Source organism: Oenanthe melanoleuca, chromosome 11, assembly GCF_029582105.1.
Source record: "Oenanthe melanoleuca isolate GR-GAL-2019-014 chromosome 11, OMel1.0, whole genome shotgun sequence".
In the NCBI taxonomy this organism is placed as follows: Eukaryota; Metazoa; Chordata; class Aves; order Passeriformes; family Muscicapidae; genus Oenanthe; species Oenanthe melanoleuca.
Genome location: NC_079345.1, coordinates 17,469,993 through 17,614,171, shown reverse-complemented (window position 1 = coordinate 17,614,171; position 144,179 = coordinate 17,469,993). Strand labels below are relative to the sequence as shown.

Genomic DNA, 144,179 nt, shown 5'->3' with positions numbered 1-144,179 from the left:
TATTAGATTAGGAGTCACATCAGGACTGAATTTAATGTTTTTATTGTCTTAATTTTAATACAATTCTCTGTTTGATTCAATAAAACTTACTCCAGCAATATGTTTGACAGAACTCACTGCCTGGAGACAAAAAAGACCCTAATCATCAAAGTCCCAGCTTCTTTGGTCTGAGTTCCCCATGCTGGTGTGCCTGATCTGGATCTATGCAGCAGACTCATAGGAGCTGCCTCCATCTTCCTTACACTACTCAATCAAATAAGGAACCTCAGTGCCTCCTGCAGAGCAGTCTCCTCACAGAACATGGAAATCTTCTTGTAAGACCTTTGGCTTCCGTGGTCCCCCACTCCCCCCATCCAATAACAGCTCAGAGGCAAAAATTCACCCAGAAGGACAGAGTGGAAAGGGGACAAGTTTCATTCCCTTCTGTAACTGAGGGACATACCTACCCCACTGATACTGAAGGAAGGGTTTTCTTAGCTTTTTTTGGGAGCCACTGTTCAACTTTGCATTGAATCATTAAAGGGTGACTGAGCCAGAAAGAGGGGGTGGTACAGGGAAAGAGACTATTTCTCAGACTAAAGCTAAAAAGGCTAAAAAGGTGAGGTGACCTATAGAATATATCAATTCCAGTCTCAGCTGAATCCAAATTTTAGGGCTTTAGCTAAGGTTCAATAATTATGAAGTGCACTACCAAAAAATGTCCACTTACCCTGATCTACAACTGTGTGGTAATTATGGCTCCTTTCTGCATATTCCCTGTCCATTGATGTTAAATGCAGAGATTATTTAATCAGCTGCAGATTCTGATTCATTAACACAGAAGAGCAGCTATTCCATGGACAGTACCACTGAGACCAACTGGACTTTCAGTTACCCTGCCAGACACTATACTTCTCATCAAAAGGTTAACTGGGAGTAAAACACTAGATGATTATTTTTATCTACTTGGGGTTTATTTCAAAATACCTCTGTGCCTCCAGAACACTGAGTTTAGAAAGTTCACCCATAGTGTGCAGTACATTGGCATGAAGTGAAAGTTTGCAGCTCCACATGATCCCGGAAACTCTGCAATACAGGCTGCAGTGCTGCATCATGGTTTTGCAATGTGATTCACATTCTAAAAAAGAACTGACAGAAACTAAGAAGTTCTCCTACAGCATGCCAGATAATTAGGATAATTTATATGAAGTTTGCAGACAGCTTCTCCCCAGCCTTTGGCTATTATCCTGGGCTTGAGCAGCAGGGGAAAGAGGGTAGAAAGTCATATTTGGACACTTTGTTGTAAGTGACACTTATCACTAGTGTGGAATCCACCTCTTGGTGCCTTGGGAAGCCTGTATACATTCACAGTGTGAGGATCTAGTCTCACACATTGTACCTGCACTAACACTGAGCCCACACTGACCCCAAGATTAGTTTTGCTGGTTAGGGCAGGCTGTTAACAGGGCCAAGGTTTGTGGGTTCCCTGCTTGGTTCATTTGCTCAAGAGCTGGACTCGATGATCCTTGTAGGTCACTTTCTACTCAGAAAGTTCTGTGAGAAAAAAACAAAACATCATGGAGCTTTGAGGTTGCTGCTGCAAGGAGTGGGTCTGATCATGTCATCTCTTACCTTGTGCAAGTCCTAATCCTCGTGTGACTGCACTGGGAGCTGGATGTGGGAACCCATTCACACAAAAATCAAGCCCATGGATGAGCTACCCATGCTCTCCACACCACCCATCAGCACAGTGCTGAGCACTGCTGGGGCAGTCCAGCCAGTTCAGCCAGGAGGAGCACACACCTGCATTATCACAAGGCAGTCATGATGCTGCAGGCTAAGAAACTCTGCTGTCACGCTCACCTCGTGAAACCCCAGCCAGTGGGAATGGCAGGGCAGCTGCTGAGTGGGTATCCATGTGCCACATATCTGATGTACAAGGGTTCAAATGGAAAATTGGGTTGCTCTTCTGTGCCATTGTGAAATTCTCTCGAATGTTTCACAAACAAACATTTGCATCTTGGACACCTTTGAGTATTTCTTCAGACTTCCACGTTGAGCAAAGTGGATACATGTGTTTTCTTTGTAAGGTTTCCAAACACAGTTGCCTCAGCTCTTACTTCAGTGTCACTGGGAATGTGAGCTAGGTAAAAGACCTCAAGACAGGGCCCTTTGGGTAGAAGAATATTGCAAATTATTAATCCAAAAGATCTAGTATAATGTAATTTAATGCAATTTATTGTTTTGCAATGGCAGGCATTTCACATGTACCAATACTCCAGTACTGATGGTACAAGCCATGCACAAACTCATTCAAACAGGAGCCTGCAAAGGGTCTCAGCTTTCCCCAGTACCTGCAAGCACCACTGGAACCAGCAGACTTTTTGGCTGGCAGGGGTGATTTCAGCTCTGTGCAGGACTGTGTTTCAGACAGAGTTTCTCTGGTACTCTTTGCTAGAAATAGTGTGGACACAGAATTGTCTCATTCCCAACTCTTATATTTAGTTCCTCATTTTTTTTGCCCATGGATTCTGTGAGGAGGGACCAGAGAAAGAATTGTGTGATTCTAGGTCATTGCTATCCATATATATATATATTGTGATTTAGGTTACCAGAGGAATATGCATTTGGTACTTAGCTAAAGTAATGGCAAATTGGGTGCATAAATCCATGGTGGAAAATAATGATGGGGCTGCTCAGGGCTTGGCAGCTGGAACACAAACCTTGGGTCAATCACAGTGGTGCAAATCTTACTTCAGTGGGCTTAAAGGGAAAATTTACCCCCAAGGTTGTCTCTTGCAAGATATACCTTGCAAGAGCAAATTAATCATTCAAGCAGAAACAGTATATTGGAGTGTGTTCCTACTGCCCCAGAATATTCTATTGATACAGCAGCAGATCCTCTTTTCTGGATGCAGCAGAGAGATTCTGCATCCACTCCTCTGGAGCTGGCAGTTGGCTATGGCCTTACACCCCCAACAGCAAGATTTGCTCTGCTGCCTCTTTGTTGAAATGTGACTACCCTTCCTCCATACCCTTCCTTCTCCTGTGCTGATGCTGACCACAAGGAAAACCACAATGATAAAGCTGTTTTCTCTTATTAGTCCATTTTTGTAAACAGTCCTGAATGCAGGAGCACAGCTCCTTGCTGTGTGTTAAGAAATGGAAATCTCCACTCTAAGTCTTATTGAATAAATTTATGTTTACTTAACTTGAAAGGGGAATGTTACTTAGGTAAAGCTTTATCTAGAAAAACCTTTGCAAAATAGAAGGGAATTTAGGGGAAAAAATAGTGCAGAATCAGTTCCTAATTGTTCCTATACTTACACTGTTCCTATTTTTTCCTGCTTCACTAGAACATTTTTTTTTTGTTTTCATTCTCCTTTTATTTACTTCATTGAATTATTAACACTCAGATAAAATATTAAAATACATTAAATGTATCTAGAAAGTAGGCCTGACTCATTAGACTGAGTAAATCCAACATATTTTCCAAATTATACTAATATATTCTAATTTTAAACTATTTTAATGCAATTTAAAAATGTTTCATATTTTGGCAGAAACAAAGGCAGGTAACAAATGACAGAAAGGAGAAATTTTGACAAATACACTGGAAATGACAACTAAATATCTACTATAATGAAACCAAATGGATTTTAAATAACCCAGCTAAACAGTTTATGTATTTTAAAATAAAAATAATTAACCATCTTACAAAACCAACACCTTAAGTACAATGTACTTAGAGAGGCTCTTGACTAAAAAAGCTTTCTACTGCTCTGGCATGTGGAAGCAGCATACACAAAAGAAATTCTTCCCTCTAAAACCACATACTAACAAATGTGTTTTCTTCACACAATTCTCTGATAAAATTATTAGCTGCCCTAAATAGAGATTTAAAAATGAAAAAATAAAAAATAAAAAAAAAAAAAAGAGAGAGAAAAGCAAGAACACAGCAATCCTTTACCTCTCAGTGTCAGAGGCAATATTTTGAGCTGATTATCAGGTGAGCTGTTCTTACTAAATGGAAGAACATAGATGTTTTCAGAGATGCCTCTAATGGAAGAAATAAGAAGCAATCCTCATAAGATGGCTGAAAAGAGTATCTTAAAAACAAGTATGAGCTCTCTATTTGGTCTTTCCATAGAAATATACAGTAACTGGGATGAAAACAAAAGGGTTGAAAAGCAAGATACTGAAACTAAGAAAGTTACTCTGGGAATCTGGAATCTGCTTAAACATGTCTCAAATGTAGGCAAACATCCTGGGTGGTGACATCTCCCATCAGGTACCTGTGGGTCTGTGGTGAAGGGAAACCCCCAGTGCAGGATATCAGATGTGGAATAGCCCACTGGGGACACTGTCCTCTTGTCACACGTGCTCACAAGTTCCTGCTGTTCAAACACTCAGTCTTGATCTGGCCTCTTAGAAGGCTCCAGGGTTTGGGAGGCACAAAAACCACTTGGTTTTCAGACAGGTATAGAAGATAGCTGTGAAAAAAGAAAAAGCTTTTGTGAAAAAGATTTTTCTGGATTTTAGTGCATCAATGTAGCCACAGCCAGAGGCAATCTGTGAAAGACAACTGACACACACAAGGCAAACAAACCTTTAGCACCTTAACACCTTTTGGCCCACAGCAGCAGGACTTTTTTTTTGAGTAGCTGTTCATCAGGATCAGTGAGGACCCCAGTCCTACAAGGAGATCTGCAATGACTGCCATTGAAGCCAGTAAAAGAAACACTCTCTTTGCAAGACCAGGGCTAGAGAGTTTAAATGTACAGAGCAGTCAGCTCTCCCTGTATCCTTCCCACAAAAAGGTGTGATGAAGGAAATTACTTAGCTGGATCCCCTTGTGAACTTGCTGGTGGTTTCATCAATCACATTTGCAGGAGAGCCATAACCTCATGCTCACCAGAAGTCTTGTCCCTCAATTCATATCTCAGCATCTCATCATCTCATCCTATGCTCTCACATCTGCCCAGATGTGCAGTGGAGGGGGAGCTGCAGTGTGGGTGTCTCTCACCAGAGACTCCTTGCTGCTGACATGTGTCTGTCCCTCCTTTTCTCCACCACGAGGCTCATTGCCAGCACTCTCAGCAGGGAAGGACAGGGCAGCTCTCCAGCTACACTCACATCCCACATAAAACATTTTGCACAGCTTGTCCCAGCCCCCAGCACAGTGCAGTTTCAGGTGCTACCTCCAATAGTGTAAAAGATAAACAGTTTCTGGCACAAGCATAGACTCAATTTTAGCAGCACAAAACCAAACTGGTACCAGGAGGTCGTTTTAGTTGTTCAAATTTGTGGTTATTCCAACATGTAACTCCCAAATTATTGTGGTATGCACAATATTGTGGGAAAAACAAATTGAAGGGTTAAAGAGATACAGCATTACAATTGATGAGATACTAGTATTGTAGTGTGGGTTTTTTACTTCATGATTCTGCCAAAACCAACCTATAACCACAGCATTCAATTTTTCAAGTGTATGTGCCCGAGGCAAGGCAAATTTTTGCACCTACACACATGGGCTTTTTCCAGACATGTATGTGGCTGTTGTGAGTGCTATTATCCTTCATTAAAAGTGATAGATCTTCAAGATAAATAGGCATGAATTACCATTCCCCAGCTGAGTCTGATCTATTACGTAAGTAGTCACCCTGTTTCTATAGCTCAGCTCTACAAACAAGAAGTTAAATGTTCTTTCCCAATGTCTCTCATCACATTATAATTTCCCTTTACCTGGAATCCCTTATAGTTTTTCAGAAACCAAAACAGTTTCTCTTACTAAATACTAGCCAAGTAACAAAAATACATGCATTAAACTGTGGAGTGTTAGTTCAAGAAAATCTAACTCAGTTCCAAACCAGAAAGTTTTTCCTTAGAAAATACTCCAGGTGTAATTACACACTCATGCAAATTTTTTTTCAGTAAAGGCATTGTAGAATTTTCCTTCACTGAGAAACAATCAGTAGTCACTTGCTGTGGGAAAGCTTGTCTGAAGTGATGATAGCTGAGCTGAATTTACTAAAATGTGGGGATACATCAGAATGAACCACAATTTTTTTTTAAAGAACAAGCCATATAGTCAGAGTTTAAACAATCAGATTTTCACAGAAGTGATAGTATTTGTTCAATGAGCTCACTTTTACTTTCTGTGTTCAGCTAACCTCCCAATCAGCTCCTTCCTTTATTTGTAGGCTGGACTGAAAACTTAAAGCAAAGCTACTTAAAGGGCCCTTTAAATGTGTCACAACATGAAGCAGATAAAATCCCTATGAATGAAACCAATGCAGTGAAAGATGACAGGCAGGAAGACACAAGAAATAGTCTCTTAAGATTATTTGCAGTGTAGGAAAACTGCCCTAGCCCTTCTGTCTTTATCCACACGTGAAGTGCTCTCGTGGCAGCCTCTGGTCCGTGCAGGGTTGGCATTTGGCTGATGCCCATGTGCAGCTGCTGCACACCATCCACAGGGCCCAAAGGACACTCAGATATGGCTCTGCCTCCAAATGTTCATGTCCAAAGCCATGGCAAAGTCTGCTTCTCAGAGCCCTGGTTGAGTAGGGAATTAGGGCTGGCTGAAAATAGATAGTTCATTTCAAGCAAAATAATTTCAGTGTTTGAAATTTGTCTTCAACACAATACAAAATAAAACTAAAACCTCTCAAATATGCTGGGAGACCAAGCCCTGAATCCTCAACTCAGTAGTCAGCAGGTTCAAGTCCCTACTTTGAACCAGGAAAACACTGACTTGAATCTGGATCTCCCACATCTCAGATGAGTGTCCTAACCACTAAGCTTGGGTGGAGCTCTTCCTCTTGCTTTACCCCACCCTGGATCTGATGACACTTTTACAGGAACAGATATATTTGTATGAAGAGGGGAAAAAAAAAAAAAAAAGGCAGCCCAAAATTCAGGAACAACTATTTAACAGGAAAAATTATTTCTGGATATTTAGAATCTGCCAGAATCTGGGTTTATTCACTCATTTTGAAAATGGGTAAAAGCATGATGCTTATCCTCTTTGAAGAACCCCATTAGTCAATACAAAACAGGCCTATTCTGCAGTAGGTGAGAAGTATTTGACAAGTGAAAGAGGGAAAAATACCCATTGCAAATTTCAAAGTGCTCTGCAGGATTTACTGAGCAGCAAACAGCGCAGGAGGACAAAGAGATGATGCCAAAGGTAATACAGATCCTCTCAGCACTGCTCCAGTCATGGAACAGACACTGTAGGACCATGAAGACATGTATGGAGGCTGCCTTGAGCACCCCAAGTCTCAGAGAGCAGGACAAAGGGTAAACTGCATTTGTTCCTTTCAAAGCCCTCTGAGGGTAGTACCAGCTGGGCACTGGAGGGTGGGTGGGGAGCTTTTCAGATGAGGATGCCAAGCATTTCAGCTGGAGAATTAACCCAGAGCCCTCATGCCCCAGGCAACAGCTAAATCCTGTTATTTCCAGGGCAGAGGTTGAGCCTGCTGAGCACAGCCCCACTCCTATTTTTGTACCATGAAAGCTTGGTGAGAAGATTGCTGTGAAAACAGCATCAGTCCCAGCTGAGCTGCTTGCTGTTCTCTTCAGCAAGTGTGAAACATGGCTGAGGTACACCAGTGCTGGTGGGGAAGGAATTACTAAACTGTGGGAACTCACCTGCTTGGGATGGATGATGGATGATGGATGGCAGGCCAGCCTTTGCCAACCATGAAAGCATCAGCTCAAGGTCTTGGGAAGAGATATGTTAAGAAGAGACATCGCAGTTAGGGTGAGAAGAATGGGGTTATGGGTACAGTTATGTTAATGAAGTTATTTATTTGGCAATGTTATGAGATGATAGGCTGGCAACTTGTTCCATATATGATGATGTTTAGTTCTCATTGTCCATTGGTTCCCTAAGATGAGATTATACAATGTTCTGTTCACCCCACTGTTGGGGTGTTTCAAGGTTGCCCTGTACTGTGATTGGTTTATGCATGTTTGTTTTTTGCTCCTTTTATTAAAGTTTTTTTCTTACTCGGTCACACCCATCCTGATTATTTTATTTACCACTCCTGGCTGGCCTGGTCCTGGGTCAGGAGCTGAGCCACGACACCAAACTGTCTGAAAAACTGCCCCAGATTTCACTAGGAACTGTCCCAGCCTTCCCTCAGTGAAGTTCCCACTGAACAGCCTTCCCAGGGCTCAGTGACACAGACTATCTGTGGCCCCTCTCTGCTCATTTTTCCTTTTCCTGATGGGTCCCTTAGCTGTTCCACAGATTATTTTCTCTATTTCTCTCCACCTAATTTGAGTATTACATTTAAATTTTTTAAGTGCTCCTGAAAGCCAAAACTGTTACAGAATTAGTTAATATCCCCTCCAAATCTCTACCTGAGCACTAGTAACTAGCTCAGAACCAATGAAGCTGATGTGGGTTTCCTATTTATATCACTGCACACTGAGGTCACAAAGGCTCTGCTAGTATACTGGAGTACAGAATGTGTCACATGAAGATCTGGCATCAGATATTTTTAAGTATTTCAAGGTCTCTCTGTGGTCCAGTTGGGTTTGTTAATCTCAACCATCAATTCAAGTCTTCTCTCAGCTCCTACAGATCCTCCCAGAGGGCTGTTCAATCCTTACATTAATTGCCCTATGTGCTTTATAAAAGTCTGGGGAGCCTAGATTAATATTCAAGCTGTGGGAACAAGCAGCAGGTCTCTTCTTAGGTCTTAAAGTGAAGCATCCATCCATTTCCCAAAAGATGTTTAAGTGCTAACACATCTGCATTTCACAGTGGTCTTGAGAGAATTCACCACAATACATATTTGACACACATTTGTATATCTAATATTTAGGCAAGACCATTTCCAAATAGATGATTTTCTTACTATAGTACTAAACCTTTCCTGTTCAATCACTTCACAGAAGACAAGTATGCTTAATTTTTTAAAAATTGTTCCAAATTATGACACTGGGAATAAACATGAAAAGGATTTTACAGTGTGCATCCTTCAATTTTACCTGCCTCTAACCAAAGCATTTAAATGTGAGGGTACAATGAGATTCACTGTGCCCAAACCTCTCTCAGCTACATTCCCAATAGAGAGCATTGTCCTTTACTCTGCATTTAACACAGGTGATGGAAAAGGATTCCAGTCAGTTCTATTCCCTAAGAAGATGTCCTGCCAGGATAATCTCTTTATCAAACCACCAGATTATTTTCTTGCTTAATATGACAGACACAATGAAACGCTGGGGGCTTTGGGTTCCTTTCCAAAGTTCACAGGGTATGTTGGCTTGTACATACATGCTTTAATGAGAAGAGCTAAAACACTGAAAAAATATGCAGCAGCATTGAAAGTAATCCAGGATGAGCAATATGATATTCAGTTTTACTAATTAGTGCAGAACATAGTTACTAAATTACCAATATCATTAACACATTGCATGCAACTTTTCATAATAGACTGTAAACTAACCACATTGTAATTCCTGGGAACAGATAAGCACAGTTGGTAGATAAGGCTCACAAAGAAAATTCCCTTAGTCAGAACAGGATCCAACCCTTCTATTTCCCTTCATGTAATTTTTTTAACCAGATGAATTACTGGATGTAAATTTTTAATGTGTTGAGCTCTTTCTTTTTTCCCCCCAAAATTAGAGAATCTCATATGAATCTGTGCAAAGCTGAGTGAATTTATTGGATAAAGCATTAAAATCCATGTCACTTGGTCACTAATCATCTTGTATATGCAAAACTCCATGTTACACAGATAACAGAGGGAAAAAACCTGACAGACTCTCAGTTATCCACCTTCTGTATCACATTATTTATTTCAACTACATTTGACAAGAAATGGTATATAACCAAAACAAAGAGAAGGCTATCAAATAAGACAAAGCATTATGTATTTTAAAAATTCAGCAATAGCAAGAACTCTTTGGCTAACACCAAAACAAAGCCACCACCTGGGTTAGCCTCCTCTGTGTGGCTGCATTGTCAAATTTCACAGAATCACAGAATGGTTATGGTTGGAAGGGAACCCTGGAGGTTGTCTTGTCCAGCCCCTAGATTTGACCCAATAACTCTCAATGTGTTAGTGGCAATAATCTGCCTTGTGCTTCCATGCCCCATCACACTCTAGAATCAATGGGAGCCCGTCCCCTCCAAAACCATACAAATACATTTTGGGTTTCACAGTGAGCTGTGTCCTATCTTACAGCATGTGGGGCTGGGAGCCTTTAGGACTCCTTTCCAAAGAGCTGGTCCAGCTGCAGGAGAACTTGCCTGTCCTCCAGAACCATGGCAAAGGCATTGCAGGACAGGGGCCTTGAATGATTCTGTCTCACTGTGAGGTGCACAAGCTCCAGCACACATTACAGGCAAACCTGGGCTGACACAGGCACACACTTCAGCACAATTTGGTTTAAACCACTGTGATATCTAAATCAAGAAACTCTTACAGGGATACCAAAGTTATGAATCCAACTAAGATCCATGTTGGCAGTGCAGCTTTGATGTTCTCTGACTAGAAAGTGCCTTGTGGGAAGCACCCCCTCCTCCCTGACTTTGGCAAATATGCTCTATCTAGGAGACCTTTCAAACCAGCAAACACCTGAGGCAAAGCTCAGTGGGGAAAAAAGTGGGAGTCACCCACTTTCCCAGCTGAAATCAGATGCCAGAAAGCACTTGTCTGAAAACATTTTTGGTTCCTCTCTCATCCCACACCTTAGCTCAGGACAGCACTTTGTGATTTGCCTGCAGCAAGTTATATTCCTGACCTACCTAAGGCATGGAGACTCTTTGGTATGGTGCCTTTTTCAAATCCTCTGGCCCACAGTTAGCTGGTGTTTAAATACAGTCAGCTGGAGCTGAGGATGTTGGCTGTAAACAATGGGAAGAGAGTGAAAGAGAGAGACACTCAAGCCAAACAATTTGACACCGTGCCAGCCCAGCAGGCATCTGAAAGGAGTTTTCAATTTCACATCAATTTTTTTTTTTCCCATGAAAAAAGAGAACTTGCATCTATTTAAAAGCTGTTACAATCCTATATGCTGCCTGAAAAGGAGCATAATTCACCCAAACTCTTCACATTTTGTAAAATGTGTATTGACATAATTTAGGAGCTTCTATTTCTACCCTTCAACTATTTCTTTTGAAGGGCTTTATATATTTTAGCCTACAGAAAGAGACTCAAACCTGCCCTTTAACCTAGTGAAATATGCTTCTAAGTCAGGGTGTGAGTTTCACCATTTAATATCATGCCACACTCTCCTTGCTTTTTATCCTGGACCACATGCTTTCATCTCTGTAAATGATGCCTGTAAAAGTTTGATTCATTTGCCAAATTTAAGAGCTACCCAAGGGTGTTTTTTATTTCTACTAATAATTCGAAAATATACATGTTGTTAAAAAGCAATCATATTTTATTTCCACCACTGCAAGTTTTTTCAAGCCTGTGCCAAGCTTAGTAAAACTACTGGGCTCCTGAAGATATTTCTGTCAGGCAATTATACATGCACTTTCAAAATTTAGGCTTCACAAACATCTGGCAGAACTTCTCTAATTATGTCTTCCCTTTTCATCAATTCTTGCAGTCAAGTTGATTAAATACCCTAAAACACATTCTCATATTTTGAATAAAATCATTATGTTTAAACAGAAAAGCCTCCAAATATTGTCTCTGTGATGTCACTCCAATCTCCAAATGTGTTGTATCTGCAGGAGATGTCTTTATAAATCAACATGCATGGGAATTTTCTGCTGGCTGTCCTTGCTAACCAGACATCACCTGAACTTTAGAAGCCACTTCCCCACAGCCATGAACCTGAGATGCTAAATCTTGCTAATATAAGCATGGGCTTGGTACTGTGTTTGTGCTCACATCCAGCCAGTTCAGTGCACAAGCAGAGAAACATGTGAGCCTTTTTCTCTGGTAGACAGATCCATTGCATTCTATAAAAACAGCACCTGTAACCTGCAGGCAACTGTGCAATGAGATAGAAGCAATACCTGTCAAAACAGACTGAACATCCAGCATCCACAAATACTCCCACTGAAATCAGAAGGGCTGTGAGAAGGTAAGATTGGCTTATCTTCAAGAGAACAGTTAATCCAGGTAACACACACTGTGTAATGCTATTTCACAGCTCCTACATTCACTTGCAGCATTTTAATACATGGGTTTTATGGACTTTGAAAGAACTCCAGGTACTCCACTCCATTTAGCAGCTTAGAAATTTTATGATCTCAGTGTGGCACACACCACTGAGAAAGCAGCTGGGATTTTCAACAGGTTCTCTTAATCTTTCATATTCTACCTGTTTTAGCTTTTTTTTCCCTGAACCTCCCAAATACTCTTTCACAACTGATCCTCCCCTGTGTCAGGCAACCATACATCCCACCTTTAAAATAAATATGCTTCACATACTCTATAGATTATCATCTTTGCATAGACTTTCCCAAGTCTTCTTCTACACCAAAAAAAGCAATTTCTCAGGAACCATGAAGTGGGGAGAATTGCTTGGTGTTCATGTGTACAACACACTAAATTATAATGCCAGAGAATCTAAAATCTGTATGCTTCATCCTTTGAGGTTTTGGCTACAGAGTAAGTCACCAAAGCAGTCCTACCAACAGATAAATTTGGTCTACAAGGATTTGGTGACTTCCAGAATGAGTTTACAATTGCCATCCTAGAATAAGTCAGATATTTTCCCTAAAAATAGAAAGGCAATTGGGAAAAACATGTACTTTAAAAAGCATGCTTACATGAGGAAAACATATACCTGGGAAACCTCTTCTAGGTGACCCTGCTTGGGCAGTGTTTGTACAAGATGACCTGCACAGTTCTCTTCCTACTGCAACCATTCTGTGATTCTGGAATGACACGGCTCCTCTCCAGAGACATGCAGATAATATCCACTGCTGCACACTGACTGCACTACTGCAAAGCAAAAGGTAACAGACCAGAAGGACAGAGGGGAACCCTGCAGTGCAGATCTTTTAGCATTTTAGAAGTGGCACTTGGGAAGTCACCATGCTGCTCCCTCATCAGTGCTGATCCTGGTTGAATCAAGTTGCCTATTTGGCATTTCTGGAGATGCCACTAACATGTGTGACTCTGCCAAGCAAGATTCAGTGGAGAAGAGGGTCTCTTATGACACATCAACTCATCTTCCTTTTCCCCTGGCAGGACAGCATGAGCAGCAGAACACATACACAGAATAATCTGTGACCTTGCACCCTCCCCTGTAGGGAACATGAGGCTGGTAGATCCCAGCCAGATTATTCTAAACTGCAATGTTTGAATCTTACAAGGGAGCCTTAGGCAAAGTAAGACTAAGATCTGTTGGGGGGCTGTTTGTTTGTTTGTTTCTGTTTTGGTTTGTTATAAAAATCCAGATAAAACTGACAGGCTTGAGGAAAGCTTTTGGGGAGAAACAGAATGGAGGGGCCAACCTTCCTAGACCAGGTGTAGGCTCAGGTGTAACTCTCTGGGCAGGTGTTTTGCACTATTTTCCCCCTCTGCTCTGCTTGTCATAGAGCTGAAGACCTGAAGAACATCCTGTGCATCATTCCCCAAGTCATGGATACAACAGCATCAGTACAGCAGCACTTCCCCAGCCCTTCAGCCACCTCTGATGTCCCATGTTTTGCAGGACATCAGTCATGCTGATGCCAGGATACATTAATGCATATATAAAACCCTGTCCTTTTATTGACTTAAGTTATTTACTAAAGAATCATTGGCCTGAGACTACATAGAGTTATTTCTATGGATAATTTCAACAATGTTTTAAGATTGTGTTTCTGTGACTGGAGCTTGTCTCCACAGAAATGCTCTCTTAGCTAGAAGGTACAATTGCACTGCTGTAGTTAAACCTCCATAGTTATATTAGAATTCTTCCTCCATGTAATCACTCTTATTCCAGAACAAGCATGGGTTTTTATGTTTTAACTACTTCCAACTACTGCACGAGATAAACAAACAAACAGACAAGCAAACAAACAAAAAGTCCATTCTGTATCAGAGTAACAGAGCCCAGACACAAGGCAAAATCCACAATGCTCCCTTAGTTTATTTTCACAATTAATTTGATCTGAACATGGTTGACTTGCAGACAAGCCCCTTTCTGCCCTTGCATCATACAACTTTCTCCAAAGGCATTCATTCCTCCTGCCACTGCTGAGGCACAGCACACTACAGGGAAGCAGCTGCAATCAAACCCAACGTGGAATGACTGAGCCACAGCTTCCCCCAAACACCACAGCAAAGATGGAATGTCCAAAAGGTGGCTCAGAACACCTTCCATAGCCTGGGAGGGGTTGGGAAGTGCAGAAGTGGTGTGCTCAACTCCCTGGAGGGAAGGTGAGCCTGGAATCACTCATCAGGAAGTTCCAAATCAATTAAGAAGAGACGCTCACAGCCTACATTGTATTTTCCTTTCTAAAAATTTTTTCTCAAAGGAAGTTGCTGGGCCCCAGTATCCATGAACTCCTACCTCTTTTCTGGAATTCTATGCAGATTATACTGAAAACTAACTAACTAACTAACTAACTAAATCCCCCCCACAGATCTTGGGCAAGAGCCCATTCCACAGTACTCGTTGACAAAATTATCAGATCTGAGCAAAACTTCTCAAGCAAAAACATTTTCCCAGCACAAAACACTGTTTTACTGAAACCAAACCTTTTCTCCAGCAGTATACTTTATTTGCTAACATTTAGCTATGGCAACTCTCACAGCAAATTTTTCCTTGCATTAATTTTAAAATTTCACTCCAAATAAAATTTTTTTATACAGATATTTCCTGACTTTTTCTTTTTCTTTTTTTTTCAACAGGAAGAACACCAAGGAACCCTCGACTTTCTAATTGTTGTTAAAAGTATCAGTTACTCGTTAGAACTTGTTATAGGGAAACACAAGGAAAAAGACAACCACTATGACTGTTTTGGGTTTATGTTACAGGTTTATATGCTATTAAAATGTTTAGGTCTTATTATGCACTTTAAAAATGTTAGTGCTTAATGGGCTTAACAAGACCTTTAAAAATGCTACAGTGTTAAACCACCAAATCACATTGTCTCTAAGGAGTAAGAGGCTTAAAAAAATCTTCTGTTCTTCACAACCTAGCCCTTACATTAATAAAAACAAAATCCAGTCATAATAAGTTTACATCATATATCAGAATGTTTTGACATCCTTAATGACTGGGAGTTAAGAAGTTGGCTTAGCTCTGTGTGCTAGTGTGTGCTTGTTGGAGTGTAGGAGTGAAGGTTAGTGGTTTTCTGAAAGCCTTAAATAACAGAGATAATGGAGATGAGCACTGTGCATTTTTGCCATAACTGGTGTCTGGAATCCTGATTTAAAGGGCCAGTTCTGTGGCTGTGAATAGCTGAGGAAATGCCCATTTAGCCTCCCAGCTGTGCTGCAATGCTGAGGCAGTGGTACCCACAAACCTGGGCCAGGCTTTGCTGCCTTGCTCAAGCCAGTCACTGTGACATGCAATGGCACTGGGAGTCATGCACTTCCAGTTTTCCACAATAAACAGTTTTTGTTACTATTCTTCACTTGGAGAAAAAGCTCCACAGCAAAGGATGTCTAAAGCAAACATCAACATAATATGGCAAACGATTAACTGGGTAATAATGCTGGCTTCACAAAACAGATGTGATAAAATATTTGCAAATTCTAACTGGAGGAGGAATTGTTCTGGTTGGTACCACAAAGGATACCTGCACTGGTGGTCAGCAAACATGCCCTATCTGTAGTTGTACACAAAAAGTCACAGCAGTAAGCATGAGAGGCTGGTTTCCTTATTCTGCTCTTCTAATTTAAACATGTGTTACTCTGAAATTTGCATGATCACTCAGGTAAAATTCACTTCCATCCAGCTTTCTTGAAAACCATAAATATGGGAGACATCCAATTGCAGCTAAAGAAACCCACATGACTTATTTAGCTAATTACAGAGTGTGAACAGTGAATTCTAAAGTAATACCCATGGCAGATAGTTCTCCAGTTGAAATACACTTGCACACCCTCTTCATTAATTCCAAATAAATAATTTTAAAAATGCTCAGTCTTCATGGATAATAGCAGAAGTGGTCTACTTAGCTCAATAAACTGTTTCTGCAATTACATCCACTAAGTTTTAAAAGGCCAATCTTCATGGCTACACTTTTCAAGAGGACTGTTACAGCATTACTGAGTATTTTCCAGTGACATGGGATGTGTTTTTGAACTGACTACTGTCACAAGTCAGATCATTTCAAGATGTGGATAGCACTGATGACTCTCCTTTTTATTTTTCCACCACAGATAGCTCAAGTTTACATAATTAATGTAATTTATGCACACATCTGTGCCAATATACTACACTGCTATATTCAAGTCCCCAATTGAGAAACTTGCTTACTTTTACCTATTTACTTAAATGTTTATTCATTCCTCATTAAATGGATCAAAATTTGTTTCTAGATGACATGACATGGAGAATTTATCTTGTCTTTGGTTTTACTTGTTTACTAACATCAGCCTGTTGTGAAACAAACATGGAAAATGTTCAAAGGCTTAAAAAGTTCCTTCCCTTTCCCTGGAACTGTCATGTTCTGTTCAATTTAAATATGTGGTAAATTGAGTTTTTTTTCCATATTAATTTCCCCATGTTCCTTCATATTAAAATAACTAACACAGATAAATTATTCCATCTGAATGTGCTCTGCACTCAGTTGCTTATGCCTTCAGAGATGCCAGACTGCAGAGGGCAAACAGAGTGTTTCAGGGCTGCTCTTCTCAGTTCAGCTTTTCTCCAGCTTCAAGCTGGAGAATCCCAGAATCACTAAGGTATAAAACTCAGCAAGTAATCCAGACACACACCCAAAAAAATCCCAGAGCTTTAGTTTTCTTTCCATTCTCATTCTAGTTTCTGGACTTTTCTATGAAGGGAAAAAGTGGATTTTCAAAGTTGTCTGTTTAAAAATTACAGTTTAAAACTTGTGTGTGAAAGAGAAAAAAGAAATAAAAAGGAGAGCAATAAGAGAGGAGAGGAGAGGAGAGGAGAGGAGAGGAGAGGAGAGGAGAGGAGAGGAGAGGAGAGGAGAGGAGAGGAGAGGAGAGGAGAGGAGAGGAGAGGAGAGGAGAGGAGAGGAGAGGAGAGGAGAGGAGAGGAGAGGAGAGGAGAGGAGAGGAGAGGAGAGGAGAGGAGAGGAGAGGAGAGGAGAGGAGAGGAGAGGAGAGGAGAGGAGAGGAGAGGAGAGGAGAGGAGAGGAGAGGAGAGGAGAGGAGAGGAGAGGAGAGGAGAGGAGAGGAGAGAGCCAAGGTGTTGCTGACTCAGCAGGTGTTCCTTGCCCAGGAGTGAGCCAGGGTGCCAAGGCCAGGGAGAGGTGCCTGGGCCAGCACCAAGCAGCCAGGGCAGCTCCTGCATTCCCATGTTTTGGGATGTGTGGATGTGGGAGGTGCTCAGCACAGGCCATGCCTGGGGCCAGTGATTCCCCAGGACAGCCCACAGGCAGATGTTCTGCAGAGCTGCCTGCACATCTCCCCTCTGTGGACCCATAAAACACCCAGGCCTGTCTCCCTCCTGTCTCTTGTGCTCCTCTCTAACTCATTAACCTGTTCCAACAAATAGGAATTGTTTTTGCCCAGCCTGAGCTGCAGCTGCAGGAGTTTGTGAAGTGGCAGGGACATGCTCCTTCAGCTGGGCTCCAGGAGCTGCTTCCCAGCTTCCTTCCCTGGCAGGGACTGGTGTGATTGCTGCTTGCTTCATGCCCCATCCGCCCTGTGCCTGGGACACCAGGCAGGCTCTGAGCACAGGAGCTTGCAAACACACCTGCTTGCAGTGCTTTCCCACAGTGCCACAGAGAGCAGCTTCTGCTGCAGTGGAGAAACCATGGAATTGGATCCTCTTAATATTCCTTAATAGGCAAAAGGCAGAAGAGTGGGCGAAGAGAGCAAACAATGTTTAAATTATAGTAAAATACATTAACAATAAATACTCCCCTGTCAGGAATATGTCATGCAATTGTATTTACTGCACTGAACAGAGCTAACCAATGTTTTGAGAGGGTGGTTTTGCACTCCCAAGATGACTCTCCTTCAGGGACAGCATATGTGAATAATCATTTAGACATGGGATATCAGCTGTGAAAAAAACTGCTCCAGCACAGCGTGCCAGATGTGATGGCTAGAAAGTTAGCTCCCTCTCCTGGATTAGACCAGAAAATTAACTGAGCTAAACCAGTACTTGGGCATTTCTCAGCATTGTTGTTCTTTTTTTCCCTAGTCCTAGAACCATGGGAAATCTATGTTTCCTGGAGTACTGGAGTTTGCTGGGAGATACAGCATGTCACCCAAGCAACAGTGACAACAACCTCACTGCCAGACTTACAGCAACAAATACATGCAAGAATGCACATCTGCACACATCTGGAGAGCCCAAGCAATGTGACTTTCTGTCATGAAGTGCCACAGTCCATAAAAATGTCACTGCAGACCAGACCTCCCTGCTTGTTTGACCCTGTCCCTCAACCCCCTGCAAGCAGAAAGACCATTGCTGTGAGCAGCAATTTGGACAGAGTGAACTAAGGCCAGCAGAACTCACTGCATGAGCTGAGAATTTGAGAAGTAAGGCTGAGGTGAGGACAGAGAGCAGATCATACAAAGAAATTTTACTGAAGTTTTGAATATTTTTCCAAGCGTCTTGCAAACAGGCTGAAATATTGCACAGCTCCCACATGGGAACTTGAAGTTCTTTAACTCAGAGAATTACATCTTCAGTTTTCAGATCACAGGAGTTTGGAAGCTAAGATGTAACTAGGAAAGGAATGAAAACATAGGTGTTCATAACTTGCTTACTACTTGGGATTTAGTCAAATTCAGATAAAATCAATGGTGAATAAACTCAGTTTAAAGGTTGGGTTTACAGTATGAAGCCCTATATATGAAACTGCACGAATAAAAGTTTAAATAAAGTTGGTTTTTTCCTGACTAACTGTAGACTTTAACTGCTAAATACAATCCTTTATGATTATTTAGGATCTTTCAGCCAAGAAACTGAAATTTCATCACACTTTGAACACTACCCTTCTGAGATCATCATGCACTACTTATAAATAAGAAAACAAGGCAGAAAACCAAAAAAAAAAAAAAAAAAACCAAAAAACATGAAATGCACACATGACAACTGATTTGTCCAAACAGAAAACCATTATGATTAAGACCCAGAACTCTTCAATTGCTCTATCTCTGCTTTTACCACAAGAAGAGTAATTCTGAAAGGGAGACTTTACAAAAACTTTAACAAGAGAGGGAAGTATCCATGGGCAATTCAACCCCCTAGAAGCTGGGATCACCTCTGAAAGAGGCTTGCTCTTTCTGCTGAGCTGCCTTCCAGCTCAGACACTCCAGCTGGGTATTTGGAGGCTTTTAAGAGCAATATTGTCAAGGAGTTTTAGAGCAAGCATGGGAATCTATGCCAGAACAGGAGGGGTTATTCACTACTGTATTTCACTAGCTGGGTAAGGAAAAATATCTTGTTATCCAAACTGGAAAGGTTTGGAGTTGGCATTACTGCTGTAAGTGCCTGTTCACAGATACAGAGCTGTCTGCAGAGGTGTTGGTCCTGTGTAAACAGAGTGAGCTCAGGTTACTCTAGTTCTATTGCTTAAATAGGATGAACTCCCTAAAAAACTGCAAACCTCTCTGTTGCTGAGTTGGAGCCTCTCTCACAAAGTTACTATTCAGCTGGAAATTTTGGGGCCAGTTTGAATAAACTCCATTAGTGTGAGGTTTCAATGTTGGTGAGAGTCCCTCACAGCCTTTCCCAAGATGGGTGAGGTACAAATAGGATGGGTAGTGCCATGAACAATGCCTGCAGTGCCCTGCTCTGCAGACCTGTCTGCTTGGACAGCCTCCATAAGAGCCAAAATCTAGGCAAGCAGATTTAATAATGATAATGAGAAGTCTTGTTGTAAACCAGGGCATCTACACAAAGAATTTCACTGGCAAAATTATATCTTCCTATTTAGTTAAATAAATAAATAAATAAATAAATAAATAAATAATAGCTTATTCTACAATAAGCACACAACACACAAAACCATAAAATTTTATTTATTATACATTTCAGCAATTATCTTCAGGATACCATATTGAAAGACTCTCATAAAACATTCTACCCTAATGCCACATAAATTAACAGCCAGATTAGGGCTAGCTGGACAATACTAGAATGAGATGAGATTGTAAAAACACACTCTCTTTGAAACAGAAGAGCACCACATACAGAACAGCCATTTTACCATTTTACCCAGGAGAAGGTGCAGAATTTTCTGATTCCTGAAAAGATCAATAACTGTTGATTTTCACTCCTGGGGTCTAGATGAGGTTTTTCTGTGGCCAAGTGAATGACAAGAACACAACTTTAAACTCAAATTGTACAGGACTTGTTAGCTTGAATAAACACTGGGGAGGAAAAGGAACAGGAAGGACAGTGTCAGTTCTGTTCATTTTGAAGGAATTCAGTCAAGAAAGACAGAAAATTGCCCCCATCATGAAGCACAAAAACATGGAAAAACACACACTGGAAACATCCAAAGGGTCCTGCCAATAACATTTTGCATTTCAGATCTTGATTAACATCTGTGACATGTATGTATCTTCCCAGAGAGATATGTATTTCCAGGCAAAAGAAGGACTCAAGTTGTCCTGGACAGTTTTCCCAGCTCTCTGCACAGCTGGTATCTGTAAAGGAATCTCAGGAGTAGCAGAGCTTGGAGAACTGAATCTCTCTGAGGATTCAAGCCAATGACATCATTTCTATGTCAGGACGAATCTAAGTTGCCAGAAGATATTCTGGCTCCTCTGAATTCTACAGAAGTCCTGGAAAAATGAAATATTCCCAAATCTGCATCTTAAATGTGGCCCTTTTTATGCCAAAAGATTGTACAATCTGGCAGCATTTAAACACAAATAGTGTGTGCTGAGTGAACAGTAGTAACTAATAGTACAACTGCTCTTTTTTTCTGAGTATTTGGTATAATAATATACAAGCTTATATAATATTGCAGGATTGGAATATTACACATATTGTAGATTTACTGTATTTCCTATTGATATGAACAAAAATCTTTTCTGAATGAAATATTGCAAGTTACTGAAGACTTTTATTCTGTGCTGTATACTCTGATTCATGTTTATCCTCAAATGCCTACAAAAAAAAGCAGCAGCTTTATGAACTCTCAATTTCCTGCAGTGACTGTTAAACTCTTTTTAGGTAGCTTAAAATAAACACAAAGTGTTTCATTTATTTGCACACTCATGAAATGTGTATTTTTATGCTTGGCTTTTGAAATTACGCTAAAATAAATTTTTAAAAAACTTTAAAAAAAATATTTGCAATAAACTCCACAGTAGGTTCACTGACAGTATTTTTGTTGCTAGTCCCCATGGCAACCAATACAATGGCTTTCAAATCTGTTTCTTAGAAAGGACTATTTCAATCCCATCTTCCAGTCTGTAGATTTTCATTAATTGTTGAGATGCTCTGATGTTCAGTGATACAATTCAAATAAGTGTCAGAACAGTGTTATTTTAAAATAATTATTTTAAATACTATATACACATTATCTGGAACTTGTCAAAAAGTTTCAAGAAATTATTATTTAATCTAAAATTTAAATTGAATATTTTACATAAAGTTATAATTATATACAATTTAAATACTTAGTCAATTAATCATTTTGATATTATTGAATTTTGTTGCTTAGTTTTGAGCTCTCCTACCCCCTTTTGCTTCCATCTCTGCACTTATGGTATAATGCAAAAAGAAAACAATAAGCTCATATTTTTAACACCTGATTTTTGCATAAAGAAATTTTAATTTTTAAGCAATTTAGAATAATCAACATCTATCTTTTAGAAAAAACCATTAGAGGCATATACACACATGCAAACAAAGATGTAAACTGATAGGTCACAGTCTGCATTTCTTTTAATTGGCATCCATGCAGATTGCTAACACATGCAATGAGGTGCAAGTCAAGCACACAGCTTGTAAGGTTATTTACAATACTCACAGCTGTAGAAATAGTAAAGTAGTAAGCTATAAAACCTGGTTTTTTCAAAAGGAGATGAACAAATACTTCAGATTTTTTTTAATTTTCTATATTTTATTTTTTGAATAAAATCAGAACACGCATTCACCCCATCCCCCAAACTATGTGTTTTAAGAATTTGAGTTCCTGGTAAGGAATGAGAAGTCGAAGAGCTGGGGTTTTTTTCACATGATTACTGCCATGATCCATCTGTGAAAATAGTCCTGACTTTCAGTGAAAAATAAGAAACCACTAAGCCAAAGTTAGAATATGAATGACAGCCAGAAATCACTTTGAAGCTTTGCACATTGGGTGTGCTTGGATGTGAACCTACTTTTGGTTTTGACTGGAAGCAGATTCCCAGTTGAGATGCTGTCCTGCACACTGAAGTATGTTCTGTCACTCTTCCCACATTCCCATGGTACTGAGAGAAAGCCAAATGCACCTGGTCCTACTGTGGAAGCTTGTAGCAGGCAGAGAGGGCTCGTTTAGGGACAGGGTCTGTGCCCATCCTTACCTCCCAAAATGCTTGTTGAAAAGTCAAAGGACTATCCAGGGACTCAGTAAATTGCACTGTGGTATTGATCCTGGTATTGTGCAAAGTAACAGCATTATTGCAAGTTTGTCACCTAAGGAAATGACTGTGCCAAGCATGGGAGCTAATCAAGAGTGTCTACACTGCAAGAGACTCCCTCACTCACTCAGAGGATACTCAAGAGGTGCTTTGTCCTGCATGGAGACAATCACCATTGCTGCAGGAACTCAGCTCCCCAGGACTCCTGTCTGTCCTGCTGCTCCTGGCAAACAGGACACACTTTGCACTCTTGGTCTTTATTGTTCCTCAGTGCTGCACCAGAAATACCAGGAGCTGAGCAAGCACTTCCACCAAAGTAAATAGAGGTGCTCTGTAGAGTGAACAGGAGTTTTACTTTTTATTTCAACAAAGGCAAATCACAATGTAGGTGACTGCTTTTCCTTCCAAACACACTGAATCCTAAAAAGTCAATTAATGCTTCTTAAAAGCTTATACACCATCTCAGTTACTTTATAGAAATCAGATCTATTTGAATTTTTTTCCCCTTATTCAGTATTATGAAATTGGATGGGAAAAATGCCTGCAGTTCCTCTTTTATGGAAAGTATATCTCATACAGAAAGTGCTACTTTTATTACATCTTGAACTCTGTTTTTGTGACATATCTCCTTAGATTAAAAGGGCAAGGGTTGGCCAGCAGTTATTTTTACAAAGAACCCAATTGCTAATTTACAAAGGCCAAAATGTCCATTTCTTTGTTCACAGTTGCAGTTTCCAACTCACTTAGCTAACAGGTAAAACATTCATATCCTGCACAGGGTGAATTTCTGAACTATGAATGGTATCCAGGCTATTGTTGATATACCCTTTCAGAATTTGTGGTGTGCCAGTAAATGTGGTATTTCTGCCTGGGCATCATTGAATAACACCAGTGTATTTGTATAATGGCAGGAAGGGAAGCTAAAAACTGAAACCTAAGATGAAATTTGAAGAGATAATTATAGTTAAAGAATTTGTGTTTTATTACTGGGCTTACATCTGGGAGTGTCATATTAATACAATCCTGGCAATCTGAGAACAACTGGGCAAAAGTAAAAACCCTATCATTCTGCAGAGATGTGAATCAGCACAATTGTGTTTTCTCAACTGGCAAGTGGTTTAAACTTCCTCTTTCATCTCCTATTGTTTTTAGAAAATTGTCTTGTGATAGTTCTTCAGCTACACAAAATAAGCCACTCCCTGGATAGGCCCAGCATATGCTTTGATTTCATTAGCAATTTGAAACAAAAAACAAGGGGCCTAGCAGTAGGATTAGATATGTACCAGGAGATATGATAGCATCTCCCTGGCACAAAGGGGCTTTTTCCACTCTAAGCAATGCTGAACTTTGATTCAATGCAGTTAGCAAGGACATAATCTCTTGGCTTAAAGAGCAATGCTTGCCCTCCATTCCTCCCTTGGCACTACACACTTAGTACAAGATGAGACTAAGCCACCCTTTGCTACTTGCCTTGCAAATTCCATTGCAGTGAACTGGAGATCCTATCTGCAAGGTACAGGTCTCTGTGCAGATTCTCACATCTAGAGACACTGACATTCAGACAGAGAGCAGGAGCACTAATTGAAATGCCCACCACCATCACCCCCGTTTTCTTTCACTGAAAACTGGAAATAACATAGAGAAAGAGATAAAAATTATAGAGGAAGAAGTCTCTCATGTGGTCTGACACCAGCACCAGCTTACAGCAACACCTGCTTGAAGTTTTTTGCCTTATGACAAACAAATGCTTTTCAATTTTCTTCAGTAGTAGAATTGAGTTGGGTAAATACTTTAAACAAAAGAGAGATGAGCATTCAGATCTTCTAGCTAGGATTTGTGTCTCTCCCATGCCTGACAAGTCAGTCCAAGCAACAAATGCTCCTCCTCCTGATGGTCATCAGATTATTCCAGGAAACTAGAAACATCCCAGGAGTAAATTCATGAGTGCTAACCAGATCAAGCTCATAAAGTCACAGTTGTCTCATTTGGGGTCACTAAATTGTCCAGTTACAGAAGAGAGTTCATAGGAAGGAGAGGGATAGAGATTGCAGTGCATTAATTGTGCAGGGGAGATCCCAGAGGGGAGAATGGTGGGAACAGCAAAAGTAGAGGCAGGAGGGGAATCTGTGGGGTATCACCTGTGCTTGTCTGCATTTTCTGTCTTCCCTCAGCAATTGCTTCTGAGCTTTGACAGAAGCAGGACACAGGGAAGATGGAGATGAGGAAAGACTGAGGCAGAATCTTCAGACACAGCAGCAATCACTAAATATCATGCAATTTACTTCTGTTGGCTCTGCCTCTGTTGATTAAAAACTGTTAACTGGCTATAAAATTATCAAATATTTACTTATAAACTTATATTACTTATAAACTGGGGGTTGGGGGGATAATGAAATTTTAAACCTGAAAAATTTCTCTTGAATAAACTAAGGGAGAAGGGATTTCATGGCTCTTAACATCAGAGTAGTCAACTGCATAGAATTCACATTTCATTGTGAAAAAAAGCAGATAAACAATCTCCTTCCATTGTTTCCAGTAATCACAGACTGCTAAATAATTTCATGTCATCATTTTAGTTGTGCAACAAATAAGGGAAATACCAAATGAAGTCTAAAGCTCCTTATGAGTGTTTGTTCTTTTATTTAAAAATCTGTCCTTTTTTAAAACCCATTTAAGGCAAATCCACAATTTATATATGAGGTATGTGAAAATACTTCTGCCAGAAAAAAGTATATCCCAAATCTGCTTCCCATAGAAATGGTGTTCATTTATAAATTTGTTCTAAGACTCCAGTCCTCTCAATTCCATATAGAAATGAGGTTGTGTAAAACCTGTTAAATCAAATTGTATTCTGCTGGCAAGTAAAACTAAGACTTTCAAATATGTAGGACTAAGAAGCCCAGGACTCTCAGCATCAAGGGAATAAAGGAAATCTGTATTATTTGGTAAAATTCTCACCTCAAGCTTGGAATCTCCTTTAAAATAGATAGGTGGTTGGGGTACCTAGAATGGAAAGAAAGGGAAACAAATTTTCAATTTGATTCATTCATTCTTATAGCACATATTATAAAATAAACTCTGTAGTTTTGGTTCTGTTCAAATACAAAAGAAAAATAATCTCAGCCTACAGAAGCTAATTAATTAAGGGAATAGAGAAAGTCCAGCAGACTTGAACTCTGCTTGCTCACCTTTAAAATCCTCAACATATGCTGTAAATGGGAGGGTATCACTACAAGATCAGTTTATATATCTATAGCAAGATAATGGTTCTTCTTGCTTTGTATAACTTGCTATTGATCCCTTACTCCTGACACAGATTAAAGGAGAATATTTTCAAATAGATCCTTTGTTTTATTTTCCAAAACCACATAGTAACTGTGAGCTCAAAAGAGATGTTTTACCCTTGATCTCCTAAACCCAAATTTAGAACCAATTTTAAAGCAACACTTTAAAGACAATTCAGAAAATTGTTGGAAAGTCTCATATCATTTGATGCCAACTTTGTATTGCCAACTGATGGTAAATATCTCATTGTTCATGAGTGCAGCACCTGAACACAGTGAAATGCAGAGTGACTGCTGAGTTGTGTGTTTCCCAGTGTGTGTGCAGGGAATGAGCAGGCAGAAGAGAGAATGCATTTTTTAAAGCTACTTAGGTCCAATGTGAACATCCTTCATTCACTGCAATGTCACAAGGTGCCCTGCACACACTGTGTGAGTTCAGACAATATTATAAAACACCTGAAGCAGAGATAGGTCTGGGCAATCTGAGCACCTAGAGTTGAATGTCTTGTGGGACCTTTGGCTTGCTCTTACTAGCATAGTGAAATTGTGTGACTGCATTCCCCAGGAACCACTCTGGAGAAGACAAGGGAAGGAATTATATGTCAAGCTGTGTCCTCCCCACAGATTCCATGGCTAAGTAGAGCCCTAAAGTGCCCCTAACTGCACAATTACAACATTATCATCACAGAGCCAGGCAGACAATGTGTTAGCAAAATGCAAAACAGGGAAATCTTGACAGGAAAATGCTCTTCCCAGCTGAATTTAACTGAGTGGTTCCCCATCACTAAAGTCATTCATTTGGTGACCTCTCAGCTACAATGACACAACCACGAAGCTCTGTGTGTCTTGGTGACTCGGGCCATGGAAATGGGAACTTCAAAGAAAAGAGTCTCATTGGAAAGAAAGGGTGCAGAGGCAACTCAAAAGAGCACAGAAATGGGGAAGAATGTAGCCAGGAAAAGGGAATGTAGAGAGGAGGAAGACAGAATTGAGAGACATGATAAAGAAACAAGATGCACAAAGGAGCGAGCTCAGCACTAGAGGGGAGGAGGGAGGCTGAGAAATGCTGCCCCAGTCATTCCGAAACTGTTAAGTGGTCAACTGGTTTCATGTGAGAGAATTAGCAGGGGCACAGGGGAAGCAGATCCACAAAACTGCCTGAGGAAGTGGTACTGTCAATCCCCTATCACCAAAATTTGGCTGTCAGCAAACTCACTCTGGCTGTGTGGGATCAGTGGCCCTTTGTGGCTGATGACATCCCAACCAACATTTCTAGAAGTGCCTTGCCCTGGAGCACTTGGGGGTGTCATGAGCAGGGAGGGATGCAGCAGCCTCCCATGCAGGGAGTGCTCTTTCTCTCTGTAAGAAATACATTCATCCAGCATGTGTGAAAGATGAAGGAGTAAGGAGAAAATTACTCCATTACCTGGCTGCTGACAAGATAGGTGTTGGAGTTGCTGAATAGTAGGTATTTAAGAATTTCTGCAAAGTGACAGAGCAGCAAAAGGACAGACAGGACAATCAAAGGAGCCCAGACTCCATCCCAGTGAGGGCAGCTTCTCTTAGAAGATGCTGTTTCCCATTAGGTAGAATGGGAAAGAAACTTCTTATTTAAATATAGGGTCACTGGATAAAAAATACTTACAAAAAAACAGTTTGAAATGTTTGGAACAAAAGGACAATATGACCCAATAAATGGCAACAATTCATGCTAGTAAAGAAAAACTGTAATTTAATAATTTCCAGAAATTTTTGTTATTATTACCGTCACTATAATTTTTGTTGTCTAGCTTGGTGGACAAACCAAAAATTGATTTCTTGTACAGATCCAAAAATGAGACAGGAACAGAAGCAGTGATCTTTCAGCTATGAGATACTGGAAGTTCCTGGAGAATTTGGGCATCAGCAAAGAACTGCCAAAACCAAAGGCAAGAAAGCTGAAAAAATGGAAAAATTAGATACAAAGAGGAAGAGCTAACCCTGCCCTCTTCTTTCTGACACCACAGACATACAGAGTCCATGACGTGATTTCTTCCTCTCTGTTATGGGAGTAGGAGCATTCACTTGATTTCTACCACACCTGCTTCTTATCTACCATCTTCCACCTACATTTAAGATTCAGAATTGCCAGAATTCAGATTTTCTCTTTTGGCAACATTCTCTTGTCCCTCCCTCATTTCACTCTGCTGGGGTTACCAGGGTTTGCTTTGATCCCTAACCAGATCTGAAGATATCTGCACAAGGGCTGTTCCAGCTGTGAGCATGCCTTAGGTTAAGCAGGTTCTTCAGCACTGCTCAGTTATTCTCTCACTTTCTCTTACAAAATAAAACTAAACTAACTAGGCAGGTGCAATCATGATTTCCTTCACTCATCTCAGTCCTCACCCATACCTAAGCTAAAAATCACTCAGTCTAAGTAACTGTAAAATCATTCAGAGACTTTGCAGTGAAATATCACTCAGAAAATACTTCAGTTGTTAACTTTGGGGTTTTATTCATATTTTTCAGTTTCTTATGTGGTTAAGACAACACCAATATTTCTAAACACAGTTCAGTCTAGAGCTGCACTGACTTACAGGAGTTCTGTTGAGTAAATTTTCCATGCACTTTAGTTTACCTGAACTGGACTCCAATATTCTGTTGAGCCAGTGTGAAAGTAAGGTTCTCTATCTAATAACCAAGAACACTTCAGCTAAGGGGCAGATGAACAGACTGAGGACCCAACCTCATTCAACCTCTTGCACATGAGTAACCCTGGTAGCTCAAGAGGCCACTTGGGTGAGAGTACAGATCTTTATTTACATCTTTAATACTGTGAAGCTTCTGTGTGCAATGTAAAATGTCTTCAGGATTTAAAAGCAGCCCTATTTCTGAATACAGCAAATATAGACAATATTATTAATTGCTTTAAATAATCTCTTGCTTTTTTTACACCACCAGCAGAAAAAAAAATGGGTGTTTTTCTATTTATTTATCCTTAATATGTTTTAATGTCCTCTCTTGAAACATATGCCAGAGTGGTTTAACAGCACATTGTTGGTGTGATCAGTTACAATCACACAGCTGAGGATTGCTTTGAGCCCTCTGCAGTACCCCATATTCATGGTGACCACTTAGGAAACATGACATTTGTGTGGAGTTTTCAGGATAGCTTAAATAAGCCAAAAGTCATCATGATTCCTTAAATTTAAATTAAAATAAGATTAACAGGATCACCTGTTCTGTGATAATTGCATAGTTTTGATTATGAATTGCATAACTAACCTGTGACTTGAAAAGGTGGATAGATAGAGAGATAGAGAGATAGAAAGATAAAGAGATAGAGAGATGAGAGATTGAGAGATAGATAGACAGATAGATAGATAGATAGATAGATAGATAGATAGATAGATAGATGAGTCAGCTGAAAAGAGGGATTCCTGTGGTACACAGCATTATGCACAATCAGTAAAACTAACACAATCTTTATTATTATTCTTTTGCACTTGCATGGTACTTTTCATCCATAAGCACTTTGAAAGCTGTGCACAAAGAAATTCAATGAAAGCTCTACAATCCTGAGGCAAGAGCTCCCTGTCACAGGAATCATTCCATAGATCAGGATAAAAGCCCTTGGCCACTTGCATTAAGACAACCCTGCCACAGAGGGAAAGTGCAGCAGGCAACTGAAATTCTGAGAGAAGCAGAAGCTCTACTTTAACACTGAGAAAGTTGAAAACTTTTGCATTTGTCTCACTTGGAAGAATGCAATATTGAGATATCCTACAAATATTATTCATACAGAATGACAGACATCTCGTTTCGTGCCCCAATTTGGTTCAAGAACACACAAACTTCTGAACTAAATTAGTTGCACACCTTTCCCAGTCTTTGCCATGTCACTGCCACACTGCCCCCTTTATGCTAAGAATAATTTTATTTTCCTTGTCTCTCTTATCTGCTCTGCCATCTTTTGTTCCCTCAAATCCTTCCTCACAAAGTCTTGAGCAACACTAAAAACAATAGGTAAAATATCTGTGGCTCACTATCTACTTAAGAATAAGTTCTGTCTCACTTCCCTAGATGACAAATTATAAAACAAGTTTTGTTCCTTTTTTTTTTTTTTTTTTTACTGCAATGGGCCAAGTAGTTTGTCATCTTCTACTAAATGTATTTTTAGGCTTGTGTAACAGCTAAAATATACATATCCATTTGGTATTCAGAAACATCAGCTATCAGTCAATTAAATCAAAGTAACTTTAAAGTGCTCCACTTGATAGGAACTCACCCAGACATTTACACAACATATTCTTCAGCCTCTCCATTGTAACAAAATATTTAAAATATCACAATAGATACCACAAGTATGGAAAGGTTGTAATTTTAATACAGGGACATATCATAATCAGAAGACAAGTCCTGCTCAAGCACATCTGTATCCTGATGTGTCAGTGAGTCAGAGATGATCCACTCAGCTGTCACACCTCCTTTCAGGCAGTCAGCAGAAAACTGCCCAGAACAGCTCCCACTTTCAAGTCACAGCCATGGCAGTGTAGCATAATCAGACAATAGCAAAAAAAAAAATACATAAATATATAAATAATTATTGTCATTGCTGTCTCCTCTCTCTTGTTTACATTTTAATGAACTCTTCTAGTAATAACAGTTTCCTCCACTTCCAGAAAGCCAGCACTCCATAAATATTGAGTTGTACTCATACTGCTGATGTACCAATTTTCTATAAACAGAGAAAATCCAAACTTATCACTAGGCCTAGCTGTTGAAAAAGGTTAGTGTAACTAAATAACAAAACAGGAGTGTTGTTTACTTGTTAATGCTCTACTAATGAAAAAAAGCTGTTATGGCTTTGATTAATATAGACCATACTGGACAATTCTGGCATAACTTTCCTTGAAGAGTGACTATTGATTTCCTTTTCATTCTACACTTGGATACCACATATCTGGAATCCAGCCCAGGTTTCATAACTGCTACTATCTCCACATTAACAGCCTGTGCAAGATTAGAAATAGCTTTTGAAGATATCCAAGGGTGAGGCAATCCAAGAATTTTCATTTCCACAGGTTGAGCTTTTCCATCTGTCTGTGTAACAACTTTTAAGGAATTAAAGGTGTTTGTAGGCATGACCAAATTCATCAGTTGCAATTAATGAATTATACCATCGTTTAATCTTTTAGCACTGCATAGTCCTTCTCTTCTCTTCTCTTCTCTTCTCTTCTCTTCTCTTCTCTTCTCTTCTCTTCTCTTCTCTTCTCTTCTCTTCTCTTCTCTTCTCTTCTCTTCTCTTCTCTTCTCTTCTCTTCTCTTCTCTTCTCTTCTCTTCTCTTCTCTTCTCTTCTCTTCTCCTCTCCTCTCCTCTCCTCTCCTCTCCTCTCCTCTTCATTTATAGTACCTGTGTAGATTGGGTAATTACCAGATACTATGGAATAATGACTCAAGTACATGCCAGTAAAAATGTTTGTAGCACTCTCCCCTCTCTCATAGTTTTCCTAATGACTCTCCCTATCATTATTCTGTATTCTATGTGCATCTTCCTTACTGATCTATACACACAAGGCACACAGCTTGTCCAAGACTTATAGGTTAGGTAAGTGGCTTTCAACTGTGAAGATCAATGTGTTCAATAGAAGCCACAGGAATTTGCAAACAAGACAAATTACTTTTAAACAAACCTTTTTTAAAATTTCAGTGTAGTGTATTAATTGCCTGGCACATGTGAGACAACAAAATGTGTTCTGGCCATTCCTAGAAACATGGAGCATAATAAGTGATATGGTATTCATGTCTCAGACAGTGTTCTTTGAGAACTGGTCTATTTTCCCATTTTACTTCCTCAAGTCACAGAATAGGTACTCTAAAAATCCTGTGTCTGGAACTCATGAGAGGCCCAGCCATGTTGTTCCAGGTTAATAACAAATAACTGCCATAAATTAGGAGTTTGTCTGAACTAGGAGTTCATCAGTTGCAACAACAAAGATTAGGACCTGGCTTGGGGAATTATTATGGAGCTATTACACAATGCCAAAATTAAAGAGACATCTGTACTGCCAAAATGGATCAGGAAAGGTTCTTTCAGCTGTTAGGAAATATTAATGCCATGTTAAAAAGTCCAGTCTAATTTATCAATGGAAGAAAATGAAACCCCTACCTTTTCTGTCAGCTGTCAGCACCTGGCACAGTCAAAGCCAATGAGACACACTCTTATAGAAATCTAGTTAATGGATCCCCTTTTAATAAAAATAATACTGTTAAAGTTGCTTTAAATAAATAAAGCAGTCAAATAACCCAATGCAGTAATAATAAATTGCTTAAGACAAAAACAGTGCTATTTACTTTTTTTACACTCATTGCTGCTACAGTTTGATAGGTACAAAATACCATGAGAAAATTTTTCTATCTGAGTTTCTGTTGGATGAAAACATGAGAAAATTAAGATGTTATTCAAAAGAGAGACTTACTGTTACACAGCATCTTTATTATTTTGTTATTGTCATGAACTCCAGAAGGACAAGATGCTTGACATGTGACAACGATTGTTAGACACAGAGGAGAAAGCCTGGCAAGTGACAGGCTGGAGGGAATCTGAGCAGTGGCCTGCTGTTGTAAAGTGAGCAATCATCAGTTTGAGAAGCCAGAAGGAAAGTTATACAAAGAAAAGAAAGTTAATTCTCCACCCACCCCCACCAGGGCTACTGGTACTCTATGCTACAGCTCTCTGTTCAGGTGTGGAGCAAGGCAGGAATTCAACAACCACAACACCCAGGGAGCTAGAAATTGTGGTTTGTGCAGATAAAATGAAAGAACTAAAGCTGTCCCCAAGTAACAAAAAATCAAGTACAAGGTAAGGAATTTTCAGGTTCATAAAAGATTCCTGCTGGGAAAAGCATCAAGCAAATTTTGCAGCTATTAGAGAGTGTTCTCTAATGCAGAGTAGGAGTGGAATGGAGTGACCTGCAGGCACTGGACTCCTTTGGGACAATTTACAGAACTCTCTGTCTGAAAGGAGGAGAAATAGAAACCAAAGGCCTTTCCTTTTCTTTTTCCCCATGTAGTAATGATCTTACTGTTTATAGGTTTTCTACTCTCATTATTCAAAGTGGAGAAAAAGAGAGAAAGAGAAGCAAAGGCCCACTCTCAGCTTTCAATGACACTGGATCAAACAAGTTAGCAGTATTTGCTTCATAGTCCTGAAAACACCAAGACACAGTCTGGATTTGGTTTCTGCCAAAGTTCTTTACAGAAAAGATATCAGCCTAATGGAACCATGGACTGGGCTTTTCTTTCCCTAATCTAGTTTCCTGAAAAACTAAGAAAACATGCTGAACTGAGTCACTGAGATGTTTTCTAGTGTGGAAATCAAAGGTCCCAGGAATGGGATGTATTTTATTTTATTGTCAGCAGTGAGATCCAATCTCTATGCACAAAGTAGATTATTATGTTCTTGAGGACCAGTTGCATTCACATGAGGATCCACTTGAAAAATTGGAAAATTTGGTTCTTGTATTTGTACTGGATATTAGAGTAAGCACTACAGACAATCAAATAATAGGATGCTAAGACAGCATAGGTTTTAGATAGGCAAAATACATGCCATGCATTTTTAATAGTGCTGGTGATTAACCAAGTCCTTAGGGATGTGGTATTAAAGTCTTTACATCGAGGTTGGATATCTTAGCACTTAACTAGAGGATACTGCTCTCCTGCAGGTATTGCTAGTCCTGGCCTTTGCCAGAGAGGTCAAAGCATTCCCTTCAGCCCAAAGAATGTGCATAATAAGGGCAGTAAGTCAGTTCATAAAGGACAGAACAAAGGCAGCCACTAGCAAAAGCAACAATTAATAAATAATCGTTTGCAACACTTAAACATAGCCCTTCACATGTCCAATGTGATAACTAATTAATCATAGCAACAACTTGGTACTCTGTGTTGCCTTTCATCCAGCACCTCAAAGTGCTCTACAAATGTTAATTAACACATAAGCTGTACTTTGAGGAATAATATTATGGCACTGGCCCCAGTCAATGTTAATTCGTTCTTCAACAGCACAGCTTGTGAAATCTGGTTGACTTTCCCAACAAAACATAAAATGTGCAAATCTTCCTGGCACAAATCTGAAGATGTGCTCCTCCATTCAAATATAAGCTATCCCATTGTGTTGCTGACAATATGGCATTCTCCACTCCTTCATGTTTTACTCCAGTATAACCTCACATAACACAGCATGGTTTAAATGTAAGAGGAGATTAACTTTTCACAAGAAAATTGGATAACTGGTATTTTAGTCTGAACATCTGGCACATTTTCAGCTAAATTGTTTCTTTAAAAAGCTGTTGGTTTTTTTTTTCTGTGCATTCACATACTACAAGCATTTGACTAACTTTAGCTCAACAGCTGAGACAAAAGCTAATTTCTTTGCCACACTGACTAGACTCAGGCTGCCCAAAATGACTAGAGGTCTGCATATTCTAGAGTTATTTTAATTCCTCTCTTTAGCATTGTAACTTAAAATTACACTTTGTATACATTCAACTATTTTCTGCCCATACAATCAATCTCCTGGCTTCAGAGGGGTGTGTGTTTGAATAAGATACACAGGATTTATCCAACATCCCCTTTTAAAATCATAATAGATTGCTGTTTAAACTCTTTGAGTGTGCTTATACTGTGCACACATCCTGACCACAGAACTGCTGAATTTCAGCCCCAAAACTTTTGGGCTCCTATGATCAGAGTTTGAAAAAGCCAGCTAGTTTCCTTCTGTTACACAGGTTAAGCAGAAAACAATTAATAGCTGGAAAGATTTTACCAACTGTCACAACTTCTTTTTTCTGGTCTTAAAAGCTCATAATAGCATATTCAGAAAACATTAAGTTTACACTAGAAATCTCTATTTAATCTCTAGAATAATAAAGAAAGGATATCTCATGTTATTCAGGTTTTGAATAAAAAAAATCTTTGCAAAGATATTTTAAATACACATGCACACATTTAGCTTGGTGGAAGGAAACGTTAAGGAGAAGCAATACCAAACTAATCTAATCACATTAACATCACAGAAAGGGCTGTCTACTATTCTGCCTTTAAACATTTACCATCTATTTTGGGAACCACTGCCCATCTTCATGCCCCAGAAAAATACTAGCAGTGCAGGACAGAAAGACAACTAGCAATCCTTATTTTGAAATGAAAATTGTGCACAGCAGAGCCAAGTTTCACCTTAAAGGTTGAAGAAGGGAAGGAAGAAAGAAAAGGGGAAAAAAAGGGTGTGAGAGAGAAAAGTACAAGAGCTATCACTGAACAGGTGTCTGCATAATAACAACATGAGTAGAACTAATAAACTTAATTTCAGTGAGCCTTGAAGCCAGTTGCAGGCTATTAAGAAAAACAGTGGGTTAGCATTTCTGGGAACAGGTTACTAATAGTATTGCACAAATAAGAAGTAATTTCTTTACATCTTGAATGGGCTTAATAAACTAGGCTTACAGCTTTCTTTTATCAATTAAGTGATTAAGACAATCCCAACAGCAACATAAACTGACACACTTTGTGGATGACTCTGTGTGTGTGTCCATACATGTGTAGCAAATTCTCAGGAATTATGCAAAACATCTACCTGTGTTACCCAATTGGTCTAGGGCTATAAATGGAAGATGATGTAAACTGGAAAAAGATGAAAAACCTTTGCTTAACGACCAGTACAATGTTTCAATACATCTGAGGAGTTCAAGGAGCATACTTACTCCTAAGAAGGAGGAAAGAGGAAAGAGTTGAAGAGTCAAACTGATGCTGGGATCAGGAAGCAAGCAGTCTTCTGCTGCTCTTTAATCAAAATACATTTCAACTTCTCATTATTTCTCCATCCAGGGACTTGAGAAGCAACTCCCTAGCTACCACTTGTCTTAAAAGAGAAAGATGGAAGGTCCCAGGGGCTCAGAGAACCTTTAGACACCATTCTCTTTTGGGAGTTCCCACGTGATTTTTAATAAAAGTAAGAGCAAAACTTTTAGCTTTGACATAGTGAGGAACTTATGAATGAATGCAACTTCCATCTAAGCACATTGAGTGTGTTGGTACAGTATTTCTTTGAATTCTTAAGGGCACACAAACAGCAGCCTCCTGACTTCAGCAAAATGCTGCCTTTATTGAATTCAATATTTTCTTCCATGACTACATAATTCAAATTCTTTTAGACTAAACATAAAGACTGTACTCTCCAAAACTTAGCATATATGGCATAGCTGGAGATAGGAGATGTCTCTATTAAAACAACCTATTCTTCCATGTATCTTTCATTTCACCAGAAACTCTAAAACTTAACAAAGGACCATGATTACATCAGTTTGTGACACACTGCTTTTCTGGTTACAATTTTTTCCTCTAAACCCATACTAGATACCCATTGTCAAGGTCAGGGATATTAAAAGTGATTTGTTAGATGTAAAATACTGTTTATTATAGTCTAAAGAGCAAGCCAGCTTGAAGTAATAAATTAGTGCCAGATGAAAAACTGCCAGAATTCTCTATTATACATGTGTTTCCCTGGAAAGCATCCCAGATTTTTTTTCTTGATAGGCTCTTTTACTAAAGACTCCCTGACTTATGGAGTGTGAGCAAAAGTTATAGCTTATAAAAGGGTCAATGAGGAGCATTAAGGGGCTCTGAAAACAACAACAACAAACAAAACTCCTGTATAAACTGAGCTGTGGTTACAGCCTAAATAGTACAAACTGATGAACTGCAACAAAATGCTAAGAAAAACTTATGGTGTTTACCCTCATAATTGCACTGGGTCAGATACTTGTAGCATCATCAGAAATCTGAAATCTGCATAAAAGAAAAAACCTGAACTATTCTCCTCTTCCCCACTGTTCTGCTCTATCTTGTTTTACAGACAAGATTCATCTCAAAGAAACAGGTAACTTGTTGAATTATGCATTTCATCCTTAATGTGAGCTGTAGAGATTTGGGAAGCACATAACTTGATACTAGGAAAAAGAAAAGCACTATTGATACCAGCAGGAAGGCTGGACTGCAACAGAAGATTGTCTCCTGTGCCAAGGCAAATGTTGCCAGGTATACTGCAAGCTGTTATCTGTTACTATTTTTCAATGGAAAACAACATATTTCAAATTTATATTGCTTTTTGTAACTGTGAGACTGTGGGAATGAGGAGAAATGGAAACCAACCTCTTTCTCTCATGCATGATTATTGACTTCAGCACAATATGCTGAGAAAGCAGGATGAGGCCATTGATCACTGGAAGTGAGCATTAACAGCAGGGGCATAAGGAAGTGCTTAAACCCAAGCAGCTGGCTGTGGCTGGGAGCCTGGAGAGAGAAAGGCATGACTTAGAAGTTCTCATTGTACATGTTGCTAATACCATGTAGGTCCAGGTCTGTTGGCTTGCTGCATCCTCACAAATAAGCCAAAAGGTGCCTTCAAAAGCAGTCTGCTAGCAATAAAGCAACAAAGAGACCCCCCCAAGAATGGTCAATGCTGAAAATAAAAGTCATGTTACAAATGTTTACATGATGTAAGTTTGGAGTGTAGAGTCCAATAATTCTATCTGGCTCTTCTCTCTCACTTCCGTTCTTGGCAGCTAGATAACAAGTTCAGCCAAGCAACTTACTTAAAATGTACTGACATGAATCCCCACAGTGTAAATAACATATCTTACCTATGAAGGGTGATTATGTTCCTTTTATTCTTGAAAATGCTATCTTCCTAGCCTTTTCATGGGAATTGTTTGCATTCCTCATACAGTTTATAGTCTATAATCACAATAGTGACTATTGCTGTTAATAACTAGAATGACATGGGCACAAATCTAAGCCATGGAGCTGATACCCCAGAGCAGAGAGGAAGTTTGAATCTGAACATTTCATCTCCAGTCTGTCTCTAAGGGAAATGAATTCACAAAGCAATAATAGTACCATAAACAGCACTTAACGTGTTAGGGCTGATCCTGTCAACCCATACTCCTCCAGCACAAAAACTCTTGGCAGATCTCACACACTGCTAAAGTCTCACTGAAACTCTCTATGTGGGATTTAAGAATCACACCATTGCCAGAGGGTGACATTAACCATTGCATGTACCACTGAAATCAGTCATGGTGCTGGCATAATCAATGTGTGTGCTATGCACATCACCTCTGCAAGCACACCAGTCATCAGATCTTTGTCATCCTCCCTGTTGGGATTTTATCACTGAGGCTGATAAATCTCATGAGCAGAGAAGTCATGAAACAGATTTGGGTCATGTTCTGCAGCATGACTGCTGTTGTTTGCTCAGCAGGATCAAACCCTTCCTAGTGACCCCTTGTGACTGACAGTCCTGCTCAGTGTGGCTGTGCCTCTGGCAGGGACTGGCCTGGAGGGTATCACACAAACTGAGGGAAGCCAGAAAGGCAAGGGCTGTGTTACTGGAGGAGGTGCAGACAGGCTGAAGATGCTGGAACAGCCCAGCTCTGCTAGCTGAGATCTGTCCCCTGTCCTCACACTGCTGGCACAGGCTAAGGTTTCATTCCACCACAGACCAGCATTATCCTCCTGAATTCACATACTTCTTGACTTCAGGATTTCTCTGCTGAGATTTCCTTTTCTCCTAACACATCACAGAAATTCAAGTTTTCTCTGCATCTTAATGCCTTTTCTGAATATTAATTCATGGGGCAATTATTTACCTTTTACTCTTCTACAATCTCCAATGAAAACATTAAAAATAAGAGCATAGTGTGCCAATCTTCCAGACAGTGAAGAAGGCTTTCTGTGGAAAGAGCAAATTGGCATATGCAAATACCACATATGGATAAGAGTACCATAAAGGTACTTGCATAGACAAGTATACAAACATATATACTGTACCAAATTCTGTCACACAATGTTTGCACAAGAAATTCAGAGGTATGTCTGCTTTATTTATTGCAGCTACTATTAAACTACTGAATTTTTAATGTTTTTCTTCACTCTACTGTTAAACTGAATTTCCAGAATTTTGCCATGAAAGGAAAATGACTATTTAAAACTGTGGAAATTGCCTTAATGACAGTTATTATCACCTTTCAATCTAGGCAAGAATTAAAAGCTTAAAAATAAAGCTAAAAACCTAAACACTGAGACACTCTTTTCAAGCTGAAGGTGAAGAATGCCAAAAAATAATACTCAGTTGCAGCTCCCTAGGAAACTTAGTTGAAGACAAGTCAGACTGAGTTGGTGTGGATTCTTTTCACTGCATCAAAGTGTGCAGACTGAGATCATCAGGGGTCCAGTAGTGTGGTTCTCAAAGGATCTTCATCTCCCATTGGTCCTCCACTGGAACTTCAATATCTCCAAACCCTGTTGGAAGTTATGGAAAATCATCAACCCCTGTGCACCAGCAGTCACAGGACTGATGTGACACAAGCTGCTGAGAAAGAACTGTGCTTTCTTTGTCATACTTACCTGCTCTCTTTGTCATAATTAGCCCCTTATCTGCTCCAGGATACCAACCAGAAAACTTGTAACTGCAAGACAACAAAGTTGACAGGAAGGAGACATGAGTTTTCTGTTGGAATGCTCATATACAAACACTCACAGCTGATCTCTTTCCTCCTGACACACTCCCAGTGGGGATTTGGAGTATACATCACAGAATTCGTATAATATGGGATGTATTTACTTGCTGACTTAAGGCTTTCCTTAAGGTAACTTGGAAATAAAAGACTTTTAAGCTAACAAACTAAACCATGAAAAATCCCAAACATCTCAAATGGGATAACCCATGTCAGGAAAGAGAGCTAACAGCTGACTGTCAAACACAAGTAATGCATATCATTGAGGATAATGCACAGAAGATGTACTTGCTAAAACATATCTTCATGCTATATACAACTTGAACAGTTGGAAGCCTTTCCCATTGGAGCTGCTGCTGGAACACAGCAATAGAGCAGATCAGCTCTGAACTCATCCTCTCACACATTGAGTGTTACATGTGGCCTCTGCTTCCCCTACCAGACAAAATTCTCAGAAAAGCACCTTTCAAACTGGCTGCTGAGCCATTGCACCTTCCCTCACCATCCCTAAGCAAAAAACCAACACAGCTCAGGATAAATACTTAAGTACTAGCTGTACAATTGTATTGCCCATTACTTTTAATAATGTTACCTCCATTATTTGTAATAATGTTTTCATTTGTCTCTGCTGTCTGGCAACCTCTGGCAATTTTCAAAATTAAGTCTTCTCTTCATACAATGATGGAGAAACTGAAACACTATAATACTGTTGTAACTTCACTGCACCAGAAATAAATTCACCTAAACAGTGAAGACTTTTTTGGATGTATTTTCAGAGCATAAATCTGAAATGAGGTGGTCCCACAGTATGAACAGCAATTTACAAGATTTTTTTTTTAGCTTTTCATCCACAAATGTTTTGCCTCAAAGCAGGGGCAAAACTTCTAGCTTTATTTCATAGACAAGGGAAAAGACAGCAAACAATTACCAACTCTGCAGAAGTGCTGGTACTGAAACCCAGGTCTTCTCCCATTTCTGTTCCATGACTTACTTGCATGACTTCCTTTCTCTGGGCATGTCTCCACCTTTTCAATAACCTCCAGTAGCAACCCTTAACTTGCCTGGAATGACTAGAGAAAGGGGAACTGGAGGTCACCTGTGGTTTTGAGAAGATGGGCTGGAGGCCCACGAGCAATCCAGTATCAGCAGCATTGCCACATGGCTCTTTCAAATCCTCTCTGGCAGCAGGAAGATACTGAAATGCAGAATACAGCCAGGAGTCAGGAAGTCTAATGAAGAGCCAGAATGGATTCCTAGCCTTTTTCCACCTCAGTTCCAGTGATACAATTAAGTGATTGCCAACAAGTGCCAGAGCATGAACCAGCACATCAGTCTGTGACCCAGGATCCTCCAGTGGTTATCACACTGTTCTCTAAGGCCTTTGCTCTGCTCATGTTTTCCTTTGCCAACAAAATGAAAGCTTCCATGTTTTATTTGTTGGATCTGTCATAGCACCTCATTCAGGGCAAAGAAGTCTTGCACTAACTTACACTGCACATTTCAGTCCTGTAGAGGCTCAAATTAGTCCAGACACTACAAGAAATTCTATAAAATTTATCCTTAAGCACCAGTGGAATAATGTTAATATGCTGTCGGGTACAGTGACTGAACACATGCTTTTCTCAATTTTTGACACTCAATGTTCAGGGACTGCACTGTCATATTGTCCTGTATTTTTTCATTCTTCCTTTTTGTCATGCTACAACTCTACCAAGAACCTGTCACTCAAGCCTTTGCAATAACTAAGTTAAAGTATAAGGCATTTTGTGACCTGAGTATATTCTTCAGGAACTGAAGTAAATTAAAGCAGTAGATAAAAGCATTCCAAATAAGATGCCACTTTAGTTAACAAAAATATGTAGGGATCTAAGGATTAACTTTCATGAAAGATGTGGGCATTTCACAGTATCATTTAGGAGGAAGGTGCCTTAATACAAGGGGAAGAAGGAACCTTAATACAAAACTGTGATACAAAAACCTGGTACCTCAACTAGATGCTAAGCAAGTTTGCAGACATACAAACCTGGGGAGAGCTGGTGACTCACTTGAGGGCAGGAAAGCCCTGCAGAGAGACCTCAGCAAATTAGAGGGTTGGGTAATCACCAATCATATGAAGTTCAACAAGATGAAGTGCCCAATTCTGCAGCTGGGACATCCTGGGATGTACAGACAGACTGAGGAATGAGATGCTGGAAAGAAGTGTCACAGAAAGGGAGCTGGGGTTCCTGGTCAATGGGCACCTGGATTTGAGTCAGCAGTGCCCTGGCAGCCAGGAGGGACACACCTGTCCTGGGGCCATCCCTGTCCTGGGATCATCCCTGTCCTGGGGTCATCCCTGTCCTGGGGCCATCCCTGTCCTGGGGACATCCCTGTCCTGGGATCATCCCTGTCCTGGGGCCATCACTGTCCTGGGGCCATCCCTGTCCTGGGGCCATCACTGTCCTGGGGACATCCCTGTCCTGGGGCCATCCCTGTCCTGGGATCATCCCTGTTCTGGGATCATCCCTGTCCTGGGAGCATCACTGTCCTGGGGCCACCCCTGTCCTGGGATCATCTCTGTCTTGGGGACATCCCTGTCCTGGGGCCATCCCTGTCCTGGGAGCATCACTGTCCTGGGGCCATCCCTGTCCTGGGGCCATCCCTGTCCTGGGATCATCCCTGTCCTGGTAACATCACTGTCCTGGGGCCATCACTGTCCTGGGGACATCCCTGTCCTGGGGCCATCCCTGTCCTGGGATCATCCCTGTCCTGGGGCCATCCCTGTCCTGGGGCCATCACTGTCCTGGGATCATCCCTGTCCTGGGGCCATCCCTGTCCTGGGGACATCCCTGTCCTGGGGCCATCCCTGTCCTGGGGCACATCACTGTCCTGGGGCCATCCCTGTCCTGGGATCATCCCTGTCCTGGGGCCATCCCTGTCCTGGTAACATCCCTGTCCCGGGGTCATCCCTGTCCTTGGGACATCCCTGTCCTGGGGCCATCCCTGTCCCGGGGTCATCCCTGTCCTGGGGACATCCCTGTCCTGGGGGCATCACACCCAGCGTTGCCAGCTGGGCAAAGGAAGGGAGTATCCTGTCTGCTCTGGGCTGGGCAGCTTCACCTTGAACATTGTGTGTAGTTTCTGTTCACTGCAGTATAAAAAAAATAAACTACTAGAGAGCATCAAAAGAGGGCAATGAAATTGCTGAAGGGCCTTGAGGGGAAGCTGTACAGGAGCAGCTGAGAGCACTTGGTGTGTCCAGCCTGTAGAGAAGACTGAGGGGAGACCTTATTGCAATCTACAGCTTGCTGGTGAGGGGAAGAGGAGGGGTGGACACTGATCTCTCCTCTCTGGTGACCAGTGACAGGACCCAAGGGAACAGCCTGAAGTGGTGCCAGGGGAGTGTTAGAGTGGATATTGGGTAAACACTTCTCCCAGTGAGTGGCTGGTTCTGGAACAGGCTCCCAGGTCAGTCTCACAGCAGCAAGCCTGGCAGAGCTCAAGGAGCATTTACACAATACTCTTGGGCACCTGGTGTGACTCATGGGCATGGTGCTCTGCAGGGCCAGGGATTGGACTTGATGATCCTTGTAGGCCCCTCCCTACAGCTCAGCATATTCTGTAATTCTCTGATATGCCCTAATTCCAGAGGAACCCTTAATTTTTACAGTATTGTCTTGTTCCTTGAGTTCTGCTCAGCATGTATTCAACTGTTAATATGAATCAAGATGCAAGAATTCAGTGCCTGTCCATCTTGGCTTGACAAATGCCTGACAGCAATCAGACCCCATTCTTTCAAAATGCAGTCAGAGAGCATATTCTGTTAAAGTGCTCATGTGCAAGAAAGAATTCAGAATTCACTGGACCAGAAAAGAAAGAGAAGCCAACAGGAGTCTACCTCCCTAGCCAGGTGGCCAAAGTGCTCACCTGGGAACTGTTTTTAACTGGGAAAAACCCTGATTTCTGGTGAATTCTTTAGCACTAACAGACAGATCCATTCCCTTCCTTGCACTCCCTCTCCCACACTGTGTTGTATTCCTTAGAGGCAGCTCTCCTGGGAGAAGAAAGATGACTGAAGACTCTCCTACCTGAGGAGGTTCTGAATATTGGCTTCCTCTTTAAACTGATGGACACCAACCAACAGTTTCTCCCATCTCCCTAAGCACCCTCATGAACACCAAATCTTGAATTTCCCTTCCAAACTGATCTAGCCATGATCCTTTGCAAACTGATCAATTCTGTCCACCATGCTGAAAAAGATGGCATGGCAGAATTACAATGAGAACCTGGAAGAACTGAAAAGATAAGGAGGGAGTCCAAGTCTAGAATAAGAAAGTGTCTACCTGATGAGTATCTAGAGTTGGCTGAGAGGAGATGGGGAAAGACAAACTCATCTGTCTTTAAGGCCAAAGAGAGCTACATCACCCATCCATACAAACAGGGAACTTCTTTACTTCCACAGACCTGCAGTGCAGCATCTTGCAGAAGAAAACTGAGCCTTTCAGGGGTGCAACATCAACTCAACTAGACTAAATAACATGAAAACCTCTTTGTGTGTGTGATGTGTACAGTCACTGCCAGCTGTTAGGAAACTAGTGTCCTTTTGCAATCTCAAATCAACCCTGTACCAAAACTAGTGCACAGCTACCTGAATCCAGCTGTGACTGACCAACATGAAAACCTGACAGGGCTATCTTTCAACTTTTCATTGCTGTGCTTCTGTAATGAAAAGATTAGGTGTACCTTTTAAAATAAGCATAAAATTTACACTAACATTGTGTGAATAGGGTGAAAAAGCTTTGACAGACAAAGCCAGAATTCTGCAAGAATAACTGGCAGATATTTTGCAGTTTTACAGTGGTTATAGCCAGCACTTCTGCAACAAAGGGGAGTTTCAATTACTCTGGGGCACCAGGCACAGATTGAAACTCATATTTTCTTATCTATTTAAAGTTGCTCAAATAAGCATAAAGCAGTGGTGCAATCAGAGAAGCTGTTTCCATTAATCTTTATTTAGATTTTTTTAGAAATAGGCCATAAAGTTAGTTTATAGGGATGATCTTTCTTTGCACGCAATCTCTCAGTGCACACAATACCTGTGGGTTTACCCAGGCACTATTCCCACTCAATCTATAGGGATTTTTTTTCTGATTATAGAGTGCAATTTCCAGTATTTTATATTAGTTATCTCTGAGATGAGTGCTGCCAGCACTGGAGCAACTTTAAACAGAGAAGCAAGACTATATTGGATTTTGCCTGAATTTTGCTAACTATGACATTTTAGAAGTCCAGAACCAGCTGTTATTAAGGTCCTTGGGTGCATGTTAGGGCAGCACAACTTTTGATATTCTACACTTAATTAGAACTTTAGCTGAAATATATTGAGAGAATAGCCAGGATAAAAGGGCTCCCATTACTTCATTCAAAAGAAATTATACTCTCCAACATACATGTTAAAGAGAAAGTTTTATTGTTGCAAATTCTAATTAGGAAAAAAATAGAAAAACAATTCAATTACCTCACAAGTGCTCTGGTAAGTTACACAGAGTACATGAATGCCCTATCTGCATTACAAATAGTACAGACATGCATTTATTCCGAGTATACCAACAATTGCAGTAGATGATGTAATGTATATAAAGCAGACTGCTAAGAGGAGACACTCATCTGGTCGGTTTGCCTGGAAATAGGAAAAAATGCAAGATACTCCCATTAACTTCAGCAGGCTTTGGATCAGGCTCTACTTGCCTGCCTAATTAGGGCTCTTCTGGCTTCCTGGCAGCCAAATTCCAACTGGCCACCCTGCCAAGAGCTCTCCTACTTGCTGCTGACTCTACTACTCCCCCTCCCCAAGGAGGTGGGGGGCTCTACAGCACAGAAACCAAATACATCCTTTACTAAATTGCCAAAAAAATGCGAATCCAAAAGAGCTATCCAAAATTCGGTTCAGCTTTAACAGTATTTCCTTTGTCATACGGAAATTATTGCACGTTCTCGTCCAAGGACAACACAGATACCCCAAAATCTCACTCCAAAGCCAGCTTGCAGCACTCTGAGGTAAGCAAGCTGCAAGGCTCGAAGGCAGTGGCGTTAGCAGCCCTTTTATCCAAAGGGTTTAATTGCCACCTAGTGGGAATGATGTGCAACTTGCCACTCGGCTGCTCTCACCTTGCAGCCCGGTCACAGAGAGCCTGCCCTCTCCATCCCAGAACTTGTATATTGTATATTGTATATTGTATATTGTATATTGTATATTGTGTATATTATATATTATATAACTACTCATCTGGACAGACACCTAGTTTTCTGGGCCAGGGGGTGTCTATCAAAACAAAGTGGTGGTGATGTCCTTTTGTCCTCAGAGAGAAAGTTGTGCCTAATCCAAGTAAGCCTCACACTTTTCTGAGGTCTGAGAAACAAACTATTCCTCTATGCCATTCCCAACATGGGGTTTTCAAAACTCTGGAAGAACTTAAACTAAAATACCCAAAGCCTAGACTAAGGCACTGGTAAGAAGATATTGCAATGCTTGGGAATTATCATTAAATCCCAAGTATTTATAGGGAAAGAAAAAACACAATTTTTCACTTATAAGTTATTAAATCCTTAGGACTAACTCAACAAGTAGACTAACCCTAATTTACAAACATATAATCAAGAATATTTTCTTCTTTTCCAAGTGTAAAGCACTGAGCCTACCAGCAAACTCATTAAGCAAAAGCAATTTCCATTTATAAGAGCTTAGATTCAGCTTTCCAAATACCTCATTTCTATTCTTCTAATTAGCATGCCACATATGGAAGATGTTATACCAGCTACCCTTCACCTTTTGTCCTCAAAGCTATGAGAAGGACCAAGTGTTCCTTATTTCCTGATGAATCCTTAATTACCTGCAATATGACATATTCCTCCTTTTTTCTTTTTGATCTCCTAAAATCTAAAAGGCAAAGCCAACAAGGCACAGTGTCTTACTCTGACCCTTTCATTTTATCTATTTCCCTGTAACTGACTTTAAATAATAAACATTTGCAAATGCACAGTGCCCATCTGCATTTCCTTTCAGTCTGTCAGTGTCTTCACAGACCTGGGAGTCTCTTTGTTAATGGCCCAGCTAAGTTCATACCCATTCCTCAAAGGGAAAAAGAGATGTGCCAGACAGCAAACTGTGCCCACTATGGTCCATACCCACCAGATCCCAGCCACCCCAGTGGCATTCCAGCACAATCTGCACTCACTTTGTTACTTGACTGCAGGTCTCAAATCCCATGTGTCAACATGGGCATCCCAGGCTGACACACACTGCTGTATGTACCAGCAATGCTGGAGTCACCAAGTGAACCTGAGCCTAATCCCCACTCTGAGAGTGTTCAGGTACCATGGCACCCCTGATAACAGCAATGTATGCCAAATGACATTTCTATCTAACAAGCCCCACAAGATGCATATGCCTCTTCACTTACCATCCTACCCTGCATTTATACAATTTGCCAAAGACAAGATGCCTACTTGAAAAAGAATAGCCACTAAATGTGGCTTTTAGCTATCAGCCTGGAGTTAATCAGGGCTGGATTAGCACTTAAGATACATGTTTTGTGCAAATTTGGAACCTTGAAGTTACTATCTGGTCTATGATGGCAAAGAACTCTTGAATAAAGTTGACAAAGCTCACATTGGCCAATACTACTCTACATCTGTCAGGATTGTCAAATGCTACTTTATACTTAGGACAGTGGAGGCAATGACACCAGTAAGACTGCCACTCTGGAGGACTTTGCTTCACAGTGGCTTTACTAAAGCAGAATAAAATGCAGCCTCAGTGGATGAGCTGGGTCTGCATTTTGCTTAGATAGTATTGTAGCATGCATCTGTATGCTGTATTTAGAAGAATAAGAATAAAAGAATAAAATAAAATAAGAATAAAATAAAACTATTAATTTTTATGCTCTAACCTACTTTGGAATAGGAAGGCACCAAAGCAGCTCAAGCAGTTTTCCAGTAAGTTTGCTTATGAGCAAGGTAAGCTGGTTGCATCAGTGACCTTGACTGGCAGAGACTGTCCCTCCAGACACATCTATCTAATTGCAATTAATGCAGAAGTCCTGTGTGTTAAAGCCATACTTTGTAGTACATGGCAAGTGAGGACAAAAAGAATGTGACCTGCCAATAAAACAATAACCTTATTGAAAGAAGTTCATTATCCCCAAATGATCTTATTTGTTAATAGTGCCTTTCTACTTCAGGCTCCTGAACTCCCAGCTAGGAGAAAAGCCCAATCACATGCTCCAATCCATGTTAAAGTACAAGAACAGTTTATAGCTCAACACTCTCTGAAATATTATGTCCTTGGGATGTGGAGTTGCTGCTTCAGTCAGTTATTTTATTTCTCATGTAGCCATGATTCCATCTGGAAACAGCACATTATCCACAAGACATGGAGCTGCCATGTGCTACGTGTCATCCTCCAGTGTCTCAGCTTTCCCTGGATCCAGTGCTACAGCTGAAAAACAGACAGACAGGAGTGACCTGTTGCATAAGGTATGCTCAGTCCCCACAGGACTGGCTGCATTAAGGTGGCACCAGGCACTGGTTGCTGGAACAATTTTCTGAACCATTGCTCCACAGGCTGACAGCTGCAAGGAAGTTATCAACAGAGACTTTTCAGGCTGCTATTGCTGGCTAGTTCACTACATTTGGGAGCAACATGACCATCTTACCCCTAAGTGAATGGTTTAAGGTGCTCAAAGTACCCAAACAGCCAGACATTTTGTGACAATCTGCTAATAGGCATTAACATTCTCAAATAAAACAACTCACTCACAATGTCAATATTAGTTTAATTATTTACTGTGCTCATAGGGACTAATTTTGTACCATACAAACTAAATCAAAAAGCAGTAAGCACGGTGGTTTTGTATTTCTTTTTCCAAAACATGGTTAATAAAATCGTAATAATGTATCAGAAAAACACAGATGCAACATAATAATTACCCTTCACACTTGAATAGCACGTTTCATCTGAGAAACACAAGGTACTTGAAAGACTAAAATTAATTCTAATTAAACCTGGCAGCATCCTGTGTAGTTATGTGATATTTAGAGAGGCAGGTGAGACTCAGAGGTTTGGTAAGTTGCACAGGATGATACAGGTTGTGGTTGGTGGATCCTGGCTTCGAGTTCTATTTTAACTGCTAAGCTACCCTTCCTCTTTTGTTCAGCACAGATTTTCTGCTATAACAAAATGACAGATGAGGCAAAGGGAAGAGCAACCTATTTATATTCCAGAATTTGAGATTTAATGACGAGCTAAATTGTTTTAATAACTGGCTATTTTCTTCAGGCTCTATATATGCTTCTCCATTCCCCAGGTTTTCATCTCATACATAGTCTAAGCATGTTGGATCAAGCACTGTGAGGATAGAAATTACCTCTGGAAGGGAAAGGTTTTGTCTGTCCACACAAGAGTCATTTTCCAAATCTAGAGAAATTTCAAAATACACATAATAGCAGCAGCCATCACAAGTAGTGTTTTCCATTAGAAATACATGTTAAAACATACATATTTAACTAACTGCATTTTAATTAGATTTTTAATAATTATTCAGTTCTTAGGAAAGAAAGAGGGAAACTGAAGAATTCAGACAAGAGAAAAGACAGTGGGAAATGAAAAAGAAAGAAGGTGCCAACCAAATAACTGCTTATACTAAAGGTGAACACTTTCTAAAGCATAAGAATAACATTTCACATTACAAGAGATGTAACTCCTCAAAAGATATTTTTTTGTCTTTTTTTTTTTTAGCTTAGAGTTATTTAAACTATAAGGTAGAAGAAAGTGCTTCTTTCAACTAGTGAATCTTGTTAAATATCCCTCAAATCTATTATTTGAAAATATCAGCAAACTTAATCACAGCAATTATGTGAAGGTCATCAAGGAAGAGATTTCATTTGCAAGAACCAACTATTCTGGATGCTTAGTTTCATCAATGTAATTCAAAATGTCATTGATTTTCATTACAAGTATGATACATAATGTGGACATGTGGGAAAAGGGGAGAAAACTATGTCTAACTTCCAAAGAAAATTCAATTTTCACAGTCCTGTATCCTACATAATTCCCACTGGCCAAATAACTAAAGCTGACAGCATTTACATGCAGTTTAACACTACTGGGCCTTTCTACATGACAAAAAATTAAAAATCTGATTGTAACCACCCATAAAAGGACAAAATTAAGGAAATGACAATAGACAGGACAAATCATTATACTTAAAACTACTAAAATACATAACACAGGCTTAAGTCTATTTAAAAGCGTGTCTGCTGAATTTACCCTTTTTTAATAGAAAAATTACATATTCTGATGAGTAGAAAACCATCTATTATTTTTGGGTCACAATATTTAAAAATCTGCTGTCTAAAAAGTCATTTCTGGAGCTAAGATATACAGAATGAGATACAGATCACAGAAGAGCTGAGGCTGGAAGGGTTTTGTTGCATCCCTCTGAGTAGAAAGAGATATTAAACAATTCCTTACTGAGGCTCCTTTTTCACAATGACATGACTAGTGTTTGGTATCTGAACTCCTGAACCTTCTCCCTATAACCCACAAGAGTAAGGATGTTTAATTTTTTCCTTCTTCCTAAGTTTTTTTGAGTTGAAGACTAGGCATTTCATGTGGCTTATGAGCAAACTGAAATCAATTAAACTGAATAGCTGGAATCACCTACAGGAAAACCTTAGCATGAATTCCAGAATGAACAAGTAAACTAAAGCACAAAAAACCAGCTGGCAAAGTACTGCATCAATAACTGCAGTCACTAATATCAAACACCTTGCTGCTACAGAACCCCCAGTTACCACCCAGACCATCATATAGAGCTTAATTCTTTGCTGTTACTGTTTGGTTCTAGGTACATAATTACACAGAAAAGCTGTGATCCTGGCAGATCTCTGTGCTCTTACCACCCAGACCATCATATAGAATTTAATTCTTTGCTGTTTCTGTTTGGCTATAGGTACACAAGTACACAGGCAGATCTCTGTGCTCAGTTATCACCCAGACCATGATACAGAATTTAATTATTTGCTGTTACTGTTTGGCTCTAGTACACAAGTACACAGAAAAGTTGTGATCCTGGCAGATCTCTGTGCTCAGTTATCACCCAGACCATGATACAGAATTTAATTATTTGCTGTTACTGTTTGGTTCTAGGTACACAAGTGCACAGAAAAGCTGTGATCCTGGCAGATCTCTGTGCTCTTACCACCCAGACCATGATACAGAATTTAATTCTTTGCTGTTACTGTTTGGTCCTAGGTACACAGAAAAGCTGTGATCCTGGCAGATCTCTGTGCTCAGTTATCACCCAGACCATCATACAGAATTTAATTCTTTGCTGTTTCTGTTTGGCTATAGGTACACAAGTACACAGGCAGATCTCTGTGTTCAGTTATCATCCAGACCATAATACAGAATTTAATTCTTTGCTGTTACTGTTTGGTTCTAGGTACATAATTACACAGAAAAGCTGTGATCCTGGCAGATCTCTGTGCTCAGTTACCACCCAGACCATGATACAGAATTTAATTCTTTGCTGTTTCTGTTTGGCTATAGGTACACAAGTACACAGGCAGATCTCTGTGCTCAGTTATCATCCAGACCATGATACAGAATTTAATTCTTTGCTGTTACTGTTTGGCTCTAGGTACACAGAAAAGCTGTGATCCTGGCAGACCTCTGTGCTGGGATGGGGGAGGTGAGAGATGAAAGCTGCAATATTGCAGTAGCAGATCACCTTGCCTCACATCTACCAATCTTTTCCTGAGGAAAACGTCTCTCAGATGAACTTCTACTTCCTTATTTAGCAATAAAAGCTTCCTCTTTCTTTTACTCTACCAGCAAAGTTTCCTGTTTAACATATTTTGCAATTTTGCTGAGTCTTTACATCAAGGGGAGGGGGGGAGGGGTGAAGGATGTATTTATTTTTTTAAGTGCAGAGTTTTTACCTGAAATTGTAGTGTTATGATGGCACAGGACACCATAAGGAGTATGATAGGATGCCATTCCAGAAAGGTGAGAAAATTGCTTGTTTGCTGCTTGTGCTTGCTACACCTGAACACTTGCATGACAGAGCTAATCCTATTTAATAAGCAGACACTCGTTTTATGAGAGTTCTGCTTTTACAATCCTCATTTTCTCAGAGTCTATAATCCAATTTTTATTCACTTCAATCAACAAAATAATTGAAACTTCCACACACTGGTTTTTGGTTTGGTTTTTTTAAAAGGAGAGGCAAGGAAAAAGAAGCACAAAAATTGAATTAATTCAATTTGAAAAATTCTAGTTTCACTGACCAATGTTTCTGAGAGAAATCAAGACACAAAAGGCTTTTTTTTTTATTTTCAATGTCAAAACTCAGGGGATCAAAAAGTAAATTCTCTGATAAGCTTCTGTTTTGCCACAAGGGCCTGCTTTATTACTTTTCATGTAGCCATTAACCTCTGAAGAAATGGATTGGCATGTCAATCATTTAATTGGAGCACCACAGGAAGGATGACTCTATGGTTAGCACAGAGCACTGAAAGGCAAAGAGAAGAGTTCCTGTTCATGTGTGATACATCAACAGTCTGTAAGAATCACAGGTAAATTCATCAGGGTGAGGCTAAGGTCCACAGAAATGTTAGCTCATGGTGTCCTGGCCAGGATATCTAAACTCTCAGAGACACTGAGCACCAATAGTTCTTGTGAAGCAGACTGTGATCCTGATTGTCCACCATGGTCATCATCATCCAAAACTAGATATTCAAATTTTCAAGATTTACTTTGCAAATATGAAGGCTTTAGTCTTTAGGACTAAAATTGTGTGCTTGAAATATTTAGGTGACTCTCAGGTTGATTTAATGTCACTGTGATTCTAGGATGCAAAATGTGTGATAGGATCACAGGCCATTGGCTGGGTAATCCAGCAATACAGGCAAACATGCTTTCTATAAACACCTGCTTGGCTCTCAGATGCTTTCAAATAATTTTAAAAAAAAAGATAGGGTTGTGAAATAAAAATAATCAAAGGCTTAATATAAGTAGTAATAAATAAACATTAGTAGTAGTGTAAATAAACATTTACAGCTTCTATTTATGAAATAATACAGTGTGAAGCCTAAGGAATACACATAAGAGAGCTAGGTATATATTTATATATATTTATATATATTTATATATATTTATATATATTTATATATATCACTTACAATATTGTGCAAGAAAATCATCTAGGTGGTTTCCATCTTTATGCTGGTTTGGGTAGAGTTAATTTTCTCCATAATGAAATGGGACTATGTTTTAGGTTTATGCTGAACACAATGTTGACAATATAGAGAATTTTTTGTTATTTTTTGTTATAGAGCAGGGCTTACCCAGAGCCTTTTCTGATTTTTTACTGCCACACCAGCAGCAAGGACATTGCAGGTGTATGGGAGGCTGGGAGGAGACACAGCTGGGACAGATGACCCAAACTGACCAAAGGATATTCCAGACCATCTGACATCATGCTCAGTGTATAAAGTGGGGGAGGAAGGAGGAAAGGGGATGTTTGGAGGGATGCAGTTTGTCCTCCTGAGTCACTGATATGCAGGATGGGGCCCTGCTCTCCTGGACATGGCCTGCCCATGGGACACAGTCAATAAATTCCTTGTTTTGCTTTGCTTTGGTGTGCAGTTTTTGCTTTCCCTATTCAACTGGCTTTACCTCAACCCACAAGTTTTGCAGCTTCTACTGCTCCAACACTCTCAGATCCCACAGGTAGGAGAGTGAGTGAGAGGCTGCTTGGGGCTTGGTTGCTGGCTGGGGTTAGAACAGAACAACCTTCTATTTTAACTCAGCATTTTGCAAACAACCCCAGATCATCTGTCACCAATTGCTTTTGTACCAGTTTCCACTTTCCTATTGTGGAGAACACTGTTAATTTAGTGTATTTTTACAGCTACACTAGCCTTAGTTCCATGAGGTCTCAGATAGATGTAGTATTGAACACTGAGCTGCTGCCCAGCCCTCCACACACCTACAAATGCACAGCCAAGAGTATTCCAATTCTGCTGGAGTGCAGAGTAGAGCAGGGGGATAGAAAAAGAGAGTTACTGAAAGCCTAACAAGATTTTTTATTTTCCCAAGCTGCCAAGGTGTTTAAAAATAACAGTGGTGCTTTGAGGACAAAAGCAAAAGGGTGAACAGAAGCAGGAAGATAAAGCTCCACTAAAAAAAGCTGAGGATTAGAAAAAAGAATCACCCTGTCCAGGTGCTTGGATAGGTGTTGTTCTGTTCTTTACAGGCTTAGACTCTTACTGTTATTTTTTTTTTAATTCAGTGACAAGGCAAAAAGACTTTTTGCTGGAGTTGTATTAGTAGATTTGGAGTTTTTGTAACATGAAAACCATTTGCTGCCCATGAAGATATCCAACAGTTTGTTTCTTTTCCAGCTTTTCTTGAAACCAGATAATAGGAAATCTCTGAATAAATAGCACAAACCCTAGTGCAGGGTTAGAGCACCCAGACACTGCAGCAAAAAAACACTCAGTGTTGAAAAGCCTCCACTAGATTCCAAGAACTAGCTAAGTAATATTACCATTTTGTTTTCAGAGGGTTAGTCTCACAGATCTACTCTCCATACTTCCCAATGTAGCAACAATTTTCTTCAGAAAGTTCAAGTTTCTGACAATTTATTTCTTCCCTTACCACAAATCTATCCAACTCTGCACTCTTGTCAGTGTTTCACCTTAGAAAATGCACCAGACTAGAACTATTTCAGCTCTGGAGTTCAGAACACACCAGAAGCCATGGTCCACATGGGTCTCTTTAGAATCCCATCTTTGCTCACAACCTCTCCCTAGAACAGAAAAATGTTATATGCAGTTACCACACAAGATCATAAATTCTTGCCTAACTCCTCAGATGACTCACTTAGAATTTATCAGCACTTTACTGATAGCAAGTTCCAAATATTATCAGGTGGCAAAAAAATTTTTGCAAGAGCACTAGGCATTAAGCTTAGTTTCACATTTAAGGTGTATCTGGGATTACAAACTCAGAACCATCTTGCTGATCTTGCTCAGAAAGCTTGTTGTCAGATCCCAGAGCAAACCTACCAGATTGGACCTTGAAGAAGACACATCTGAAACAAACAAATATGGTTCTGCTGCTGACCCCTCCATCCCATCAGTTTAGTGCACTGAAAATTTATCTGCAATGTAAGACATCTGGCATGTGCTCCCTAGCCTGTGTGAGGTTCTGAGCTAAATATACCTTTAAAGGCATCAGCTCCATTACATTCCACTGGACATCCACAATATGATGCTCCAATATGATGTGCAAGAAACAGAGAATGAGCCCTTAGCCAGTGGCTGCAGCATTAAATTGTCAAGAGCAGCAAACTGAAGGACTTGAGTGGAAGAATCTGGCAGTGGCAGCGTGCCCTTGGCCAGCCATCCAGGAGAGCCCTGCTGAGCACACTGCCCTGCTGAATCACCCACCCCTTTCACAGGCTGGGGGTCTCGGGGTGTGAGGCAGGGTTATGGGTTTCCAGCACAGGCACTGCAGAGGAGCTGGCTTTAGGGCTAGGCACAGGAGCACAGGTGTGCAGAGGGCCTTTCCCTGCTGCCAGCACAGGCTGCACATCACATCATCACATCACATCACATCACATCACATCAATCACATCACATCACATCACATCACATCACATCACATCACATCACATCACATCAATCACATCACATCACATCACAGTGTTGCAGCACCCTTCATGAGTGCAGTAAATCAGAGCTGCCATGCAGAACCACACCATATCATAGACAACAGTCCCCAGTCACACAGTCATTTTTGCAGACTTCATCCCAAGATTCTGAAAACACTGAATTAGGTTCAATCTGTGTGAGATAAACCAACTCCCAGATCTGAACTTTTATTCAGAAGCATTTCAGCTCTGTGTGTTTTGCCTATGTAACATAAATTCACTGGTCATCCTTGTCACCCAAAAGCAGCTGATGGTTGATTATGTAGCATACAGAATACCAGAATGGATCCTGTCATTCCAAAATATTGCCATTTGTCCTCTCCATTTCAGTTCTGCTGGTTGTTCTTTGCCCAAGAACAGAAGTGAACAGAAATTTAAACAAAATTAGGTAACTCAAGAATTTCAGGGAGAAACCTGTCCTATGTGGAGTATACATGTGTTTATGACTACCAGAGTGATCTTCTTTATCCTTGGAGGCATAGGAGAAAATGAGTTTTTATTTTCTTCTAGTGCTGGCCTCCCTGATTCATGTTACCTTTTCACCCCAGTTAACATTCTTGTTGCAAGGAGCATGCAAAAATCAAAGAAACAGCCAGGTACAATTGGAGCTAGTGCCCTGCTTTACAACACAAAGGAGAGGCTGTAGGCATTCTTCAGAAATTGAAAAGCAAGGAAAAAAAGGGTGTGTTGGGGTATATGAATTTTAACTTCATAATTACCCTGTTATTTAAAGCTAATGAATAATTACTACAGCAGCCTTGCTGTCCTACAGCATACTCACCCACGGCTCAAGATGAAACTAGAGTCACATTTGGGGCCCCAATCCTCCAAATACACCTTACTGAGTTTAACACCTGGTTTGCCAGCATCTCATGGCATTACTCTGCATTTACTGAGTCAGATTCTTCAGTGGCCTTCATTGGCCTCAAAACAGTTTTTATCAGAAATCACATCAGGGGTGCTGTACTCCAAAATTCTTGACATTCATGTTTACATCCATCTTTCAATCCCTCCTTGGAATAACTTCTAGCATTTAAAACTTCTTAAGTGCTGAACTTTCCCTCAGAGGTGCTGCTGGCAAGGAAAGAGCAAACCCAAATCCCTTCATTTAGTGCATGTGATCCACAATAACTGAGGAATCCCAAAAGTGAAAGCAAACCCAAGCAAGCTGTGACGAGAACTTTTGTAACTCTTATAATACTAGAACTTTGAAAAATTAAGGCACTGGAGGTCTGTATTCTCTTCTGCAAATCCTACAATAGGGCCACTAATAAGAAAGTTAAAATGGTTCTCCTATAAGCAAGCTTTATCTGCACTTGTCATTAAGTAAAACAGATTTTTCTCACTACTGTGGGCTCCTCAAAGTAAAAACAATGCTTGAAAAAAAAAAAAAAAAGAAAAAAAGAAAAAAAAAAAGATAGAAAATGCTAACCTGAAATATGCTTTTCCCCTATTATCCCCTCTCCAAGGAAAATACACTGATAAAGTGTAGAGTGGTGCAAAAGCAGGTGAAACCCCACTACAACTCCAGGTTACCACAAAGGAATAAAAATGTTTTACCCCAATGGAAAGCAGGTAGACTTTATTCAGCTGCCTTATCAACAGTGAAATCACAGTTTCATACACCACAAAACCAGAAATAGGCCTGCTTTAGGCAAATGTGGGGTTTTGTGGGGGGAAGGGTTGGGTTTTTGTTTCAGGTTGGTTGGGTTTTTTGTTTGTTTGAAAGACAAGCATGGAAGAGTTCAGGAAAAGAATGCAAGCTGACTCACATAGCAAAGTACTGACCCTAGCTCACTCCTGAGTAGAGGGAAAAGAATGTGTGCAATGTCTTTCTTGTCAGAAGAGAGGAATAGGCCAGTCCTTCTCTTACCAGCACAGGAAGAGATGCAGAGACACAGTATGGAGCAGAACACAGCACACAGACTAAAATTTACCCCAGCTTTTATGGTTCCTGTATCACAATTCCACAGTTCTGGCAAAATATGTCTATTTGTGCATTATCACACGAGATAGCCAGGGTGATCTAATTGTTAATATCACTAAAATTGAGATGTGGATATTAACTGGGACTACCTATACTGTAGAAGAATTTAGGACTAATTTCTAACTCCCACCACTTATAATCTGTGTTCAGTACTCATCCTTCTTCTCCTTATCAATATTGCTTTGATGATATTTTTCAGCTGGAGTTACTGTCTGCTGGAATAATGCAAAAGACAAATGATCAGCCATATATGCACTGTACCAACATAAAGCAGAGTCAGTCAAAAGATATGAGATGATATTGTTTTCTCAGTCAATCTCAGGAGTATTTTGGTTTTTGCAATGTAACAAGCTCTTACAGAAGAGTTGCACAAAATAGCCATTAAAGACATAGCAGCCTGCATCACCTGCAGGTCATTCCCAAGGTGGTCTGCTCATTTTTAGCAATCTTTCTAGAATCACCTTGACATGGATGTCAAATTGTACACAAAAAATAATGACATATGATCCCCTTTTTAATTCTGAGAAAGAGACCTGAGACTTCCAGTGACCAGAAACAGAACAAACAAAAACTGGGCAAAGTTCCTGGGCTACCATAAAAACAATTCCCTTTAACAACCAAATGTAGATCCAAACCTCAGTTTTATTTCTCTAACAATGTGAAGTACAGGCTAAATGCATGTGAACATTTGCCATTTTTGGAATTAAAACACTAAGCATGATTTGCTTTGGACATTGAATTTATTAGGTTCTCATACAACCCCAGCCATAAGAAAACTTTACCCTCAGAAGGCATTTCTTACCTGAAAGGTAAACTTACCATTATTTTAAACACCAGAAGTACATGTGACACTAAACAGAGTACATGAAGACAGGAAATACAAGCATAATGTTAAGTCAACTCTCTGTTGAAACTTATTTTCTCAACTTCTGTGTTAGGCAGTTCAAGTTCTCCACAATAACCTAACTGTTCACTGCTTTGCAAATCTGAGCCCCAGGACAGGATTAGCCAGAATCAGCTGGACAGACACAAGTCTAAACCACTAAGGAATGATATGTACATGGCATTTCCAGAATGCACAGCAATAATTCTTAGTGGAATCATTTGTTCTAGCTGTCCTCCTTTGACAGCTTCATAAAGAGCATGAGCTGTATCTCAACAACAATTCCCAGTTATACAGACTAAAACAAACCAAATCCCCTCTTTGTTGATGAGAATCAAACAACTGAAAATTCAGGAGAGGATTGAAGTTCCACCCCTTTAAATGATATCACTTGTGATATGCTGAGGATGGCAGACAGGTGCTAGCATGGAGATAGGCAAGAAGCCAGCCTAAGCCAAGCAACTTCACATGTTGGGAACAAAAAAGCATGAAAACTTCCAGGTAGGAATCACACACTGCTCTAGTCAGGCTTTTGGGGTCACAGAACAGAAATTCGTTCTTATGAAAACAGCAGAATACACAGACCACCAAAACAAAAACAAAAACAAACAAAAACCAAACAAAAACTAACAAAAAAACCACTACCAACCAAAAACAAACAAACAAAAAACCACAGGAGGAGAAGTCAGGGTGTTTTCTCAGGGGAACACAATGAGGAAAGTTTACTGCTCCAAGCTGTTTCATTTTTCAGAGAGTGAACAGTAAAATAAGTCATTATTGGGTGGGCCCCTGTTAGGACTGCTTAGTCTAGACCCCTAGTCTAGGCATCATGCAGATGAGCAGCAGGTCCAATTAAAAATCTATCACACCACAGAGCTTCTCTGCTGTGTTCTGTGCTACCTCTTCCCTGGGAACTGGTGCAAAAAAACGCTTGTTGATCTGCAGCAGGATGATGGAGAAGACACCTGAGACACAAGACACCTGAGAAGAAAGACCTGACAGTTGTCCTACAGTGGACTTCAGGAGGGGAAGCACTATGTACCTCTTCACATGCAAACTGATTTATCACGGTGTTAGTTGTCTCTGGGTTTTACCACCTCCTCCTCACTCCTTTGTCAGGAGGAGGATGGAAATTAAGAAGAGGAGAATAATGAATGTAAGTCACAAAGACAACAAGTGGGCCTTTTCCATTGAAAGGGATGGAGGAGGAGTAAGAAGAGCCTGGGTGTGTAACAGAGCTTGTTTGCAGGGGAAGAAGGGTGAATGAAATGGGGAGAGTCAGAGCACAGCTAGCCCTGACCATCAAATGCCTCTTTGAGGTTCTGTCTCAGGAATAAAACAGCACTGGTGTCTGTCACCTCACAACACACATTTGGCTACCTTGCTTCCATTGCTTTGGGCCCTGACACCTTTTGCATGTTTGATTCCCAGTGCTAGTTGCCTTACACACGAGGCTCTCCTGACTCTGCCTCTGGAGACATGGGGAAAGAGAGGCAAAGAAAGACCAGGCAACTGAAGACAGTGATTGTGCATCACAAACTCTGGTTCTCAATTCACTTACAAGGGAAAAAGTAGGCAGCTGGATAGCACAAACATTGCTGGATCTTTGCTGTTAAATGAAACTAACTTTCATTATTTCTGCACCTGCCTTGTAATTGTGACAAGCAGGGTAAATGCAAATGTATTCTAGTTAATATTAGTTTTCTGAAACCACATAAAAATGAAACAAAATTTGGATTTGAAATATCCTCCATGTTGAAACAAAGTTTTATAACAGCTATAAAGCTGCTACTGCATATCAAAACAATAAAAAGACAGCCCAGTGTGTGTAAATGCAGCAGTATTACAGTACATTTCACCTCTTAGCTATTTTTATAGATTTATAAGAAATTAATTTCCCAGTTATTCTATCTTCCCACAGGCCTCACTTTCCACTTCTCATGGATATAAGTCGTTCACCCATTCACTGGGGTATGTAAAATGTTACATACTGAGTGCCCAGGACCAGACCAATAACTCACATAAAGAAAAGGACCAGCTTCCCTGTGGATAAAAACCCAGATCCAAGCTATCATTTACTTCCCTTAATACACTTCTTTTCAGAAAGGCAGAAGCTCTGACAAACCACAGAAACAGAAAGAATGAAGCAGCCAGTATTTCAGTTTCATAATATATCCTGTAATAACTCAGTACCAAAAAGAGTGGGCACTGAAGCTTGGATGAACAGTTTCAGAATGCCAATAAGTGAAAGGGGCCTGTAACAAGCCTTATGTTTGTACAGTGAGCAAATCATTATTCAATATGCACCACAGAATATGCTAGATCTCATGGATTAGGAGTTTTATGAAGTCTTTGTAACGTGCTTCCCTCAGCTCTATTTCTATCACTAGTTTTTGTTTCCATGGGAGCTCTCTGGACATCAGCCTTAGAAAAGTCACCTGAATTACTGAGAAACAGGGAATAAAATACCTGCAGGGATTTCACAGCTGTGCCCAGAGATTTAAACCATTGTGCACATTATTTTCAGCTTATTCTCTTTTTCCAGGCATTTGGTCCACATGGGGGTATCCTGTTGATCCATTGTGCCTTTCAAGAGCCAGTCCTTAGTCTGTTGAGGTTTTTAATTACCTGACAGGAACTTCTATTTATATCCTAGCTGTGAAGCAGAAAATGTCTCACCATTTAATGAGTAAAATTTAATGGGTAAAATAATTTTAAAATATATGCCATCCTTGGAGATCAAGTAGACTTGCCTCAGTTTAAGATACTGAGTGGTTTATTAAGCAGAGAATAATATATATCTCAAAAGACATTCAGTAAAAGAGAAGAATGCTATATAAATTATTTGTGGATGGCCTGTCAGGGAACATTGAATGCATTTCTGATGATGGAGAACTATTTATTTCATGTTCAGAAACAGACAAAAATAGATATATAAAAAATCTAGTGGGAAGTCATCCACCACCACAAGTCCTCACCACCAGAGACTTGTTGGGTGTTGTATGAACGGAGAGTTTGGCAGCAGAATTTGAGAGTAACAGAAGCCCATGTCATAAAAACATCTTTTTGAGTAGTGCCTCTATGAGAAAATTCAGGAAAAAAGCTACAGCAAATCTGTAATGAAGATTGAAATAGGAAGCCACCTTATAACTCACCTGCTGCATCAGACCTTCAGGCTGTAGCCTCTGAAGCACTTGTTCTTTGAAAAGCCAGAAGAAATTAAGATAACCTGGATAAATGTGTGACAGGAATGGCAGAAAGTCCTGCAAAAGAGGCAGATCTTGAATATCAGACTATTCCCAGAGCTCAGGCTAAGGCTGAGAAAGCTGAGACATACGAAAAGAAAAGGTGGTGGTGGTGTGGAAGGTGGAAACTGTAGCCAGAGGTGCACAAAGGAATTCTTTTGGTATGATGTTCCAGTGGAATAGTGGTCCAGGACTCAGTTTCTGTACATTCAGCTACATCTAGGGCGAGAGAAAATGGCACAGATTTTGTGCTGCATTTCGAGCAAGGAGTCCTGGTACTGGTGTGATCAGCAAGTACGATCTAAAATTGAAGATGAAAAGGAATTTCTCAAGCTTCAGTCAAGATACAAACACTTTAATTTACAAAGCCCAAGAAGGAAAAGGTCTCCACCCATTCCCCAATCTATAGAGCCCAAATAACTTAACAAAAACATGGTCTTGTAGAGTATTCCTTTTTAAATGGAAAAAACCTACTTTTCTAATTAGTGAATATAAGCAAGCCTTCTGTCACTTACTTTCTTCTTCTTTCCCCCTTCAAATCTCATCTTCTGCCTCTTTGTGACTGAGGAAAACTTCTCACTTGGCTGGGGTAAAGCTGAAAGCTGTTTATTTGCTTGAAAAGGACAGTAGCTGTATCAGGAGTACCTGGTAAAACAGGCCAGAAGCTAGATATGGGACTTAAAGAGAACTTGATCTGCCCCCCTCTCATGAGCTGTCTTCTGCAAACTTGCCTTGTCAATCCTCCCTGTAACCCAGCCTGCCCCAGGAGTTTTACCCAGCAGCTGTGGTAAAGACTGAGGAATACTGAGGACAAGGGAATGGATGCCAGCAAGGAACTGCTCTGTCTGTGCACTCTGTTCCTTTCCCCTCAAGTTAATAGGGACTAGAGCAAACCCTTTTGTAATGAACATAACAAAAGATGATGAGTTAGCCTCAAAGCAGTAATAAAGAAAAAAAAAAAAAAAAGAACCTTTATAATAAAAAATGCATTCATATAACTGGGTTTTATTATTTCCCACAGTTTTATTTTAATATATGACTCAGGGTGTGGAGATGAAGGTGTGATTCAGAGCAATAATGGGACTTTAAAAGCTTGTGCCACAGGGGTGGGCTAGGCCCTCTGGTTGCCATTTATAGGAAGCCTCTAGTCAAACAAAACTCCTACCCAGGCCCACTTATACTTAGTCCATGTAAGATAAAATGCACATAAGGCATGGCAGGTATACCTGGAGGAACAGATGGGAGATATGTATATGAAGATAGAAAACATTGTGACTAGAAACTAGCAGAAATGAAAGCACTAGCCTTTAGGTGTTATTAAGTATTGGTAGCATGTAACATCAGGCACCAGAAAGAACACCCAGATACATGTTGGTTCTCAGACCTTGCAAAGTGTTTGACCATGCCCTTTAAATTTTAGGAGCTGAGCACCCTGAAATCCTGCAGCACATGGTGCCCTCAGCAATCACTGCTGGGTAACCAAAGAGCAGTAGGTAAAGCATGCAGGTGTTCATCTTGGCTCTGGCCTTCTGCACACACCTGTGATTGCTCCACTGAGAATCACCAGCAGAAAATTGTGCTTGCTCCCTTTCCTTCAAGAGGTCATCTTAGGAATTGGCAGTGAAAAGAAGCAGATGTTGTTTGTGAATTAAAAAAATATATCAAGCCTCAGAAGCAAGTGCAGCATTCAGCCACAACCAATTTAAACAAGATTCTTTGACTTGTCACTGGCTTCCCCAAAGCCCCAAAGATTCAGGTTGAGCTCAGCTTGAATGGCCAACAACTCAGGTAGAAAAACACCATTCTGTCTGAGTTGTCAGCAGCTTCCTGAGCTATTCCTAAAACACTATGGGACTTGACTCAACAATTTGAGACTTCCCAGAAGAAAAGGTTCCATATGCCACAGTATGGACCATGGTTCCAGTTCAACAAAGCACTTAAGCACATTTCAGTAGCAGCACTTGTTGAACAGTCTATGTTGTCCTATAGTTCCACAGGTAATACAAGGTCTAAATTACCAATATTTCCAAAACTATGTATTATGTAATGCCAAATTCCTGCATCTCAGAACTTTTAGCTGCTCTTGAAAACCTTTGAGCAAGATTTCCCAAGAAAATGAGAATTTGCAGTCATGCTATGTGTACGTCTGTCTGTCCACATCCTCCAAGTCTGAAAGGAGTATGAAGATGGTCAGGAGGAATGTAAGTACATATGCAGGGTATCAAGAAAGGAGTACTAAAGGCAGAATACTGAAAAAAGGCACAAAGAAGCCACTGAAATTACAGTGAAAAACAGCAGCCTTTGCTCTGTTAACATACAGAATAGTGCTGGAAGACAGATCAGTGAGATCACCAGCAAAGGATGATCTCTAGGTTCTGATCCTCCTTTCTATTAGGGACACAACCTTTCATAGTTTACAAACTCCCCCTCCATTTCCTTACTGTGGTGTCTCCACACAGCATGTGAATCCCAACACCCAGCTGAAACTGCATATTTCCATGAGGCTGATGTGATTCCATGAAGGATCATTAGCCAAATGCATACACACACACACAGAATAGCCCAGCTGCTTCCAACATAATCTTCTCTATTGCCTGGTTGCTTCAGAAAGCAGCAATGAGCTACCTTAGAGAATCTTCTGCTCCTACATTTGTGCAGGCTGCTCCCTATTTGGATTGAAGGTCCTCTGCACTCTCAGTAACTACAAAATCTCATTGCACTCACCCACCTCCTGAATTTCATCAGGCAACACCAAAGAGCCTAACCTCTTCCAAAGGAAAAGGGCAAGCAGGAGAAAAATCTGATGTTATCATCAAAAATGTTTGAGACTATGCACTCCACAGCAAATCCCCAATGCTGCAATGATATTGTCAAAGCCTAGCACAAAGAAAAGGTGTCCTGTGCCTCCTCTTATAAAAAGTTCACCACTGATAATACCAAAGGATAATGTAATACATATAGTACATACAGGCAGATTGCAACAGGGAGGAAACATCTGGTTTAGAGGTAGGCAACCAAGTCCAGAGAGGTAAGAAACTTGTCCTAGATCACTTATGTACCAGTATCTGAGCTTCATTCACTGCTCTCTGGGCTGGTGCACAGAGCAGATGGGAGTGAATCCAACCTACCCATAGCATCCCTTCTCCCATGCAGCTTTTCCTTAAATACAAATTGTTCTTACTGGGAAGCACTCACACTCAAAAACAGCCACCCAGAACTGACAGAAAACCAACAGTGCTGCAATACTCTTGCAGTCCATATTCTTCAAGCAGTGTGAGGAAAAAAAGGTCTGATGGTGCTGGTCTAGTGCACTTGAATGGGAAAAGTGTATAGCATTATTTACATCTCACTCCTGCTCTGCTCTACATTAGCAAAAAACTAAGAAGAAAAAAAATCTCAAAAGCAACCGAGTCCTTTTTGTCTGAGTGCACCTGTACCCTGCAGCAAGCAGAAAGGAGGGGTAGGTGGATGACCCAGTGTACTTGCGAGAGCCTGTCATCTCTGTCTCAGCAAATTTTGGGGCCTGAGTTTGTCATTAGCAGGGAAGCCAAGCCCAGGTTTTAACTTCCTTGCAGCTCTGTTTTCCCTCTTTACCAGAGCAAATTATTTCATAAAAATTATTCCAGCAGGTTTACAGCGTAGTTTCTGTGAACTCATTTAATAAGTACTGGAGGGGACATGTGTGAACTCTAAGCACAGTGCACTTGTTACAATCTGATTTAAACCCAGAGGAACAAGGAAAGCCAAGTCTCTATGTGTAAACCAGAAAGAACGTTGACAGTCCAAAATATCCCCAAAAACGAGATTGAAACTAAATGAGATTAAATGTGGAGGCCAAAAAATGATATATTTTTATTTAATAGTAAGGGAAGCAAAGAGAAAGAAAGAGAAAAGTAGAGAAAAGTTTAGAAAAAGCCAAGGTTACTTTAAAAAGAACAGGATAGGTCACCACCACACTGTACTACATTCGATGCTGCTGAGATGGGGTGGAGGAGAGGAGCATTTTGGCCTGGTTTTTTTTCCCCCTTTTGTTTGAAGTATTTATCTTCCGATCTCCGGAGCCCTTTGGCTGGAATGCGGCTCCGAGATGTAGGAGCGGTGCCCGATGGCTGCAGCCGAACCTCGGGGAGTTCCCATCACGGGCAGTGGCAGGGCAGGAGCAGGAGCAGGGGCAGGGGCAGGAGCAGGAGCAGGAGCAGGAGCAGAAGCAGGAGCAGGGGCAGGGGCAGGGACAGGAGCAGGGGCAGGGGCAGGGGCAGGGGCAGGGGCAGGGGCAGGGGCAGGGGCAGGGGCAGGAGCAGGGCAGGGGCAGGGGCAGGGGCAGGGGCAGGGGCAGGAGCAGGGCAGAGGCAGGGGCAGGGGCAGGGGCAGGGGCAGGGGCAGGGGCAGGGGCAGGGCAGGAGCCGGGGCAGGGGCAGGGCAGAGGCAGGGGCAGGGGCAGGGGCAGGGGCAGGGCAGGGGCAGGGGCAGGGGCAGGGGCAGGAGCAGGAGCAGGAGCAGGAGCAGGAGCAGGGGCAGGGGCAGGGGCAGGAGCAGGAGCAGGAGCAGGAGCAGGGGCAGGGGCAGGAGCAGGAGCAGGAGCGGGAGCGGGGGCAGGGGCAGGAGCAGGAGCAGGAGCAGGAGCAGGAGCAGGGGCAGGGGCAGGGGCAGGGGCAGGGGCAGGGGCAGGGGCAGGAGCAGGAGCAGGGGCAGGGGCAGGGGCAGGGGCAGGGGCAGGGGCAGGGGCAGGGGCAGGAGCAGGAGCAGGGGCAGGGGCAAGAGCAGGAGCGGGGCAGGAGCAGGGCAGGGGCAGGGGCAGGGGCAGGGGCAGGGCAGGGGCAGGGGCAGGGGCAGGAGCAGGAACAGGGGCAGGAGCAGGGGCAGGAGCAGGGGCAGGGGCAGGGGCAGGAGCAGGGGCAGGAGCAGGGGCAGGGGCAGGAGCAGGGGCAGGAGCAGGAGCAGGAGCAGGGGCAGGAGCAGGGGCAGGGGCAGGGGCAGGAGCAGGGGCAGGAGCAGGTGCAGGGGCAGGGGCAGGGGCAGGGGCAGGAGCAGGGGCAGGTGCAGGGCAGGAGCAGGGGCAGGGGCAGGGGCAGGGGCAGGGGCAGGAGCAGGGGCAGGGCAGGGGCAGGGGCAGGGGCAGGGGCAGGGGCAGGGGCAGGAGCAGGAGAAGGGGCAGGGGCAGGGGCAGGTGCAGGAGCAGGGTAGGGGTTTCACAACCCACTCATGACTTCAGTCCAGGGCTGCAGCATTGCGGTTTCTCAGGCGGGCGGCGTTGGCTCCCGGGGGCTTCAGGGAGCAGCCGATGGTGGGGAGGAATTCAAAGGTCTGGGATCCTGCCCCTCGCTTTCCCCTCCACATTTTGCACCAGTTTCGGCTTCCTTCCCATGGGCCTCGAGGTGGGCTACCCACGGTCCGTACCGCATGTAGTTCTCAGGTGTTCAGGAGTGATGATGATAAGCACACATAATGATGAAGAATTTTTGGAAGCCTTTTAGGTGTTGGGCAGTCATAATGACAAAGAGCTTTTTGGAGCCTTTCTCTTATTATTAGGCTCTTACATCACTTAAACCAAATATAGATTTCTGTCTGTATGACAACTCTTCATCTTGCAGACAGATTTGCTTGTGGACAACAGGGGAATTTACTTTATTTGTGGTTCTCTGTGCACATATTCACCAATACATTAAGAGCGTGGTACATGTTCTAACTTTGTTATTCTTCTCAAAAATTATAATTTTGTACAGATAAAAGGTGTTATAATTTCCTTACTATTCCACAATCGAGTAGATGCACCACTTACTAACAGAAGTGGGAACAGAGTATTTTTGTATTTCAGAGGCTATTATAAAACTTAGTGTGCCAAACTGCCTTCCCCTTTCTCTGAAGTATACAGCAAAAGGTTGTACCAAGGAGCCTCCACTGCAAGCAGCCCTGTAAAGCACATTGTGTGGCTCCACTGGACACCTTAGGTACAGAAATGTCATCTGTGCTGCACAGGTAAGGAACACACCTTTGCAAGGAAAGGTACAGCTGAGACATGACAGCTTTTTATTAAATTCCTCTGGTGGAACAGGCCATAGAAGCACACTATATCTCTTCTAGGGAAAATGAATAGGCTAATATACAGCCTCTCACCCAGGGCACACAGTTCACAGGCCTTTTAAAAAGCTGCTCCTTTCTGTTTCTCTGCTGTTAACATCTTACAGCTGAGTTCCAGTAACTGGCTGTGTAAGCACTTCTAGTCAGTTCTAGGGCAAAATCAAACAAGTTCGTTCAAACCACTGTCAGGTGGCTCAGCTAACTTGTTTTATTTTGTCCTGGAAGACTCAGGAGTGCTCACAGGTCAGGAAGAGTGAAGAGGGAGCTCTAAAATCCTAGATGAATGAAGTTAACTTGCCATCCTAAGCACTGCCTTTTGAAGGCAAAGCCAAGACAGGGTAAGTTAAGCACCACTGACTTTGCCTTAACAAAATCAGCTATCAGGAAGGCAGTATTCAAAAAAGCAGGAAACAGCAGTGCAGCCCATCATGTCTCAGTGGTAAATCATTGAAGTAGCAGTCTGGAGATTTCCTCTGGCAGATGAGTTGCCCCCTACATGCAGAAAAGCTGTCCTGCCCCAGCACCTTGATTACAGGCCCACAGCACACCCACACAGCCACACACATGCCATGGGCCCCAGAGAAAGCAGGGTCCAGACTCCACTTCCCAAACCCCTGTAGGAGCCTACAGAGCACCCAGCATGAGCAGAATTAATAGATCCAAGCTGTGGTCACACAATGCTCTCAAAATGAAGCAGTAGGTATGGCTTCAGGCAACTTACATACTATCAGAAACAGAATTCCAGAGCTAATGCCATTAGCAAGACTAATGTAACTTGAAGTCTCTAGCACAGACTATACCTTTTCTACAGACCTATGGATCATGGTTGGTTTCATCAACCTTCCTGCCTTCATTCAAATTACATCTGAGCCATACTCAGACTGGGAGAACACTTGGGATAATGATCCCCATCCTCTGCTCCTCCTGTTTCACTTTTTGTGCATCAAACACGGATACACAAGTGTATCCCACAGCCAACACTGGAACATGTCCCAGCTGCCCTCACAGAGCTGGATTACTCCCTCAATGACATACATAAAATTGTGCTTTACAAATATGTGGTGAAGAATTACTGGGGTGGAAGGGGAGGGGGGGTGGAAGTAAATGACAACATGAACCCAAACCCACTTACAAAGACTTCAACTGCTACACTAATTTCTATCTTAAACTTAGATGCCAAACTTCAAAAAGTAAGTACTAACAACAATCATCAGAGGAGGCCATTGAGATCACATTTAGTGTAAAATACAGATCCAGAGTGCCATCTAGTGCACTTCTGTGACAAGAGTTTGCAGAGGGAGGGCATTATGTGAGTCGTGGTTTTCATGTCTGATAGGAAACTTCTTTCAGCAGATAAACAGGAAGTGGTAGAGATGAACTAGCTCCCTTTAAAATAGAGCTTTTAACTCTGCCAAACGTGTTAAGTTCATAAACAAGAAGGTAAGAAATAAGAGCCAAGTTTTAATTGTCATGTTACCTGTGTAACTAGTTTAAAACATAATAATAAAAAACCCTGCCCCTCCTGATTTAATTATTCAAAATGTACTGGCAAGCCAGAAACAAATTTCTAAGTGATTCCCCTGGAATCTATCCAGGGACCAATACAATTCACTTCAAGTGACCGAACAGAGACTAATTATTCATGGGTTCACCCAATACAGAAGTGAGGGATAAAATTCAGGACAATCTCAGCTGACTAGTGAAATGGTATAAAGTTAGGATGCTGATGCTTAGCTGAAAAAGTGGTGCAAGAAGAAAGGAAGGATCTAGCATACACATGTAGAATAGGGAAGAACAGGGTAGGTAGCAGTGAAGGGGAAAAGGAGCTGGTGGTTCTCTTCCTTCTGTAAAGGGTATGAAAAGTTCCAGTGAACCTCAAGCTGAATGCCTGAGTCAATAGACACAATTTAGATTGGTGATTTAAGACAATCTTTTTGCTTTTCATAGTGGTGAAATGTTGAAATACTTGTCATAAAAGAGCTTTAAAAGATGCATAAAACAAGTGCTTATTCTGAAATTGATCATCCTTTCATTCCCTTTCACCCTGCATTTCACGGTACTCTCATAACACACCAGATGAACCAATGATTAATTCAACTAGGTTCTTTCAATAACTCTGCCTCCAGAAACCTCATTCATCAACAACCACAAATACCTCTTCACATAATTTACTAACTTAGGAGTAGTCATGAAGTGGCTTTGAAGGGAGGATAGAATTTGAACATTAAATGACCCATTTCATGTAGATGGAAATTTAGAAATAGAGTTTTTGCATAGATATCTATGTGTCAAATGGTTTCTAAGTATTTAGCAGTTCATACCTGATGATTATCTACCTAAAAGACAGCAAATATTCCAGTCAACAGAATCTACAGATAAAAGCATGCTGTTCAAAGGATGTGAAGCTGCTGGCCCTGAATTTTCTGTATATTGTCAAAACACTGTCCTTTATAGAAGCTACAGAGTTATCAACACTAGGCAAGCCCCTGCTGTGTATAATACCCACATTCCTCTTAGAGGAGCATGAAACACAGTGACACTGCCTATAGAATCTCCTGAGATTCCTAAATTATGGAATTAAAGTTCCCAGATCCTGCAGAGGGTCATGGAACCGCTGCATCATCAGTGCAAACAGACAACCTTACCTATGCCCCTTCCCAATGCCCAATAAATGCAATACATAGCAGAATTCATACACCAGTGTACACCACTGCCTGCCAGAGCCCAAGAAGCATTTGGACAATGCTTTCAGGCACATGGTGTGATTCTTGGAGGTGTTCTGTGCAAGGCCAGGAGCTGGACTTCAATGATCCTTTGGAGTCGCTTCCAGCTCAGGATAGTCTGTGATTTGGGCTTGGTTTGGAGTTACCTGTTGGGACTCATCCACATTAAAGTAGAAAGGCTTCCTATGAGTCTCTCCCACTGATGTCACTTCCCACTAACTGGTGGCCTTCTCCTCTTTGTATTCTTGCTAAATCCTAATGCCCTACAAGTTTCTGTCCTGCTACAAAAGTGTGCTGAAACACAAGTAACAGCAATCCCATTGCAGGGAGACCCCAAAGGCCCAAATCAAACCCCTCTAACATGCACCTGTGCAGGGCACATCCAAAGGACAGTTAAGATCAGCCTCCCTCGTTTAGTATGAGCTTTCCACAGACACTACACAACATGGAAAACTTATTCACAACTTTACTAGCAATTAAGAAACACATTACAATCCCATCACTCTCCAAATTTCCTTTTGCTTAACCAGCCAGCCCACTGTTTTATTTAATGATACACAACAAACAGGTTATTCTTCCAAGTAACTATTTCCCAGCTGCTGTTGATGGACCCCATTAAATTCAGAGTGGAATTATGTTTTAATAACTACTGTAGGTTTCAGTTTTGTAAGGTTGGTTACATTTTAAGACAACAGAAATTTGTTTAGATGGATACAAAAAGGGAGAGAGACTGGGAAAAATATCTGCTGTCATGGAGAATCATTATATTTCTTAAACCTTGCTTCCTTTCCATATATCAAAGATCACATTCATTGAAAACTCAGTCACAGCATCACTTCACAAATAGCATATTAAATTTCCTTTTTTCTTTCCAAAATACAAAACTCAAACTGTATTTTTAGCTTTTTTTTTTTTTTAGAGCATGAGTAGCAATGAATTAAATAACTCATTCCACAACAACTTCAATAATTTCTGTACATTTCAGGACATGAAGAAAATAAGGACAAAAATAGCAACAAAAGAGAATACATGCAAGCTTCACTGCATCCTCTCTATGCAGTTGCTATGCAGCAATTGCCTTCCGACAAAGAACTTTGGCTTTTTTGCTTTCTAACGTTTTGTCACTCAAGTAGATACAGTATGTTCAGATCCAAAACAATTTAAATTAGTTTTTTGCTCTGAGAGTTGCCTCAGATAACTACTAATTAGAACCTGCATGCCCTCTGACTTGCTCATTTTGAAACTATATTAACAATAGGACAAAATGCACAACCTAAAGAAGCCAACACAACCCACAATAGAGAAAAGAGAAAAAAGTCCTCTCTTCACCCTCATGAAAAAAAACACCATGTAGCAGGCAGGCACTCAGCCTGGAGGAAAAAAAAAAAAAAAAAAATAAGAAGAAAATAAAAAAGAGCATTTTTTGGCAGTTAATGGGGGCAACTTTTGTCACTGCTGTCTTTTCCAACAGGTTTCTGGCTCACTGCTGTTTTACACTCCAGTATTCTGCTATGGATGTGGGCATATGGAAAACTTGTGTTGTAAACAGCCAACTGCTTAATCCTTTAGCAATAGCAAAGCACTTAAAACTTTGAAAGGGAAAGTAAATTATTATGCACACCCTGGAAAAACAATCAGTAAATAAGTGTTCTTTATATGGATTTAGGGAAATAATTTGTCTAGGGACAAATGAGAAAAATTAAGCTCTCTACAGGGGTCCAGGACTACAATCCTAAAACAACAAAACAATGCTAATGCTAATACCCATGAAAGTAATCTTGGGAGAAAGACAAGTGTACACCTTGAATTTTCAACTCTCAGAGTATCCCCACACAAAGGCAAGGGCACAGTGCTGCCTCAAGGATCAAACCCACAAACCAGGAACTGTAAGGTGTAATAGACAATATGCTGCCATTCTAAGTCACAGTGAGGTGTGGTAGCTTATTAATGTTTTTGCTGCAAAAGGTTTTATTGGGATGAAGCTTTCACCCCGTGGTTCTCCAGTGCTAGCTCTTTTAGCCTTGTTCAAAATGCACTCGATGGGAAACTGGATAGCAAGATAAAATGCTTTAAGATTCCTCTGCTTTTCACAGCTTTAATGGTTTGTTGACCACCTCTCCTAAGGAGAGATTTTTGGTGTTTTTCTGTTGGGTTTTTCCCTCTTATTACCTGTTAAATCGGTATAGTCACTTAGTTGTTCCTCTTGGCTTTCAGTAAGGAAGAACAATTACAGAAGAAAATATTTGTATTAGCAGGCAGAGTACACACAAGCACAAATATCTGGCATTTTCCCTCTAAACTGGCCAGAATAATTTTTTAAAAATCCTGCAGCTACTGATGAGTTGATTTGAAGATGATTATTAGAGTTAATTAAATTATAGTATTCATTTTCATTATCCCATAAGACAGCATGCTCAGTAATCAGCAGAAGAGGGCTGACTTGGATTTCTGTCTTCCTCACAATACCACAAAGATTATACACTTATTTCAGAGCAAACCAACATTTTTACCATGCCAAACAAGCACAGTGTTATCCTTCTAATTGTCATTCATTTAACAGAATGTTTAGTTCTTCTGTAAGGGTTAATTGAGCCTAAATTTCATTAGCTTCTTGAAACTAGTAGAGTTAGAAACACCATTTATTCACATATTTCTTGACTTTTGTACTTTTAAAAATTATGTTCAAACTACCATTTTTTTAGCTTTTACAAAAGAAATAGACTATGATAGAAAACTTTCCCAAAATATATTATACTGTCTGTATAAGGCTAATGTAGACTTTCAGAGGTATCTGATAGAATATACACAAGTTGCTATGAGTAAAAAACAAATATATGAAGCAATTAATTAAGGCACGTAGAAGAAACACCTAATACATCAGATTACCTTTGAATACCTCAAACTTTGTTTCCAGTCTGCATGTCTCCTAGTCTTTAAAAGGTGAACAGTAGTACGGTCTATATAGTCCAAAAAGTAACACTTCTCATAAACTTTCTTATAAAAATGACATTGTAATTCAATAAAAGGACATTTTAGAAGTGGTAAGTGAGGCAGCCCATTCAGAACAGAGCGGTAGATCAACTTAGGAAACAAGCCTCAGCCTCTGAAAATCACTAAGCCTTCCTATAAAAGCAGCAGTATAAATTACCAGTATAAAGTAAAATCACAATTATCGGCTTTCTACGAATAGTCCACGGATTTTCTCAAAAGGCTTACCAGCTGTCAGGTCATACTTTTCATTTTAAAGTCAAAGAAAATCAGATAGATGTCAGTGAGGTGAAAAAGAAGACATTCATTCCTTGTTCCACCCCACTACAACCAATTTCCCTGCCCCACTGTTCGCTCCACTGATGCACCTTGTGAGCTACCACATAACCTTCTTACGAGAATTTTCTAACCTATGCATTTTCAGAATAGCTCACCTACAGTGGAGTCATCTCTGAACACAGGAATCCTCTCAGCAAGTCGTTCAACACAAGCAACGAACTGGGCATTTCCATCAATGAACCCTAAGCTGTTACAACTTGAGGGAAGAGCCCAGGTTCCCGAGCTACGATTTAGCTTTTTGATGTCATGAGAGCAGAGGAGACCTCATGTATTGACGTTATTGTGAAGGTAGCTTGTGGCTGTGACACACGGGCTGTGCTGAGGGGCCAGCCGGGGTCAGCCCCCTCTGCCCATCGTTATCCCAAAGCCTTTCTCTGATGGCCGGTGAGCTTTGAGGCTGCTGGGGCGCTTTCTTCTCAGGCTAACGCAGAGCAAAAGATTTGCGAACAGACACAAATCGCAGTATTTAGGCTCCATCCCCCGTGTGAGGAAAGGAGACATTTCTCTCAAAGCAGATAAGCCGGGCTGTCGCTGACACAGCCCCTGCGCCCGCGGGTGCGAAGGAGCCGCTGCGGCCGCATCCCTTCGGACCGCGAAACAACGTGGGAAGAGCGGAGAAACTCAGGTAAAACGTGCGGAAACCAGCCAGTCTTGGGCATTGGTTTTAACTCTGGCAGTACTGATGACAAGCAGTAAGATGTTTGGTCCTGACGTTGTGGCGCTACCTCCACCGAGAGAGCGCAGGAGGAGGCGGTGGCCGCGGAGCCCGTGCCTGGCTCTGCCAGGGGGCTCGGGCACGGCGCCAGGCCGGCTCGTGGCGCCGTGCAGGACCCGAACGTCGAGCCCGGAGCGCACAGCGCCGGCTCTGCCCTCCCCGCGGTCCCGGGACACGCCCGCGGTGCCGGAGCGCGGCCGCCCCCCGTGAGGCGCGGCCCTCGGGCGCCGCCGCCCTCAGGGGTCCCGCGCACCTTCCGCGCCCCCCCCGGCGGCGGCGGCGCATGCGCGGGGCCGCGGGCAGAGCAGCGCGGGCAGCGATGGCCGGCGGGGAGCAGCGCGCGCCCGGCGGCCCCGAGCGGGTGGCGCTGAAGAAGGAGATCGGGCTGGTGAGCGCCTGTGCCATCATCATCGGTAAGGGCGCCGCGGCCGCCCTGCGCTGGGGCGGGGGCTCGCACCGGCCGGCGCGGGGACAGCGCGGGCTGGCGCTGCTCGGTCCGCGGGCAGGTGTGCGGGACCCGGGCCGGGAGCCGCTGTGCCTGTGACACACGGCTGTGCTGAGGCGGGGTAAGCCCCTCTGCCCATCGTTATCTGAGCCTGAGGCTTCCTAAAGGCTTTCGCTCATGACCGGTGAGCTGTTGAGGCTGCTGCGGCGCTTCCTACTCAGGCTAACGCAGATTGATTCGTTTGGGATGGGGTTGTTCGGGGTGGAGGCGGCAGCGCGGGCTGTCAGGGGCACTGAGGCGTCCGGGACCCGCGGGGGCTGTCGCAGCCCTCCCTGGCAGCGCTGCCCGCTCCGCTCGCCCCGCTCCCCTTTCCCTTTCCCCTCGCCCCGCTCCCCTCGCCCCGCTCCCTTTCCCCTTTCCCCTCGCCCCGCTCCGCTCGCCCCGCTCCCCTTTCCCTTTCCCCTCGCCCCGCTCCCCTCGCCCCGCCGCAGCCAGCGCTGGCACCGCGCTCCGCCAGCGCCCCTGCTCCCGCCGCAGCCAGAACTGGGAAACTGGGGCACGCTGTGCTCCATCCCTCTGCCCTGTGCGCTGGGGATGCGGGGCAGGCGTGGGGGAGGAGGCTTTGCCCAGGTGAGTGAAAGCAGCCTGTACTAACCCAGTGAGCCTCAGAACCCTGTAGGAAGAGCCAGCCCTTCCCTTCAGCAGAGGTGCGGACGAGACTCGCAGTGACAATTGTGTCGAGGTCCGAGGCAGCACAGAGGGGTAACAGCGGGCACGGCAGGACCTGCCACATCCATGGGAATACACTGCTCGGTAGCAGAATTGGCTGGGACACCCCCATGTGTCTCTGTGATTGATGCCACCAAGCTTGAGGAAGAGGACTTCACTGCATGCTTCCTATAGGTGATCATAGTGCCCTGCTGCAGTTCTGTGCTCTTAGTCATGTATGCCTTTATGTCCAACGTAGATGGATATGGTCTTGCAAAAAAAAAAAAAAAAATTCTATCAATGCCACTGAACAGGATCATTGTGAGCAAGGCTGTTGTATGAAAGGAAAATATTCCAATCCATTCCCATAGTGAAATGCTAAAATCCGTATCTGCAATTTGTGGGAAGATGCATTCTACGTATACAGATACCTTTTTTTGAATCCCTCAGCATATTTAAGGGGGAAAACCTAGGTTCTGGGTCTCAGTGGAGTACAGATATTAGAGTGAAGTATTGAATACTGCACATTGCTGCAGCTAAGGCACTTCTAGGGTTAGGTATTCCCCAAGTTGCTACTGGCCATAGGGAAGATTTATGGCATCTGTATCATTTGTTAGGTATTAGAGAATGGTATCTTGAGACTGCTACCCTTCTCTCCCAGTCAGCCTTTCATCACCTTATTTGCAATATCTTTCAAGCAGAATTCATGTATGTCATGCCTGTCCAAAATAAATCTTGTGAAACAGCCTCTCATCTAATTAAGGACATTTGAGCAGGGAAAAGCACTGACATTTATCATAAACTGTAGTAGTCTCAAGTGGTTTAAGTATTAGAGGAGGTCATATAAAGCCTAAAAATTCTTCTGCAAATTCCCCCGTATTTTCATAGAAGGCGTTTGAAACACAACCATAGGATCCTATTTTTTAGTTTGATTTGCTTGTGTGCAGATGCATGAAATTATACCACATATCAAAGTCTTCTGTAACAAAGTAGTATGTAGTAGGAATATAGTCTAGCTTTGTAGGTGTCACTGCATAAAACATGACAGCCTCAAGTCAGAGGACACTGTAAATTACATCAGGTCGGCTTGCCAGCCATTACTGGAGTTAACTAAATGAAATCTTATATAAGACTCCTTTATTGAAAAAAATAAATTTGTTCATCCAAGTTGATATTAGGCAACCAGTTAACTCATAAATTTTCTGTTTGATAGAATTTAACATAGGCAGAAGACTTATTTCCAAGTGATTGAATGCATGGAAAAAACAGATGCAGTCAGTGTGTCAGAGCCTACAGAACAGACCAAAGGACAGACCAGGACTTTTATGTCAGCCATCATACTGGATTCCCTGGGTTTGAGTGGAGGAGGGAAACCCATTTCAAGGGTTTAAACATCAGATTCTGTGGATGCATCCTACAGCAAAGTCATACTGCTTGAGAACACCAAGAAAACCAGAAATTGCTTTTGAGAAAACCTCTTCTTGCTCTGTATGGACATAAAGATTATGCTTTCTTATTTTTCTTTAAATATTCTTGCAAGTACAGAAAATGTATGAGCATATTTTTATATTATCAAATAGAAGTTTGATGCTGTGATCTGCCAGCATTTCACTAAATGTTCTGGTTTAGCTGACTTCTACAATTCCTGTCAGCTGCAGGGTGGATATAGAGAATTATAATCTTCTAGTAATTAAGAGGAGGAAATAGGAGAGAGCATTTGAAAAATACTGTAAATGCGAGTTTATAAATACGTGATTAATAAGTTTGTGATTGCCTTCTATGCACTAATTCTGCTTGTTTAAAATGAGGCATTATATGAGTTGCAGAGCTGGGGAGTCAGATTGTGCTAGGGAGCACTCAGAAAGCCAATAATAGCAGGATCTCTCCAAGTTTTGTAGTCTGTTAGTACTGCATCACAGAGAACCAGGAGAATAAAAACAACCTCTACAGGTACATCATGTCATCCAGGTTGACCATGCCATGGCTCTGTTAGAGCTCTTAGAGCTAAGGAGGGGCTCAGCCTGCCCTGTGAATACAGGGCACATACTGGTTCAGGGAGCAGGGAGGGCACACACAGCCTGTATCTTGCCAGTTTTCCTGAAGCTCCCATACCCTGTGCTAGTTCCCTGGAAAACAGGTCTTCCTTTTCAATCTTCTTGCCATGTTTTGAATTGTATGGCAATTTTCTTACTATTTTTACAACTGAGATGTTCATCAACACAATAAATTGTTATGCTGTCTTGATGCACTCACAAAACTCATCCTTTCAAATTTTTATCCTCCTTTTATAGAGGTTTGAAAGGTTTTGCCATAAGAAATACCATTTTATCCAACAAAGAACTATGCAGGAAAAAAGATACAATAAATTATATTAAACTAGGAATATGTCTTTCCTTTATCCACCCCATAGAACAGTCTCCTGATTAGAGAGTCACAAACAAGTTAGAGAGTTACAAACAAGCCTGATTAGAGAAGAAGGCTATTTCCAAAGTTTATTTCACACTGAGGCAGAAAACAGCTCTTCTCAGTTTCCTAATGTAAATGCAGATACTAAATACAAAACCTTTTAACTCAAAAAAGAGACTGGTAGTTAATGACTGTAAAACTGAGCCATGTTTAGTAGTAATAACAAATCTTTCTGGCAATTCATCTCTGTCACAGAAAGAGCACTTTTGAAAAGTGTCTGAGACATGCTGTAAAAGCACCCAAACTTCTCTGTTTTAAACATGGTTATATACAGTGGAAACAAATCTCTTATGGGCTCCAGACATTAATAATCTAATGCACTCGAATGCACTGCAAATCAAGCTTAGATGAAGTTATACAGCTTAAAAAGTAGTGACATACATGTATTATTATCTCCTAGATAATAACTTATAGATAGTATGTGATTGTTTGAAATCCACACTAGATTTTATTTAGCAGAAATCAATACTGCATTTAACTGAACAGTTATTTCATGCACACATGCATAGCTGGCTTTACATCTCATTTGTAGAACTGTCTATGTAATTAAGATTATTGCATGTGTATTTATTTGAGCACAAGCATCTTAGCTGTGCAGTGCCTTCCTTGGAGTTTTGCCTGTGTAGATAAAAAGCTAAGTAAGAAGTTCCATGACTTGTCTCTGTGTAATTTCTCCCCCATTCCATTGTTCTTTAGAAAAGTGCAAGAACTAGAAAGTGCAGACTGATTAATGTCTGATAGCATTCTGGTTCTTTGGGGTTAAATAACAAAATTCACTGTTCTTACATTAGAAATGTGTATTTAATTGTATACACAAATTGCATATATAACACATGTAAAAAGGGTTGTTTGACTGTTTAATACAGATCAAGTAACATTTTATAAAATAAACAGTTAAACATCTCTTGAAACTTTTTTTAATGTGCTTGTAAAACTACATGAAGGTAGCCATAGTGTCATACTAATATTATGATGAAATCTGTTGTATACTCGTGAATGATTTAATATCAGGTTATGTGAGACCTACTAGAAGACTTACAAATTCAACTACAATAAAATATGTGATACAAAACTAAATACATGTCCTTATTTATCTAAGTGCAGGCAGTCAGGTTATCTGCATCAGCTGACTTGGCATTGCTTAAAAAATGCTTGCAGTACTTGCTCTACTCACACGCTAATTTGATTTAAGATCCCTTATAAACTGATTCCTGATTCAGGTCCAGTGATAGTAACAAAACTGTGTTCAGCTGACCAGTGAGCAATATGTTCAGTTTTTGCTAGTTCTGAAAGTAACTTTCTGGAATTTGTCTGTCCACATTGCCCAGACAGCAGCACCAGCTTACTTTCATAATATATACATATATAATAATCAATCAATATATTATACATAGCTGACATCAGTCAGCCACCCAGGGAATGGTCTCAGCAGAATCCCTACAAGCTGAAAAGCCTCCTTCCATTAGAGATGCTTCCTTAGTCAGGGTTGTCCTAGTATGTAGTGCAATTTGGTGCCCACACCATGATAATCCATCAAGAGAACAGCTGAGTTGCCTTGGTTGTCTTTACATCTGCCTGTCATCATATTTACATACAAATAATTGCATATGCATGTGCACTGAAGTTTTTATTTGCATAAGTATCACTTCCAAGTACAGCACTCCAATGTGATTTTTCCTCCTTGTCAGTAACAAAAAACTATTTACCAGCTTTCCTGTGTGTCAATTAGCTGTGTCCTTACTGCTGTGCCTCTTGCCATTCTAACACCCCTTGAAATCCCACAGATGATTTATCAGCACAAACCTGGTACAGCATTCAGCAAGCTGCTACCTTAACACTGGAACTGAGAACAGCCTTCATATTCCTCTCTTGCAAGTGGAAATGGATGGGTATTAATGCACAGTGCTTGCTGTGTCCTTTCTGGTCATGTTTCACGTGCCACCATTGCTTAAGTGGACTGAGTTTTGGTCATTGAATCAGATCCATCAGTCAATCAAGTAACATATCAAATCATTAATAGATCCTAGTCAGACCCAATGGACTTCACTGGAGTAGTACCCAAGTTACAGGACTGCAGCAGAAAGGAAGATGTATGAACAAACCAGCAGAAAACCACCACCCACACCACTGGATGATTTTTCCTGGTTTCTGTGATCCTGCCTGGAGTCACAGAAAACAGTGTTGTTGCAGCAAGAATTTTCTCCCTCTGAATCTGCATGAGAGCATTTCACTTTTATAGCTAGCTGAAGTTTCAGGACACACTTTTGTTTGGTGACTTGTGAGAGTAATACAGATTGCACTTCAATGATTCTCTCAAAAAAATGTTTCTAAACACTTTTGAAAGGAGTCAGCCTTCCTTTTCTGTTACACACCTTGCTAACTAGTATATTGAGCATTTAGTTCCACGTGGTTACTGATATAACACACAAAGTATTTACAAATGCACAACTGGGGTTTTTTCTTGATAGTTCAGGATCTAGCTCTGGACTATAGAGAACTGAAATTCAGTATCTTGTCCTCTCATAAATGCAAATTATGGGTTAGTAAAGTCAGCAGTCCATCTTTATTCAAGACAAATGGCACATATTCCCTACTAGTGAGAAACCACAATGACACTTGTGAATGTTTTTCCCATATAGCCCAGAGGCTTAGGCTCAGATTCAAAACTACTGAAAATTATATGTTCAGGTTCCATATGTACATTTAAGATGATAAGTATCCATATTTTTGGTATGATACCCAATAGGAAAAAGGGTTCATACTGCTGAAAAAGATCTGATCCTGCATTTGGAAAAAAAGAAAGCTAGAGATCACAGAATTCACAGAATCACTGGGTTGGAAGAGACCTTTAAGATCATCAAGTCCAACCCAGCCCTAACACCTCAACTAAACCATGGCACTGAGTGCCACATCCACATCCAGGGATGGTGACTCCAGCACCTCCCCAGGCAGACCATTCCAGTACTTTATCACTCTTACCATAAAAAACTTTTTCCTAATATCCAACCTATATTTCCCTTGGCACAGCAGGTGTCCATCCAAAATGCAAATTACATTTACAGCATGGTATTTTAGGGCTGATACCATGTTCCCATGTTCTTCCAAGACTGTTGCAGTTCTCCATCAGAATTGTTTGAGGTAGCCTTTCACTTGAGTTTGGGGAGCTGGAAACAAGTTGCAGTTTCGCTTAAAGTAAAATCCGTGGCAAAGTTCAAATTAAGCCTGGTAAAAATTCAGGGAGATTCTGCAGCTTCTCTAGGCTAGCAGCTTACCTCTGAGACTAAACTTACTTACAGAGGAGGTCTAAAAAGGAGCTGTAATTAGAAATTCCTGGCAGAGGAAGGGGGAGAAAAAGAGCCTTAAAAGCCTTAACTTTACATTTTTCTTTAATGAATATTTCTGGAGAAAAAAAAGGGTTTTATTTGTCCGCAGATATGCCTTTCTGCTGCAGTCAGTATCAAGAATTCAGCATGTGACGTCCCATATGTACAATGTGAAAAGGGAAAAAAAGGCTAAATTTGTACTTTTCTGCAACAGTTATCACACAGTTCTGTTTCCAAGTCATTAGCTATCAAGTATTCATTGACTGATGATTTTGGTTTGAGCGGGTTTAGTTTGGGTGAGTTTTGCTGGTTTTTGGGGGTTTTTACCTTTCTACCTTGTAAAAAGAGTGGAGAATTCTGATTGAGACCCAGTGATTCTGATCACAAGGCTGAAGTGATGAGCTCCCTGCAATGAATGCCAGTAGTTTAGATACCCTACAACAGGAACTCCTTCCTTGACAGATGAACTAACAAAGGTAGCATCCTTTGGTAAGTGTCTCACTCCTGATCTGGCAGTACAGTGCCTGCTTTCAGCAGTGCCATAAATCTCCACTCGTGTTCCCTTTTCCTGTGCCTTGCAGCTCATTTCCTTCTAGCATAATGTAGCCTTTTCTGTTGAGAAAGTCTGTTCTGCTTTGGCAGGCTCACAACTAGCAGAAATGGTTTGGTGGAGGTTTAGCTCTTTTTTTGTTTGCAGCTTTCCATGTGCCAAACTTTTCCTTTTGAGACCCTGTTTTTTGTTGTACTGTGTGGGGAGTTTCTACTAGCTGCCACACTTTTTTGTCATCTTGATTGCAGCATGATAAAATGAGAAGGCATTTGTCAGTACTGAAGTGCCCCAAATATAAAACATCCTAACAGTGTTGTGTTATTCTGCTGCTCCTTAAAAACCCAGAAGTCTCCCAAAGAGTTCTTTAGCAGATGTTCCATGGCAAAGAGCAGGGAGCCAGCAATCCAACATTGACTGAGCATCTCAACACCCTAATTCCTTTTTAAATGCTTGTATCCCTCTCTGTATAGTGAGAAAGCATAGAGAATATTCAAGCCCTATTGTCCTGCAGGGGAAATGTATAGTGGTATATATGTATAAATGTATAGTGGTAAATACATGTCAGCCTCCACAAAATCTCTTCTTGCAGTATTAGTTTATTCTCCTAATGTTTTTTTCTGGCACTGGCCTTTGCAAGTCAGGATTGAAAAGCAAGATTTGAAGAGTGATTGTCTACAAATTGTTGCCATCATTCAGAAACATTCAGATGCTGTTTTTCTGATTGCAGGGTAATGTACAAGCCAATCTAGTGTTAAGGTGAGCTGTTTAAATTCTTGCTCCTAGACATGGCTCATCATCTCTTTCAGGCAATAGAGACAAATTCCACTGGATCTCAGAGCAAGAAAAGTGGTGAGGACTATACTGGTGATGTTTAAGCCTGAGGAATTTCTGTATCACTGAGTAATGGAATAACCCATGGAGCTGAATTGTACTGATTCATTTAACACTTTCTTTGGAGTAGTACCAAAACTTACAGAAAACTAAAATCTTTTTGCATCTGAAAATCAAGTTGAATTTTTTAATCTGATCCTTAAATAATGGCATAATCACACTTCAGATGGTGGACCAAAATATCAATAATGTAAAACATACAATTTAAAATCAGTAAAACTTTAGAAAGGTTACTTCTAACTCCAAGAAATAGGTCAGTGATCTGGATGAGTGGTAGTTTTTCTGCTGTGAAAAACAATAGCTCTTTCATCAGTTATATGAAGCTGCTTAATCTAGATCAGGCCAAACATCTTAATATAGTATACCACAAAAAAAATATGTTTGAACAATATAAGGGCCTTATTTGCATCCACAAATACCAGGAGACAGCAAGTTAAGGAAGAATCTCATTCTATTGAATACACTGGGTCAGAGAGCTAAAACCTACAATATTGATGTGATCTGTGGCAATGAATGCCACAAGGCTGCCCATCACAAAATTTCTAATTCACATTAGCACTGGTCAACAGACAGGTACATTAATTATTGTACATTAACTCTGGGTTAGAAAATCACTCAGGGATGAGCAGTTGGTGTAAAAAGTTGCTCTCTTCTAGAGATGCATCCAGACAGTGGAGGACAAAAGTTGAGGTGTGAATATTGAAATGTCTTCTCTCTAACACAAGGAGTTTTGTGAAAAGCCCCCTGCACTTGTGTACACGTGCATGACAATATAAACTACAGGTCTGACAAGAAAAAACATCCTTACTTGGCTAGTCTCCAGTTCCTCAGTGTCTTCCACTTTTTTCTGTTAAATTGTGCAGCTATCCTGAGAGAAGGAGAAAAACCTATTAACAGGTGCCATATATGATGGGTTTTTAATAGTATGGTGCTGTATGACCAGGTTGCTCCTGGTCAGGCCCCACAAAGGAGGCTGATGGATCCAGAGGTGTCTCTTGCCTCCCTGCCCACCCATGCCCTGGAAAGGATCAATGTGTGTTTCTCCATAAACCTGAAGATAATGACTCCCAAGGAATGAGGACTTACAGCTTTAAAGTGTGTGCTTTTATGTCATAAAAATTCATCCTTTTGTACAAAACACACAAGGGATCATTTTTTCTTAGGGAGTTGCAAGAAAAGGACTGACAAAAATGAAAATGGGGGGTTGAGTTCCTTATCTGGATTATTTCAAAATTCTTTAGCAGCTCTCCTGAGAGCTTAATAGAACAGGATTTACTTGTTTGTTTTAAGGAAGGTCACCTCAGACTATATTTCATTTCAATTTCCCCATAGCTTATTTTTTAGTTTGCCCAGATTTTGTCCTGTTTTTATAGCAGACTTATTCTTTGGTATCTGGGGTTTTAAGCCTTGTTTTATCACTAATTTAAAACAACATAGACAGTTCAGATGTCCTGGCAGAGATAAGAAACTGTATCAGAAATGTCATTCTAGGTCTCCATAACTATAGGTTTCTTTTTTTTCTCATACTTTTAAATGCAGTCTGAAAACTTGAAAAGCCATACCTTTTGGAAACATCCATAATCAAGTCTTTTTATAAGAGTCTTGAAAATAGTAATAGCCTTAGTTAGTACAAAAGAGCAGAGTATCCAGGCTTGTTAAGCTTCCAAACACTGTGCTTTGACTCAAGTAAATTTAAAAATAGCTGAATCAGTATTTTAAAGAATAAAGGAAAGAAGTGTTTGATTCTGGTGGTGTCCTCACATGCCTAGCCTTCAGCTTGGAAGGGATTTCCATGTGTGTGATAGAATTAAAATATTTGTAATTTTAAAAAAAGCTGACAAATCACATTTTTTGTACTCCTGCTAGTAGATCTTGTTGCAATTAAGCCATTTCTTATGGTAAACTCTGCCAGAAACCAGTGGGACACAATGTCTCCATGTTTTTTTGGTTGTGGACAGGGCCAGTTCCCTAGCAACACAGTAAGATTTAAGCAGACTATTACAAAAGTGCCCAATCCTGTACATATTACAAGTGCATAAAGAAGGAATAGCTCTCCTTCGTGTGCTTGTGCTCCTGACAGAAAATTAAATCCCTTTTCTTAGCTGCCCCCAGGTCCCTCAAATCCTACTGAAGGCAGCAAGAGTGGAGGACTTCATTGCCTCATAGGATCAGGCTTTAAATTAAATTAAAGCTGCTGGGTGCCAAGCTCATGAATCCCTTATTGGCCACATACTGAGCCAGTGGCAGTCACACCACGATGAAACAGCTGAGAATGAACCTTGCTGGGAGCAGTGCCACAAGTGCAACCTGCTGTCATGGATTGAAGTTGCAGAGACCAGTGCCATTCACTCATTTTACCACAGATGTACAAATGAGCACACTTGTGATGGACCAGACACAGCCAGGGGACAGGAGCAGCATCCTGGCTGCCCTTGCAGCAGGTGGGCATCATCCTCTGTGTTTCAGACAGGGAAAGGCCAAAAGGAGCAAATTCACTGTTAGCCATCAACTCACAGAACCTCCCTAAAGACAGGTCTGTGAATGTTGCATCTGTTGAAATCCCTTTGTTTGTCTTTGAGACCTTCCAAAATAGTCTGAGGAGATCTCAGCTGAGATTGAGCACTAGAGCTAAAAACCCCAAACCAAGAGAAAACTTCTGTAAAGTGAAGAAGAACATGCTTCAAACTTTATAAAGTTCTTTATAAAGAACATGCTTCAAACATAAGTCTGTTACTTTAGGAAATTAGGAAAGAAGAAAACAAGACAGATCTCCAGTCTCTTGCAAAACCAGAACAGAAAGTGTGGATGATAACCAGGGTCCTATACACTGTGATGGCAGGGGTGTTCAAGCCTGTGTTAATGTCTGTTTTGCAGGATTAGCTGATTTAATTCCATGTTTCTGTGTGCCCAGAATATTCTGTGGACAAGTTTTTTTCTATTCAGGGGGAAGGAGCAACATTCTTTTGATTAATTTTTTTATACAGCTAGTCAACTGCTTAGATAAACCTGATATATAAAGACATCAGTGAGCAATATGAAGTCTCATAAATCTGAAGATACTTAATTTCAAAAGATAGTTGAGGTATTTGAAAAAACAAGATTCATACATGCATAAGAATATTATGTAGCAATATTGCTAACTCTTGGCAATATTACAACAGGTCCCTAAATTCCCAGATCATAGATATTTAAGAACTGCAAGAAAAGCTGCCATTTCTTTTGGAAATCCAGAAGTTTCTAAAAATTGTCTAAACATGTTCTTTAAAATAAATTATATGTTTTAAAATAAAGTCAAGATACAAGTCAGCACTGGTTCTGAATACATGAGGACAGCAACACAGCATCATAAGTGGTGTCTCTCAAAGTGTACACTGAGCTGACAGGTGTTTGTAAATCTCATTTAAACTCAGATTGAGCTGTTTACCAAAGTGCACTTCAAGTTAAGAGCAAGCTTTAAGTCAAATATCATTGTGCAATAGTTGTACACACCCCAGGAAACATAAATACCTTTTTTTTTTTTTTTGCTTTTAAATGTCATCTCAGGTAATTGACCATAGCCTATCTTTGTATTCTTTGATTAAACAGAGATAAAGCCACTTCAAGATGTAAATGAGAAACATAAATTCTGAGATTACCATGCTAAGAGGTAAAACCAGCACACAGAATACACTAACACAGATTTACAGCCAGAAGAATACAAACTTGAGAGATTGAATGATTTCTGTTCAAGGAGATATGAAACCTGCAGCAACCCCAGGCTTTGCTAAGAATTTGTGTCTTGCATTCAAAATAAGGTTGTGTAAGATCCTGGCAATGGCAGTAGACCTTATAGGAGACTCTAAATTTCTTCTCAATAACATAACAAGTTGTAACACAACAGTTGTATTTGGATGATATGTTACTGCTATTTTCATATAGTTTTGCTTTAAATATGTATTGCCGGGAATTTCAATTTAGGAAGGCACTTTGAACATTTTAGCCTTTAGTAGTCAGGGTAATACTGAAGAATAAGCTTTACCTTAGAAGTTTAGCATGCTGAAGTTCCCATTATACCCCTTCAAGGATTAAGTGATGCCTGGTTTAGAGATGCTCTGAATGGATCCCAAGTTTGCAGAAGCTGTGTAAGCACAGTCAAAAATCCACCAACTAGCCTGAGTCTGAGGACTCATCTTTGTGGGACCAGAGCAGAAGGCATAAAGCCCAGTCATTTGAGAGAAAATCAGAGGCACAAGTGGGAATTAGGTTTTGCTTTATTTGCTGTTGATCAAGTTCAAGCTGTGTCTTTTCTCCAGACTTGCTCATTCTTGTAATGTTGCCCCATAAGTCTTCACACTGTCCCTTGGTTGGTGCAGAACACACATGGGATTTTGGTAGCCATAGCTGAGGGTTGCAAGGACACAAAAAATGCAAAGTTTTTAATTCCAAAGGAGGAGCATTTTTCACAGCAGAAAGCTGCAGGGATGCTGTGCTAGGTAAGCAGGGAGCAGTGGGGGGATCAGAGAGATGTGCCAACTTCCAGTCTGGTTTCTTCTGCTAGAGCCTGGACTTTTCTAACAAAAAATCCTCTGTGTGCTCTGTAACTCTCAAAATTGCATACTGGTGTTCTGTTTAATCTTTCTGATTCGGGCAATGACCCATCCATGAGGACTGACAGCTTTCAGTTATGGACAGCAAGAGGCTTTCCCACTGGGCAGCAGCTGCTGATGAATTTTCCAGACTGAATAATCTCTTCACCATGATCAATCACAATGAGCAAAAAGAAAAAACGGAGAAAAAGGGGGGAAAATCCAACATTTTCCATAAAACAAATTATGCTTCAAAGATGGTGCAGGGGTCTTTACCACTGGACTGAAGAGTGGCCTGCTAAAAAGCTGGATCTGTCATATTGTCCTTGTCTGAGCCACAGCACTCCCTGACACAGCTGAGCTCTGGCTGTTTTTATGGCTGAGGTGGTGAGCTTTGTTTACAGCAGCATTTTGTAACTTTTCCTTCTTGGTGAATACCCAAAATTGTTGCAGGTGTGGAGGGCGCTGTGAGAGCAGTCCCAGAGATGCAGCTATCACTTGTGGGACTTCTCAGCAGAGGGACAAGCACTGAATCAGGTGAATGGGCTGGCATCTGCCCCTTAAGGCACTGCAGAATCTCCACTGTCAGTTGCTTTCCTTAAAATCAGAATTTATCTGTAATCAGTCACACAGTGTCCTAGAGAAAACCCCAATGTCCTCCAGCAGGCTTGCAGGGCAGAGCTTTACACACTGCCCAGCATCAGGGAATTTAACAACCCATTTCTGCCATTTGCAGGTACAATTCTAAGTCAGGATATTGAGATCCAGAGAGCACAGAAACCAGATGTTGGGCAGATAACAAGGGCCAAAACAACATAAAGCTGCACTATTTATAGAGAGTAGTCAGTGTGCAATGCTGCACTTTCTTACCAGGGCAATCCAGGCATTTCAGGAGCATCACTGGGGCTTCCTCTCACAGCACCAAGGTAGGTTTAGCATTCAGTTTCTCTTTGGAAATTAGTAGGAGGGTTGAAGCCTTCTCTCCTTTACCTCAAGAGTCACTAACTCCTTTATGTGCTAAGTCCCACAGTGAAGTTTGAGCCTCTGTTCCCCACAGCCCCGTGTACCAGTGCCAGTGGGGATGCAGTGGGAGCCACCAGAAAGGACTGCTCTGCAGTCTGGAGGCTTCCTCATCCTTACCTGGCAGCACTGCCCTGCAGCAAACCCTGCTCAGGGTCCCTGCTGCCAGGGAATAAGGCAGAAGAGGAGGGTGCAATGTGAAGCTCAGCAAAAGCAGCAGGTTGCAATCCCCTCCTGGACACAGCTGTGCTGCTGCACAGGCTGCTTGGGTGTGGCAGCATTTGGGAGCTCACGTTGAGAGTATCCCACTGAAAATGTCACCTAGTCCTTGAGAGAAGCTTTTCCTGACATTTCTGCCTTATCATTGCAGTGTACAGAGAAGGGCAAGGGAGGCTGAGGTTTCCTCTTCATGGTAATGAAATGCAGCCCACATATCCCAACGCTGGCAAGAGAAGAGGAGAGCAAGTCAGAAGTTAAGGAAGTAGAGAAGTCAGACCAAGTACAAGAGTCAGAACAGAGGAGCAGGAAATAAAGCAGTGGACTGTGTGCCTGAAAAGAGGAGACAGAGCCTGCAGCCTGTGAAAGGATTAGCAGAATAAAAGGAGTTTCAGTTTAGAGCAACAACAAAATCCTATCATACAGGCTTTAACTTTTTCTTTGAAATAAACACACTGTAACAGTGTTACTCAAATAAAATTGAATAAAACCATGTACTAGCAGACATCTGTCATCTTTATTATTTCAATGCTCCTAAGAGGCCTGATCCCCAGCACCTCCTGGCCATTTATCTGCATGCATCACCTCAATGTTTGGTCTCCAGCAGGTCAGGACTAGAACTGACTGATAGGGACAGCCAGGTCTCCTTCTCAGGCCCTGCAATTCTGGACAAAAGGATTTGTAAATTCATCTGTCACACCTAGTGTGTGCCCACATACATACTCAGGAGAGCATGATGCTTGCAGGCCTGAGAACTGGATCAGAGCTTCCAATGCTGGTTTTGGTTATTGGAACATTTGCATTTGACTCAAGTACTATAATGAGAATATCCTCACATTGTATCTCCTTTAGTGAGCTCTTTATGGTGCAGATGTTCCCTTCCTATGAGTAGCAACACGTGCCAAGGGAAGCTCCTTTGAATGCTGTTGAAGCAACAGGTTATTTTGTGAATACCATGTTACCAAAACAGAGGCTTAAAAACTTTCTTGATGATGTTTCTCTTGGTTAACCTGCTCCTGTAGAAGAAAAGTAATTGGCAAATTATCACTAATTTTACAAACAGATAGAAATTTCAAACCACTGTGTTTTTGTGTGTTTAAGCTGTTGGGTGCTTTGGCACTGCTAACAGCCTGAGGATGGCCAGTCTCCTGAGGCAAGCAGCAGGTTCAGCTGGAGAGAGAGCACTGCAGTCCCATGAATGCATCTTGCAGGATTGGAGTATTGCTTTCCTTTTAGGCTGCCTTCCACTACTGGTGGAAAGGGAATCCAAACAAACCATCATCGTTAAGCACTTTAATACCTTAAGCCAGACATAAATATTTGGCTTACTACTTTTAAAGAACTACTCAAATGGCCCCAGATATATTAAAGTTCCTGTGAAGGCTGAGGTTAGCACAAATTTGCCTTGATTGCTTTTCTCTAGATTGTGATTTTTTTCATCTAATTGCAGAACAGCTGCCTAACACACTCCCAAAATCACAACAGTGCAGCTGGAATGTGCAAGTTGCATCCACTTGCTAGTTCTGTTTATCAGAGGTCTTTGCAATTGAATAAGTCTTATATTTTCTTAAGATAGCAGATGAGGAGGCAGAGGTTATTCTCTCTCTCATGCCATCATCCTGCAGACTGCCTGATTACTGGGGAGAGCAGTAAACCAAAATTTGGCACCCACAGTAACATTTGCTAAAATTCAGGATGAGAATGGTATTCCATCCTTGCCACAGCTCTTCAGATTCGCCAGGTAACAGTGAAGAACAGATACTTCCACCCATATAGATATGTTATTATATGATATATCTGTTACAGATAACAGATACTTCCAGCCCATTTCCCACTGCTTTTTCCCTGTCCTTCGTGCAGCTGTGCCCTGCTGAGCACCTATTGATTTTTAAGATATAGAAATTTTAATTATTTACAGATCTCCACCTCATGCAATAGCAAAATCTAACCCTTATCACTGGAACAGACTGTTGCACACCTTATAAGGCTGCATCAGGTATTTTTAGGGAAGCTAGGCCTGAAATATTTACTTCCCTAAACTCAGTTTTCTGTTCTATCCACACCTTCATTGTTAGAAAACTTCAGTTCTTCAAATCCTCATGGGCTACACCTGTATATTAGTGCTCAGAAGGCAAATAATCTTTTTTGCACATCTATTGGAAGTTAAGAAAAACACTTTTGTCAGTATTTGAAGCAGCCTGATTTTTAAAATCTTTAAAGTTGTGTGTAGTATAATCAGATTATAAATTCTTAATGCAGGAAAATCCAGTTGGAATGCTGGAATAGCAGTTTATAATGGCTGGTCATGTTCTTGCTTGCTAGGAATTTTAACATAAATATTTGAAGTCAGGTTTTAAGTTTGTTTAATTTTGTTAAATACTAATCCCTGCAGACATTAAATTATCACTGTTATTTTTGCAGCCATTTTTGAGGGGGGTTTTTTGCAAGCATATTAGCAGAGCAGCCCTGATTCATTTTCCACTGATACAGAAGTTGAATTTTTTTACTTGCATATGAAGTTAAATGGCTGTTATTTTAATATCAGGCTTTATAGATCCTTTTATTCTTCATGTGTTTTTATTAAGAGTTTTATGAATGCTATTTAAAAGAAAAAAAACATCCAGGAAATTGCATTAAAAACCGTAACAGCCACATAGCTTAAATTCATGTTTGACTAGAGGTTAAGAAAACACACTTGAAGTGTTTAATAGTTTTAATTCTGTTCTAGTAATTAGTAAGTACTGGTAAGTTTCCTTGTGCTAGTTATTTTTTAGACCTGTTTTCTTGATTCAGGATTTCATGTAGTCTTTGTGTTTTGGTAGGGCAGGAGGGGACACTTATGATCTCTTGCATTGGGTGCTACACAAGCTGGAGAAGAGCAGGGCAAAGGCTGAGCAGCACCCAGAAAGTCCATTTACTGTGGAGAAACAGAGCCACTGGGGCTGTCTGTGCTGCCACCAAATTTACAGCTCACACCAAAGTTATGAGCTGTGCATTTTACTCCTTGGCTGGTTTTGTGGCTGTGCCATGCCCTGAGTTCACAAACAGGCAGGGGCAGTCAAAACCAGTCACCAGCATCCTCAGCTGGAGTGTTTAACTCCTGGGATACAATTAACTGCAATTAGCTGCACCAGAAGCTGCTTCATTTGGCAGATTTCTGATAAAAACATACATAAATAAATATCCATGATGAGTAACATCATCACCATTATTGACATAATCCACCTCTTATTTAATTTGGATTTAAACAGTTTGCAAAGAACAATTCCTTTTGATTAAGCATTTTTGTTGCTGTTGCCAAACAGGATTCTCAATTCTTTATAATATTTTCTACTGAAAAAAGATATATTTATTTGTAATTCTTAGGCAAGATGAAAAGCTTCAGCATTTGTTTATAAGAGGGCTTTTTTAAATGGTGACACAGACTGTCATCCTGTTGGCCTGGGCAATCTCCACCTAGATCTGGGAGTCCTGAGAGGATGGGAGAACTTTTTGATTATTATTCTATTCTCAGTGAAAACTGCCTGTATCTGCTGTTGAGGGTACAATATACCAATATATCAAGAGACACCTGTACCTGTATCAGGTTGGTCTCAAACATTTACTTTAAAAGAAAATAAAAAAATCCCATTTTCTACAGCTTGTGCACATTGACACTGAGAAACGTGTGCCAGACTTGCCCTTCATAGTAAATACACCCAGACACAGACTCTGTCACCACTGTAACAATTAAACACCCACTCTGCAGTTGGGGATACAATCTTGGATGATGCTGAAAGCAGGACTCTGGCAGGATTCAAATTCATCACCTGTAACAGCAGTGGGATTTTTGCAGCACTCAGTTAGTGGTTTGTGTCAGTCTCTTCTGTCTTCACCCAGAACCAGGAGTAAAAAATATATGAAGGAAATGGATTTTCTTGTGTTTGGGTTTGGTTGTTTATTAAATCTTATCAAAGGTACAGAAAGTTCAGCAGCACTTCCAGCCACCAGCTAGAAGAGTAAAATGGAGTGAGATCCAGCTGCTGCAGGGTTTCTTAAAGCTAAACAGTCCAATAGAGAATTAACACCAATATTATTTATCCTTTTAACCCAATAACCAAATTCCCATGACCTGCAGTGCAGCACCAACTGTCCAACCAGAAACTGCCTGAAACCACAAAGAAGCAGGATGAGCACTGAAAAGAGACACCACTCAAAATCCTCCATCTTGTCCATATCTATTACTATATTATAAAAACCCCAAATTTAAAACTCTTTCACCATGTGAAAGCACACACCTCTATTTAACTACACACCTGTGATTTTGACTCCATCACTCAAATTTGGAAGCTTCTCCTTGGCCTCAGGTCAGAAGCAGTGTTCTCCTGAGGGTCAGTGCCAGAAAGCACAAAAAGCTCAAAAACCCCAGGCTTCTGGGATCCAACAAATCACCATGCACAGATTTTTAGCAATGTTGCCTGCTATAATCCTTCACTGAACTAGTCACAAACTGATTTACCTCACTGTGGCCAAAAAAAAAAAAAAAAAAAAAAAAAAAAAAAAAAGGCACCTTATTTCTCTGTTGTTAATACTTCACTTTGTAAGGGAAAGAGCTTCTTAGGCAAACTACTGATCCATTCAGAATTTCAGATGTACAACAGATCTTTAAAGAAATGTGCATGCAATCAAAAGGCATGAGTGGTATTTTTCTTTGCTAACTATACAGGAAATTGCTTGGTTTTATCCAGGCAAGACCAAATATGGTGGCTACATATAATTAGTCCGTTCTTACTGAACTGATGGATACTTTCAACAGGCTGCAAGATCCTTTATTTTTATAGTTTGTGTAGCTTGTGTGCTGCAGATAAATAAAAGATGCCCTAAGGATTTTCCATACTAAGTGAATAAGCCAAGTATTACCAAGTCCCTTTATTTTCTCACAAGCACAGGGATACTGTATTCCTTCAAAGTGCAGTTCTTGAAGTGTTTTGGTGAGAATTCAGCTCTTGTTTAAGATACAAGTTTCAGTTCTTGTGGTTGTATTAGAAGACATCAAAACCCCATACCTGACCCTAAATGCACTCTCATTGTTCAAAAGCCTATGGCAAGATGAAAACACTGGATTTTTCAGTAATTTTTCTGATTTTTAGATAATTACCACAGTTCCCAGATGGCTTAGCTCTACATGAGGTGCTGACCTCAGAGCCAAGCTACATGCTGCATGTATGGGACTGTGGGAAACCCATTCCAGGGCCAGGCCATGAAAGATCCTAAATATAATTACATAAACAACTGAAGATTTGAAAGGATGGAGGGTTTAGCATTCTCTGTACAGAAAACCAGGTTTGGGACCCACTCCCACTCCCAGAGATGGAGCATGGCTGATAGGAGAGCTGGACCCACCTCTCATGTTTGGGTTCACCTGACCCAGGACCTGGCAACTTTCCTTTTTTTTTTTTTAATTCCCCTCCCCCATTTCCTATTTTTCTAGGATATGAAAACTGCTCTCAACATTGTCCAAAAATAAAAAAAATAATCATGACATTGGATAAGATCTCAGAAGTGATATATATATATTTCAGATTATTTTGCTTGCCTTCTGACTCATGAGGGTTAGTAACAAAATTTTTAAACAAAAGCTGAGTTGTCATGGTATTTTTATACCAACTATTCCACATTATTATGAAAAGGAGGGAAAAAAGGCAATAAACACCAAGAAACAAGAGATGACAAAATATCATGCTGTGTATGGGAAAGAGTGCATATTGCATTTTCTCACCCCTGAAGCTGCTCACCAAATTCCCTCCAGTTCCTGCTGACCAAGACCTCCTGAAAACTGCTTCTCATCAGGCAGTTTCTGGCATTCTGTTATCTGGAGCATTCCAGTATCTCCACTACACCTATTTTTAAACATGTCCTATGCCAAGTGAAGGTGCTTTTGGGCACATTTACCACATTCATGGCAGATTTTCATGAGAACATTTTGTTATCAGAAGGGGTGCAGCATTTCCACTCCTACTGATATGTCTTTTGCACATGTTGTGACTACAAAGTAATACAAAATCCATAATGAGTTTGGAAGGTAATTTTGCCTTATTCTTCATTCATTCATGAAGGATATTACAGTTTTTAAAATATGTTTCGCTACTTAATTTATAAGAAAAAAAAAAATAGTAGAATGTTTGTATGAAAGAACTATCCAGAAGGCTGTCTGGTCCTTGCAGATAGTTGCACCCAGAAAGTATTCTGCTTAAACAAAGGCTGTTTGCAGCTTAGACAGAGTTGAGGAGGACGAGGAGAGATAAGGAGAGCTGCTTTGGCGGTGTTACCATAACAGGAGCCATCATTCTAAGGCACAGATCATTTGGATTTGAGAAGGAGCCCTGCTGCCAATGCCCCTCCCTGCCCATCATTGCCCACCACTGCCCACCACTGCCCCTCACTGCCATGCCCTTCCTGGAGGCAGAAACGTGAAACACAGAGAGCTTTGACCATGCCAAGTGCAAGCATTCCAAAAACACATCAGTGGCTGTTCCTTAGGGCTGCCCTCTGGCCCTGCTGTGCCAGGGCACTGCCACCTCCTCTCTGCAGTGACACCTCACCAGGACTCTGCTCCCTCTTCCCTGGGCTCATCACAACATGCCCAGACCACCCTGCTTCCCACGGTGCTGCTGATGCTTCTCTCTCCACCTCCCCACCCTTCCCAGCCCAGGGCAGGTCTGTCCCTCACAGCACAGCAGTTGTGTGGGTACAGAAAGCCTGGCATCAGCTCAGGTGCATCAGCTGTGTTACCAGCTCAGGTATATCTGGTTTTCCACCAGCTCAGGTACATCAGCTCTGTCACAGCTCAGGTACCTCAGCTGTGCCACCAGCTCAGGTACATCAGCTCTGTCACAGCTCAGGTGCATCAGCTGTGCCACCAGCTCAGGTACCTCAGCTGTGCCACCAGCTCAGGTACATCAGCTCTGTCACAGCTCAGGTGCATCACCTGTGTCACCAGCTCAGGTATCTCAGCTGTGTCACAGCTCAGCCCCTTGCCAGCACAAAGCCACAGCAGAGCTCAGGGATCACCCTGCCAGCACCATGCAGCTCTGCTGTCACACACTGTGACATCCAGTTTCTTGTCCATTCTCAGTTTGAGGGATGCCATGCTGTGTTTGGGTTGCATCCTTTCCTTATGGATGGACAGACTGGAAAGGTGACCCAGGGTGGAAGCTGAGAGCCTGCTGAAGGATGAGCATCTGCTCTTTGTTACCAGAAGTAGCAGCAAACCTGAGCTCAAGTGAACGAGAGTGGTGAGCAGGAGGAGATGGCACTAAATGAGCCAGTGGACCCTTTAGGGGTTATTCTGTCTTTGGGCATTTGTTCAGTGCTGTAGGGGCCAAAAGGGAATATGGTTCCTTCCCAAAGAGGCAATGGAAACCTACAGATCTCTTTTGGTAAAAAACACCATGTCTGAACTTTAGCACACTCCCCAAAATCCCACCAGCTCCTCCCCAAAGTGCAGTGTTTTCAGGTACACTGATCTGTGAAAAATGCAGACACACAGGTGAGTATGCTGGCAGGCAGCAGATCATTTTTAAGGGGATTTTACAACTGAAGGCCTTTCTCCATATGCACGAGTACAACTGTTAAAACTGCAGCACACAGCAGTACCAAAGACTCATAAGGCTTCCCCTGCAGCCCTTCCCCATCCTCATGGCCTCCTCTGGGCACTCTCTTCGTGTCTTTTTTGTGCTGTGGTGCCCAGAGCTGCCCCAGCAGGGGAGGTGAGGCCCCAGCCCAGAGCAGAGGGAACAGTTCCCTTCCTGCTGGGCTGGCAGGGCAGGGCTGGTGCCCAGGACAGGGATGTCCCTGCTGGCTCAGGGCACTGCTGGCTCAGATCCCACTGACCAGGAGCCCCAGGTCCCTTCCTGCAGCTGCTCTCAGCCCCTCATGCCCACCCAGCCAGCGGTGTCCTGTCCCAGTGCAGAGCCCAGCACTGCCTGTGAAACTTCACATGCCTGGGATTGTTCATCTCTCCTTGGGCTGGGTCTCCTTGCAGGGCCTCTCTGCCCTCAGAGGAGTCACCAGCTCTCCTGATTCAGTGTCATCAGCAAAGCCCCTTAGTGCCCCTCTGGGTCCTGGGTCCAGCTCCTGAGTGAAGGCACAGGAGGCACAGGCTGAGGATGGAGCCCTGCAGAGCCCAGCTGGTGCCAGCCCCAGCCTGGTGTCACCCTTTGTGCCTGACCTGGGGGCCAGCTGCTCACCCACCCTGTAACACACACTGGAAAAAGCACCTGGTGGTATCCAGCACTCCTTTTCTACAGCCAGCTTCAACTCACATCCTCTCACTTGTCTCATATTGTCCAATATTTTAGTCATGCCACATTATAACTTTAAATTTTATGGCTGGTGACTAAGCAGCACAGGTATTGCAAGTACAAAATGCTTGTGGACTTTTAGTATTTCAGACTTTGTGATGACTTTTTCAAACAGCACCTTAAACCCATCCTTGGTGGCATGCACACCTGGTGGGCCCATCACTACAGACAATGCTGCTCTTTTCTTTTTTGACCTCCAAAAAATCTTCATTAGAAAATCACTTGTAACTCCTTTCAATAATACACTGGGGTGCTGCAGCTGAGGAAGTCCATGCCAGAAGCTGAGCACACACTTGCCATCTTTGAGTGCTGGCTGTCATCAGAAGCAGTGCAGTATTGCAAAGGGGGTGTGGGGGTGGCACAGTTCTTTTTGTCTGCGCGGGGGCTACGGGCTCGTCACCTTATTTTGAGTAAGCACAAGCAGGCTTTCCCTGGTTTGACGGGCTGTCCTTCGCAGGTAACATCATCGGCTCGGGGATCTTCATCTCGCCCAAGGGCGTGCTGGAGCACGCGGGCTCGGTGGGGCTGGCGCTGCTGCTCTGGCTGCTGGGCGGCGGCGTGGCCGCGCTGGGCGCGCTCTGCTACGCCGAGCTCGGCGTCACCATCCCCCGCTCCGGAGGGGACTACTCCTATGTCACCGAGATTTTTGGTGGCCTGGCTGGGTAAGTGCTCTGCGAGCTCACGCTGGTGCTGTGCGTTTGGTGCTGGGAGCCGTCTGGGCTTGGAGGAGGTGTTTGTCAATAGAAATGCTTCAGCAAAATCAATCTTGCTGTTCTCTGTCAGAAATACCAAATTGCCCCTACACAGGCCTTCCCAGTTTTTCCAAGAGAAGGGGACAGATCCTTTCACTTCCCTCACTGCCTCCAAGTCCATGACAGAGAAGAGTGATGCTGTGCCCGAGTGATCTTGCAAGTCAGGGATGATCAGTGCCTTGTGCTGAGAGCTTTCCCCATCAGGGCTGGAAATAAATAAATATATAAAATATATTTATAAATAATATGAATAATATAAAATGTATTTATAAATAAATAAATAATCAGCAGAAATAAAGCAAAGCTGCTCGACTTACTGCAGCTACACAGAATAACCAAGAGTTAGTTGTATGGGGGATGCTGCCTCAGGGAAGGATTTCTCTTTGAAAATACTACTAATGGAGTGGTGTGGCTAAGTCAGGAAGGGACAAGTGAGAGGAGGTTATCTTTTTATTTGAGTGTACACTTTTTCATGTGTTCAACACAATAAATTAAGCTGTCAGCCTGTGCTCACAGACTACTAGAGAAGCACCAGAATTCTGAAGAGCTCTCTCATTGTGAGTAGAGAGGCCATACCACATGCTGAAAAATAAGAAAAATAACATAGAGAAAGAGAAAGGAAAAAACCCCACCAAAGCAGAATATTCCTTCTCATGTGAGATGGAAAACAAGCTTATAACATTGGAGCTGACTGCTGAGCAAGGACAAATCAGAGCACAGGCAGTGTGTCCCCCTGTCCCAAGGCTGTCCTCAGCTCAGTGCCACTCAGGCACTGGGCACAGCCAGCACTGCAGTCATGCCTGGTCACAAGGCACATCTCTGGTGCTTGTCAAACTTACTGCCTTATGCTGGTTCATGAAATCTGTGTTTCTTTAGCTGAGGAATCTCTCCTCTGACTGCTGTCCCACTTTGCATAGAAAATTACACTGACATCACAGAGCAGACTGAGGTAGCACTGGCTTGGTTAAGCAAACCTAACTCATGGGGCAGGGGCTGCACAGCAAACTGCTGCTTCTCCAGGGCACTGCAGCAGGCAGGCAGCACTCCCTACTGCTGCCCAGTGTCTGCAAGCAGGGACAAGGGAGCTGGGAGCACACAACCCCACAAACCAGCACAAGTCCCATCCCTGGAACACCACTGTGAAGGAGGCCAGAGCATGAGAGTTCCACAAAACCAAAAGAATTGTTTGTGCTTTCTAGGGGAGGAAATCAACCTACTTAGAAATCAAATACAACTAAACCTGGCTTTAAATTGTTGCTCAGCTCCCTCTGCCACATTCAGAGAACTTGCCTGGTCCCTGCAAACACCAAGCTCTGCAGCTGCTGTAACAAACCTCACACCAGCTGAATGATCCCAGCATGGACCTGGGGACAGTCTCACCTCCCCAGGCAGGAAATTCTGCTTGGGCAGCACTTCCTTGGTGTCCAGGCTTGTAATGCACAATCAGTGTCAAAAATTGCTCCCATTCCTTAGAGACTTTAGCTCTTCTCTCAAGAAAAAAAACAGTCCCACTGTTATGACAAAGGGTTGCATTAGGCAAAAGCCAACAGGGAGGTTTTGATGTAAAAAGGGAGACTTCAGCCATATTTTCCAGTAAAACCAGGCTGGGATTGTGCCCTGCTGCACTTTGCTGAGCCACCCCCTGAGGGCTGCAGCTTTGGGGAGCCCTGGCAGCACCTTCAGCTTCCCAGCTGGGAGTGCCCACCCACCAGTGGCATTGCACAGCTCAGAGGGGCCTGCACTGTGCTCCCCTGGATAAAAACCACTACTTCTCTCTTGATTGAATCCTTCTACAGACAAGTACATCCAGCTCAGCACACAGTTTGAGTGCTTCTGCCTTCCCCATTACTTTCCCAGGGACCAATTGGATGGTTTCATCTATTCATAAAAAAGTGTTTGTTATGTACACATACTGTACCCACCCAGACCACAACAACTCCACTTCTCTTGTCTTGTCCCTGTCTCCCAAAATTCTCCCATTTATTATGTTTTCCTGCATAGATATAAGGCACAAAGAAATACTATTTGGTTGTAACAAATTGGAGTACTCCATGCCCCAGCTTCTGTGTCTGGCAGTATTGATAGCTGGGTGCATAACTTTTTATTGAAAAGCCACATTTCTAGTGGGATGTCAGTAGGTGAGTGGAACAGCAGAGGCAGGACAGGGCCAGCTCCTGAGCAGCCCTGCTCTGGGCCAAGCTCAAGGACAGCTCCAAACTCTGCTGGGAAGTGGTGACAGCAAACCTTGGCTGGAGACAGCCCTGAGCAGAGACTGCCCAGCTCCTGCAGCCCAGGGAGAGGGCAGGGGGGAGGAAGGGTTCCAGGACAGCTGGGCTCTGGTCTGGCACCAGAGAAAGACTCCTGCCTTTGTCCCTCTGTCCTGGTTTGAAGGACAGGTGTCTGCCAATAAAGGCAGAAGCTTCTCTTTGAAATGGAGAATGTAAACCCCCTCCCTCCAAATTATCATAATTTTGGAATTAAGGGGCTGTCAGGCAGAGATATGGGAATTAGGAATAACAGTTCTTTACTAGGAAAATTAAAATAGAAATACAGTATTACAAAGAACAGTCCTAACCCTGACAGAGTCAGAATACAACCTGACACCCGTCAGTCAGTCAGGGTGTTGGCACAGTCCCATTCAATGGTGGCTGCATCCTCCTGCAGGGGCAGATGTGGTTCAGCTGGAGCAGTGCTCCTGGAGAAGGTGCAGTTTCCTCTGAAGCTCCAGGGATGATGTGGAAAGGTCTGGTTTGTCTCTGGAATCCAGTGGAAAGAAGGTACCTTGGTGTCCAAAATCTCAGTTTTTATCTGGGTAGGAAAGGCTTGGCTGCTCCCCTGGCTGGAGCATCTCCCAGTGGGATGATGGAATTTTATCAGTCATGCAGTAGGACTGAATGGGCCAGCAGCAGATGAAATCTTCCTGGAGGGAGGATGGGCTGTGGAAAAGATAAAGATGATTGCCCAGCTGGTTTATAGATGGCCCATTAGCAGATAATATGTGCCAGGAGATCAGGGTCACTGCCCCACCCAGCTTCAACAGATGGTGACAGAATTCACATTTCTGGTACATCCTGTACTGCAGCCCAAGACACTCTCTTTAGAAACCACGTTGGTTTTAAAGAGCATTAGTGTGTGAGCACACAGACTGCAGGGGATGTCACAGCCTGTGCTGCAGGAGCATCTGAGCACAGCTCTCCCTTACCTGCAGATGGGCTTGCCAGTCCATTCAGTCACAACAGGAACATTGCCCCCAGTGATAAATAACAGCTTAACAGGTGTTCTTGCACATTTGAATAGTTTAAGGCATAATTTATACCAGGTGCACCAACCAAGCCATTTTTAGCTGTTTTTCTGCTGTTTTGTCAAACACTCTAAATTCGTCAAAGCTACTGATACATAAATTCTACTAAATTTAAAAAAAAAGAAACCAAAAAACAGGACATCAAAAATTTAAAAAACAAAATAAAAGTAGACAGTAAAACACTAAACTGTAATCAATCATATTTCCTGCAAAGTGCGTAAACCAAATAAAAACACCAATCAAAAATGTATAATATTGTAAACAGTAATTTTAAAATATATAAGTAAAATATAAAATAAACAATAAATCAACTTCTACATAATCACATTAATTTATCATTCGAGAGTCCTTTGTTCCTGCACAGAAGACAATGAATAAATTCAACTTCATTAAAAACCCTCCAGTGGGTTTCTGATCAATACAACTTCTCTGAGTGCTCAGCAGTGACACTGCAGCTTTCACAGCTGAGCCTGTGGCTGTGTCCTCCTCAAAATCAGTCAGCAGAGAGCTTTCAGCCAAAGCTTTGATAAGTGTCACTCCAGACTGCACGTAGAGCAAGCTTAAAGTAAATATGAAGAATAAATGTACTTCTATGTTTCTTTTTTGTTATTGTAAATTTTGAATTTTCCAAAGGCAGTAAGTCTTTCAGCAATGTGGGATGGCATATTCAAACTGACTCAAATTTAAACCAGTTCAGTTTTTCCTGAACTGTACTATGTAGCACCTGGTTCAAACTGTGTTCTTTTGCTAATGATGCACAAGTAGGGTACACTGACACTTTATATTTTCACAGGCTGCTTTGAATCCATAACATGTGTAATGCAAGATCCTAGTGGTACATCCCAGATAGATATCTGAGAACCAATTTCAGCCAAACACAGCAGAGAACATCCAGCCAGGAGCTAGAATACAGGCATGGATTATTTTACCAGTGCAGGAGCTCAGGTTTCTCATGTATTTAGAAAAAAAAACCCAACCAAACAACCAGACCCAACCAAACCCAACCAAACCCAACCAGACACAGCTGCATCTTCCTTTTTCTTTACACTCAGCTGTCTCAAGGCTGTTTCAAAGATCTGATCACTTCTCAGTCAGCGACAAGAGAAGATTTAACTTCTCTAATTTTTGTAATCACAGCTACTGAGTATCTGAAAGGCTGCAGGGTGGAGTTCCATTTCCATCTCCAGCCCTCAGGGCAATAATTCTGCCCCTTTCCATCTGAAGAACAAAGTCATTCCCGGTATGCCATGCTGTGCCATCTCTCCACAAGCCATTTTACTCAGGAGCAGCCAGCTGTGCCAGCTGTGCCAGCTGTGCCCCAGGTCCTCATCCTGCTCTGGCAGCTGCTGGCTCTGTGAGAACGTGGCATGGGCCAGCCCTGACCCCACAGCTGGTTGTTTAGGGGTGTGAATGTGACCTGAGTGACCAGCGTGGAGATCTTTTTCTCAGAAATAGGTTTTGATTAAAACTTACCTGTAGGAACATGACAAAACTGGACCTGCACCTTAGGAAAACTTCCTTCTTGTTTTACTGCCATCTCTCTTTTGAGCTTCACATTTCACAGTGCAACTTTGTCCCCCACCCCTAAAATTATGCATTTGCTTTAATTTGAGTCATCAATCCTGCATTTCCATTCCATGACTGTCATAAATAATCCATTCTCATTAAACCACATTCCACATAAACCATATTCCACTTCCATAAACCAATACCACACTCCATATTACAGCATAGAAACAAGGGACAATTTTGCCTGGAATAGATTTTTCAGAGTCATTCTCCCCACTGAATGCTTTAGACAATTCTCAGCCTTTTTGTAATTTGTATGGGTGAAGATAAACACGGCAGGGAAAAAGGGGGCAGCCTCTGCAGCCATACAGAACAGCTTCACCTCAGGCAGCACCATCATCATCCTCATCACATCCACCTAATTGTTATTGTGGTCTTTAGGTCCTGTTTATTCTTCAGTGTGGACCAGCTGAGTTAACTCAGCAAGCAGGATCTGCAGAGCTGTCCCAGTCATCAACACAAACAGCACAAAGCAATCACTGCAGAAAACTGCTCTGAGCCACAATGAAAAACTTCAGAAACTGGGGGGGAAAAAAACCAAAAATGGATTCACACAACAGAATAAAGAGAAAGGAAAAAAATTGCTGAGTTTATTTATTGTAAAAATCTACAGTGCCAGTTGGGAAGGTAGCCAGCTCTTACACTGGTCTGGTTTACCAAATTAACTGTGGCAGCTAATAATTGCTAATAATACTTCTCAGAAACAAGAAGGCAAAGTGAAGGATGGGACTGGGAGACATTCACCACCTCAGCTGAGGAGCAGCCAGCAGGCAGGACTCCCTGCAGGGTAATGACACTGAGAGAGGCCCCTGTGCTGTGCCAGATTCACAGGGAGCACTCTGGGTGGGTGCAGCCCCTTAAAGAGCAGCCCATGTACTGCAGAAATTATACTGTGTTATTTGGAAATATCACTTCAAATCCTAGTTTGTTCACATGTCCCTGCACATTGTATTTGTGCATGTATGTGAATGAATGGCTGTGTTTCTGTGTGCACATATACATGGCAAGAAAAACTTCACTTTCTTGCCAGGACTATTTCTCACTACAGAAATAATAATGCTTCAAGTATTTTTAAAGACTGCTGCCTTTTTAACTTTTTTTTTCCCTTTGCACAGAATGAAAACCCAAAATATCTCGCCCTTTATATTTGCACAATACCTTGTTGGGTGCAACCACCCTAAGGCACAGCTGGAGGCAAACAGCCAGCTGTGCACTCCAGCTGTGTGATCCCTCACAGAACTCTGCAGCACTGATCTGCCCTGGCCAGGTCAGAGAGCCAGCAGCAGTGGCTGAGAATCCCCCAGTGACCAGCAGGGAGCTGGCAGCAGTCCCAAAGCTGCTGCTCTGGCTGAGGCTCTGCCAAAACCCTTCAGAGCAGGGACTAGAGGCTGCTGTGCTGACATGTCAGTCCAGGAGCAGCAGAGCTCCTTCCATCCAGACACACAGTTAATCAAAACATGCCTGCTGGTTGTAATCCTCACTCTTCCACACATGCCTGAACCAGGCTTTGCTTTACAAAGTCTCATCTAAAATGCAGGTTGTGCTGGGAGCATGGGAGAAGGGATGAGGAGAGTGACAAGCGAGTGTTGTGTGTGACCAGGACAGAGGTGCTCAGCCCTGATATGTTGCACAGCTGGGTGTGTGCTGTCTCCTCCATCACTGCTTTCTTCTGCTCTTCCTTGTCTTTCCAGGTTCCTGCTGCTGTGGAGTGCAGTGCTCATCATGTACCCAACTAGCCTGGCTGTCATTGCACTGACCTTCTCAAACTATGTCCTGCAGCCTGTCTTCCCTAACTGCATTCCCCCCTACAATGCCTCCAGGATCCTCTCCATGCTGTGTTTACGTAAGTATTTCTCTTGCACACACAGTAATCTTGTCCTGGTTTTAAAGGGACCACTTGTGGGGCCACACCAGCCAGGCTGGGGTCAGAGCCAAAACTCCAAAGGCCAGAGGGGAGTGCCAGGAGAATATCCCACTGTGACTGCTGTGGGGTATTCTGTCCCTTTCCACTTGCCTGCAGCAAGTGCAGTGGCCTGGAGGGAGGCACAAAGGCACCTGAGTCCCTGTGGGAGCAGGGAAAGTGCTGGAAGGTGGGATGGGACAGTGCTGTGCTCCCTGTGGAATCACAGGCACCTGGCACAGGTGACCCCCCACCCTCTGAGCCCTTCTCCTTATTCTTCTTTCCCATTCACAAACGGGAGTGAGCATGCAGCCAGCTCTGCACCAGCTGCTTCTGGAGCTGGCAGAAGCAACCTGAGCTCCAGGACTGAGGAGTTCCACTGTTCCTGTGAGGAGGCAATGATCCTTGCACTCTGAGCACACTCAGGCACAGTTATTGAGCTGGCACAGTTATTGTTTATTGGAGCTGGGCAGCACCAGAGGGGCTGAAGGCTGCCAGGGGTGCCCCAGCACCTGGGAGCCTCCTTGGGAAAGGCAATTCCTCCCTGCAGGAACACTAGTGTGGTTTTCAATATTTTGACTGTATGCTCTGAAATAAACATAATTCCATGTCACTGAATTCAGTCTTTTGCTCTCCAGTCCTCCTGACCTGGGTGAACAGCTCCAGCGTGCGATGGGCAACGCGCATTCAGGATATATTTACAGCAGGAAAGCTCCTGGCCCTGACCCTCATCATTATTGTGGGCTTCATGCAGATCTTCAAAGGTACTCTGTGAGACAGCTCTAACACTGCCATGGTACTGTTGGTAGACTTGATTTTCCCCCTTACTGCAATGTTTCCTCCTTACAAACTGACCTGAAGGTGGGCTGGGTTTTGCCAAGCTGTGGAATTGCATGCTGACAAGGAAGAAATCAGCTGCATCCCCTAAAAAAGTCCCTTTCCAGCCCACCTTGTAGGATTTGACAGAATAAAGAAGAGCAGTTCACAGTGTTTCGGAATAGTTACTTAAAATTTTTAATCTGTTGTGTATTCCTTGAATTTTAAGTGCTCTGGATGTAAAATGAATAAACAACTCTTTGCCTAGGGCAGGAAGATATCTGCTTCATTTCAGGCACTAGTCCAATTTCCTACAAAAAGTCACTTATAAGATTAAACATAGGTGTAAAGTGTCTCACTGATTCACTTGAAAGCACAAAATACTTACAATATTTTTATTGTGTATATGATGGGAAGTAGAAATCACCTATGAAGAAATATGACATTTACAGAGAGCAGAAATCTTGTTTCCTCTGTGGTACTAGTCCTGCAGTTTTGACAAATCTTTCAGGCCCATAGACATTTTATTTTCAAGGATTTCTACTAAACAACACCAAAGAAAATTGCAATAAGAGCAGCTAGGAATTTAGAGTGCCAAGGATCCCCCCCAGTGCAGGGTGACAAAGGGAGAAGTGCTGAAGGTGCTGCGATTGCTGTGCCAGCCCATGGTGACATGAGCAGCCCAAAGTCTCAGTTCTAATAAGAAATAAAGAATAAAGAGTGAAAGCTTGCCTATTTTAGAGTGTGTGAGGTAAGCAGGTGTAACATCTGCCTTGCACTCTCCATGCAGGAAACTACAAAGAGCTGGCACCAAGCAACGCATTCAGATTTTGGATGACTCCATCCGTGGGGCATTTAGCATTAGCTTTTCTTCAAGGGTCCTTTGCATTCAGTGGCTGGAACTTCCTGAACTATGTAACAGAGGAGCTGGTTGATCCCCGCAGGCAAGTACCCATTTCCATGATTTCTTGCAGTGCTGGGACACTGGGGCTGCCTGGGAGTCTTGCTCATTCCATAAGATGCTGCAATGTCATTCCCTGTCCGTGGGACTGGACTGAAATTTAAAAAACAGTGCACAAAGTGTGAACTGAATCAAAGCAGCCTGTAGGCAAGGCAGTATTTTCTGTCACTATTCAATCATATTCCATCTTCCATAGCAGAAAATTAACCTTAGAGGAGATACTGCACAAGTATCTACAGGAAGAATCTTCTTTATCATCAAAAATCCTGGAAGTTGCTTTACTTTTTCACCCAAAGTGTCCCACAGACACTTGAAAGAGAAGATCACTCTCTGCCCAGGCAGCTTCCACTGGGTCACTGCTGATCCTGGGCACAGGAAGGGCTTGGAAAGGATTTATCACAGGCTGAGAAGGCTGGAGGGAAAGGAAATTTAGTTTAGCAAAGCTCAAGTGTTTCAGCATTTCTGAGTTAATAAAGTGGAATGACAAACACCAAGAGCAGCTCTGGGAGCATTAGTGACTTCTGGGCATCCAATGCACACAGCAATTAAACAAGAAGAAGTGTGAGCCATAACAGCTTGGGTGGGAATGACTTATAGCTCATGAGTGTCTCTGCACACCAGTGAGTGACAAAGTGTATGTCCAGAGATCTTGGTGAGAATAAAGAAAATGTGTTTCCTTATTAAACAACAATATTTTAATGCAGCACCATGGTTTCAAAGCTGAATAATAAAAAGTTATTGCCTAAAAATGGTAAATATGGCCTTAGTTGAGAAATAAAGAGCCTTTCAGCCTCCTCTAGCAGGCAGTGGGTCAGGAGCTGCTGGAAGCACAGGGAAAAGCCAGTGAACCCCCAGCTGAGTGCCCCCCCCAGGCCTTACACAGCTGCTGAGGTCTCCCTGTACACGATTGTGATTTCTTATCTACCCTCCTAATTCTTTTATTAGGAACCTACCTCGTGCCATATTCATTTCCATCCCACTGGTGACATTTGTGTACACCTTCACCAACATTGCATATTTCACTGCCATGTCACCCCAAGAGCTCTTGTCCTCCAACGCTGTGGCTGTAGTAAGTAAACCATTCCCTGCATGTGTAAAATACACTTTGTTTTCAGTTCTGTGCTTTGCAGTGTGTTTCAGTTTCTCTGCCTTCTGTTGCTTTAGACATTTGGTGAAAAGTTACTGGGCTATTTTTCCTGGGTTATGCCAGTCTCAGTGGCCCTATCTACATTTGGAGGAATAAATGGATACCTTTTTACCTCATCAAGGTTAGATGGAGTACAATTTTATGAACATTATCTAATTTGGGGAGGGGCTGTTTGAATTGCATTTGCTAGAGAAATGCTAGCTAGACATTTTGGATGTTGTAGAGCATGAGTTTGTTGTTGGGTGTGTTAGATACAATCAGTTATGGATTATTCTGTTTCAAATCAGCAAATGTAATATTGAATCATGAAATTTCTTGCAAATTAAATCCTCATGAGTTGTTGGAAGTGTTTGCAGATGTGGAATAATTCACAGTAGGAGCCAAACACAGCTTTAGCATGGAACCAAAGTCATTTTACATCCATAAAGTTCCAGTAGCTCACAGCTAAACTGTGCCTTGCTCAAAGAGGAGCTTTAGGTGCTGTACTCAGTTTCGGCATTTTCATGCTGGAAAATCACTTTTGAAGCAAGATGCTTTGCATGCATAGTGCTGGTAGTTGGGCCAGAATCTGTAAAGTCTGAAAGACTGTCACCAATAAAGTCTGTTCATAATAACTGACCTGTCTGAATTTAATTTAGAAGCTACAAAGTGTTTTCAGGAAACAGCTGAAGTACCTTGGGGAAGTTATTTATCCCAGCCCTTTTTCCATGGGTATGATGAAATGCAACAAATTGGAGTGCATGTGTAACAGGCTGTACACTTAAAAGTGAAATGCTAAGGCATGTTAAACACTGTAAACCCTCAGAGTGTTCATTCCTCCCTGGTAAAGAGACAGTGCTGGCCAGCAGATAGTCCTCAGAGGGGTTTTGGCATCTCAGAGCAGGTCTTTCCCCAGGTGACATTGGCTGTTAAGGGCTTGAGGGTTTAGTGTAATTTAGTTTAAACACCTTTCCCCAGGTGACATTGGCTGTTAAGGGCTTGAGGGTTTAGTGTAATTTAGTTTAAACACCTTTCCCCAGGGGATATTAGCTGTTAAGGGCTGGAGGGTTTAGTTTAATTTAGTTTAAACACCTTTCCCCAGGGGACTCAGTCTCTAGTCATCCCTGCAGTTGCAGCCACTTCCATGAGAAGACCAGAGCAGGAGGTTGAGATAAGAGCTGTGGCATGACTAGGGGCTGGAGAGGCTGCTGCACACCCAGGGCATTCATCACCACTCCTCTTATTTCAGGTTGTGTTTCTCTGGTGCTCGAGAAGGCCACTTGCCAAGTTTGCTGGCCATGATCCACGTCAAGAACTGCACCCCCATCCCTGCCCTCCTCCTCTGTGTAAGTTCCTGTCCCTGCTCTGTGGGAACACTGGAAAAATGAGCTGGGAAACCCCTGAGAGGTGGTTTTACCCCAGACGAGGAGCAGAGGGTCACCCTGAGTTGCAGCTGTGCCCAGAGAGAAGCAACCTTCAGCCTCAGAAATAATTCCCCCTTCTCCCAACCCTGAAGGGTTTCCCTCTTAACCTGAGCTGCAGTGTGAGCTTATCTCATCCTGACTCTTGTCCTGCAGCAAGACAAAGGGACTGGCTTTTGAAACAGGGATATTTCATTCAAGAAAAGAAGATCCTCAGAGCAATTTTTCCTGCTTCCCACAAGCATTTGGAAATCTCCATTGCTAATCCCACTCAGGCAAGGCTTTAGGTGCTGCCACCAAAGCCAGAGACATGGTGGGTGACAAAGTAGTCAGGCAGTTCTCTGAGAGCCACAGGTATTTCTTTCCACAGAAATTCCTGATTTCCAAAAAAATAAGATGGGACAATGATTACAGTGACCCAGGTGCTGAAGGTGCATCAGGCACACAAGGAGCAGACACTGGGCAGATGCTGGCAGTGCTGGGGCTGGTCCAGCTGCTGCTGTGCTCCCTTAGGAAAAATATCCCCCTCCCTTTCCAGGCAGGATAAATTTCCACAACCCTAATGACTTAGGGAAGTCATTATTTGAAACAAAGAGCTTCATGTGCTTTTACCAATAGTGAAACTAGAATGTGTGATGGTTTTACAGTGGCACAGAAGATGATAAAGAGGAAAATGATTGGTACTGCTGCCCAAGCTAAGGAATTCCCCAAAGGGCATTTGCTTGAAATCTTGGCTGCATCAATGGCTGCCAACTGCAGATTTGCCACTGGTACCAGAACCACGAGGGTTTGACCCCAGATGCTCTGGGAGGATGCATGGTTACATGTCTCCAGCCCTAACAGCAATTCTGGCACAGCACACCCATACACAGTGTTACCAAACAAGCCTCCTGCTCATTCCACTTTTATGACAAAATATGCATTTTGCTGAGGTTTTACAGCACTCCTGGGGCTCAGTGCCCATCACAAACATCCTGTGCATTGCCCATTGAAGGTTTGGGGTAAACTGCCCTGGATCCTGTGTCCTGCAGGGGCTATTATTACTATTATTATTATTATTATTATTATTATTATTATTATTATTATTATTATTATTATTATTATTATCCTTAAAAATACATGAGTGGGTGTCAGAGGCTATTTCTGTGTGGAGCAAGCTGCCTGTTGAGCTGGCTGATCCTGCCATGCTATCCCCCTTGAACCAGAGTGCAAATCACAGAGCCAGCCTGGCATGGTTAATTCATCATTCAAAGGTGTTTTAATGCAGCTCAGTGCACATCAAATGCTGCTGGGAGATATTTGTTTCTCAACAAATAGAAAGATAATAATAGTATAGTATTATAATATTTTAGGCAAATCTAATTAATGCATCAGGCTCCTTCCACTGAATCATACCTGCATGGAGAGAAGTTTGTTTGTACATGAAGAATGGCTATTTTAACACTACCAGCAAGACTTTTATTTTTACTGATTTACTCCTTTACTTCCAAAAGCAAAGAGGCCAAGCTATAAGTCAAATTCAGACTGCAGTTTTACAGTTTTTTTGGGAAGATGGTGGGCCAGGCCATCCTGAGAGCAGCACCCCCTCTTAGCCAGGAGCCCCTGGGGTGACACCTGCCCTGAGAGCAGACCTGGCACAGATGCCACACATGGAATCCTGCCACTGCAGGGATGTCACTGCACAGCCCCAGGGGCAGCAGGGAGCTGGACACACACAGGGCACCCTGAACACTTCAGGGCAGCACAGGAGATGGTGGCCAATTCTAAATCCATTTTGTGCTGAGACACTCCAAGGTGTGGAAATGCCCCTGCCAAGCCTGCAAGGCTTTGAATAGGGGAACCCACAGGGTGTCTGGTTGTGGTGGTGCTTAATTCCTGCTGCTGGAGGTGCAGAAACCTTCCCTCCTGAGAGAAATTTACTGTTGAAACAGCTAATAAAGAAAAAAGGGACAAAGCACAAAGAGAGCCTGGATCAACACAACCCAAATCTTGAGCAGCCTCTGCAGGATGTGGATATGTAGCTTCCCTCAGCTCTGGGCTCCAGCAGCCAGTGTTCTCTCTGGTGTTCTGTGCAGGTGATGCTCAGCCCCTGTGGTACCACAGAGGGGTGGGGGCTCCAGCAGCAGTGCCCTGCCCCCAGGCTGCAGTATTGATGCCTTTTGGCTGGTCCTAAAGTCACAAGGCAGACACAATTAGGTGATGAAAAGGGGTTAGTTACCTTTATAAGGATCCCCAGGTGCTCAACTTGCCAGGTGGAAAGCGATGAAGATGCACACATAACATAAAGTGCATTTAATTTTTATATGTTTAGCAAATTAGCATCACTGGCAAGGATCCTCAATTAGAGGCATAAATGATGAGGTAATTCCTCCTCAGTTCAGCCCTTTCTGAATCCCCCCCTGCCACTTAGACAGGAACTAAACTTTGTGAATGAAAATGTGTCTCAGAGAGCTAGTTTCAACCTTGGCTTCCCAGATAATCTTAATTTAAGAATTTATTTTGTCTTTCTGCCTAATAGAGTAGGTAAAAAGCCAGATACAAATACAGTAACAGGCTTCAGTGCTACAAATGTATGTGTACAGAATACAGAGAGAATATAAAAGCAAAAAGGTGAAAATCTATTCAGTATCAGTATTAGGCAGACACAGAGTTCAAAGAATCAAGCAAAAGCACAGAAATTCCCACCATCCATCTGCCATAAGATTGATGCTGATCCAGATAATAAGATTGATGCTGATAAGATAATGCTCATAAGATTGATGATGCTGATCCCTTGTGACATGGGCCAGCAGGAGAAAGGGCAAACCTTTAATTCTCTATAATATACAGAGCAGCTGCAACAACACAGTGCCTGAAACACAACATGTGCAGTCCAGGAAACCCTTTCACCTGGAGTCCTCACCATAAGGCTCAATAGCTTTTAAAATACTTTAAAGAAAAAGGTGGGGTGGGGTCTTTGCCAACCTTCCCAGCCGTGCCTGGTCATGGGCAGCAGAGACACCTCACCTATGAACAGACCCTCCAGTCTCTGCCTTCAGCATGCCCCAAACCACCCTAAATACCCATTTAGCCCTGGTGGCACAGCTCAGGGATGAGGAACAGAGCCACAGGAAGCAGCACATTCCCAGCAGGTGCCATAAACAAAAGGATTTTTAGTGCTTAAATGGGATTTTTGCTTGGTTTTGTTGTTTTTAAGCTACCTTTTCTAGTAATGGCTGAGGAAGGCTGTGCTCCTCTCTTTGCAGTGCTTGGCCACACTTATCATCATGCTTGTTGGAGACACATACACACTAATCAACTATGTGTCATTCATTAACTACCTCTGCTATGGAGTGACCATTATGGGCCTGATTGTTCTGCGCTGGAAGAAACCCAAAATCTTCAGGCCAATCAAGGTGACACTGTTACAGCTCAATTTCTTGGTTGCAATAGCAGTGCAGAGGGTGGGATGGGAACACCTGCCAGGCCATGGCCCAGAGTGCCACTAGTGGAAAAGGAGGATGCCCAGGCAGATCTCATGTTGGGGTGGGCAGAGGGGAGGGGGCACAGCCTGGGGGTCTGCACTGCCTGCAGCCACTGCTGCTGCCCTGCACAGTCCTGCTCTGCTCTTCTCTCCTGGCAGGTGAACCTCCTCATCCCCATCACTTACCTGGCATTTTGGGCATTTCTGCTGGCCTTCAGCTTGTACTCTGAGCCGGTCGTCTGTGGGATCGGACTAATCATCATCTTAACTGGGGTGCCAGTGTTCTTCCTTGGAGTCTACTGGAGAAACAAACCAAAGTGTGTAAATAGGCTAATAGGTAAGCCAGCACTGTGTGCCTCCTGTCCTCCCTGCCTAAACTGGCACCTGAAGGGCAGGAAATTGCCTGTATGGGGCTGGCCACCACTCATGGGCAGCTGCTGGCACAAAGTGGCCAGGCAGTGCTTTTCTTGGGGAATGTTTTGCTCACTCCAGGGTATATTTGCCTCCTCTCATGCCTCTGTGCCCATCCACACAGCTTGCTCACAGCAGCTGTCCTGTGGCAAATACACCAGGGTGTCACTTCATGCACATGGAGACTGAATGAGCAATCACAAAGGGACTGAGTCTGTCAGACCTTTGCCCTGCCTTCTTCACTGTGCACCAAGCCCTGTGAGACATGATGAGCTATCTCATACTCCAAAGCTTCTTATAAAGCCTTACATCATCCCTCATGCAAAATTAAAACTTCCAATAGTCTTTTATGTTTTGGTTGTGTTTGATTTTTAACCCCTTTGCTCCAAGTTGAGGACTTTCAAACAAGCACACTGCAGCGCTCTGTTCTGACTGGAGGGTTTCCATCAGCTGCAGTTGGCTCTGCTGCCAGCCACTCCCCAAGGCCAGTGGTCACTGCAGCCAGGCTGGCACAGTGCCAGGAGGGCTGGCAGCCATTCCATTCCATTCCATTCCATCCCATCCCATCCCATTCCATTCCATTCCATTCCATTCCATCCCATCCCATTGATTCCATTCCATTCCATCCCATCCCATTGATTCCATTCCATTCCATTCTATTCTATTCCATTCCATTCCATTCCATTGATTCCATTCCATCCCATTCGATTCCATTCCATTTGATTCCATTCCATTCCATTCCATTGATTCCTTTCCATTCCACTGATTCCATTCCATTCCATTGATTCCATTCCATTCCATTCCATTCCATTCCATTCCATTCCATTCCATCCCATTCCATTCCATTCCATTCCATTCCATTCCATTCCATTCCATTCCATTCCATTCCATTGATCCCATTCCATTCCATTCCATTGATCCCATTCCATTCCATCCCATGGATCCCATTCCATTCCATTCCATTCCATTCCATTCCATTCCATTCCATTCCATTATTCCCATCCCATCCCATCCCATCCCATCCCATCCCATCCCATTCCATTCCATTCCATTCCATTCCATTCCATTCCATTCCATTCCATTCCATTCCATTCCATTCCATTCCATTCCATTCCATCAGCCTGCCCTGGGCAGCCCTGGCAGTTCTGTGAGGGGCTGGGGAAAGCTGTCCCTAAAGCTGTCCCACCTTTATCAGCCCCTGTTCAGGAGCTTTGCTCAGTGGGAAGGGTTGGAGGGGCAGTCAGTGGCTGCAGGGCTGTGCATCCTCCCAGGGAAATTGCTCCAGCAGCACAATGTGCTCAGCAGAGCCCAAGCACCCCTGAGCCAGCCATTAACCACTGCCTTTGCTCCTGCAGAGTCCGTGACGTGCTGGGGGCAGAAGCTGTGTTTTGTGGTGTACCCTCAGTGTGGAAGTCCTGAGGAGGAAGCATCCTCAGCCCACTCCTGGAGGCTGGGGAGAGAGACAGCAGTGAGGAAATAACAACAGCAGTGAGAAATAACAACAGCGTGGCCTTCGAGGCTGAAGTGGCTTCTTGTTTACATGCTGATTTTTGAAAAAAAGTTTTTTCTGGAAAAAAAAAATTATTTTAGAGCACCAATAGTGAAGCCCATAAAATGAGCTACAATCTTTATGGCCTCTGTAGATTTTAGTTATTCCCTAAGAAAAGAAAAAAAAAATAAAAAAAAAAAAAAAAAGAAGAAGAAGAAAAAAGAAAGAAAAGAAATAAAATGTAAAATAAGGCACTGGTTGGGGTTTTTTCTGGCAGCAATCTTGCTCAGCAGGGGAAGCCAGCACAGACACAGCTCTGGAATACTGATTTTAGTCACCATGAGGGTCCACCAGAGACATACAAACTTAGGCATTTCAAAACTAGGGCAGTTTCCAACACAAAATCAAGATACAGAAATTAGGAGAAAGCAAGGAGACCCCTGGGTGGGGTGAGTGCCTACAGAACAGAATTATTGAAGTTACAGTCCCAAGGACCAGCCCTTCCCACAGCTGGGCAGGGTCACTGCACTGGGCACAGCCACAGAGTCAAAGTGCAGCACCAACACCCCCTGGAGCATCCCAGCAGAGGCAGGGAGCAGCTCTGCAGCACTGCCAAGGTGGAGGGGGCCAGGGCTCACTGCAGGAGGCTCAGCAGCAGCCAGGAGCTGGCAGCACCAGCCCTGCAGAGGTTTGCAGTGGGCTCAGCACTGCAGCTCAGCACGGCACGGACCCCGATGTTCCTCCTGCCTGTGATGTGCCAGGCGGTGTCACATCACTCAGACACCAATTCCCTTCTCAGCCCTGCTCAGCGAGGAACAAACCCCAACCCCTCACACATCAGATGCTCCTTAGAAAGTGTTCTGCATATTTTATATATGGCCATGTTCACACCAGAGAATCTTCTGAAAATGCAAAATGAGACAACAGCTCTGAGCTACTATTCTTTTGCAGCTATTTGAAAACAAAACCTATCACATTCAGTAGCCTTGGTAACAGCCATCTGAATGTAATTTTAAAAGTATTTTTCCATGGCCCTGGCACAAAAAATATGGATTCATTATCTCTTAGTTATTTACTCAGAAATACCTTTGTAGTATAATAATTATAATATATATCTATATCTGTATCTATATATGTATCTGTATCTATATATTAAAATTCTATTCATCTCTCTCCAAACTTTCAGATGGTAGACACTAAAAGGAAACACAGCATACATTCTTCTCTTTGTATAAAGCTGTTATCTCTAAGAGATTAAAATATATATTTAGCTAGAAAAATAGGTGTGGTTTTGTGTGTATATATGCACACATGCAAAGAAAGACTCCACATTTTAAATAACAGTATGAATATATAGTTTGCTAATGGAAATAATAAATATTCTGCTTGATTTTTTAAAAAAAGTTCAGAGCAGACCTCCCTGTGCTAAGCAGCACCTGAACCTGTAATTAATGTCAGAGTTCTCATGACTAAGTCTCCTTTTCCACACCTCAAAATCCATTTTCTGACATATAATTTCCAACAGATGAATTCTTTCAATACCTTTGCTAGCTAGTAGGAAAACTAAATGTATTACAGCATCAGAAACACTGATTGCTTTCAGAACTGCTACGTTTTGGCGTGGGTTTATTTTTGTTTGTTTAAACAGTTAAGGAATGGAAATCAGCCAGCATGGAAATTTTGCAGCTCTTGAGACAAGTCTGTATGTAATGAGAAAGGTAATAATAATTATATATAAGTAATAGTAATAATGCTGCAACAGCTACCAAGACTTTTCTTGGGTGTTATATAAGGAAATCAAAAGCAAAACTAAAAGAACAAAATCGAATTTGGCTTGTTTTCCCTGATTATACTGACATGCTTTAAAAGTAACAACATTTGGCCTCTAATCAGAAGGCTTGATGTAGAACAGGATGATTTACTAGACCTCACCTCTGAATTACATATCAAACCCCAAAAAATGTTCCATGATGTTTCATTTTTAGGAACAGCTTCATCTCTGCTCCCAGCATCACATACACTAAAGGCTTTACAAAGATCAGTTCCTAATGCACAGAATTTCTAACCACAGGAATCAATGTACAAAATTAGAAGTATAAATTCATATGCTAAATGAAATTTAGCAGCACATCATTTAAGAGAGATCTTTCCTAAAGACAACTAGCCCCAAAGGAGATATAACTACTAATATTTTAAAGCCCACTGAACAAAAAAAACTTGAAACAGCTGACACTACCAGCATGTTGAGAGTGTTGTGATACTTGATATAGAAAGGCAAGCTGTTTCCAACAGAAAGGAGCATAAATAAAGCTGGAATAGAAATGCAACACTATATAAGCCTATATGTTATGTGCTATTGTATTTATGTAGCATAAAATATTAGAGGATGTAATGCAGAAAAATACTCTGGGGAGTATTACCTGTAAGTCAGCCTAAGGCAAAGTCAATAAAAAATGGATTGGATTATTCTTACCTGATTTATCTTAGGACTGAAAAAAGCAGCAACAGAGCACAGTCACCACTGTGCTACATGGTTTGCCTTTGTCAAGGTATTTCTTACGTTTCCCTTACTGTTAAACCTTGGAAAAAATCATTTGGTTCCCAGCCCCTTTGTACCAAGAACCAAATCAGAAATTGCTCACAGTTATTCACCTGCTGAGGAGTTCTCTAAGAGGTACTGAAAGAAAAATGAAGGTTAAACTTTGCTTAGAATTTGTCTTTTCCTAAAGCTTTAGAATTGAGAGAGTTGTGTCCTACCTCCACCTCCAGCTGTGAGTACAGGAAAACCAAACTCTGGTTTTTAAACCTCCTGTCCTTGGTCCTTGACACCTATTACCAGTGCTCTACTTTCCATGAGAAACCTCTGCACTTGGAAAAGGGAAAAGGAAAATCCAAGATAAAGGATTACACAGTGAGTAAGAAGATGCTGAGAGGCCAAACCAAATTTGTCTTAAAGTCCTACAGTAAGACACAGCAATAGAAGGGAGGGACATGCAGAAGGCATCATAAAGCAGGGAACACCAGAATGAAAGGGAATAGAATATAAACCTCTCACCTCAGCCTTGGTAACCATTTAATCCCTGCAGCCAAGAACACAAAAGCCAGAATCTGAAGAGTTTTAGTTGGGATATATAGACACACACATACATATTAAAGGCAGCTGTATTTCCTAGTAGCAATATTTCACAGGTATTATTTAAAAAGTGATAGCCCTTCAACCAGCTTCAGCTACCAGAAAAAGCAGATTATTAAAGAACTTAGAGGTACAAAACCAAACCAAAATACACCTCCTCCCCCCAAATTTATGTCATCACATGGAGTCATGGGTTGACATGTAAGAGTCTGAGTCAAACTCACTCTGGGAGTACAGTTCAGGAATCCTCAAGCTTAGGTGCTAAGAGTGACAGTCAGAAACCCACAGGCTCTGGGCATGTGGAATTTTATTAAAAATTAAGAGATCCAAAGCAAGGCAAAGTATGATGATGTCCAGCATCTTTCTTGCTTAGTATCTTGCTCAGTGCAGGCAGCAGCAGTGGACACTGGTAGATGTGATGCCATACCTGAATCATCTGCCTGCACACACTATGGTAAAATGTAACTCAATTAATAAATACAACACAAACTAAAAACAAACAAAAAAAAAGCCAAAAAGCAGAGAACAGAAATAGAGAACAACTACATTTAAGGGATGTTGCAGAGTAATAGACAAGCTGGAAGGTACCAGAATTTCTAACAGAAATATTCCCTGCTTTAATAGCAGTAGAGAAAATACTAAGGGAATCACTTTTCCCCTTTGTACTGCCTATGAGCTTGCATTGTTTTTAAACCAGTAAGTATTCCTCTCTACTCAGAGGGCTTTTTTGGAAGGGTTGGTTTGGGTTCTTTTGGCTTGCTTGGACAGGGGACTTTTGTATCTTAAAAAACCAAAACCAAACTTAAACATTTTGTTTGCTGCCTACAAAAATCTTTCAAGAGTGCAGAAAAACATTACTGAAGAAACAAAAATTTTAACAAGTTTACTGGCTGATTAACTTAAGGTTATAGAATCCTTAAAGTGTTGTATTTCCACTTTTTTTTCCTTTTTTCTAATTTTAAGAATTTCTGAATACAAGGAGGCAGTTTATATGAAGCAGAACTGAGGTGCCTTCGAGGATGGCTGATTCCCTGTTCAACACTTAACAAGAGATGGCTCTAAGGCAGACTTTGTGATTTATGCAGCTATTGACATTCCAGGGCACTGCAATTTACCTCTTTGTGCTCATAATGTAAACACAGAGATTTCTTCTGTAAAATTAATAGTGAGTGAATCAATACATAAAATATGTATGATAACCATAAGCAATAACGTGAAGTTACACATCTTAAAATAGTGTTAGCTGTTCAGGGTTATTCCCAAATTACAGCAGTACTCCAAAGTACATATTTCAACTTTATGAGCCTTATGATGGTGATGGTTTAAGGGATGGCATGATCAGCATTATTTTGTTACAGAAATATTTTTCTGTAACAGAAATAAATATACATGTATTGTTAAGGTCCTTCATATCCACACAATACAAACCTTTAATCTTTCTCCTAACTGTACTTAACTTCCATACACATACAAGTCTAAGGATTTAAAATTACTTTAGACAAAAAAAAAAAGAAAAAAAAAAAAAGACATTAAAACCTGTAGGCTTTGATGGAAACTACTCTGGCAGTACAATGACTACAGTACATGGCCTTGCAAAAGTAGAATGTACCCAAAATGTTTACAAATGCTAGGAAAGCAAGATCTCTTTCAAAACTACATTTTCTTTGATGAAATGAGTTCTGATTATAGAAGAACCTGGAAAAAAAATTACTGAGCAGTATTTATTTAGTGCAATTACAGCTCTTATTATGCATTTTACCACAAGCCCTTCCTGGTATTAATGCCCTTAAGAATTTGAATCTTCCAACTCTGGGATGCACAGTATGAAATTAATTTGCAATAGAAGAGGGGAAAAAAAGTCACTTCTATTTACATTTTAGTAGGCCAAAGTTCTATTCCTTGTGTTTTTCAAGGCACTCCCCCAAAGGGAGTCCTAGTGAAAGATCCAGGGCAAAAAATAGCCCATTTAAAGGAAAAAATCTTTGACACTTTGATGTAAACTTAACTGTTCACTGCTGAAGTCTGTTTGCCTTTACAACAGCCAGGAAAGTCCTGTGAGCAGCAGAACTCAGACACACAGATGGCAAAGACCCCAATTTCACAAGTTCAGTTAATAACTCTGGACAACCTGAATTCCTACAACAACAAACAGGTTTTGGAGCACTCAGAAGTTTACAGAGCAGCAGCATCAATTTCCTTGTTAACTCCTTTATAAAGCATTTTTGTTTGTCACTGTGTCACAGGGAAATTGAAGCAGAGCTCTTGTTAGAGTAGGGAGAGCCTGGCCACCACCCCACAGCCATCAGAACAGGACCAAGCTATCACACATCACAGTTCTGTCATTCTGCAGGGACTCCTTGTTAAGGAATGCCACCTTCTTAGAGGCAAATAACTTGCTTACTTTTAATTATACTCTAAAAAACCAAAAAGGCACCAGTTTACATTAATGTATACAGTCTACACAGTGTCAGCTTTAAAAATGGCACTGATGTATTTCAGTTCAAAGAAAAAAAAAACGAAATTAAAAAAGCAGTATAGCATTTTCTAAAAATAAAAGATTAATAAAATCACTGGCTTATACATCTGCACTTCCATAGCAGATTTACAAGCAAACTTGTGAGACAGATTTTATTTCAAAATAAAACAGAAGTCTGGTCCTGACCAAGTGCTTAGTGCTTCCCAGTGCAGCTCCAAGGAGCTGTAAAGCCTCAGTGTCCTTCAGGCACACTCAAAGTGTATCAGCATAGAGTCCCTGGAAACACAAGGGAGGACAAAAGGTAGAGAGGGAGGAAACAGTTCTGCAATACTCACAACATCACTATGAAGAAAATGCAACATATGATGATGCAAAAAATAAATATTGCTGCAACTAGGAATCAATGCACTCCACTTATACTGAACACTGCTACACTCTCATTACAAAGCTTTAGCAGCTAAGACACCTGGTTTCATTCTGGCTATTCCATACAGAAACTTTGGATTTAGTGGATGCTTCCAGCTCCATGTGGCCATCAAAACATTTCTGAAGGGAGCAAAAGAAGAAGAGAGCAGTTTCTATAAAAGAGGAAGTTACAAGGGATTTTACTTCCTCCTAAGTGTGTTTAACTAAAATTATTAAATTCTAATTAAACTATTATGCCTAAAAAGACAATGTTATTTGTAGCTTGGAACTCAGAGTTACAAGGATTGATGTCTGCCCCAGGTTCCAACAGAGTTCTCTAGTTCAGTAAGACCACTGAAAGGCAAAGAAACACTGAATGCAGGGTGAGTAAAAGTACAAAAGAAATACCAGAGGACTGAGATGCCTCCAAAATGCAGTGACACATTCCTGTTCTCCTTAGCCCCTAACATCACATACTGGCCTGCTTCTTTCAGGAATAGCAGTGGTGACAAACTTGTCCCATTTAGTCTTGTACTGCACTCACTGTGGGACTAAAGCACACTCATTCTAAGAGAGAAAGTTGAGAGCACAGACATCCCACCTACCATCAAAGTGCACTGCCACAAAAACAATGAAGTTACAAAATCTACATGGACAAAACAAAAATTTTTATTAGCAAACAAGTAAAGATTCATCATCACTGGTATTGTTTTCAGAGAGGGAAGTAGATGACTGTAACATTGGCACTTCCACAGAATGGCAACAAGCTGCATGAACACCCAAAGGCTCCTCCTGGTGCGAGTTAGGGCAACATTGGTTTTGTCCATTCACTTGGATATGAACATTCATAGAGCTGTCTGGATAACCAGACTCCCACATTTTTAAGGGTAATCTAGATGGATCTTCACTCAGTGGATGACTTCCACTTAAACTACTGTCCTCTGGGACAGTCCTCCTGGATACTGACCCTCCATGGATCGTTTCTGTAACACTTTCAGATAAAGGATCTCTGAAAGCCTTTCCTGGATCTGCTTTACTGGGCTGCCTGAGCTCTCTGTCAGAGTCAGCACCCAGAGGTTTGTTGGTGTGTCCAGCCTGGGGCTCTGCACGTGCCGCTGTGCAGGTGTTTGGCTGGCAGGCGCTGGACGGCACTGGCTCTGTAACTTCAGTCTCTGGCTGCGAGCTGCTACATCCAGCTTCTGCTGGGCCCCTGGCCTGGCCGTTCGCCTCTAGGCCAGGTCCTTCAGGGGAGGGCGGAGCAGCGGCAGCAGCGGCAGCGGCGCTGAGGATGCCGTCCCCCAGAGTGGTGTGCGAGGCGCGGGCAGGGGTCAGCAGGGGGATCTGCCCCCTCCCCCGGGGCCTGTGGAACAGCCTGCTCCAGAGGCGGCCCAGGCGGCGCCGGGACGCGCTGCGCCGCGACGAGTGGCGCCGCATCTGCCGCCTCATGGCCGAGCGGATGTTCTGCAGCACCGACGCCTGCAACACACCAAAACAGATCTCACACCTCCTCACAGCATTCCCTGCTCTCCCCACACTATCTCCTCTCTGTCACTGTACTCACACCTGATCCCTGTGCTTCCTTCTTAAATGCGTGTTTTCTGACAATCTAGTTGAGAACTCCAAAGACAGATCTGCCCATACCAAACGACCCTCTCAGATTCATAGAATGCTTTGGCTTGCAAGGGACCTTAAAGATCCAAATTAATTCCAAATTCCCTGCTGTGAACACCTCCCACTAGACCAGGCTGGTCAATACCCCATCCAACCCAGCCTTAAACACTGCCAGGGAAGGGCAGCCACAACTTCTGTCTCTCACAGTCTCTCCTTTATGAGTTTAAGCCCTACTTGTCTGCCCAGGAAGTTAATTTTCTGAAGTACCAAACTACAAGTGCTTTATCACATTAGGAACTGTATCTCAGATGGACACTTCTGACAGGGTACAGCAGTTTTCTGAGTACTCAACAATGAAACAGAATGACTTAATGACTGGCCAGTGTAATTTACCCGTAAATGAAAATTAAACATCTTGGAAAACTAAGAATTTTCCAAAAATACTGCTAGAGACTTAATTTTCTTATAATTTCAGGTGCATTTACAGTTTCAGCTTGAAAAGCCTTTCTTTTCTATTTACTTTCTGACCTTTGTCTCTATTCATTCTGTCTTGATGTACAGCAAAAGTGCTTATCTCACTGCTGTTCCCCAACAAACACATTTAACGTGTTCAAAACTACCCACAGCACCTGTGGAACTGTGGCTTTTCAGCTCCATATAATGCATACACATTTTTACATTATTTCCATATAATTGCATAGCCACTGAAATACAGTTCCAGATTGATTTTATCTAACTTATAGTAGTTTGGCAGCTGAAATACTCATTGTCTGCATACTTGTGATGCATTGTAGACAGGGAAGTCTTCCACTGGGGGGATGAGTCCTTGTGCAATCAGCTGTCCATAGGAGGGTGGAGCTTCCCGCCGCACAAACTCTGCCTCCAGCCGTGTCATCTGAGTCTCAAATGCTCTGCAAAAACCAGAGGGAAAACATGCAAGAGAAGTAACAGCTTGTCCTGCCTCCCTGACACTAATGTGGAACTGCCAAAGGGATCGTGCTAGGAGTAAAACCACAAACTTTCCACTAAGCTCTGTGAAAATCTTATCAGGATGCAAAAATAAACAAAAGGAGTACAGAGTATAAATACAAATGAATCAAATCAGCAAACTCTCTAGTGCAGTCTCAGGCTGGACACTGCAGCAACTGAAGTTTTTTCAGCTGGCCAGTAGTTGTTGTGCCAGTAACAGCAGTAACTTGCTCAGCAAGGCCCCAAAGGTTATAAGACATTAAGAACTGGAAGGTCCCACCTTAGCACAGCAGCTCTTCTACAAGTCCTTAATCATGCAGATTTTATCAGGAGAGAAAGTAAAGCACACTATTTAAAGCACAGTATCAGCAGCATAGCACAGAGCTGGTGCACATGATGAGATGGGAACCATAAAGTCCCTTCTGATTCTCTCCTACAAGGCAGAACCCCACTTGCACATAACACACAGGAAAAGAAACACACACTACACCTAAAATGAGGCATACAGAACCAGGGGAAAGGGGCACAGCTTATACCATGGACAACTCCTGCTCAGAGCAGGCCCACCACAGCAGGACATCACTTCTAGCAGAACTGAGAACTGGACAATCTGAGAAGGGGTGAAGGGCTATTCAAATCAGATTCAGTGAAAACTGTAGCATCTCAGCATTCAGTTTTTGGCAGGGGCAAGGGGTTCATTGTAAGGGGATAAGAAGGAAAAGGAAACTGCTCGAGACAGATTAGGTTAGATACAGCTTTTGCCATACCACACAATAAACATGTGCTTCTCACAGATGACCACAGAAGAGCTGATATTTCTGCTCACTACTCCCAGAAATCTTCTCTAAGCCTAATGCACTACTTAGCTGTCATCAAGTCCTTGGATTTGATTTCACAGTATTTTGCAAATTCTCTGGTTAAGAATCAACTTTTTTTTTTTCCTTGTAACACAACAGCCTATGAAAACATCAATAAAGCAATACACTTACCTGTATTCCCTGGTCCTCAGAGAATACAATTTAAATGCACAGCCCAGTGCTATCACCAGCAGCAAGCCACACACGAGACTCCCAATGAGAGCAGCTGTGATGACCTTCCTGGGAACAACCACCAGGCAGTTACGTTCATCACTTCCATCCTGGCAGTCTTCTTGGCCATCACAGCGCCAAGTCTCAAAGATGCACAGGTTTGTCCCACAGTGGAAATTTCCTGGCTGGCAAGTAAAGCAGTTTTTTTCATCTGAGCCATCTGGACAGTTCTTCTGGTTATTACAGCGGTCAAGTATTGAGTAACAAAGCCCACTGTTTCCTTCACATGGGTATTCATTCTTCTGGCAAGCAGGACAGTTCTCCTCGTCCTTGCCATTTGGACAATGCCACCAGCCATCACAATGCTGCTTATCTGTGAAACACTCCTCATCACTCCCACAAGGGTGCTCCCAAGGAAGGCAGTAGCCTTTCACCTGATAGGTTGCATTGAACCCATGGCCAGTGCTCTTGGAGCGGGCATGATAGGAGACAGTGAGCTGGCCCTTTGACGACTCCACACTCACTGAGTGCCTGTTGTTGTGGTGTGAAAATGTCTGCATTAGTTTATCACCTCTCTCCCCAATGCCATCATAGACCTTTACATAGTCATTGTAGCCCAGCTGCAGATCGAGCTGCAGCAGAACATGCCGATTATCCTGCGTGTCCACATACCACGTGCAACGAAGGTCTGACCTGCTGTGATCAGCACGGAATAAGTCTGGGGAAGCAAAAGATCCATAAAAATTACCCAGCCTTTTGCCACAGGAAAGATCAGGACAATTATCTTCATCTGAACCATCACCACAGTCTTTAACTGAATTACATCTCAGCTCGTTCATCAGGCATTTGGTGGAGTGGGCTGCGCTGCACTGAAACATTCCTGAGGGGCAGATGCTGGATGGAGGGTCTGTTGGAGGGACAGTGCAATTTCTCTCATCTGAGTTATCACCACACTCATCCATGGAGTTACACTTCCAAGTACTGGGAATACACTTCCCATTTGCACAACGGAATTCGTCTGACTGGCACACAGACTGACCTATCTTTCCTGTGAAAAAGGACAGGGATAAAAAAATCAGTATCAAATCTTCTGGAACTATCTGATATCACTTTTCAACATCTACTACTATGCATGTCACGAGCTAATTAGTCAGGCCAGTACACTTCAGCAATACTGTTAAAAAGCCACATGCAATACTATCAATGTTACCACACCAATACCTTACAGTCATCAATGGCCCAAGATGCCTGTCAAAAAAAAGTACTGCTGTCTTCCAAGTTTTGCCAGAGACAGTATAAAAGGGAAGCCAACAAACAAAAGAGAGATTCTACCTCTAATATAAGAAAGGCGAAATCCCTGAGCCTGTCCTGAGCTTGATGCATCTGAGTGAAAAAATATCCACACATGGTCCCTTGCAGAGATGAAAGATGGAGGTATGGAAGATCCACACACTTTGTACTCCTCCCTCTTGGAAGATGGGCCAATCATCAACCAGTCTACTGCACACTTCTGAGAGTCTTCCAAATCAAAGTTCTTGAAACTGTTAGGAACAAAAGAAAGCACAAGTTACAAAGAGGACATGTAGCTGGAATAAAGCCTAACAGAGAAAGAACAGACTCTAATGGCTGACTTTCTGAGTCAAGCAGTGCTGACATAAAGCTATCTGCATTCAAAGACAGTGAAACATCTACCTTCTGTATACTACCTTGAGTATATAGAAACAAAGCACATTCCTCAGTTTCAAAAAGTATCCATCTCACAAGAATAAACATCATACCAAAGTAGCTCCAAAAGCTGCCAGAGTGAGTCCTCTTTTACACAGTCCTTAAATAGAACTGCTTCCTAAAATACAGATATGAGAAAAGCAAAATTCTGGAATACATTAGACATAAAGCAGATTAATTTCAGCAGTAATTTCCAATTGTACAAGCTATGAAACTAGGGATGACAGGGTTGACTACTGTCTTGGAAAAAGAATGCTAAGGGGTTAAGTAGGAGAGACACAAATCCACTCTTCGAGCCATGGATGGGGGCAAGGAGAGATCAAGAAGAGAATAGGGGTGGAAATGGAACCTAAAATCCAAATCCATTATCTTTTAATTCAAAGATTAAAATGTTCCCTTTCTGGGAGCTCAAATGCAGAGCAAACAACACTATAACCTTTTATAGTCAATTTTCCAACCCTTCTGCTGACACAAGCCAAGTGATTATTCAATAGTAGCTTATCTAGTGCAAAGAGGTGTTTGCAGAACACTGAACACAACTGGATAATTCTCCCTAACCTGTGGCTCAGGAACCACATGTGGTATTTGCTCTCTGATGAAACAGATCACACTTTTATTCAGCAATCTGCAATGACAATAGCAGATTGCAGACTGCACAGAAAAGCATACTCATTAGCAAAGGGCACACTGTTCAGAACATTTAGAAATTAATTTTGGTCCTTTTTTATGCAATTCAGCTACACCAAATTAACTTGGTAGAAGTTTGTGCATACTCCATACAAACACCTAGACAGAATTTGCAGACAGACAATCTGCTGCAAAACACAGATCTCCTTCCCTAAAGGATTTTTCACAAACATCAAAGACAAATTCTTTGAAAAAGATAAATGGAAATACAATTTTCTGATATCAATGTGTATTTACAAAAGGCTGTCAATGCCTGCCAGATCTTGACTTTTAAAATTGAAAGGGAAAGAACAGCAACTATGTAAACTAGCTAATTCATTTAAGCAGGAGACTCAGCCCACCTGTAGGTTCTGCCAAACACATTGGCTTAATAATTCTCAAAAAAAAAAAAAAAAAATCTATCAGCAAGACCATGAGACAAGAGCATGAAAGTGGTAAGCTAAAATGGAAATTAAGAGATGACAAAAAACATATGTGCAAGAACAATCCACCCAGAAATGTCCTTCTTTTTCTAACTCTCTTTCTCCCACCAACCTCTGTGTGTTTTTACAGCTGTGAAGAAATATTCCCACAGCACTTATTCTTTGCTATAAGCAATCTCATCAAGCTTCTGAAACCAGCATATTTTGCAAGGAAATTTTAGAAGACTCTGCAGCCAAAATAAAAAGATTTAAACACTTAGCCATTCAAAGACAAACCAGGGTATTTCTGTTACAGGTGTTGTGCATAAAATGTTTTTAATGACCAAGAAAGTGAACAGCCACTGCATCATGAAAAGGAATTATCCAAAGCATCAGAGAAGCTATAGGTACTCAGGTGAAGTGTTTGTTACATGAGATGTGAGACAGCACATCAGTTTTGCTCTCTATAACTCATTTTGGCACCACACATCATGCAGGGTTTCTATCATCTGCTTGGAGGATTGTTCATAGGAATTTTTTAATGAAAACTTTTTGACTACCTGCCCAACAGCAAAAGTTTTTAAGAAAAGGGAACAGTCACTAAATCAAGATATGGAAACTTAAAACTGGGAAGGGGGGTGTGAATAACTAAAAAAATTCTGTTTGTATGACACAAACAAGTTCATTTACTAAATCTTTTGATCTTTTACTTTTGTAGTTATTTTAGATGTACCAGGATCAACCTTAAAGAGGCAAACAAATTGTTCTCCTATCTTACCCAGCTCCCAGCACTCCAGCTGGCTCCCACAGACACTCATTTTCCTCACTCTGCTGAAGAGCTACTTTTGTCTATCAAGTAAATAATTCAGCCATAGCATGGTTACACAACAGACTGCACAAGGGAGAATTTGCCTGTACAAAAAGCTGTCTATAACTTACTTTAAAATGCATTACTTTCTAGAAAAAAAATTAACACTTTTAAAATTCATACAAAGGAAGAACACAGAAAAGTCAGCTACATGCACATACCTTGTTTATAAACTCCTTTGCAGATGACAGCAATACCTCTCAAGAGCCTGCATTTGTGTATAATTAATATTTTTTACTTGCACCTTAAAAATCTAGTATCGTAAATTGCTAATAAACAGCTTTTTTAGTCGTGGAACAGGAAGAACCTTTAGTTCCAGCTTCCAGTGCAGAAGCCCAGGCATGTAGAGGATAACTGATTTTCCTGACATTTTCCTGAGTGTCACTTGTGGATCTCAGACAGGTTCAGATCAGAATCCCACATTTCTTCACTAACAAATCTAAACTTCAGCCACAGAGTACAAGGGTGATGAGGCAGAATAGACTTACAAGGAAACACTTTGTTTAACAGATTCCCTAAGAACACCATGCCTTTTCAGTAGCCTCAAGCCACTGAAAAAAATGCCTTGGTATTCAAAAGGGGCAATACAGAATATTCACAAGAACAAACATCTCAATCCCAAGTACCTAGAAGTTTCAAACACAGTTTCTCTGTGTATGTTCTAGTTCTAATGTGAAGTTTTAATAGATACCACAGCAGTTATAAAATTTCTTCTGCTAACAGTCAAAGCAAAGTCAAAGCAATTATGTTGCCTCATGCAAACTAATCAATAGATGTATTTTCAACAAACTTTTCTTTGATTAAGGCATTGTCACTCTATTTCAGCATCCTTTTAAGTTATAGTGTCCCTACTAGAAGCAAATTTTTCCTCATTTACATTGATGGTGATTTTACACAAGACCAAAAGCATGATATACCTGAACAAGCCCTCACCACAAAAAACACAATCGTCTAAAGAAATACAAAAACAATATGAGTACGTATGTTTGCACTTAAAAGTATATAAAATTTGGCTTCACTTTATAATATGTTTGTGACAACAAGGTTTTGGGTTAGAAGTTTCTTCCATTCTACTCTGACATTAGGTAGCCAACTGATTTATTTTAGCCAAGAGTCCTGAATGCTGCACTCAGCCTCTGCTGCTTTACTTCTTTCATCATCTCTAATTAGATGTAGAGCTGCTCTTTTATAGTCATCTGAAGAATAACTTAATCCTGCTACCCACAAAACATTTATTTATTCAGCTGAGCTTTCTCAAACTGGAATGCAAATTCTTCTGTCAAAAGAGTAAGTCCAGTGGTTGAATGAGCATTGGTATACAGTGAAAATATGGGACAAAGACTTGTGCTTGTTGCTTGTAGGACTACTCAGACACCGTGCTTGGAAAAGTACTGAAATCTGTAGTTGCTGTTCTTGAGGGAAGTCTCAGACCTTTGGTATCAAAAACTACATCATTTTTTGTGACTAGAACAAGAAACAGGAGCCATACTGAAACAGAGAGTACTCGTGTATAATGTCATCCATAGCTCATGCAGCACCAGTCAGTACCACAGGATTTTTAAACATCCTGGGCAGGGCAGCACAGATTTGAGAGGAAAATCAGAAGACAGGTCTGCTCAGTCACTAATCCTCTCCAGCAAAGCCCTCTGACAGCTCTGCAGGACTGGAATGGGGACCCAGAGGTCCATCCTGCCATGCAAGCTGCAGTGCACAGTGGATCTAAACCCCAGCCCTTGCACTCCTCAAGCACAGCCTCACCTCCTGCGCCCCAGCTGATCCAGCAGCCCCCTCCATACGGAACTTCACTCCTAGAGCACTGCTCCCCTCTCTGGCACCTTGGCACCCAGTGATAAAGGCAAGGAGAACCTGGCCTTCCTCCAGGCTTCTTCCTCTCACAACCAGAGTGCACAGCCCTAGTTCACAGGGCAGGGAGAGGAAAAGCAGTTAAACATGGGTACTTCCAGCACTAGAACTACAATGTAAACAAAATACAACACCCATCACAGGGCGTCCTTTAAAATGGCCTGGCCCTTAGGCTGTTCTCACTGCTACCTGTCAATCTCCAAAACAACACAGGAACATAGAGGGAGACTGATGTACAAGATCAAAATTATTGGACCAAATTTTGCAGGTTTTGTTTCTCCTGAAAGATGTTATAGTCTTGCTCCTGGAATGTCTCTTTCACATTTTTATGGGAAAGTACAACAATAGCCTATTAAACAATGAAAATATTCAGAATTCAAGGATCAGAACAACTCAATGTGAACTGAGAAATACAACACTAGGTCTTGTTTTTACTGAATTCTGCAGAAACCAGTAAACTCATCTGATTCTTTTTCCAGTGGCATGATACTGAAAAAGAGGTTACCTCCAACACTGAGCAGAACTCCAGGAATTTAGAGAAAATTACAGGGTTAGTCATATATATCAGTTCTCACCTATGTACTCACATGAAGTAACTGTCTACAGTGGTATATTATCTGACAAGTATTTTCATATTGCTGGAAAGTACTTCATTAAATCAGACTATAATAAACACACATTAATAGTCTATCTATATGAGAAAAACATGCTTCCTGCAAAACTAAAGCTTAGCAGAGCTTAGTGTTTTTGCCATCTGCACTGAAAGGAACAGTAGCAGCTAGGAAAAAAAAAGTACATCTATAAATAATGTAGGGAATTCTCTACAACCTTTTCAGTAATTTAGGCACGAGGGACGAGAGATTAAAGAAAAAGAAAGCTTTCTTAGTAACTGCAAAAGGACAAACAGGGGATGCAAAATCTGAATGAAAGCAATTAGTAAATAAATAAACTAAACTAATTTTAAAAATTGGAGAATAAATATTATGGATAAGTCAGTAAAGCACAGTCTCAAAATAAAACCACCCAACCAATTAAGCAAGAAAAGTTACTTCTATTTGCCAGCTTCTCACAGAAAGTGTAGACTGTGAACAACTGATTACTTAATTGGCTCATTAAAAACTTCTACTTAACCACTGAAGCACAAGGACCTGAAGTCAGGAAAGCTCTATTCTACTCCCAGCTCCAAAGCACCAGCTAACTGCATAACCTTAGGCAAGAGACACTGAGACTATTTCTTCAAAAGCTGAGCAAGTAAATGGCTATTAGGAGGTTTTTTCCAATTAATGTCAAGTTCTGAAACACTATGAGTTTGGTAAATAGACTGTGAAGCAGTCCCTTTAACTCTTCACACAATTACACATCAGCAGCAATATAGGAACAGACCTCAGTTTTATGCACAAATTGAAACTCAAATGGTATCTGACAATTTCTTTTTTCAAAGCCAGTGTTAGGAATCACTGAAGTGAAAGTCAATGAAGTGATCCCCTCCCCTCAATTAATAAGAGACAGCTTGAGTGGGGTACTAAGTAGATTGCTTTTCAATACTCCTATCTTGAACTCTGAACAAGGAGAACATTTTACTCACAGCCCCCTAAATTCCAGTAATAAAACAACAAATTTACACTCCACCCACACCAGGGTTAATTACAACCATCAAGAGAAATTTCTAAACAAAAATTTTTTAAATCTTTTTATTAGATTTAGGAAGCATAAACCTATAAAGCCTGTAAAACAATGGTACAAAAGCAGTTACTACATGTGACATGTTTATCTGAGCTTACATGATTTTATGTAATTCTCTGTGAAAAGAAGCATAAAAATAGAGAAAATGGGTGGAAAAATCAAGTAGTTTCCAAAACCATAACTAACAACTGACTACCTGAATTTAAAGAGACATAACAAAGTCCTGGAAAGCAGTGGATAAAGACTTGTTCAAAGGTATCAACAGAACCATTCCATCAGACACACGAACTTGAAAGAAAATATTGAAATATGCATATAGAGTGGTATAAGCACAAAGAACATATATTTCCTGTTCATGGGAAAGCTCCCTCAAGGATTTCTAAAAAGTAAATTATAAAGCAAAACAATAAGCATGGAAATGTGAGGATATGAAGAAAATCAATATACACATGAAAGATAGACATTAAGACATAGCTTATAAAGGATGGACACAGAAGCCAGAACCTTACATACACATGTAGATCTGGTCACTGTTCAACTGAAAGCTGCTGAAAAATAGGTTTATAAAAATAACCACCAAGTGCAAACAGTTTAGAAATAAAAAATACTTCTGACTGCAATTTTATCCCTTAATGACTCCTGCTGTTATCTCACTTACATAACTGCTGTCTTATTGTCAACAAGAATTCCAGATCAAAGGAAGTGCATACTGTATGACACAACACAAAGGAGATGGGTTTTTTGGAATTTTTCAAAATCCAGATGTTAGCACAAGAACTGTGTTTGATTTCCCTAGGAAAATTTAAAAGGCTACTCTTATGCCCTTAGCAACACATTGTTAGAATAAGAAGCATATCCAACTGCAAAGCAGAAAACATGTTTGCATTTGAAACCTCCTGGCCTAGGCAAGTCAACTCCTTTTACATCCTTGCATTGCAAGGGCAACAGCCTTGTAAAGAAATCCTCAGATGCTGTAACATTTTGCATTTCATACACTAGAGTGAGTCATTCCAAGCACATTTATAGTCAGAAACATTACACCACAACACCAGTCCCTGGGATGTGAACACATAGTTTCTATTGTCTGTGTGTGCAGAGGGGGGCAGGATATGGCTGTGTATTCAGTGATAGAAAACAAACCCATTAAGAAGAAATATTTCAAGTCATATTGCTGTGCACACATCTAAACTGCACACACATTATTACCAGCTGCCACACCTCAAGTTCCTTTGTTTCTTTAGCCTCTGTTACACTCACACTTGCAGAAGAGAGTCCTAATTCTAATTGGAGTCCTGAGACATTTTCATAGCATAAACTGCAGCATTATTCTCCAGAGTCAAGTCCTGTGTCTCATTTGTATGCTTTCTCAGTTTGCAACAATCTCTGCTTTGAAACAAATTCCCCACATCCAATGTAATGTAGTGGGGCTTAAAAGCATGTTTCTATTTATGAATTTCAAATGCTGGCAGGTGTTCATTACTTTTGGTGAGTAGTTCCTATTTTGAACTATGGATAGTGGAGCCTTCCTATTATTTCATATGTGGCAGATTTGTTTTTGATTTCTGAGCATCTGCAGTTGGAGAGGTTTTGCAGTCCTTTTAAGCAGCTGAGCAAAAAAATGAGCAGATGGTGTCAAATGTAAGAGTATTAAAACCTCCCAAAAAAACTTTTCCTAGGTAAGTAAGAAATTCTTGGTTCGAGAAGGATCCTACTATTAGCCCAGAGAAATTAAGCTCATTCACAGTATGCTCATATTATACCCTAAACAAACCATTTGCAGTACATTTTAGTCTTTATTGAATAGCATTTTTCTAGAAATGAGCTGAAATTGTACCACAAATGCTAACTATTATTTGATTTGTTGGAAATAAATATTAAGCAGAAAAGTATGTCTTTTGGTAAACAAGTAACAACAGGCAATAATTATCTTCAACTGTCTATTAAACATAGAACATTTCAAGACATTAGTGAAAATGCTACTTTTTCTCTAAGAATTTTACATGCCCACTGAAGCTGTTCCAAGTTTTATAGCTTTCACCTACTCCTATTTACAGGCAATGAAAGGAAAAGGGGCTATTTCATATGAATAAATATATTGCTGTTTCCCACTCCCTCATCAGTCAGGGGTATATGAAATCTCACAGAGGCACTGTGAAGATAAATACATTAAAAGACCACAAGTGACTTCTGTAATAATGGATGTCAGAAGTAGCCTACAGAAACAAGACACAGTGAAGCATTTTTAAAAAGAGAGAGGTGCCCAGCCTGGAACCCTGTTCCAGTGTAACCAACTGACAATTCGATCAAGTGGCTCACATTGGTGTATGGGGTAAACTCACATTCTGTTTTATTTCAGCATAGCAATCCCTTACCTCCACAAATAACAAACCATACCTAATTGTTATCATGTCTCCATGATCTCCTTGAATGTACCAGCTGCAGTTTATGGCTGGAGGATAGTTTGATGGCCAAGAAGGGCTATAGATGACTCCCCGTCTCTCTGTGTGCTGTTCCAGCTCTCCACTGCAAGCAGCTGTTAATAAGGAGAGAAAAATAATATTGTTAATGCTCTGCCTAATCAACAATTCATATTAGCTTCAAGAGCTTTCATCAGTTTCTGGAGACTGCAGACACATGAGAATCAGCAGCTTTATCCTCTTACTGCTTTCTTCCCTGCCCTGTTTTTAAGACACCCCCACCAAGTGTAGGTAAGCATAACTTGCATTTCAATGCAGGACCAATCAATAATCTTGTACAAATCTACCACAGGCTGCAATCAATATTACTGCATGGATCTGCCAAGAGGATGTTAAACAGAAATCCTTCTTACCAGCTTCCCAAAGCCTGGGTAGGTCACCCAGCAAGTGAAGATGATCCACATTAACTGTAAAGTAGCTAGTAGCTAATTTTGCTGTAACATGTTCCTGGATATGTTGTTTATTCTCTTAACCACATGAAAAGTTTGTAGGGGTTAAAAAAATACCACCAACCACCACACTCCCACCCCTCCCACAAAAAAGTAAACTGCAGTCCAATGTTAAATGTTTTCACTAAAGTACTCTACATTCCTTCTGAACCCACATAGATGGGAAAAATTTTCAAGACAGGGAAAGGAGCAAACAAGGCCAAATAAAGCTCAGCATTTTCAAAGCATATTTAGTTCTTCCTATGGAAAACAGCAGGCTACATCAAATACTTATAATTTGTAATTAAGCAATTCAGAAATGAAAATTAAATGTTCCAAGGACAAGTTGAAAAGCTGTTCTGATAGGGAAATGTACTCCAAGCAGACTACAAGAGGGAAAATTCTCTGTAATTCAATAGCTATTCTGAACATTCTCCAAAAATATTATTTAAACTATTTTTAAAACACATTACTATCTAGAGCATGACTTGTGGACTGCAGCTGAATATTTCAGTTTTTGACAGAAGCTTACATTCTTGCATAGCTGAAAAATGTAGCAAGGGGGAAAAAAAAACGTTGCCTATACCTTGTCAGCTCATACACACATGCATCCAAATACACTGCATTATAAATGAGAGATTTACAATACTGTGTGAAATCCAGCCACATAAATACACCATTTTCAATTCCCAGTCAGGATCAGATTTAGCTGCACTGGAGGGATGGATGGAAGGAGTACCAGCAAAGCTACTTGGCTGCAGTCAAGCCAGGTGGCAGGGCTGCCTGTGGAGCTCCTGGGGCTGGCTACAGCATGTCCCCTCCAGGAAACCCAGGCCTGGTACTATTCTGTTTACTCACAGTAAGCACTTCTGAAGTGAGAGCCACAGGAATACAAAAAGCATGAGGTGAGTAACTTACCTGAGGCAAAACATAAAAATGCTATTACTTTTACTCTCCAGATAGAGCATTCCACTGAAATACATGCATATGATTCCTACCAGTTTCAAAGGCCACAAAAACATACAGAATATGTAAATACATGAAAACATCTGTTTCTAAACACACATTTTGCTGTAATGAAGTTACAAAAACAAGAATATTTTGGTTATCACATTTCTAAAACCAGAGTGGTTCCATGCCAGATGATGGAAAACACTGAGATGAAATTGCAATTTATGTAAGAGCCACAGAACTTTTCAACTCCAGTTCTCAGTTTCTTTATAACTGTGCTCCTCCACATACTTGTTACTGCATCAACATATCACAGCAGCAAAAGAGGACCAAGAGCTAGCAAACACAAAGGCTGCATTTCCTTACTGCCAGGCTAATAACACTTCAAAACAGGAAGGAAACGATGCACAAAGTGAAAGAACAAATACAGCAGCAGCACTATCCAGAAGCTTTCAGTAACACCTATGCAAGTATTTCTGCTGCCCTTGTACCAAATTATGTTCTGAATTAATATCCCTTATTCATAGTATTTGCAATAGGACAGAATCAAAATTACACAAAACTTATTTAGTTTCCATTCGGAGGAAGTCCCACTGACAGGCTGATGGCTCTGCATGAGCACTTCCATTCACACATTCATCAGTGTAGTTAGCAGAGCTATTATTCTCCCAAAGACTTGCTTCTCAGTTTTAGGAAGTAATTACAAAAACTCTGAGCAAGTTACTTAAGTATCCCAGCTTTTTTGAAGCAATATCACTACATTTTTTTCTTGTGGAATAATGTAGCTTCCTAACGTAAAGGATCTGCTGTAACATCACAGTTCAGGCCTTCAGTGAGAAATGGTTTTTCTTATTCACACTACACATCTGATACAAAAGTGAGGCAAGAAAAAAACAAGTGACAAAAGAAACAGATTTTTCCTTTTAACAGAAGAATTGCAGCTATACAAATCTAGGGACATAGCGAGTTAGGGGCTGCACTGAAACTACATGCCATTTTTGGCAGCTCATCTGACAATGGCTATTGTTGCCAACACTTACCATGGCCTTATCCCCTCTGATACATATTAAGCATTTCAGACTTGTCCTACTCAAAATCAAAAGTAAAACTGCTTGGCTCTTGCAAAGGGTCCTAGTTTGAATGGACCACAAATCCAAATTAATATTTGTTTTGGTTTAAGACAATTTAAAGGAGGAGCCTCTGGGTCTAGCTATCTCCCTCAGGGGTCCAAGTAAGTAATGAATATAAGTAGATTAAGTGAAAAAATAACCCTTTACTAACAAGCAGAAGAGCAACTGCTCTTTCTCCTTATTCAGTCCTTTGTTGTATTTGTGTTAAGGTTTAATAAACCTTTGAAATTCTAAAAGTGAGGGTCGTTTCTCACAACATCCCACCAATGCTCATTACCACACACTTGCAAACATCAATCCAGCTCCTTCCTAGAGCAGTCAATTCCACTCCTGGTGCACTGACTGCTGCAAGGCAGAAAAGGTGAAGTACCCCAGCACAGCTTTCAGCAGCTCTTACACACATAAATTCTGAAAGAAAAACCTTGACTAAACACAGCCTTCGGTGCTGACAACAAAATGGTAAAACCACACAAGGGCAGAATTTTATACTGTTCAATATCAGTAAAAGGGTCCCATTTCCCCACTCAGCTCCTGACCTTGAAATCTGCAAAATCACAAGCATGCCTAAGTACTGTTTTATTAAGATGGGCTTCATCCTGACACTGTGATTCCTTAAAGGAAAATAAACAAAAGCCTGTTCAAATTGCCAAAACATCTAAAGGAAAGGGAAGTTCCTAAATAGAAAGGTACAGTCCTGGATTCTGAAGACTTTATCATCAGTAACAACACATAACAATAGCTGTGATTACACTTTTTAAACAATTCTGTGTCTTTCCACAGCCTTTCTGCACAAACCCAGAAGTGAAATCCAAATTCACTGAAAACTCCAAACTGTTTAAATTTCCCATATTTAGCATTACTGAAAAAACATAAAAATACCAATTCCTGGATTGGTAAACTGACCCACCAAAAATCTTACTAACACGGTGCTTTTCTTTGAAAGATAAATTATAAAGACAGACAATAATAATTCTTCCACAGTTAAAAAAACAACCCCCTAAACAGCAACAAAAAAAAAAAGCAAAAAAAAACCCCAAAAAACCCCACACACTTTAAACTAAGATTTGAGTTCAGAGAGATTCATTTTTATGTCAAGAGGGCATAAATCTTAATGAGGTTTTCTGTAACAATCAAATGGATTTCTTCTACTGTAAATAGCAGTAGATTCCCTCTGCCATTTAAACAGTAACTGAGACAAGGTAACTCAAAACTGCGTGAAGACAAGAAAACATGAAGGCTGCAATACTCGGAGGTTTTCAGCATATTTGTGGAATAAAAGCCAGATGCTACAACTCTATTTATAGTGAAAAAAAGTGTTAGAAAGCAGCAGAGCCAACTGGAAGAAACTCTACATATTTTAGGCTGAGGCAGTATCACCAGTCTAAGTAAGCAACTGTTTAATTACTTAATTTACACTTTGTAAACTCACGTACCATACACCAAACAGATGCCAAACTCCATCAAAAGCTAAAGAACCATCCAGGCAGAACATACTAGGATATAAATGGCACTCTGTACTTTTTCCAATGAAAGAATAGAAAATACTGTGTTGCAAACAACACATGCTTGTCCACATGGCTTATCCACACTTCCTGTAAGCTTAATTTAAGCAGGTTACCTGGCCATAAAATTACAGCCTTCTGATTTAAACCTCCTCTCAACCTCCAATTTTGACTTGAACACTCAAGCTCCCACATTATTCGATCTACTGTCCTAGAATTATTTTTCTGTTTTCCAATATCCTTTCCTCCCATCTTCCTTAATTGCTATTTTTGGTTTTAATATAAGTTGCAGGGAATAAAGTACATCTACACATATGATGGTGTATTGACAGTCACAAGGGGGTCCTTATCACTAAGAGCACCCTGACTGCAATATCCCCATAATGTCAGTAAGTCACAGCACTGCTAGACAGAAGGAAATTACACTAAGTGCTGCAATTCTTGTTGAATTTCCACACTGACACTCATGAGACATTTTTAATATTCTTGTTTCAGCTTCTTCAGGAATGAGCCACTCTCCCTGACTTGATGCTCCCAGGCACACTTCCTAAACACAGAGTCTTCCTCTAAACATATCAGCATGAGCTATGACCTTACCCTCAAGCTTACCATTTTTATCTATCACAATGACAATGATGCACTCTATAATCCTGTTGTGGTTTAAACCCAACTGGAAAATAAACCCCAGGCAGCCACTCCTGTCCCCCACCCCCTCAGGTGAGAGACCAAATGCAGATTATGGGTTGAGATAACAATTCAGTGTTAATGTAACAATTCAGTTTAACAGGGCCAGCTGAGGAAGCCGTGACAGCAGCAGCCCCGGTGCCAGCAGCGGTTGCAGAGGTGACAGCGGTGACAGAGGTGACAGAGGCGATAGAGGTGACAGCGGTGACAGAGGTGACAGAGGCGACAGAGGCGAAGCTGCTCCCAGCCCGGGACAGAACAGAAGGGACGGAAACGGCTGTGCCCAGCGCCGGGACAGGGACAGAGACAGAGGGACAGAGAGAGATCCCAGCCTTGGGGACAGAGAGCCGGGCCTTGGGGACGGAGGGACAGAGAGAGATCCCGGCCTTGGGGACAGAGGGACAGCGATCCTGGGCCTTGGGGACAGAGATCCCTGCCTTGGCTGGCACCAGGACATTGATCCCTGGCCTTGGGCACAGCGGCACAAACCCCAGGAAGATTTAAAAGTCCTAAACTTCCTACGATGTTACAGTCAGTCTTAAAACGTCATTTAAATAGTCACTCTTCCTTTAGAGTATCTCTTTGTATGGGGAAGAAGCAGTAACAGCTCCAACGAACAGTAAATACAGGTAAGGAAGGTGTGTCTTACCTAATGAGGTAACAGCACTTTCTATTTTCCCAGTCAGGAAGAGATTCACTGTGTAAAGAAGAAAAACAATGTTTAGACAAATTCCAGCAGTACAAGGTGGCAGTCAATAGTTAACCATTCCTAGGTGTTTGCTGGGGTGTTAGCATAAATGCATTGCAGTTTTCCAACAAGAACTTTGCATATCTGCACAGGCAAGTCAAGTAATCAACTGTTATCCTTCACTGCAGCTAAAACAAGTCAATACACAATGTAAGTTTAGTATCTCTGAAACACACTACCAAAAGAAACAACTGCCAGTCTATTCTAAATTATCTTCCATAGGATTAATTTTAATTGAGGAACACAGAAGAACAACCACACTCAAACATTTATCATCACTGCTAGTGACTTTACCTGCTTAAATGCTGGACAACTAATGTGATTATTATCCTCAAATACTTCTCTGAATAAAGCAAAATTTGTTCCCCTCAGGTAAATGTCACCTTGAAAATCAGCTGCTAAAGCTAACATGATTGCCTTGACTAAGCAAAAGCAATGAAGTTTTCAACAAGGTCCACTAATACAATCAAAACAGGATGAGGGAGTACTTGCAATACATATCTGACTTGCAAATTAAGTTCCAAAGACTCTTCACTTTCTCAAAAGTCTTCTCTCACAGTATACCATTAAAGTGATCTGGAAAGAGTAGTTAATGCCAAAGAAAATTTGTCCTCTGTCATTGTTGCTCCAAAAGTCAGCCTTAACATGTAGTTCCCTATCAGTTTACCCACACATTCTTTAAGGCATTTCTTTAAAAATTACAGCATGTTCCACTGACTGCTCTCATTTCAACAGTAATCTGTAATCTACAAAGATTTTATTTATTTATTTGTTTATATTGGTAAAATCACAAAAGCTTAAAATAATTAGAAAGGTTTAAAATGCTACCAAAAACTTAATTTACATCATCCCAGCCCAAGCACTTACTTTGGCTTTACTCTGCATATGTTAAGTCCTAAATCTTTTAATAGGTGATCTCTTGGCAAGAATTTAGCTAAAAACATCATTTAGAAATCAACAATAGGAGAAGAGAGGAAGAGAAACCGTCCCTGTTCCCAACAGTCACTTAGGAAGCAACTGACAATTAATACTATTTATGGCTCAGAGTGTGGGCCCCCATTGTCTTCTACACTGTCTAAACACATCACAAAACAATACCCCTTGTCCTGACTACCTTCTGCTATAACTTAAACCAGCACAAGAGGTACAAAAAGTACCAGACACTACAGGGATGGAAATAAAAAACCAATCCCTTAGCTTTCCAGATCAGGCCTAGTCACGTTTTTCAGTCATCACACTGCAGCAGCCCAGCTGCCTACAGCAGTCCCTCCCTGCCTTTTATCTGGCTATCCACAGTTTGGATTTTCTCCTTTTGGGAGGACTGCTACAGACCTCAGGCTGAGAGGCCAGACCCTGCAAAACAGAGAGGAAGACTGCTCCTGGTGTCACTCATCACAGACTTCAGGGCTCTACCACAGGAACAAGGGCAGTGACTTCTCTGACTTCTCCCTCCTCTTCAGTAGTCAGGACTAAGCTTTTAGGAATACCCAAAACAAGGAGGGCAACTAAATGGCAGTGTATGTAATGCTACAGCTTGAGGAGAAACACGCCTGAGCCACAGATTTGTGTTAATAAGCATTATTATGATGTTCAAAGGTCCCTAACAGCACTGGTTTTATTACATAATTAGCTAACATTAGTAACACTGTTATATGATAATAATAGTGTGCTATGTAACTATTTTTTCTTTGCTCTGTTAGGTGAGTAAGCCTAGCTAGGAGCAACAATACCATCCTGCAGCAGGAAACAACACAGCTCTGTTAACTCTGGCACAGCAGCACATCCGTTTGTGACACACTCTGGATCGCAGCAGTAACACCAACACAACATTTCCTCATACAATATTAAAGTGCTACTATTTCTGTAACCATAGTAATATATTCCTAAAGACTGAGATGAAATTAATCCATTATTATATCAGAGATTTATATTCATGAGAATTGAAATATTTGGTTTTGCTCCAAAGAAAGTACATGAATATGCTGTGCATAACTAGTAGCACAACTGAAAGCAGTGTTTGAAGATACATGGCATGGAAGAGTCTGTGTCTGTACTACCATTGTAACCTTTCTTTATGTGTTTCCCAACAGCCATAAGAGAAAGGAGCTCTGAAGCAGAGGTTTCCTCACATGGCTTATAAGAGGCCCCTATGTCCTTTAAATGGAAATGAGTAGGATAAAGACAAGGGGCATAATAGAGTGGAATCAGCCAACTCAGAGCTACATTACTGAGGACTGTTTAACAGAAAGCCCTAGTTTACTACCACAAATGCAGTTATAGGCAGCCTTGCACACCACACCTGGCAGATACCTAAGAAAGAGAACCCCCAAAAATACTCACTTATCTCTGAAAAAAACTTTTAATGGCTGCAGTTGCAAGTTCTTTGCTTTCACTTTCAAACCCTTTTATACCAAGAAGTCAGCAACGAACACTTCTTTAAAATAAAATCTAAGTCTCACACCAGATACTTTCCCAAGCAACTGAATAAGCTTACAGTTTCCAATATCCATTTTGCTCACTCAAGACCATCAAATCAAACCACAAGAGCACTGTTAAACCAGCACACATTTCTCAAAACTGTCAGAGGCCCATAACAAAGAATAGCCATTCCCTGCTGATTTTCTTGTCTCCTGTCAAAACAAAGCCTTGCCAAAATAAAAACAGGTACTAGAGTATTATAAAGTTTTCTAGATGCCCTTTTTCTTAACTATTGAGCAGTTATGGGAAAGCCAGAAAAAGATCCCAGAAGTGCTTTAGCTGGCTTAATCTCCATGTAAGAAACTCACTGTGCCACTCATCTGGATTGCTAAATAAATCTCAGGGTAAGGTTTGCAGTTTGTATTTGGATCAAAAGGGAAATTCACATCTTGGCACCTCCAAACCAAATGACAGCTACCAGGCTTTCCCCACAGCCAGAAGGAGAGACATCAGCTTCACTGATTCCTTCTTATTTGATAACTTTCTATGTCCTCCAGAATTTCTCAAGAATGAGAAACAAAATGGCTTCACAAAAGAACAGTTGAAACAAACCCAATTCCAGTCTTTGGAGCAGCAGTTTACAGATGAAGTCACACAGCAATGGTCAGTGGCAGTGCATTGATACAGACACCAAACACCCACACACAGGCCATGGGAAAACAAGAAAAGAATGGCAGGAAACAAGAACCAAAAACAAGGATGAAAGGAAAGGACAGACAAGCAGGAAGTAAAATACAAATATAGTTAAAGTAGCAGCATTATATTCTTATTGGTTCACTGAAGCAAAATACCTTACAAGCTTCCCACCTCTCATGTTTCTCAACTTCCACTACTGTCAGTTGTGCAAGGAATAGGAATAAAACATTCCAGCTGAAAAGAAGAGCCAGACAGTGAAATTCTAGAAGTCATAGAAAGCAGAAATCTACTCAACTTCCAACCTGACATCACCCACACCTAAACACAAAAAGTGTTCTCACTTCAGCTCTAGAGTTTACATAATCTTTTATTAATCTCATTAGTCATTTTAACAATAACCATGCTATTTATGTCAACTAATAAAAGGTTTAACGAAGGTCTGACTGAGCCACAAAAAAACACTCAAAAACCCAACCAAACCTAAAAAAAGTGCAAAAAGCCCAAAACACCTCCCCAAAACAGTAAGAAATTCAGAGATACAGAAAAAATATGTATCTTCCTCTAACTTTAAATATGCACATTATTCTCATCCTGTGCACATCTCTGAAACACTGTTAAGACTCTGCTCTGCAAAAACAAGAGTTGTATGGCCTAGATGTTCAAATTGTTTCCTAGTTTTGCTAGCTTTTTATATTGTACTTATGTTAATTAAAATTAGATTTGAATTCTACATTTGAAGTAACCACAGCAACCTTTAAACTTCAACTTCCTACATTTTTCTAGGTAAGCACTTTTACAAAAACAGAACAAGCAATCTGGCCACAGATATCCCTTTGTGATCGTTTCATAACGAACAGTAACTGTCACTGGGATTATTAAAAATCAACTCTAATCCGCTTCATTAGCACAGAGATATGGGTTAAAGCATTCTGCACCAAGGGGCTGTGACAGTTTACCAAGTCAGTGTCACAGGGCTCAGTGCAGCCCAGCACTGCTCAGCTGCATGCGGTGCTCCCGAGCACGCTGCCCCACCAGAATCCTCTGGCAGGAACGGAGCAGGCATCTCTACTAACTCCTAACTTCACGTGTCCATGTGAAATGTTAAAATTATTTAACGTGCCCTGTTAAATAATAGCGGGGCCTATCGTTCGCTCGTTCTAGTCACAGCCAGGCGCCAACGCCTCTGCCTAACAAACCCATCTCCCCAGACAGAACGGGCTGGCAGACTGGAAACCAGGAACACGCTTCATCACGCTGCCATCACTTAACACCTGCTGAGAAGCAGAGCGGCTTCAGGCAGAAGGGAGGGAAGAGAGCAGATACGGCAGAGACACGGAGGAAGAGAAGATGCTCCTTGCCGCTGCCACTCCAGAGAAGCGCCGGGCAGTCTCTAAGCTCGCACCGCGCCCGCACAACCTCACAGCTCGGGAAGAACCGGTGATGCCTCCTCAACTTTTTTTTTTTTTTTTTAGAGCTATTCGAGGTTATGGCAGCGCTCCCAGAGCCAAGGGCAAGGCGATGGTTCTGCTGGCTGTGGCAGCGCTCTGCACGGCCCCACACCGGCGGGAAGGGCAGCCCGAGCGACCCGCGGCCGCGCCGCCCCGAAGCGGGTGCCGGGAGGGGTCCCGCCGCCTCCACTGGGTGTGTGGCAGCCTCGTCCCGTCCCGGTCACTTCCCGCGGGGGAGCAGGCGGCCCGGCAGTCCCCAGAGCCGTGCCCGCCGTGCCCGGACATGCCCCGCCGGCAGGCAGCGGCCGGGCCGCACTCACCCAGGCAGATGGCAGTGAGCGGCGCCAGCGCGCCCTGACGGAGCTCCGCGGCCGCTGCCTTCTCCATGGCGGGCCGCTGTCGCCTGCCCTTCAGCGCGGGGGGAGCCGCGGCGGCCCCGCATCCGCCGAGCCGCTACGCCGAGCCGCAGGAGCCGGCGGCCCGCGGTGCCCTTGCCCGCCGCCGAGCCGGGAGTGGCGCGGGCGGCGGCGGCCCCATGGCCGGCCCGCGCTCCCGCTGCGGGGCAGGTGGCACAGAGCAGAGCGGAACAGAGCGGAGCGCAGCGCCGCTCCCCACGTGACAGGCCCGCCGAGCAGCTGCGGCGGCCGCGCCGGCAGCGAGCGCAGCGCCGCCCCGCTCCGCGCCGAGCCGAGCCGCGCACACCTGAGGGGCCGCCGGAGCGGCGGGCGGAGCGCGGCCGGGCGGAAGGGAAGGCGAGGGCCGAGCCCGCCCGCGCAGCGCCGGCCGCGGGCTTCCTGTCAGGCACGGCCGTCCCCGCTCCCGCCGCGGGTTTCCTGTCAGGCTCGGCTGTCCCCGCTGCCGCCGCGGGTTTCCTGTCAGGCACGGCCGTCCCCGCGGCCATGGCGCAGCAGCCCTCGCCC

General features: G+C 41.8%; 2 protein-coding genes across 3 annotated transcripts; one reads left to right on the top strand and one right to left on the bottom strand.

Annotated features, from left to right (window-relative positions):
• Nucleotides 1–74,480: 74,480 nt before the first annotated feature.
• Nucleotides 74,481–114,098, top strand: SLC7A10 (solute carrier family 7 member 10). Of its 2 annotated transcripts, XM_056500595.1 has the most exons (11): nt 74,481–74,606; nt 97,177–97,381; nt 104,033–104,184; nt 104,880–105,005; nt 105,848–106,001; nt 106,964–107,087; nt 107,183–107,286; nt 108,394–108,490; nt 111,811–111,960; nt 112,188–112,365; nt 113,795–114,098. In XM_056500595.1, exons 1-11 carry the CDS (start codon nt 74,513–74,515, stop codon nt 113,917–113,919), a joined length of 1,509 nt encoding a protein of 502 aa, XP_056356570.1. In that variant the 5' UTR covers nt 74,481–74,512; the 3' UTR covers nt 113,920–114,098. The 2 variants fall into 2 exon arrangements, with proteins under 2 accessions (XP_056356570.1, XP_056356571.1); XM_056500596.1 differs by lacking the exons at nt 106,964–107,087; nt 107,183–107,286.
• A 6,491-nt stretch (nt 114,099–120,589) lies between these two features.
• On the bottom strand, nt 120,590–143,699 carry LRP3 (LDL receptor related protein 3). The gene is made up of 7 exons (XM_056500783.1): nt 143,580–143,699; nt 138,599–138,646; nt 133,172–133,310; nt 124,883–125,091; nt 123,512–124,598; nt 122,332–122,464; nt 120,590–121,418 (listed from the first exon to the last, which is right to left on the bottom strand). The coding sequence occupies exons 1-7, from the start codon at nt 143,644–143,646 to the stop codon at nt 120,615–120,617; spliced, it is 2,487 nt and encodes an 828-aa protein (XP_056356758.1). The 5' UTR covers nt 143,647–143,699; the 3' UTR covers nt 120,590–120,614.
• Nucleotides 143,700–144,179: the final 480 nt, after the last annotated feature.

Bases quoted from the DNA above. Each gene is read 5' to 3' on its own strand.
- SLC7A10 (XM_056500595.1), top strand. From the start codon at position 74,513: ATGGCCGGCGGGGAGCAGCGCGCGCCCGGCGGCCCCGAGCGGGTGGCG. The intron at 104,185-104,879 runs GTAAGTATTTCT...TTTGCTCTCCAG, and splicing joins CCTCTCCATGCTGTGTTTAC to TCCTCCTGACCTGGGTGAAC. The intron at 108,491-111,810 runs GTAAGTTCCTGT...CTCTCTTTGCAG, and splicing joins TCCCTGCCCTCCTCCTCTGT to TGCTTGGCCACACTTATCAT.
- LRP3 (XM_056500783.1), bottom strand. From the start codon at position 143,646: ATGGAGAAGGCAGCGGCCGCGGAGCTCCGTCAGGGCGCGCTGGCGCCG. The intron at 138,647-143,579 runs GTGAGTGCGGCC...TTCTTTACACAG, and splicing joins GCTCACTGCCATCTGCCTGG to TGAATCTCTTCCTGACTGGG. The intron at 121,419-122,331 runs GTATGCAGACAA...GGTGTGTTGCAG, and splicing joins CTGTCTACAATGCATCACAA to GCGTCGGTGCTGCAGAACAT.